The sequence below is a fragment of the Motacilla alba genome, chromosome 18, assembly GCF_015832195.1.
Source record: "Motacilla alba alba isolate MOTALB_02 chromosome 18, Motacilla_alba_V1.0_pri, whole genome shotgun sequence".
Classification (NCBI taxonomy): domain Eukaryota; kingdom Metazoa; phylum Chordata; class Aves; order Passeriformes; family Motacillidae; genus Motacilla; species Motacilla alba.
In genome coordinates, this window is record NC_052033.1 from 3,234 (window position 1) to 145,171 (window position 141,938).

The window sequence follows — 141,938 nt, forward strand, 5'->3', positions numbered from 1 at the left end:
GGAAATCCAGAAGGATGCTGGCTCCCAAGGCCCGTGGGCCTACCTGGAACTGAAAAAGGTTTCTGCCCCGGGAAACAAAATTAGCAAACCCACGTCCCAGGTCTCAGTTTGCAGAGCTCCATGGGCACTCTCAAAGCAGCCCGAGTTGGCACAGGTGGCAGCTTGTCCTGGGCGGCATCTTTAGATTTGTGGAAATCCAGACAGCAGCCTACACCTATGGAACATGGGCCTATCTGGTAGTGAAACAGGCTTTTGCCCCGGAAAACAAAACTCACCCCCCCACATTCCTGGTCTCAGATTGCAGAGCTCCATGGGCACTCTCAAAGCAGCCCGAGTTGGCACAGGTGGCAGCTTGTCCCTGGGCGGCATCTTGATATTCACGGAAATCCAGCAGGCTGCCTGCACTTAAGGACCAAGGGCCTACCTGGTACTGCAAATGCTTCTGCCTGGGGAAACAAAACTCAGCACCCCACATTCCTGGTCTCAGTTTGCAGAGCTCCATGGGCACTCTCAAAGCAGCCCGAGTTAGCACAGGTGGCAGCTTGTCCCTTGCGGGCACCTTGATATTCATGGAAATCCAGCAGGCAGGCGGCCCCGAAGGGGCGAGGGCCTACCTGGTACTGACAAAGGCTTCTGCCTGGGGAAAGAAAACCCATAACCCCACATTCCTGGTCTGTGTTTGCAGAGCTCCATGGGCACTCTCAAAGCAGCCCGAGTTGGCACAGGTGGCAGCTTGTCCCTGTGCGGCCTCTTGATATTCGTGGAAATCCAGCAGGCAGCCGGCCACAAATGGCCGAAGGCCTACCTGGTACTGCAAATGCTTCTGCCCACGGAGACAAAATCCACCAGCCCACGTTCCTGGTCTCAGTTAGCAGAGCTCCATGGGCACTCTCAAAGCAGCCCGAGTTGGCACAGGTGGCAGCTTGTCCCTGGGCGGAATCTTGTTATTCGGTGAAATGCAGCCAGCAGCCGGCCCCTTAGGGCCGAGGGCCTATCTGGTACAGACAAAGGCTTCTGCCTGGGAATACAAAACTCAGTACCACACATTCCTGCTCTCAGTTTGCAGAGCTCCATGGGCACTCTCAAAGCAGCCCCAGTTGGCTCAAGTGGGCCGCTTGTCCCTGGGCAGCATCTTGATATTCGTGGAAATCCAGCAGGCTGCCTGCCCTTAAGGACAGAGGGCCTACCTAGTACTGACAAAGGCTTCTGCCCAGGGAAACAAAACTCACCAGCCCACGTTCCTGGTCTCAGTTTGCAGAGCTCCATGGGCACTCTCAAAGCAGCGCGAGTTGGTACAGTTGGCATCTTGTCCCTACGCGGCATCTTGATATTCGTGGAAATCGAGCAAGCAGCAGGCTCCTTAGGGCCGAGGGCCTACCTGGTACTGACAAAGGCTTCTGCCCGGGGAAACAAAACACACCACCCCACGTTCCTGGTCTCAGTTTGCAGAGATCCATGGGCACTATCAAAGAAGCCCCATTTGGCTCAAATGGGCCGCTTGTCCCTGGGCAGCATCTTGATATTCGTGGAAATCCAGCCTGCAGATGGCCCCGAAGGGCCGAGGGCATACCTAGTTCTTACAAATGCTTCTGCCTGGGGAGAAAAAACCTACCACCCCACATCCCTGTTTACAGTTTTAGAGCTCCGTGGGCACTCTCAAAGCAGCCCGAGTTGGCACAGGTGGCAGCTTGTCCCTGGGCGGCATCTTGATATTCGTGGAAATCCTGCAGGTAGACCTTCCCTAAGAAACAAGGGCCCTACCTGGTACTGACAATAGCTTCTGCCAGGGAAAACAAAACTCAGCACCCCACGGTCCTGGTCTCAGTTTGCAGAGCTCTGTTGGCACTCTCAAAGCAGCCCGAGTCGGCACAGGTGGCAGCTTGTCCCTGGGCAGCATTTTGATATTCGTAGAAATAAAGCAGGCAGACGGCCACGAAGGGCCGAGGGCCTACCTGGTATTGACAAAGGCTTCTGCCCTGGAAAACAAGACTCAGCACCCCACGTTCCTGGTCTCAGTTTGCAGAGCTCCATGGGCACTTTCAAAGCAGCCGAGTTGGCACAAGTGGCAGCTTGTCCCTGGGCGGCATCATGATATTCGCGGAAATCCAGCAGCCAGCCGGCCCCAAATGGCCGAGGGCCTACATGGTACTTATAAAGGCTTCTGCCCCGGAAAACAAAACTCACCATGCCACGTTCCTGGTCTCAGTTTGCAGAGCTCCATGGGCACTCTCAAAGCAGCCCAAGTTGGCACACGTGGCAACTTGTCCCTGGGCGGCATCTTGATATTCGTGGAAATCCAGAAGGATGCTGGCTCCCAAGGCCCGTGGGCCTACCTGGAACTGAAAAAGGTTTCTGCCCCGGGAAACAGAATTAGCAAACCCACGTCCCAGGTCTCAGTTTGCAGAGCTCCATGGGCACTCTCAAAGCAGCCCGAGTTGGCACAGGTGGCAGCTTGTCCTGGGCGGCATCTTTAGATTTGTGGAAATCCAGACAGCAGCCTACACCTATGGAACATGGGCCTATCTGGTAGTGAAACAGGCTTTTGCCCCGGAAAACAAAACTCACCCCCCCACATTCCTGGTCTCAGATTGCAGAGCTCCATGGGCACTCTCAAAGCAGCCCGAGTTGGCACAGGTGGCAGCTTGTCCCTGGGCGGCATCTTGATATTCACGGAAATCCAGCAGGCTGCCTGCACTTAAGGACCAAGGGCCTACCTGGTACTGCAAATGCTTCTGCCTGGGGAAACAAAACTCAGCACCCCACATTCCTGGTCTCAGTTTGCAGAGCTCCATGGGCACTCTCAAAGAAGCCCGAGTTAGCACAGGTGGCAGCTTGTCCCTTGCGGGCACCTTGATATTCATGGAAATCCAGCAGGCAGGCGGCCCCAAAGGGCTGAGGGCCTACCTGGTACTGACAAAGGCTTCTTCCCGGGGAAAGAGAACTTACCAGCCCACGTTCCCGGTCTCAGTTTGCAGAGCTCCATAGGCACTCTCAAAGCAGCACGAGTTGGCACAGGTGAACACTTGCCCATTGGTGGCATCTTGATATTCGTGGAAATCCAGCCTGCAGACGGCCCCGAAGGGGCGAGGGCCTACCTGGTACTGACAAAGGCTTCTGCCTGGGGAAAGAAAACCCATAACCCCACATTCCTGGTCTGTGTTTGCAGAGCTCCATGGGCACTCTCAAAGCAGCCCGAGTTGGCACAGGTGGCAGCTTGTCCCTCGGCGGCCTCTTGATATTCGTGGAAATCCAGCAGGCAGCCGGCCACAAATGGCCGAAGGCCTACCTGGTACTGCAAATGCTTCTGCCCACGGAGACAAAATCCACCAGCCCACGTTCCTGGTCTCAGTTAGCAGAGCTCCATGGGCACTCTCAAAGCAGCCCGAGTTGGCACAGGTGGCAGCTTGTCCCTGGGCGGAATCTTGTTATTCGGTGAAATGCAGCCAGCAGCCGGCCCCTTAGGGCCGAAGGCCTATCTGGTACAGACAAAGGCTTCTGCCCGGGAATACAAAACTCAGTACCACACATTCCTGCTCTCAGTTTGCAGACCTCCATGGGCACTCTCAAAGCAGCCCCAGTTGGCTCAAGTGGGCCGCTTGTCCCTGGGCAGCATCTTGATATTCGTGGAAATCCAGCAGGCTGCCTGCCCTTAAGGACAGAGGGCCTACCAGCTACTGACAAAGGCTTCTGCCCAGGGAAACAAAACTCACCAGCCCACGTTCCTGGTCTCAGTTTGCAGAGCTCCATGGGCACTCTCAAAGCAGCGCGAGTTGGTACAGTTGGCATCTTGTCCCTGGGCGGCATCTTGATATTCGTGGAAATCGAGCAAGCAGCAGGCTCCTTAGGGCCGAGGGCCTACCTGGTACTGACAAAGGCTTCTGCCCGGGGAAACAAAACACACCACCCCACGTTCCTGGTCTCAGTTTGCAGAGTTCCATGGGCACTATCAAAGAAGCCCCATTTGGCTCAAATGGGCCGCTTGTCCCTGGGCAGCATCTTGATATTCGTGGAAATCCAGCCTGCAGATGGCCCCGAAGGGCCGAGGGCATACCTAGTTCTGACAAATGCTTCTGCCTGGGGAGACAAAACCTACCACCCCACATCCCTGTTTACAGTTTTAGAGCTCCGTGGGCACTCTCAAAGCAGCCCGAGTTGGCACAGGTGGCAGCTTGTCCCTGGGCGGCATCTTGATATTCGTGGAAATCCAGCAGGTAGACCTTCCCTAATGTTATGAATGAGTGTCAAAATTCATATTTATTACGGTAGAAGAATAGATTCTGAATAGTGTAGAGTAAAGTAGAAGGAGAGTTACGTTTAGACATGTTCTCAGCGAAATACACCAGAAAAATCAGTGCAGCAAAGCACCAACGCCTACCACACCAATAGACTCTATTTACATGTAAAAACCCAACAGAGACAGTCAGTTTCACAATTGCAGCCCCACAGGGAATGATGTCATCAGCAGCACACCTGAATCCCCTGACTAAAGGGGGAAACTCACTAGAATTTTAAAACAGTTCTGGGAAACTTCGGTTTGCAAAAGAGACTTCCAGTAAGAACTGAGTATCGGATGATAAGGATATCTCTCTCGGGATGTGATTATGTATTGTTAAGATTAATCCTGTCTAGCACAAGACCAAAAGTCGATGAATTATTCCCGAAGACATCGAGGACAGGACCACCTTCCATCAGATACCATTCTACTGGACCGGAGAAACATTGGAAACTTGTTTGGTTATGAAAAGGACAATGGACTTCCTAGCCCGCGGCAGAAAAAATGGGATAAAAAGACCTACATGGAGAAAGCTGGTGTGCTCGCCGCACTCTGGAGCTGCCAGTGCTTAAGAGTTGCTCAGGGCGTCACCCAGGGTCTATTTCCCGGGCTAGACCCTGTCCGATCCGTGGCTTACCGAAATTTTGTCAATTTGCGCAAAATAAATTTTGTACTTTGTTTTTATATCATAATTTGGCTCTGGCAAATTATTGATAAAATTCAATTGGCAATCGCACTCACAACAAAATGTTGACCGCCGCCGTGATCTAATACGGATCTTTGGAGACACCTTGTCCTAGCGGGGGGCGCCCCGCCAAGCCCGAGCGCTTGGCGGTCCTGCCGGCTCGAGGTAAATCCAAAAGACCAATTAGATCAAAACGAACACTGCAAAATTTAAGCCACGATTCAGGGATAGGACGGGCCCGTCACCAAGAGCTCTCAGTACTTTTGGAGAAGAGGATCTCCAAAGGAACCGCGGATAATTTTTTTTCACTCATAAAAATTCTACGTGCACGAAGAAATCCACGCGAGAAAAGGAATCGTAAGTATCGCATGGTTGAGTGGGGTGGTCGAGCGTGTGTGTGAGTGAGACGTGATCTAATCACGAAGCGAGAGCGGACCCTTAGCTTGCATTTCCCCTCTCCCGCGAGGGAAGGGGTCAGGCGACGGGGAAGCGAGTGATAAACACACACGTCAAATCTGGGACACACGGGCGGTTTCAGACGTCGATCACAGGAGGTTTTAGGAAAGCTAGCCCAAGAAGGGGGTATCAGGGGCGGACCCAGACCTCGGGAGGGGGGTACTTCACGGTAAAACCCCCCCAGAAAAAACCTGAGAGCATTAGCACTAGTGAGGAAAATCTTGCGGAACGATTCACCGTAAGACTAGTAACACTGGTGAAATAGGGAAATTACCATTTCCAAAGGCACAGGCGGAACGACCTAACAAATAACGTAAGTATGGGACAAAAGAAAAGCAAAGAGGCTAAGAAGACCCTGGGGGAGGGGGAGAAAAATCAACCAGAATTAAATATCCCCATTAACAGCCCTTTGGGGTGGATGCTGGAGAAGTGGGACGAGAACTATGACAGAAGGTGGAAATCTAAGAGGAAAATGATACACTATTGCATTAAGGTGTGGGGAGGGAAAGAAATAAAGAGAAATGTCATCTGGCCGGTATTTGGGACCTTTGAAAAAAGAGTGTGTCGGGCTCTGTGTGAGTATGTGCGTGATATAGGGGCCCCAAACTATGAGGAAGAGGAGTATGCTAGACTCTGGGTAAATGCTACGGTAGGATTATATCCTATCAAAATATGCAAAAAGAAAGAGGAGGATTGGGAACCACTTGAAAATCTCCCGCCTCCGTATCCTCCAGCTCAGGCATCAGCGCCGCCAGAGGAGCCACCACAGCAGGGGGCCGTCTCTGCTGGCAATTTACCAGCAGCCAAAAGAGAGGTAACAAACCTCCCCTCAGACGGTTCGGCACAAAGTAATTTGGAAGAAGCACAGGTGGCCCCTACTGGGGAAGCAGACTCACCACCAGCTAGCCGAACAAGAGGAAAAATAAAGAAATCAAAACCTGAGGAGGAGGGGGAAGAAAAGGAATTGCCTAAACTACTTCCACTACGAGAAGTTCCAACGGCCCCGGGTGTTCTGGGATACGTAAATGTTCCTATCAACACGGGGGATGTGAGAGCATTTAAAAAGGAAATAGGTAAACTCATGGATGATCCTTTGGGAGTAGCTGACAGATTGGATGAATTCCTGGGAAATAGCATATACACATATGATGATATACAGGCAATTCTAAGAACTTTGTTTAATGCGGAGGAACGAGATCTAATCAGGCAGGCAGCAATTAAAGACTGGGAGAGGAGAAACCCACAAGGGGGGAGGGGGGAGGAGAAGTGGCCGGACCAGCGACCTTCCTGGAGCGCCCAGACAGAGGAGGGGAGGGGCCGAATGATCGATCTAAGAAATCTTGTAATTCAAGGGGTGAGGGAGGCGGTCCCCAAAGGGCAGAATATTAGTAAAGTTTTGGCAGAATGCCAAAGGAAGGATGAAACTCCCTCCGATTGGTTAGACCGACTAAGAAAAGGTCTACAAATGTATTCGGGCACGGATCCGGATACCCCAGTTGGGATGGTTTTATTAAAAACACAATTTGTGGCAAAATCTTGGGAAGATATACGAAAGAAATTGGAAAAAATAGACAATTGGCAAGAAAAGCCTCTGCAGGACTTACTCCGAGAGGCACAGAAAGTATATATGAGAAGGGAGAACGAACAGCAAAAAGCCCAAGCCCAAATTCTAGTAGCTGCTGTTCGGGAGGCTCAAAAACCCTCTAAGGGGAACAAGGAGAGTAACCCGGCTTCTGGAGATACAAAGAAGCCAAATCCTACCCCTAGAGAAAAATCCGCCAGCCCGAGAGAACCTCCTGAGTGTTTTTACTGTCATCTGAAGGGACACATTCGACGGGATTGCAGAAAAAGGATAAGAAATGAGAAAATGTTTCAGGAGGATTAGGGATGTCAGGGGCTTTTCAGTTTGGGGTCAGTAACACCTAAAGAGCCCTTGATAAAACTTAGAGTGGGACCCCAAAGGCAAGAATTAACCTTTTTAATTGATACGGGAGCAGACCGGACAACAGTACGGCAGCTCCCACCGGGGTGCATTCCTAGTAGGGACTCTATGACTGTCATCGGAGCGAAAGGGGAACCTTTCAGTGTGTCTATAATTAAAAATGTAGAGGTGGAATCGGACACAAAATTCGGTGTAGGAGACATACTGTTAGTAAAAGAAGCGGAACAAAATTTGCTGGGGAGGGATTTTATGGTAAAATTAGGAATTAATTTAGTAGTACAGGATTCTCAAATAGTAGCTAGTATATATAAATTGACAGCCCGTGATGAAGAAGCTATAGACCCAAAGGTTTGGTACGACAAAGGGGAAGCAGGGAAACTAGATATGAAGCCCATTAACATTGCAATAGAACGACCTGAAGACCCCATAAGGGTCAAACAATACCCCATTCCCCTTGAAGGGAAACAAGGACTAAAGCCAGTCATAGATGATTTAATAGAGAAAGGGACATTAGAACCGTGTATGTCCCGACACAACACCCCTATATTAGCAATCCGAAAAGCAGATGGGAGTTACCGACTGGTTCAGGACTTACGAGCCGTGAACAGCCGAACTAAAAGCCTGTTTCCCACAGTACCTAATCCATATACTTTACTTAATAATATTTCCCCCAAAGATATCTGGTATAGTGTCATAGATCTAAAGGATGCTTTCTGGTCTTGTCCACTAGCTGAAGAAAGCCGCGATTACTTTGCGTTTCAATGGGAAGACCCTGTAACAAATAGGAGACAGCAGCTTAGGTGGACTCGATTGCCTCAGGGGTTTGTTGACTCGCCAAACTTGTTTGGTCAGGCTCTGGAGCAACTATTAACAGAATTTTCTCCTGCCGAAGGAACTAAATTGCTCCAATACGTGGATGATCTACTAATAGCGGGGGAAAAGGAAGAAACAGTAAGAGAATGCACTATATCCCTCCTAAATTTCCTTGGGGAAAAGGGATTAAAGGTTTCCAAATCTAAACTACAGTTCACAGAACCCGAAGTGAAATATCTGGGGCACTGGCTAACGGAAGGAAAAAAAAAGCTAGATGCAAATCGGGTTGCTGGAATAATTGCTTTACCTCCTCCAGTCACCAAAAAGGAGGTAAGGCAGATTCTGGGGCTTTTGGGATATTGCAGGCAATGGATTGAGGGGTACAGTGAGAAAGTAAAATTTTTATACGAAAAACTTACGGAGGACAGGATTACATGGACTTTAGAGGATGAGAGAAAATTCACGGTAATTAAAGACACCTTAATTTCAGCCCCTGTGTTAAGTCTGCCTGATGTAAAAAGACCTTTTCATCTATTTGTAAATGTTAATGAACACACTGCTCATGGAGTATTAACACAGGAATGGGCAGGAGACAGAAAACCAGTTGGGTACTTATCTAAGCTATTGGACCCTGTGAGCAGAGGCTGGCCTACTTGCTTACAAGCGATTGTGGCAGCAGCTTTGTTAGTGGAGGAGGCGAAAAAAGTAACCTTTGGAGCTCCACTGACAGTATTCACACCTCATAACGTCCGTAGCATTTTGCAGCAGACAGCAGACAAATGGTTGACTGACGCGAGACTTCTCAAATATGAAGCCATTTTAATACATTCACCAGACTTAGAGTTAAGAATCACCACAGCGGTTAATCCTGCTCAATTCTTATTTGGGGAGTCACCCGGGATTCTCACTCACGACTGTATAGAAGTAGTTGAAGTACAAACAAAAATTCGGCCTGACTTAGAACAAGAAGAACTAGAAGAAGGTGAGAAGTGGTTTGTTGATGGGTCAGCTAGGGTGATTGAGGGAAAGAAGAAATCAGGTTATGCCATAGTGAACAGTAAGAATGGAGATGTAATTGAGTCAGGACCTCTGAATGGAAGCTGGTCTGCCCAAGCCTGTGAATTGTATGCGGTTTTACAGGCTCTGAAAAGATTAAAAGGAAAAACAGGCACCATATACACAGACTCCAAGTATGCATTTGGAGTAGTACATACGTTTGGAAGAATTTGGGAGGAACGGGGACTTATTAGCACCCGAGGACGGGAACTGGTACATAGTGAGATTATCAGAGAAATCCTGGAGGCAGTAAGAGGTCCCACAGAAATAGCTATTGTCCACGTTAAGGGACATCAAAAGGGGGAACATTTTCACAGTAAGAGAAACAATCTAGCTGACCAAGAAGCAAAAAGGGCCGCACTACTAAGGATACAAGTACCTGCAACAGAGGGGGAGGGGGTACCTGACCCTGTCCCCCACCCTACTCCTGAAGAAACTGAGGAATATGTGAAAATGGGGGGGCGATTAGACAATGGCAAATGGAAGTTGCCCGATGGGAGAGAACTCCTCCCTAGAGAATATACAAGGCAGATCCTGAGGAGGTTACACCAACAAACGCATTGGGGGTCTTGGGCTCTCGCGGAACACTTCCTAAAATTTTACGGCTGCAAAGGGATATACGAGTTGGCAAAGCAGGAGACTCAGGGCTGCGTTACATGCCAGAAATTTAATAGAGCGGGGGGACGTCGACTAGCACGGGGAAGTCGACCGATTGCATACCGGCCTTTCGAAAGGATCCAAGTGGACTTCACCGAGCTTCCAAAGGTAGGAAGATACAAATATTTATTAGTAGTAGTCGATAAACTAACTCGTTGGGTAGAGGCATTTCCCAGTTCACGGGCGACAGCCCAAGTGGTTTCTAAAAACCTATTAGAAGAAATAATACCTCGATTTGGGATTATAAATTACATTGATTCGGATCAAGGAACACACTTTACTTCCAAAATTATAAAACAGCTTGCGGAGGCTCTAGGAATAAGATGGGAATACCATACACCGTGGCATCCCCAAAGCTCTGGGCAAGTAGAGAGAATGAACCAGACTCTAAAAACCCAATTGGCCAAATTAATGTTAGAAACAAAAATGTCATGGTTAAGATGCCTCCCGATAGCTCTATTAAATATTCGAACGAAACCACATTCTGAAACTGGGCTGTCTCCCTTCGAGCTAATGTATGGAATGCCTTATGAATGTGGGATACCGGTAGGGCATCCGCTAGTTGAAGATAGGCAGGTTCAGCCATACCTTATAGCCATAAGCAAAAACTTACTGGATTTAAGGAAACAAGGGATTATAACACAGAGTGCTCCATTAGGATTTGCAATTCATAAAATACAACCGGGAGATAAGGTCTTCGTGAAATCTTGGAGAGAGGCCACCCTCTCCCCTCACTGGGAAGGTCCATTTCTTGTCCTCCTAACAACAGATACTGCAGTGCGGACAGCGGAAAAGGGGTGGACACACGCTTCGCGAATAAAGAAAGCCGAGGCGGGAGAACAACACCCCGAGTGGAGAATCACCTCCTCCCCTGGGGACCTCAAACTTAAGCTACACCGAGCAAGTAAATGACCGACGGGGACAGAATCCGATGCGGAATCGCGGGATGTTCTTGTTATCCTTTTGTACATTTTAAGTGTGAATATTGTAATGAAATTTGGGTTACTCACTGCCTAAACGGGGACAGACCGAAGGGATTGTGTAGGAGGTGTCTTAGAACAGAGCAAAGATTAACTGGTTGCCTCCTGGCAGTCGCCACGTGGGCGGGGGTAATTGAATTGGATTCGCGAGAGTGGTATGATTGGTACATTAACGGGATAAGGGGAAAACTGAATTCGCCTGCTCAAATAACTGCCACAGAGTGTCGCCAAGGAATTAAAGTACCTTGTTGGTCAGTAATGATTAGGGAAAGAGATTGGGAGGCCTGCAAACGGAGATTTGAAGCTAGATATCGGCGAGGGGACCCGGGAGAATATACCTGCTGCCGAGAAGATGGTTTGCCACGCCGTTGGTGGCAACCCAACGGGCGATGGTCAAGGCAGAGGAATACGAATCCGGGTGGTCCTCCTCAGCCTAATCATAATCACCGAAGCGGCAGGAGGAATCGCAACAGGCCTCCCCAGTTCCCTAACGGAAGATCCTAAAGGCCAGACCGGTCTACGGAATGGTCAAATAAAACCAGACCAACTTTACCCTAAAAGCGGCACTCATGAGGAGCTGTATGAAAAACAATCAGAAAGTAAAACAGACCAGGTGACTAATCCAGCAAGGCAACCAGAGGATCTTAGCCATCACAGAAATAAGAGAGAAACAGAAATACTTTCTTTGCCTGTCTGCACAATGTGCAATCGAACAGTTTGGGTTGGGGATAAAAAGGAATCCGTTTTTGTGGCTTACCTACAAGTCAATCGCTTATGCTATGATAATGAGAGACTCAAAATGTGTATAATGGGAGACAAAACTTACTGGGTGGGACAAAACCTAAAGGATGAGAGTACAATTCCACATAATGAGCCAGTCATTTTAGACCTTTTAAGCGAAACTGATAACAGACGGTGTTTTCAATATGACAAAATGTTTTGTTTTTCAAGGAATAGAGAGGGGTTAGATCCAGAGGGCAAACTGAAACAAGTCACCTTAGAACGAAAGAAGCAGGAGGCTGAATTCAGGAGAAAAAGAATCAAACAAGAAAGGTTAAAAACTTTGAGTGAACAATACGATCAGCTGGAAAAGCAATATAATAACATGGGACTACCGGCTTCTAATAAAAATTTATTTATAGATCTCATGCAAGAAATCGCCACAGAACTGGGATTGACTAATTGCTGGATTTGCGGGGGACTGAAATCAGCTGAAACCTGGCCTTAGAAAGGGGAAAGTTTAATCCCAGAACAAATACTAAAATGGAAAATTGCCAGAGTCTCAAAAACAATCCAAAGACCCGAAGGGTGGGTGCTAGAACAAAGAGTCATTGGAACTCATTGTATTAGCCGAGACGGCCCGGAATACACCGAGGTTGTGGGGTACACCCCATGCGTCTCCACCCTGGCAACAAATTCAAAGGACAAAGTTACAATGTGGCAGCCAGAGCCACCAGCAGGGTATTGGAGTCAGATAAGGGGAAACAATTGTGATTGGAACGAACAGCTTGAACTATGTTGGAACAAAGGTTCTGGGATTAACCCTTACCAAGCGGTACCTGATCTAAAAGTGTATTGGGAGGACCCAGGGAATGCCAAAATGAGGTGGAAAGCCCCCGATGGGCTCTATTGGATATGTGGAAGGAAGGCATATAGTGAATTACATCCTCGATGGAAGGGGTCATGCACTCTGGGGATCATAAGGCCTGTTTTCTTTACCATACCACGCACGGAAAGCAGTTCTTTAGGAGTCCCACTGTTTGAGACCCTAAACAGAAACAAGCGGGACCTTAGAAACAAATTCCCTGAGATTGGGGGGAAACAAACTTGGGGTGGAGATGACTGGCCAGCCGAAAGAATAATTGAATACTACGGTCCAGCCACCTGGGCACAGGATGGCAGTTGGGGATACCGAACTCCCATATATTTACTAAACAGACTGATACGTCTCCAGGCCGTAGTAGAAATTGTATCCAATCACACGGCTGACGCATTAGCACTGCTTTCCAAACAACATACTCAGATGAGGGCTTTTGTTTATCAAAACAGGATTGCACTGGATTATCTGCTCGCAGAAGAAGGAGGGGTTTGTGGAAAATTTAATGAATCTGAGTGTTGCATTGAGATTGACGATTATGGGGAAACTATCCAAGGATTAGCCGCAGAAATTAAACGGGTAGCACATGTACCTGTACAAACTTGGAATTCAATTCTGCAATCGGGATGGTGGGACAACCTCTTCAATGGTGCGTGGTGGAAAAAACTGATTTTTTTCATCTTATGTTCCATCACAGGAATCCTGTTTCTACCCTGTTTAATTCCCTGTTTTATCAGGCTAATCCATTCAGTCGTACAAGGTATGCAACTCAGCACTATGCCCATAGATCCAGAGGCTGCAACAGGAAAACCCGGACAAATATCCAAAATTATGAGATTAGAGGAAGCAGAGGTAGACGATTTTGCTACCGAAGCTCTCACAAGGTTTGAGGAACAGACAAAGAATATTAGAGGTACCCTTCAGATTTACAAAGGGGTACCCTTTGAAGATTGGGAAATTAATTGATCTGTTACAGGATTTAACAGACTTTTTTGTTTATTTTTATTTTTTTTATTTTTTACCAATATAGATTGAGTAGGAAATAAAATTTAAGATATGAATTTTGAATAGCAACTTGAGAGGTGGGGGTATGTTATGAATGAGTGTCAAAATTCATATTTATTAGGGTAGAAGAATAGATTCAGAATAATATAGAGTAAAGTAGAAGGAGAGTTACGCTTAGACATGTTCTCAGAGAAATACACTAGAAAAGTCAGTGCAGCAAAGCACCAACGCCTACCACACCAATAGACTCTATTTACATGTAAAAACCCAACAGAGACAGTCAGTTTCACAATTGCAGCCCCACAGGGAATGATGTCATCAGCAGCACACCTGAATCCCCTGACTGAAGGGGGAAACTCACTACTTAGAATTTTAAAACAGTTCTGGGAAACTTCGGTTTGCAAAAGAGATTTCCAGTAAGAACTGAGTATCGGATGATAAGGATATCTCTCTCGGGATGTGATTGTGTACTGTTAAGATTAATCCTGTCTAGCACAATACCAAAAGTCGATGAACTATTCCCGAAGACATCGAGGACAGGACCACTTTCCATCAGATACCATTCTACTGGACCGGAGAAACCTTTGAAACTTGTTTGGTTATGAAAAGGACAATGGACTTCCTAGCCCGCGGCAAGAAAAATGGGATAAAAAGACCTACATGGAGAAAGCTGGTGTGCTCGCCGCACTCTGTAGCTGCCAGTGCTTAGAGTTGCTCAGGGCGTCACCCAGGGTCTATTCCCGGGCTAGACTCTGTCCGATCCGTGGCTTACCGAAATTTTGTCAATTTGCGCGAAATAAATTTTGTACTTTGTTTTTATATCACAATTTGGCTCTGGCAAATTATTGATAAAATTCAATTGGCAATCGCACTCACAACACAAAGTAAGTTGTACCATTAAGTTCTTTGTCTGCTGCCTGGGATGTGAGCTGTTGGCATCTTCCCATTGTCATAACCATGTAATGAGACTGATGCTGAAAAATAAAATAGCTCAAGGCACATTCCTAGCAGTCTGTCCTGTTCATGATTTGTACATAGCCCCCTAGCCGGCGATAGCTTGTTCTTCAATTTGTCTCTTCTGTGAATGCATTTCAGCAGAAGTAACATATTTTAACTTAGCATTCAGTTCGCCTAATTGCTCTGCCAAAGAAAGGCACACAGGCTCAGCATAGTCTTTCAGAGACACACAGAGGAGTGCAACCAGCCTGTCTCCCATGATAACAGACCCTGGAGAAATCCCCGCAAAAGCAACTCTAGCAGACTCCTCAGGGATAAACACATTCTCAAGCTGAATCCCATCTTTCTGCTGTTCTACATCAACTCCCATTTCTTGTTCTGTCTTCCATACTCTGACACTTAAGGGCAGTACAGGCATCAGTTTCAAAGTCCTATGATTTTTCCACAAAAACACACCATGAAGGACATAATTAAAATCTTGAAAATCCTTCTTCTTCAGCAAAACTTTAAACCAGCTTATCTTCCTTTACTAACCAATTCTCCATTATGTTCCCTAGTGGCTCACCCTTTATTACAGGTGTCAAAGTTCAGTCCAGACCTACAGCAGCTCCCCACCCTGTTTTACGTTTCACTGGAGCTCCCTGCTGTCCCCACTGGCTCACCTGCATTCCAGATGTCAAAATCAATCTCGTCTGGACTGGCAGCATCTCCCTGCTGCTCTCAAAAGCTACACTGGGGGCCCAATCTCCGGCTTCGCCTCACCCCACAGCCCCACAGCCCAACTGCCACAGCTCTCTCCACTGCTGGCAGCCCTTCTCGACTGCCCCCCATCACCTTGGTGGTCACCAATTGTTGTAGTTGAGATGGTCACAATACAAAGCAACACTCCATTTTCAGAAGGCTTCAAACCTGTTTTTATTTTAGCATGCATGCATGCTTTTTATACATTCTTACAAAGCTCATAAGTTTACACTTTACTCATTGGTCAGAAGTGACAAAAAGCATGCATGCATGCTTTTCATACATTCTTATGAAGCTTATAAGTTTACACTTTACTCATTGGTCAGAAGTGACAAAGTGCTTATTGGAATAGAGAGTTGCAGGTTTCTCTTATTTATCCTTCTCTCTTTCTTGGTTCCTATGTCAACAACCTTGGTAGGAAATTCTTTCAGGGGTAAACATGGATCCTCTTATCAAAGTTCTCTCTAGTTCAGAGGAGTCGCTGTAAAGCTTCTTCCACAGGAGACTCTCATCCTCCGCAGGGGGTTTGGTGGGGACACTGAAGGGACCAGCATGGGAGGGGCAGGGAGAGTCAGAGGAGGGGAGAGATTTGGAGCAGGGGTGAACATAGGGATATCCTAAAAAGCTCCTACAAATGGTCCCTTTGCCATCTCTGAACTGGCCTAACATCACTTGCAAAATGGCTTCAAAGTGCCCCAAATCTTGTCCGGAGGGGAGAGGGGCGGGGCAGGGAGGAGGCATCAGGACACACCTGTGTCCCAGCAAGTGCATGCCCAGTCAGGATGAGAAGTAGGGCTGGGGCTGTGGGAGGGTCCCCTCAAATTTCCCCCACCCAGATGGATGCCCAAAAACTAGGCAAGAAAACTCCATAGGGCCTATGGAGTACTCCATAGGGCCTGTAGAGCAGGTATTTGTTTATTTGATACTGGGAGTGAGGGGGATAGGTCCACCATGAACTCACTAGTCCATTCTTTGTACAGTACTAGCTTTTATACTTTTTAAACTTCATGTGTACATTATATGTTCCTAACCTTCATATTGCAACATATTTTCTGATCACATGTGCCCTTGTAGCACATAATGTGGTTTCTGCAGGAGGTGGTCATCAGCCTCTTGTTGATCGTTTTGGAGGAAGGCTCATAAGTCTTCCTTGGGCTTGAACTTTTCACCTCTGCTTCCTGTGCATGCTCTATAAGATTGCTGAAATAGCCAGTGGTTAACTTTCTGCAGTTAGCTTGTTCTGCTAAATTTGCTGATTTTAACAAGTGCTTCATTCACATACTGTTACCAAGTAACTGCTTCTTTCTGCATAGCTACACCTTTTTGAATAGCTCAAGCATTATCTTGTTGCCGAGGCATCAGCAGGCAGAACTCAATGTCCGACGCAGCGCAGCCTTGTGGAACTCAACAGACCATTGTGACATCATGAAATCTCATAGAACCAAGGCTCTACTTTGACCAAGTGGGGCCTCATGGGACACAGATGCCACTGGGACATTGCCAGTTCTAGTGGAATCCAGTGTCCTTCAGGACACAGCGCAGCCTCATGAAAACATGGGGACCATTGTGACGCAATGGAATCTCATGAAACCAAGAGTCAGTTCTGACAGAGAGGGTCCACAGGGAACACAAGGGCCACAGAAACATTGCCAGGCGTAGTAGAAACAGGCGCCATTGTGGCAGAGCAAGGCCTCATTGGACCCAGGAGAGCACTGTGTCACGATGGAATCTCATGGAACCAAGGGTCAATTGTGACACAGCAGGGTCTCATGGAAACCATATGCCATTGGGACATTGCCAAGGCTTCTGCAAGCAAGGTTCCACTATGACAAAGAAAGGCCTCATGGCACTCAGGAGACCATTGTGGGGCAATGGATTCTCAGGGAACCAAGGCCTCATTGTGACAAAGTGCAGCCTCATGGAAACCTGGTGTCACTGGGACATAGCCAGCCTTCAAGGAAGCAAGTGTCCATTGTGACACCGCACAGCCTCATGAATCACAGGAGAACACAGTGACTCCATGGAATCTTGGGGAACCAAGTGTCAATTGCAAACACAGTGGGGTTTCATGCAAGCCAGGAGACCATTGTGACACAGTAGAATCTCATGGGACTGTGGTAATCACATATTCTTTGAACAGAGAGAGACATAGTTCTCCCAGGATTTTCCTGGGAAGCTGTGAGAAGCTGTAAGAAAGCTCAGAGAAAGAATTAAAACAATTATTATCTCAATCTCTGCCCCTGGCAGGCAATCCCTGTTTGTCAAACATGTTTACAAGAAGGAGTTGTCCCTTCTTGACCAATAGGTAAGAGAAGATTCCTAAAGGCCAATCAGGTCTTTGGTCCACCATTGTTTCTATAAGAACTGTGGATTTCTAGTAATAAAGAGCCTTTTCATTCCTTCTGCTCATGGAGTTTCTGTATCAACTTTGTCTGTCCCAGATCCCCCTTGGGTGAGTATTGGTGACCCCTCTGGTGATATAGGACCAAGTCTCAATTGTTACAAAGAGGGGCTTCATGGAACCCAGAGACTATTGTAATACTGTGGAATCTCATGGAAGCAAATGTCCACTGTTTCATGTAGCAGCCTCATAGAATGCTGGAAACCATTGTGATGGAATGGAAAAATATGGAACAAAGGCTCCCTAGTAACACAGCAGGGCCTCATGGAATCCAAGAGACCATTCCTTCAGGTTTTGTGTACATATTTGCTGCTCAGTGATTGGGGAGAAGTTTCTTCCATCTCTTAAAGTCTTTATTTAATGCATCTCATACAGAATGAAGACAGGTGCTTGCAAAGTGTTTAGGACCTTAGAAAAAACTCAGCTAAAAGCAATTCTAAGCATTATTAGAGAGGCAGAGAGCAGGATATTTATTTCATTTAAAACAAAGAAATATATTTCTATAGGGCTCTTACTACATTTTTTCTACATGGCCCTTGTAAAATTTTAGACTATTTTATTGCATTTATTTTTCCCACAGGACTCTCCTCCCTGTTCCCAGATTGCAATTTCATCTGTACTTACAAAGAACTTACGAATTGTTGCTCAAGACTGAATTTTCTGCTACAAACTGAACATCTGTAAGATGAACATTTTTGCAGAAACTTGCCAGAGCTAACAGATTAGTACAAAATACCAATAGAGGTGTCGGTTCACACAGAATCAGTATTCTTCACAAATTCTCATCAGCAAAGTTACTTTTAAGTATCTGGGGAATAATAACAGATTGGTGAAGCAGTGGAATAACTTCAGTATCATCCAAGAACTGCAAATCAGTAGAGAAGAAAATAGCATGAGTGCATGCAAGAGCAGAACAAGGCACAGCCTTCAGAGAGACAAGCTAATCTAGTGGGGTTTTTTAAAAAAGTTACAAGAAGTCAAGAAAATACACTGAAATTCCCATTTCTGACTCATTTGGGGTAATTTATTTCACCCCTGAGATAAGCTTAGTATTGCTTACTATGTGATGTAATTAAATTACATCCTTGGCTTAACAAAGCCCTTCTGGAGCCTCACATTGAAGGGGCTGCAGGTACAGAAGATAGCAATCCAATAACACAGGAACATTTTAACTTTGTCTTGCTGAGCTCTGTCAGGACACTGACAGAAGTTACATACAGCCTTCACCTTACAACTATCAAGTGGACATTGCACCTGCAGTAAATACAAATGGCCACTGCATTTTACATTACAAAAGGACGAGTTTTAAATAAAACACTGGCTTCTTTTCAGATCACAGCCACCTGCACCTTTTTTTGTGCCTATCCTGAATTTTATGCAAACACTTTGAGGAATGTGAGCAGCACGGATTCAGCTTCACAACCTCCAAGATGAGAAGTGCAAAGCTGCAGCATTTTTTCAAAAGCTAGAAGAAAGTAAGAGACATAATCCACATCCTACAACAGTTTGGTTTATAGTCCTGAGTTTCAAATAGGTTTTCAAATCTCCAAGAACTTAGACTAACATTAAAGTTACCTATGTCTGTCTGGGAAGTTTAACTGTAAAATTTAAAACTTTTGATTGACCCCATTATAATATGTGCATTGCGGAATTCCTCAGTGTCTTTAGAGTAAGCCATTTGCTTTCAGGGCTGATGTCACACATCACTTAAACCAGGAATAAAAGTCACAAAAAAAGGCTTTTCCACTCAGCTGGAAACAGCATTCAGTCTTGGCTTTTTCTACAAGTGAAACGTACACACTTGAAGGATTCCAAATACAGCCTCTATTCTTTCCCACAATTATGCTTGAAGAATTCTGCATCCTCCTGTGGAGGATTTTGTGAACAGCTGGCTAGCTGAGAAAGGTCACGGCGGCATAATACCGTTGGTTAAACAAGAAGGAGATAAGCATGGGAACTAGCAATTAGTGTAAGACAGGGATGTTGTGCCCTTGGTACAATAGCAGGATAAGGAGGATGATGACCTTAGGTTAGAAATTTGAAGAAACACAGAAAAGCTGTAACAGTATAATCACAAGAATGCAAAAGTAGGTGTAGCTGGCTGATAAGCAACTAACCAATAATGAGCTCACTTTTTGCAATATGTATTAGTCTCATTAACACCAATATAAATATGTGTGGCTGTCAATAAAGTTTGGGATTTGCTGATCACTTATGTTAAGTGCCGCTTTTCTCCTGCTGGCTACAACATCCTCTCAGTAAATCTAACAAATTAGTGCCAAAAAAAAAAGAATCTAGAGGAGGACCAAAGGCCTTGTAATACTTTGAGAAGCATCCCTTGGCAAGAAACTAGCTCCTTTCCAAGGTGAGCCATGATTGTCACAGCCCTTAGATGGGTTCAGCACATCCACAGAGAGAACCTAAATTGCTGTCTGATCAGCGAGCAGTTGGAAAAATCATGTAGCAGTTGAAACAGTTCCACATGGAGGGGATTTACAGAACCATAACTTCCCAAGGAATTTTGAAAGCAGCAATCTTGCATATTGAATGAGATATGGGAGATAAAAAAAAAATAAAAATCAGACCTTCAAGAATTTGCTATGCCTGCACCACAACCACAGCTCCTAGACAGGTGCAGGGTCAAATGACAAATTCAAGACAGACAGTTGCAAACCCAATAATATTCTAACTACCCAGCATTACTTTACCATATATGTTGTAGTGTGCATTTATATTTTGGAATACTTTGTAATCGCATTGTTTTATATCCCCTTATTATTCCCAAATGGTTTACCCCAGATTGTACCCCTTCCCTTTACCTATGTAATCATTCTCTTTTGCTGAGGTCATCCCCAAATCCCCGCACTGGCTCCCTGTCAGTCACTCAAATATCCCATCCTCTGTATCCAGAACTTTTGGACAAAGTTGTCGAGTGATTAGTCTGAGGCCAGGAGTCAGCCCCCCAAGTACTATCCTATACGTTATCTCAAATGTCCATTCCCCATGGTCTCATGCCTGGAGGGACTTTATTGGTCAAGCAATATATATACCTTCTATTTCCTCCTATCCTTTAAAAGTGACCTCAGCATTCCTTTCGAGAACTCTGAGCTAGAGGGCCCCCCTGAGGTGAGGAACCCCCTCGGGGGCTCTAAATAAACCTTGGACTGGCCGCTGCTGAGGGTCAGCCTTTTATCCTCTACCATTGTCTCCCTGTGTCTCTTCTGCTGCAAAGGCAAATAGCCTAACAGCCATCAGTACCCTCGGGGCACGAGAGTGTCCCCCCACTGTCGGCCCGCTTCGGGGTTGCCCCCCCCCACTGTGTGCCGACTTGGGGCTGGCCGGGGAATTCCTGAGAGGCTCCCAGAGAGATGGAGAGGTATATAGACAGGGTTTTTGTTCTTGGAGGTTTCCTTTTCTAAGCACCAACCAGCCTAATTATCTTTAGCTTGTGTAATACATGACTTGGGATAATTCGTGCTTATGTGAAATATACGAGAAATATATGAGAAATTAGTTACGCTTGCAAGATGCTTGTAAGAAATATTCTTAAAGGTTTTAAACTCACACGCCAAAGCTAGAGAGACTGCCTCACAAAACTGCAAAACCACAGATGGCAGCAGAGAGGAATGCTGAATTAGCAAGCCAAAGGGTGTAGCTCCTACGGAAATGGGCTCGTTCTCGAGAGCAGTTCAGGAAACACTCAAGCAATGAATACTCGATAACTGTCTACAATCCAGATAGCCGAAGTCACAGGAACATGCATCCCAATGCTGAGTTCCCTAACTCAACATCAGAATTCATTGCTTCCCAGAAACGGCTTTGTCCAGCACAGGACGGAGAAAAAAACTGTATGAATATGTGAAGCAAAGAAAAGAACAGGAGGAATAAAGGGAAAAATAAGGGAGAGGGGGTGAAGGGGAGAGAGAGAGAGGAAGAGAGGAGCCCCAGAGTCAGAGATCAATCTTCATGGAAGTAATGATCAATGCTCATTTATTGCAAATCTGAGGGTACATTTATGTGGTAATGCAGGGTTCAGCGATGTGGGAATATATTTGATTGGTTACAAAGCAAAGAGCTAACATATCTCTGGTCATGTAGCATGTTGTGGATAAGATTGCCAATTTGATTTTATCAATAATTTGCCAGAGCCAAATTATGATATAAAAACAAAGTACAAAATTTATTTCGCGCAAATTGACAAAATTTCGGTAAGCCACGGATCGGACAGAGTCTAGCCCGGGAATAGACCCTGGGTGTCGCGCTGAACAGCTCCAAGCACTGGCAGCTTCGGAGTGTAGCAAGCACACCGAGCTTTCTCCATGTAGGTCTTTTTATCCCATTTTTCTTGCCGCGGGCTAGGAAGTCCATTGTCCTTTTCATAACCAAACAAGTTTCAAAGGTTTCTCCGGTCCAGTAGAATGGTATCTGATGGGAGGTGGTCTTGTCCTCGATGTCTTCGGGAATAATTCATCGACTTCTGGTCTTGTGCTAGACAGGATTAATCTTAACAATACACAGTCACATCCCGAGAGAGATATCCTTATCATCACTCTGAATTCCGATACTCAGTTCTTACTGGAAATCTCTTTTGCAAACCAAGAGGTTTCCCAGAACTGTTTTAAAATTCTAAGCAGTGTGTTCCCTCCCTTCAGTCGGGGGATCCAGGTGTGCTGCTGATGGCGTAATTCCCTGTGTGGCTGCAATCGTGAAACCAACTGTCCCTGTTGTGTTTTACATGTAAATAGAGTCTATTGGTATGGTATGTGTTGGTGTTTTGCTGCAGACTGACTTTTCTTGGGTATTTCCCTGAGAACATGTCCAGACGTTACTCTCCTTCTATCCCTTTTTACTTTAATATCTATCTACCTTATTTTATACTATTCTGAATCTATTCCTCTACTCTAATAAATATGAATTTTGACACTCATTCATAACATAGCATATCTTGACAAAAGTGTTAGTAGAACATCTTGCCCCATCTCTTCTTTTTACATCCCTAGAACATCCTGCTTCACATCCCTTTTTCTTGGGCACATCTTGGCAAGTGTCTTTATATTGTCTGTCCAAGGGCAGCACATCTCTGCTAGCACATCTCTGCTAGCAGGCACGCATGCAGGGTTGTGCAAGCAGGTCTCTCAGACCAGTGTCTGCTTAAAATGTTCTCTACAGAGGAATTCTGCCTCGGGCAAGAAAAACTGTATATAAGCTAACCCGACGAAATGGAATTCGTGAAGAGGGGAGATCCAATGTGATAGAGGTTGTATCAGAGTTCACCCAGCACCGAACCCAGGCTCAACGATGTCCCTTTTCATTGTGGCTATTGGAGACTGTATCTCGGTCACGAAATAAAATCTATTTTTATTAATTAATAATTTGGCTTTATAATTTATTACCTATAACACTTTTACCAAATCAGACAAGATCACAGCCTGAAAGGGAAAGGGTACCATGATAAATATTTCATGGGCTACATCAATACAATTTATTTTACCAAGGAAAATGGAAGGAGAGGAAAAGCAGAGAAATAATTCATTAAAAGAACTGGAGCTTAGCAGTGCTGGGGAACAAAAAGCCATGCAGGGTGAAAAAAAGCCATGGTAGGATCAAAAAGAATTAAACACAGAAATTTTAAATAGGTCAGAAGCTTAAGTACTTTTAACTCTTGGCAAACCGATAAACAGCTGACCTTTTCAGAGCAAGTGTACTTTACAGTAATTCACCTTTCCAAATAAGTATCTCCAGACACACAAGTAGTGGTTTCAGCTTCTTGTCTATCATCCAACTTTCACGACCTGCTAAGTACAGGAAAGTGTCATTGCTCAAAACCCACTACAGAATGCAACTGGTACCTTGAGGTTTCCTTTATTTCTCAGAGCAAGTCTTCCCTATTTTACATTTGATGGGGCAATAAACTGTGTCTTCCAGAATATAAATATGCAGCAGCAAGAATTAATTTATTTAGTACAAAGCTTAAACTTTCCTGCAGGGCAGTTACTCAGCAAAGCTTAAAATTTGCAACTTGCATCACACATCTTGCAAGAAATAAATGTTTACCCTTTTCTTTCTTTCTGCCACTATTTGAAGCCATTTCCAGTGATACAAGAGCTAATAGAACCTCGGTTTTATGACACCTTTTCCATTTACTCCCCTGCTCCATCCAATTTTGACCTCTTACAACCAGAGGTCAGCAAGATGAGCTGGAAAAAACAGCAGGAATTCCTTGTGTTCAGCTAAACTAAACAAGTCCAGGACCCAGTAATTCCCAAATTCTAACCCCAGACCTGTCAATGACTTGCTGTATGGCTTTGAATTGCTGAATTTGGGCATTTTGCTTTCAAATGGGTACATTGGAGAAGCGCATATGGTGCAAAAAGTAATCTAATGCTCAGTAGAGCATTAGATTAAACAGCATTAAAATCCTTCACAGCACCTTCGGTGAAATTTGGTAACAGGCAAAATGTACCTTTTTAAAAATCTTTCATTTGAAATTATTTAATAATTTTATGGATGAAGTCACACTACTTAAACTTTACTTAATGATAAAATACAGAGATGATAAGAAAAGAGAATTACTTGCTAACCACAACCAAACCCTCTCCCATCAGCAGAGCTGTCTCAGGACAAACTGGTCAGTATCATCCAACAGCAGAGTGTTCCATAAGTGATGCTGAGCTGCCCTCTAGTGAAGTCAGAAACCACTTCCAGCACCTGGATTTCTGAAATTCAGGTCTCAGTCCTGAAAGGGTTAAAAGCATTGTGTCTAGGCATACTTGGGCAAGAGTAAAATACATTTTAACCAATATAGAAGCTTGCAAAAATTAGCGACAAGAGATACAGGATGAAACTTGGTGAGAAGTAGGGAACAGAACTTGCAAAAATGAAGGACAGAGTTTGCTAGAACCAACAAGAAAATCCCTGAACCAGCTAATAGGAGATTGGTCATGCCTAGAGGAGAAAGGTGAAAAGGGCATGGGGATGAAGAGGTCCAGCCTGCATCAGGGGACCACTGAGGAAGACGCAGAGCCTTCCTCAGTGACCACCAGGGTGCACTGTGCCTGCACTTCATGTGCGCTAATGATAATAATGAGTTCTAAGAAATAGCTTGCATAACCACACCTTTTCTAAGGAAAACTATGAATATGCATAAAGTATGACCATATATTGAAACCTGCTATGTAACTGTGTGTGTGCTGTTAGGAGGAGATACCCCTGTGCACCCAGCACAATGAATAAAGAAACTACCTGCTTCTCAGACTTTGTCTGAGAAATGTCTCTTGGCCCAGTTTGAGGCGATTCAGTCCCAGACAGATTTCAGCCAGATTTGTTTATAACAGAAGAATCCTACAGCAAGCATCTTAATCACTGCATCTTAAAAGTGTGCTTGTGTTTTAATTTTACTCTTCCATTGTAGGGTCTTCAGTTTAGGTTAAGATTAAACACTGTACTCAATTTAACACCTCCAGAGCATACTCTGCTTTTTCCAAGACTTATGAATTCAAGTTCTCATCTTACAATGAATCACTGGCAAAAACACTTCAAAAACCTAATATGGGGTATTTTATTTTTCAAAATAGCATGACAAGAATTCACCAATAGGCCCTATAGTCAAAATCTTTTGACGTGGCTATACAATTAATTTTTCTCATGCCCAGAGTACAGTACATCCATCTTCTGGGATGCCACTTTCACTGAAGTCTTAATGACTTCAGTGCTGGTTACTGGAACACCTTGACTGGTGCTATTACCTCCCAAAAACTTCCATTGTGAGAAGAGGTCAGACATGAGACACAATTTATTCTTAAATCAGGGTTTTACTGTAGCAGGTCCCTAATCAACCTTTTTTTCATTAATTTAAGCAGAACAAGGTAGCCACCTCAGGAAGAGAGAAGTGTCACTGTCATATTTTCTGAAAAATCCCTTTCCCAGGATTTTTCTCCTGAGAAGCTGAGAAGCCTCAGAAAAGAAATGTCAACAATAATTATCTGCTGCTGTGAAATGTGGCAGGTGCATCTTTGATTGGTTCCATGTGAATTGTTTTTACTTAATGACCAATCCCAGTCCAGCTGTGTCAGACTCTGGTCACAGGTTTTTATTATGCATTCTTCTCTAGCCTACTGTCTCTATCCTTTCTCTATTTCTTTTAGTATATATTTTTAATACAATATAATACCATAAAATAACAAATCAGCCTTCTGAAACATGGAGTCAAATTCCTCATCTCTTCCCTTGTCCTGGGGACCTGCAAACACCACCACGGAGCAGGATTTGGCAGCAGATGAAGAAGTAGCGGCAGACCCTCTACCCCAGTCCCAGCTTGGGGATCCTGATGGTATTACAATTTCACCACTGATTTAAAAATCATGTGATACTCAGGATTCTTTGCTTTCACAGAAAGACAAGACTGGGGTTTTCCTTAAGAATTAAACCCATGTTAGATGCAGTTGTTTCTGTGACACAGGAGGCTGGAAAGCATAAACAGGGTGGGTTTTTTTTCACCTCTTGGTTTAGGGCACCTTGAAGCTAAAGCTGGGAAGTTGGGCTGAGCTGCAACACCAACATCAACAAGGTCCCAGGGGACTGGGCTTCTCCAGACAGCAAAATGCTTTTTCCAGCCCAGCCTCAAGTGAACCAGGCTGACGGAAAAGCTCCTGTTAAATGCATGGAGCAGAGGTCAGTTTGCACAAAATTTCTATTTCAGCACTGGAATATTTCACGTAATTATAATAATTAAGACACTCAAGCACTTCTGGAAGACACAAGCTTGAGTGCCAAGCAATAAAATCTCACTTGTGAGCTTAAATGAAGTATTGGAATAAGTTGAAACAAGTTGCCTGGAAACTTACTAGGTACATTTATTTAGAACAAACAAATTTGAAAATACATATATTCTATTAGTATTTTGTAGCTTCCATATAAAATAAAAAAATAATAACTGAAAAAAACCTTTGATTTTGTCAGCATCGTTTTATCTTGAAGGTTACAAAACCTGGGGAAAGACCAGGAGAGATAATTTCGTTAGTATTTTCCAAACACTGAGCCATCACAAAATTCTATGCAAGCTTAATATGCAGCAGTCAGAGCTGCTTCCAGTCTAAACAAGTTCAGCCTCCCCTCATTAACACAGTTTTTGTCAATCTAGTGTATTTTTGTCAAGGCTACAAGATTTCCCAGTTTCCCAAGAAGACATTCAAGTGCACAATAAAATCGTATCTGCACACAAACTATACTTCAAACTTCAGTAATTCCTGTAGTGGGAATTTGAAATGATGCAGACTGCTGTGGGCTAACAATACTCCAGAACAGAATCAAACCAAGTCCCTGCCAGCCTGCAGCTGTTTATCAACATTGCTGAGTTTGACTTAAATATAATCAGCTCAGTCCAGCTGACAGCGATTTTTAGTTGAACTATCAAGTTGCTGCGTTATCAGAAAAGCTGAGAGTGACAAGGCCAGTCCTACTCCAGCCCATTGAGTGTCCCAGGCAGGACAGATCACACAGGGCTAAGAAATTCTTCCTGCCATCTATAAAGAAGTGGAGGCAGCAAAATGAAAATTTTGAGGCTCCTCAAGCCAACACTTTAAACAGTTCTAGTGCTGTTTTCACCTCAGTTACTGGTTCATTTTCTCCTGTATCTTCTTTCAGAAAAATGAATAATGTTTCAGCCTAAAGAAAAAAAAATTGAGAGATTTAAAACTTCTCAGTAATCTGTTGAGGGGACAACACAAAGAAACTATAGCTCTTCAGCAGTGTCACTGAGTATCCTCAGCTAATCTGAAACATAGATATAGTAACAGATAGCAATCATCCACCTGCTAGAATAACTTAAGTGCCATTATAATATGCAGTTCAATTTCAAATAGAGGACAAATCAGAAGATTTATTCATATTTAGGAATATTTTTATAAATTTTCCCTGTCTTGATGAATCATTAAAATCTCAACTTAATTTTAAGCAGTTTTTCAAGCACCATGAAGTTGTGAGTTGCAAAAAACAAAAAAAAAAATTCCTGCTTAAAGTTAGCCCTGCTCCTCACCCCTGACCACACCAGCAAGGGAGCAAAATCAGTAAGTATGGAAATAGGGTATATTGCATAATCAGACATAGAACATGGGTTGTTCTCCAGCAGGGAAAGCCAACTCCACACTCCAGCAATTCATCAGGTGTAATTCAGATCAGGAATCACTTTATCACTTACAGTCATCTGCCCCATCTTACAGAACATAAACATATTATCTGGGATTAATGGACCTAACTTAATACCTACCTAAATAACAAAGCTTTGCCTTTGTTATTTGCTACAGAGAAATATCCACTTCTAGGAGAGAAGTCCATAGATTGAGTAAGATAAATCTGTTTTTTTCTGAAGACTGGGAAGTTTGAGAATACAGTATATGAAGGAAGGTGCACCTATTGAGAAATAGGTCAGAATTTAAAGTTGGGAAAAAAAACCCACAAAAAATAAAATTAAACTACAAATCTATAATTGAAGCCTAGTGTTAAATTCAAATGTTCAGTTATATTCCTACCCTATATGACTCTACATATAGAAGTCTATTGGAGAAAATGAGCAGGGAACACATCATGGAACCAATTATTGCAATTCTCAGGCCCACAAATCCTCAGATTAATTCAACAGTTCCACTTTGGCCAGAATTCTGATAAGGCTGGCAGAAAAAGAAACCTCCATAGTAAGATGGTTACAGTTACCAGCTGCTGAAAACTCACAATTGTTGCTGAGCTATATTTACAGCACTGAAATTGAATCACAGACTGATGAGGTTAGAAGGGACCTTAGAGTTTTCATCCAGTTCCAACACACTGCTGTGGGCTGGGACACCTTCCACTAGACCACGTTGCTCCAAGCCCTGTCCAACCTGGCCTCAAAAACTTCCAGGCATTTTAGAGGGCATTTTAAAAATGTAAAAAGGTAAACTAAACTACAAAAGATTATTTTCAGAACAACTTTACTAACGAAAATAAAATTATACTCTTGTAAATGCAGTGTGTCTTGGCCATGTCCTGATGTAGTTGGTCCAGCACCTTTTGCAGTATTTTATCTGCTTCGTATCAGTTTTATTATGTCACCCACCAGCAGTATTTTGAGCAAGATATAAAAGAAATATTGCAATAAAGAAGCTGAACATACCAATTTGACAGCCTCATCAGTGTCACGGGAAGCCACTGCCAAAATCTCTGTGGTGGGATTAAAGGTCACACAGGTGGCAGAAGTAACAAGGTTCATTATGGCCTTAACTGGCTTAGGACGGTTTTCTTTGAGGCAGGCATCAGTAGTGTATAAATTTACAACTCCAGAAGATGAACTAAAGAACAAAATGAACAAAGATTATACTGAAAAGTAACATTCCAGTATATACTGTCTTCTTATCTATAGCCACTACTCACCTGAAAAGGTAATTTCTAATTATTTACTGGAGTCTGCAATAATATTTTGTTTGGAGCTTGATTTTCCTTTGGAGTTTATAACAGTATCTAGTGGAGGAGTTCAGGTTTTTGCTGGATTAGATTTTCTTTTTTCTTACATAATAAGAGACTCAACTGTGGAGAGCCTTGATGAGTCCATCTCTTACCAGGATGAATTCAAAGCAAGGAGAGCTTAGTATAAAAAAATTCTGAAAGAACTTCAAGTTTGGGGTTTTTTTTGGGGGGGCGGAGAAGTTGGTGGTTTTTTTGTTGTTCTTGTTTTGTTTTTTTTTTTTTTTTAATAACTGTAGCATAAGCTCCCTTTAAAATCCTCTTCTACAGTGAGCTAGGAAAACATATATTGTACTCCTCTATTTATTTGCTATTCTCATTTAAAAGAATCCATACACTAGCTGAAACTGCATCTCAGTAAATTTGGAGAAACAGTTTCAGCTTGTGGCTTTGAGCTGAAGCCCCTTTTGAAAGGCTAACATACTGTCTTGCAGAAGCCAAATTTAGAGTACAGGGAAGAGAACTAGAAAAGGGAGAAGACCCTGAATCAACATTGCTGTTACAGAATTTGTGATTTTAGTCAGTGTGATTTCAAAATTAACTGCTGAACCCATACATGGCAATAGTAATACCAGTATTACTACTATTGTTTCAGGTGTACTACGGTATTTTATATTTACAAAGAGAAAAGTAATTATTACCATAAAATAGGGAATATTAATCTATTCATGCCTACTCTTCACTTATTAGAACCAAACTATGTGCCTACACTCTCACCAGCCACCCATAGGTCCACTGAAGAACTTCAAAATGATAGCAGAAGAAGCTGTCAAAGTTCAGTCACTTACCCACATGCCACATACTGGTTATTTTTTGAAACAGCAATGCACTTTCCTTCCAAAGAACCTTCATCTTCAAATTTGTGTAGACTCTTTCTGCTTCTCACATCCCAAATGAAAACTTCGCCTTCCTCTGGTCGCAGAATGAAAGACATTAGAGAAAACACACATACACATCACTTTGTTAGTCCATTTTGCTAAAAACAAAATTAATTAGACGACAACTAGAAGCTCATTTACAACTATCAAATATAGGCTATTTAAAAAAAACCCAACAAGTAAAGGCATACTAAAATAGTTAATTCCATTCTTTAATGGTTGATCACTTGGTTGTATTTTTAGGAGAGATACTAGCATAAATTTTTTAAACTATTTTTCTAAAACTATAAGTGACTTCTAAGAACTCATGCAATTTAAATGGAATTATTATTAGAGCTGCTGCAATACTCACTTGAATAGCTGTATATTTTACTGCTGTCTGGGGTGAAAGCAGAGGCTGTGCACCTTCCATTCACCTTCATAGTACTGATCAGTTCTTTTGTCTGCAGGATGAAGAACAATGCTGACAGAGATTCTACCAAAAATCTACAGAAAAGTTGTTTCCTGTCCCACAAAAATCTTAAGTTATCTACCCCAACATTCAGAGAACAGCACCAACATTGTCAGTGCCTGCAGAACAGAGCACAAGTTCCTGAGTCTAACTGCAGCTGGATCAACAAACACTTGTTTGCTCCCTCACTGAAGGGCCCGAGTTATACAAAACTGAACTTTCTCCGTTAAAAGTATTTCTCCCTGTGAAAGTTTAAAACAAATCCACCTGTCATCATAAGGCATTTTAAAATTCAGCTGAAAGATTGCTCTATGCATTATGAAGCAGTGTTTGGTATGATTAATGAACAGAGTACAGCTGCAGGCACTAGAATGACTCCCAAAAAAGCAATCCTATATTTCTTCCACCCCCAGGTGCCTGTTCCCATGCTGTTTCCATTCCTCTTGCCAGCACAGTATCGTGCAAGCAGCTGAAATACAGCAATGACACATGACTTCTTTAAGTTGAAAACCCCATGGAATTGCTCTGAGCTCCACCAGCCCCATGGAGCTGGGGAATGAAGTCTCAGAGTGTCCAAAATAATTCCCTAAAGCTGCAGTGGGTTGATTCCACAGCACATTTTTGAGGGCTGTCACAGTATGTGTCATACCTTGGCTTCAGCTGAAAGTTAGATTGCCTTGCAGATGAGATAAAAGCAGATTCAAAAGGGAAAAGGCACCAAGGAAGCAAAGCTAGACCATGAAGAGAAAGTACCTTCATGGACAGCAAGTGAAGGTAACCTGAAGTTCCAATTAGCAGCATAAATGATCCATCTGGAGAGAGTTCGAAGTTTCTGAGGAATTTTTCCTCCACACCTTTAAAAAGAGATTTGAAACTTGAAATTGGTGCAATTTATTCTCTGGCCTCAATATTTAGAGGTAGGATGAATATGACTAAAACCTGACTCCGGCTCTCCATTTCTGCAATATGCTGTCACAGAGAAGCTGAATTCATCCTTGCTCATGTGTGAAAATTAATATGCCAAACAATTAACACTAAAGGTACTTTATTTTCTTGAAGACAAGTTAAAAATACAACCTCCAACAACCCACTGCACTTTGTTTTAAAGGAAATTCATGTGCCATCGCTATCTGGGACAGCTTCAACTGTGCCCAGAGACTCAGAGCTGGAAAACATACCTCGTACTTTTGGGATAGGGGTAATACTCCCAGCCATCATGTCATACACAAAGAACATGCTGTGGTGAGTACCAGTGGCTATAACTTGTTCTCCATCCACACTGAAATGAGCCTTATAAATTGGAAAACTCTCTAAATAGATGCTCTGTATTTTTGGGTTCCTTATACCATCCACCTTCAAAAAAGAAAGTAACAAACCAGGCTGTCATATTGAGTAATATATCAAATACTTTTACAGAGAAAAATCATACCAAGTTTTCAGCAGAGACTTAAGTAGTAAGAGGTACACCACTGTGAAGCCTTAAATTCTTCCTCTCTCTACAAATGATCTGGTTTTTAGTTCCTCATCTCATGTAATAGGCACTCCCTGCCTTTCTGATAGACCTCACACCTCTTGCCCTTCCTCATCTTGCCTGTGCTTTGTTCAAATAATCACTTCTACTGTGCTTTTTCTAAATGGAAACATCTGCTTTGATTTGGGTTGTCCTGCAGCTCTGTGAAAGTACCACATTCCACTTGTCTGACCATTACAGTGACACTAGGCCATGCTAAGAATTCCTAAATAAAATTAGGATCTTTCATTTTCAGATGAGCCCAGCAGTGTCTCAGGATGAACACCTTCTTCCTGCAGCATAGCCCCTCCATTCCCAACAGGGCTTCACAGCAATTTTGTAATCTCAAAGCAAAGTGGGCTGCTCCCCCCATTACAGGCTCTCCAAACAACTTAGGAACAAAGAATCTCCTTAGTACTTGTCACTTCAAACCAAACATTTTCAAACACAACTCTTCAAACACAACAAAAAAAACTCTGAGACACAGAGTTTGCCAGTACTCTGCATGTGCTTGGTATGAAGTCACAGGTGGAAATTCCTTCCAAGATGCCTTTAACTAAGGAATTTCTGTTGTAACCACAAACGTTGCATAACCACTGACTGTGTGCAGAGAAGAGAGAAAACAAAGTCTACCATTCCAGGCTATTTCATGTACACTCAAAAAAAAGGTTCTATGTTAGTGACCATCAGCAGAGTACAAACTGAAGTTCTTCACCTGGAAGAGGGACACAGAGCGATCATGCCCAGCTGTCATCACCACTTGAGCTGAAGGATGAAACTGCACTGTCACCAGTTTTCCGTTGGCAAAACGTTCCTGGTTTGCAGGAAGGCAGGTCCTCATCTACAACAGAGATCAGACAGTTAAAAAAAAAACCCAACAATCATTTATGTGGAATGAAAAGCCATTTACTCTTTATGCTACAAGACCTCAAGCCTATGATGAAGTTCTGGGCAGCGTGACGTGAGCAGAGCACACACAGCCTGTTCAGGGAGCTGCTCCAGTATAAACACAGGCTGAATTCACCAGCCTTTCTATCTGCATTAAAACTGAGTGTAAAACCAGCTGCATTCTGACTCATCTGAGATAGCTGTAGGAGACTGTGTGAGAAACACTCATTTAAGGCTGTCTTCTTAAAGATCATTTCAGTCACTTCAAAGTTGTGGGAGAATTCCATCCTCCCTCTGCAGAAATTAGAATCCTACTACAAGATGCTATCTAGAGTGCAGAAAATTCTTATGTCAAACAATACACCTCAGTTTATTGTTTCATGCTTTCATGTGAACTGTTCAATTTGCTTATCCTCTAAAGCTTCTAGTTGCAGAAACAAATACAGAATCACTAATTTTACACATAACAAGAGTCAAAGTGTGCATGGAAGTCCAACTGAAGTGGAAAGATAAGGTTTGTCTTTACCTTCAAAATCCCTCTTGGCAGAGACTCTGAGCTCGTTATGAAATTGCCAGTGCTGCGTAGCAGATCATCATCTTCATCACTGTCACCTCATTAAACCAAAGCATGTGGAATCAGCTAATTGCACAAGTACCCACAGCAAAATCAACACATTCCTCACGGAAATGAATTAAATTAAAGCACAGTGAAGGAACAAAGCTGACATAGCCAGCATATTATCATATTACTGAAACTAAGAAGACGTCAAAACTAATTATCTTCTAGCAAGCTGAATAGGGAATAACAGAAACACTTAACAGAACAGCACTGGGCATATTTACTATCACTCAAAGTCCTTCTGGATTTCTTCCTCTTTTCTAGATCAGCCCAGGCAGGAACTCCTCCCATGGCTTGCTGAAACCTTATGAAAAAGAGGAAAAGAAAAAAAACCATAACTTTTGTGAAAAAGTAATTTCCTTCTATGAGTTAAGTACTTAGAAGAAGCACAGTCAGAATTACTGTGCAGGATTACTTGTACTTAGAACAGAATGCAAGCTTTTTAATTAAAAAAAATTAAGATTTCACTGTTTCTTGTATAATTCCCTAAAAGACAAATTAGTTTGGGCACTTTGATACAAGTAATAAACAAGTTAGTCCAGACAATGCTAATGCACATTTTATTTACTATTCTTAGTATCATTTGTTATTTTAAAACAGTGCAAATACTGCAGGAAGCCCTAACTTTAAAGAGAACATATGAGAATAGTGGATACAGAGCAAAGTGACTTTGAACGTCACAGAAATATATTTTAGCTTACAAAACTGTTGGCTTGGAAGGGAGATAATCCAGTCCAACTCCCTGCTACAGCAGGTGACATGCAAACATGTCCAGGTGTATTTGGAATGTCTCCAGAGGGAGACTCCACAGCCTCCCTGGGCAGCTGTTCCAGTGCTCTGTTAACCTCCATGGAAAGAAATTCTTCTTCATGTTGAGATGGAACTTTTTGTGTTTTACTTTAGGGTCACGGTGCCTTGTCCTGTTCTAGGTGCCACTGAAACGAGTCTAGCAACATCGTCCTGGCACCCACTTTGAAAAGCAACGATCACAAGATCAATACAGTCAGCCACAAAAAGATCAATATAGTCAGCCACAAAAACATTAGTGAAACTCACTGTTCCTCAAGTCTTTTCTTTAGTTTTTTCTTAGTAAGCGTTGTCTCGGCACCACTTTTCATTAAATCTTTCCTGTACTTATGGGTCATATCAACACTAGAGGGTAAAAACAAACAGAACACAGACATCATTCAAACCAGGGCCACTTACAAGCACTCTCAAGTGTGATACATAATTCCCATCACCTAACCTGAACTTACTTTTCCTCAGCTTCATCATCCTCATCTATCCAGGCCGGATTTTTGAGCAGTAAGTCAAGTTTCGCTTCATTTTCCACCCCCGCATTGCTGGACTCTTCCTGGAGGCCTTTCCCTTCTGCAGCAGTAACCTGAAAACAACCAAACGGACCGTGTGACCGGGGACACGGCTGGGAGCCCGGGGAGCGAGAGGGCGGGGCTGCCACTGGCGGGTCAGGCTTGGATGTGCCGTACCCGTCGAGGGCCGGCCAGGCGCCGCAGCAGCTCGTCCTCCTCCCCATTGAGGCTGTCGCCGAATACCAGCTCCTCCAGCTCCCGCTCGGCGCCCGACATGCAGCTCAGCGCCTTCAGGTGGCGGGCGCGTCGCGCTGCCTCGGCAGCCGCCGCCTGATTCGCCACTGCCAGGAGCCGCCTCGCCGTCCGCTTGGGTTTTGTCATTTTACCCGCTTTGGTCACTTTAGACACTTTCTCCGTCGCCTTCATTCTGGGTGCTTTCCCCGCTTTTGCCGCTCCCCGCTCCCGCCCCGCGACTGCCGCCAGACCACGCATCGCGCAACAGACCCGGAACCGGAACACGTGTACCCGGTCACGTGCCCCCCGTTTGGCCCCCGCCGCCGCCCGCGATAGGCTTATGACACCGCCCCACCCCCGCCCCACGTGATTAAGCCCTCGCCCCCGGCGGCGACCCGTGATCACGTGACTCCTCTCTTCGCCTCCCTTTGCCCCTAGCTCTCCGCCCATCCCGAGTTCCACGTGACGCGGCCCAGCTGGGCCGCTCCATTGCGAGACAGCGGGGGGGGGGATCCCCGACCCGAGAGGCAACACTCGTCCCTCACCGGCCGCTCATCGGCCCTTCACCAGGACATTCCCTGCGCATCTCCACTCGCTGGCGGGCACGGCTGCTCTTACGCCCCGCGGTCTCTGCCTTGGCGCGGAGTGCCCACCCCCGGTAACAAATGATTTCGCCCGGAGGGGGGGGGGGGGGCGTGCGGCAGTGGGGCCGCTCCGCGCAGCCCGATCCCGGCGGGGGCGTGTCCGCGCCTGCGCAGCCGTGCGGTCGTGTTGTTGATGTCCCGGCGGCTGCAGTCGGTCTTGGTCGGTTCCCGGCTCTCGGAGCGGCTGAACTGCCTGGCCCATCCCCGCCCCGCCGGGCCCGGCCCCGACCGCGGGCACCTGCAGCGCCCGAGTCTTTGGGGCGAGCGCGCAGAGGCAGCAGGCGGCTCCTGCCCATGAGGGCCTGATGGAAAACACAAAGGAGCTGGTGAGTACCGGAGCCCGCGGGTGGTGCGACCGCCTCAGCCCCGCGGAAGCCCCAGCCCCTGGTGGGGGAGCGGGGCGGGCTGAGCCGGGGACGGGAGCTGAGCGATTCCCAGTGCCCGTGCGGGCGGGGGCGGCCTCGCAGTGTGTGGGAGAAAGTCGGGGACACCCCCGGCTGTTGCGGGGGCGGCCCCGCGGGGTGCGGGGGGTTGTGCCTGCATAGGGCGGGGGCTCCAGTGGCCGGGCCGGAGCTGCTGCTCGAGGAGGGGGGGTCTGGCCAGGGCATGCGGGGGTGGCATGGCTGTACTCCTTTGTTGAGGCCCGGCTGTGCGGGGTCGAGTTTTGTCCTTCGCCCCTCTTTTCTCTTGTCTCGGATAAAAGTTTCAGCTTTTCGCGGGTGCGCTTGGATCCCCTTCTCCCCCTGTTCCGCTGTAGTGCCAGGTTTCAGCAACTTCCTCCTGTAGTTCAGCCTTTAAAGTTCAGTTTTCCAGCGTGGTCATGTTAAGTGCTGGAGAGTTTTCTGTATCATCAGTGCTTCAAAACTTTCCCCCCTCTCCGTGCAATTTTTATGACTTCTGATGTTGTGACTTTGTCCTTTTTCTGATTAGTAGTTAACTCATGAAACCAGTTTCACTTTCAGGTTGTTGCTGGAAATGTTTGAAAGTGTAGCAATTTCTGCCCGGCGTGGCTATGAAAATTACAGGTCCTACTACAAAGCATATGCTGATAATGGTAAAAGATTCTGTGTGTGAAAAAGCAATTTATTTTAAAATGTGGCTGGCAACTGTCACGATTTTTCAAATCTAAGCCTAGTCAAAAACTGAAAGCTGCAGGGCAATTTCTTGTATTTTAAATTAAAATTATTTTGAAGGTTTGAGGACCTAGATTTACCTATTTATTGTATTCAACAGTTTGGTTTTGACTAAAAAGGAATGGACTAAGGCTATGAGTCTAATCTGGAGCCTTCAATGAGAACTAAAATAATATATTCCCTTAAGAAGGCAATAAAACTTGTCAGGTTAATTGTCTTTGCTCATTTCATTGGCCTAGGGAACGTTTTTAGGAAGTGGATAATGAAGGCTGTAGGAAACTATGCAGCGGGATCTTGTTTCCCAGGAACAGTTTAGGTGTTGTTCTTGAGAAAATGTGGGTTTGTGCACATGCAGAAAAATTGCAAACTGGAAGTAAGAATTCTCTTCATTGTTCCCTAAAGAGCAAGGTGTCCCTGGCAGCAGTGGTAACATGCAGAGAAATTCCCTCTCATTGGCTTTCATTTCTATTACCTTCTAAAATTTGATTTAATTTTGCAAGGCTTTTCATATCTTCTGCAAACCACTACTGCATTCCTTCATTTCTCAGGTAAGTTGGTACACTCTGGGGATGTGGGATCCTTTGCTGAACCTGGCTCTGAGCATGTGGAATGAATTTAGGTGTTGAAGACTTTGGGTTTGGGTTGGTGGTGGTTTTGGGGTTCTTTATATTTAAATGTGTTATTTTATTTGGGGTTTTGTTTGTTTGTTAATTTCAATGGTGACACAGTGTTTAAAGTGAAATATTTGCCTCTTCCTTTGCCTTACTCCTGTAAGGACCTTATAGAAATGTAATAGAGTTTGTAACAGATTTTTAGTTTTATCAAAACTCAGATATTTCACAGATTAATCATCATACCTCCCTCCAAAATTTCCTGCTAATGTGATATATTTTTTTATGAAAGAGTCTCCCCTCTTGTGTGAAACCCCCTGGGGAAGAGGCTATGGACAAAACCATTGGCAAACAGCAGAAACTGACTTCAGACAAAATGCTGTCATACATAGCAAATGAAGAGACAGGAAAAAACATTTCTGTAATTTTCCAGCAGAGATTTTACTTATAATAAGAGTGGAAGGCACATTTCCAGATAGAGGTGAGTTGCTTATATAAAAAAAAGTAAGTTTGGTTGGTTCTGATTTCCAAGAATCCCAAGATGTTTAGTTTTGGGGGTCTTTGTTTGTTTGTTTTTAATGAAAGCTGAAAGTGTGTTTTCTTTAAATTGGTATCATGTTTGAATTTTCTTTTTTGGTCATGTTCTGAGGCACAATTAGGCTTCAGTTCCACAGGGACAAGCTACTATTCTACTGTAAATTATTTTGGCCAACTTGCATTCAAAAGAGTTGTAATAAATTAGTTCTATTGTAGTGTTTCCTTGACATCCAGAGCTGAAGCTAAGTTTGTAGCATAAAGCGTCAATGAACTATTGAAAACAAAACCTGTGCATCAAGTTTAATTTTAACTTGGAAATACCTTGGATCCATCCAGGATATGTGATTAAAGTAAATCTGTCTTATGACAGACCCTTGGCTTGAAGGTTATGGTGACCTCATTGTTGACCTTGGCCTCAGATCCCATCTGTCCATAGTTCTGTCCTGTTTGGGCGGGTTGGAGGTGAATATAGGAAGTGATGCCTCTGTTCAAGTGCTGGTGTACCTTTGCTGAGCTACAGCTCTTGTACTCCAAGCTCCAAATTGCTTCCATTCTGAGTTCAAGATCCAGACTGAATTCAAAAGTAACAACAACCATTTAGAGTGGTTTGAAACCTTTCTGTGTCTGTTTTGGATCTTCCTCTTGTGGTCAGCAGCACTTACCTGGGGGTAATAATTTTGGTTACATAATAATGGAGTGTTTTTCTTGCAAGTTCTTACCTTCAAAACTCTTTTGCATAAATTTTGCCAATGCTTGAGCATAGTCTTCATCAAGACACTAAAGCCATTTCCTAAGTAAGTGTTTGATGTCTAAATAACATGAAATGATATCTGGTTTTGCCATGGATTGCTCACCCTTTGTGCCCACTTTTTTGTGTTGTAAGAGTAGTTACTAAACTCAGAGAATGTATGCTATAATGTGTTGATCAAATTCAATGTGTGTGTATTTATATGTATATAAAAATGTATGTTTAGAGTGAGAAACTGGTTATTTTCTTATTTGTTTAGAGTTGCCTTCCTGCTCTCAGGAAAACCAGTTTCCGTAACTGTGTTCTTTTTCATACCATTTGCCTTATGTAATGCTTAATTAAGAGTATTTCTTAAAAATGCTCTGTTGTCAAGTATTCACTGGGAGGAGGGGAAGAACAGGAAAATGGGAAGTTGGGCAGGAAAAGAAAGCAGTTCTTAAGAGTTCCTTTCTCCACCCATCCCTTCAATAAAGAAAAGTATGCAAGAAACCCCCTGAGCAAATAGTACAGGGTGATTTGCTTGTGCTGCTCATGATACATTTCACAGTGCTCTGACTAAAAACCTCTGCTGAGGAACTAGTAATCTTATTAGGAAAATAAACCTTAGCCAGAATGCCTGGAAGTTTGTCTTGTTCTTTTGTTTGTGCATTGCTTCTGCTTAATGTACAGATAGACTCTATTAGCGGAGTAGTTACTCAAGCTGCTGCTCTTTTGGCATTAACCAGCTGCAAGGTTCTGTTTAATAGCAAGCCAGGCTCCTGCTCCAAGCAGTTTTTCTGGATAGACAGGAGGCTGGTCCCTGTTTTGTTAGAAGTTGAATACAGTTCAGGTTGTGTTTTGAGGAAAAGACAATCTCCTCAGCATGATTTTTAGTGCTAAGTCCAACTTTGAAGAGTAGGAAGCTGGTTTTATGTTGATTTAAGGGTTGGATTTTTGTTTGTTTTTGTGGGTTTTTTTTGCACACCTCTTTTTGAATCCTAGGACCTGCAGCTGCTGTGGGGAGATGCTGCTTCAGACACAAAAGGTGTTGCTGTTGTCTGTGAAGCCTAAAAGGACTTGTCAAGATTTGCTTGTCCTTCACATGCCTAGAAATGACTTCCAACATTGCTTGCTCTGTTACCTCATCAGGGATGAGATGAGGCTCTTTGATCTGTCATTTCCTGGGCTTTCCTTTTGCCTTTTTTGAAGATAGGAGGGATAACTACAAAGGGAGAGAGAATGTGTGCATAAGGTAGATGGTTCCAATTTCCTGGTATCTCTGATGAAGCTTGCCATAGTGTATTAGAGGCCACCAGCACTTCAGGAACTGTTGATGAGGTGGTTGAGAGCTTCTGGAAAAAGACTGAGGCCCTAGAAAATCAGAAAGGGGGAAATTTTGTACTTAATTTTCCAAAAAAAAAAAAAACAAGGGTGGAACCAATTAGCAAGGACTCAGCAGAAATTGCAAACTGCTGCTGTACTAAAGCTGCTGCTTTATCTTAGTTATAAATCTGTTTGAGGTATACGTTGTCCTTTTTGTAAGGATGTGTCTTTGACCTTTGAATTCAAGCAGTGCTCCTACTTTTTTCACTTCCAGATGATAGAGCTCCTTTTCTTCATATGAATTCTGCAGGAAGGGTTATCAAAACTTCCTCATGTTCACTTTGTTCCTACAAATGCTGTGTTTCAACATGGGTTAAAAAGAACCTCCATGGTGTTTATTATCAAAAGAGAAGTGTTTTGATCTGCTCTAACAAAATTCCAGCCATAGGTATTTGTATATCCTCTTCCTTAACTTCCACCTACTTTTGTGTATGAAGTATTTTGTTGTTTTTTTTCCCTGCAAACTCTGCCTTTTTGAAATCTCACAAAACATTTTGAGTAGTTTCCCCAATTGCAATTCAGGTAATAACTACAAATTAACATTAAGAATGTCCTGCATAAATTATCTGGCAAAAGCTGGGATACAAATGTTTTTTAAAAACTACAGTATTACTTTAAAATGATAAGCAAATCTGGCTGATCTTAATTGCAGATTTGATATTCAATATTTTGGAATTGGAGCAGTTTGGCTGAATATTTAGTAAATGGAAAGGTGATACATGGGGTTTGTTTTGACAGTGTAGTTAAACTGAAAAACTTGATGACTGCTACTTTTGAAGTTGTATAAAACTGGAGAATTATTTTTCCTAATTGAGCGCCCAACTTTCCATTTACAAAGAGAAGCTGTTTTCCTTCCCATCTGTGGATATTTTGGCAAAGAGAGCTTAGTGGTAATATTGTGGTTCTAAATGGAAGTGATGCAAAAGAACAACAAAAAGAGCACTGTTGTGGTAGTCACCTTGCCCTGTGCTTCGGCTTCTGGTCCTTCACCTTGCCCCCAGCTTCCCAGTTCTTCTTCCACCTTCCCTGGTAGTGGGAGCAGAGCTGGCGTGGGGAATTGGGAATAGGCTGCACTTCAATTACTTCTGACCGGCATCAGCATTTCAGACCACTGAGCAAAGTTACCTATAGGTCCAGGGTTCTCCAGTCTGGAGTAGGAAGGGAATATCCTAAGACAGGCTTATACTGCAGCCTCCATAAGAGGGCTGAAGCCATAGAATCACACTTTGGTATGGGATGAGGTCCTAATCTCTTAGTGAAATCAAACCAGCTGTCTTAAAGAGGATAAGGGCATGAAGAGGGAGAGCCTTCCCTGGGCTTTGAAACACCACAAGTATCTGTCCATAAAACCTAAGCATCATAGTGCTCTGGTAGTACTGTTGAGAATGGTTCATATGGAATCACAGTTTATATCTTAGCAGAGACTGTGGTCAAAAGAACTTAAATACTGTGAGATGTTAAAGGGTTCCTGAAATCTTCAGGAAGATGACTAGTTTTCATCATCTGCTCTGAAATTTCCTGGCAGTGTTGGCAGGACACTGTATCCATGGCAACGTTGTGCTCATCTTCTGCCTTAAGCTGCGCACATGTGCACATACAAACAAGTCACTGTCATGCATGTTGGTGGCATATGGGACAGGTGACACTGCTGCCAGCATGGGTCGGGGCTGGGCTTTGTCTGCCATGGCTCAGTGTTTCCTCTAACAATTCCGTGGGCTGGTTTCAGCCTTCCTTGAGGAAGTTGTCAGGTTATGCCCTATCCTAAATTTGATTTGACTTAATACAATTCTTTTTTTTTCCTGGGGTGTATATTCATAATTAATATTACACTGAATTGGTTGTTTTGTTTCAGAAGTGTTTAAAGTGTTTGCCTTATTGCGTAACCTTTTGTGCTTACTGGGATTTTGGAAAATATTTTTTTTTAATAATTGCATGCTAGGATTAGGTCAGTGTGGAAATCAGTTTTTGCTTGTGCCTATTAGGAAATTCTTCCATAATAGGATTTATTTAGATTGCAAAGTAGAATATATGATAATAAAGGCATAGCATGGCAGAAAAAGGAATGAATGAGATCTAACAATAAAGATGTTCAGGCATACCCTCTAGGAAAGGGATTTGAGGAATTGTGACGAAATCTTGAAGTTATGAATCCAAATGCAATTTAAGAAGGAAAAGCCCAATCACATTACTTTTCTCTCTATACTGACTTTTAAATAAAATTAGCTCTTGGAAAAGGAAGCTGAGCCAAAGGCTTTTTTAATTTTTCATATTTTCTTATCTGTACTTCACTCCCCTAACTTGCGTTTTTATTGTAGAATTTCTTATTTTGGTCTTTATTTGTTATTTCCTCTCAAACTTAGTAGATACTAAGATTATGGAAATAATATGAAACATAAAATGTTTTTTTAGCTTGAGGGGGGCAGCTCACATAGGAGTAGCCTTGTTTCAATGGAGCTGTGTAAGATATTAATTAAGTGAAAATTGTCACTGTATCAAAATACATGTGGTGGATGTGCCTCAGAAAAAGTATATCAGTTAATGTTTTGCTTCTTTACTGTCTTTGCTGGAAATTGCTTAATTGTCATGCCTTCTACAAAATTGCATGGTTTTATCCTACTTCAGATTTTTTGATTATAGAAAAAATATTATGTAACAAGTTTTTTGTATATGACAGTGGCAAATTAGTCACCTTTCTCTCTTTCAGCATTTGTACAGACCCTATTGCCATAGTAACTGAGCTCTTCATAATGGTTAATGTATTAATCCTCTGAACAGTCCTGTGAGCTGGAGAGGTGTTCCTGCTTCACACAGGAGTCACAGACTCATAGGGGAGCTGAGTGATTTATGGATAACCCCACAAGCCAATAAGAGTAGAGAGCCTCTCATTCCTTTTGCTGTGGTATAAGGACCTTCCTGATTGAACTGTCTTTTCTCTGCCCAGCTTTCTCAAATGAATGAGTTTTAGTGGAATTGGCTGCAGCCATCTGGAATGTGCTCATTTGCATAGAAGATCAGTGTGGCTGTCAGTGTTCAGCTCATCAGACTTAATGAACTCCAAAGATACCAAGGAAATTAAATGTATGGATGGCTTCTGTGTATTCTCAGTGGAGCATGAGATAGATTTTTTTTCTTTCTGTATATCACAACACCAAAAATTGGCCAGTTTTGATTATACCAATGCTCACGTAATTGGCAATACATGGCTCATGTCTGTGCTGATACAGCAGTGCCTTAGACCTGTGAAACTTTTTAGGCTTGACTTTGAAATCTTTGCATTCAGAACATTCTGGTATTCCTTGGTTTCTTTGTTGTTTGGTTATTTTTAATTTTTAGACAGAACATAGTTCACAAGTGGAAAGGAAACGCCGAGACTCGTTCGGGATGTTTGACGGTTATGATAGTTGTAGTGAGGACACCAGCAGCAGCTCCAGTTCCGATGAAAGTGAGGAGGAGGTTGCTCCTTTGCCATCCAGTCTCCCAATTATCAAGAACAATGGGCAAGTTTATACTTATCCTGATGGCAAATCTGGCATGGGTAAGTATGTGCTGTCTGAATCCAAGGAGTTGGATGTTAATGGATTTTAGCGTGTGCTGGGTTGTGACGGTCCCATCCCAAATGTTGATCCCAACTGAAAAGGTATAAGCAGCTAGAGAGTTGGGGTTGGTTGGTTTTGATTAGGGGAATTGTTTGGGTTCTGCTAAACTGAAATAAGGGGAGGGGTTTGAATCCTGCTGACAGGAAAGGAGTAGTATGGGAACATCTGCCCTCCTGTCAAATGTGTTGTGTTTGCACGTGCATGTATGTGTTCTCATGTGCATTGGTTTTATTCTTGGAGCTTTAAGGACAATGTCAGTGTGTTCTATCTAGCTAGGGCATACCTTTTCCCTGTCCTTTGTTACATGTACAGTATGTTTAAATACAGTATGTTTAAAAACTTCATTACTGCTACTGTATAAAACCTGTTAGTGTATACCTGCTCACTCCTCTCACTAGCTGTGAGCTGGAAGATACTAGGAAAATAAATTGAAAGGGAAGATTTCTTTTGTTACCAGGGAAAAATATTTTATGTGAAATCCTAGTGATTAGTGTAGAGCTCTCTCTCGGCATAATTTGGGTGTTGTCTCACTGGCCTTAGTTGGTCTCTGAGTCTTACTCATCATGGAATACACTGTAGGTGATGCTGTCCGTCTCTGGGCACAATTCAAGCCCAAAAAAATCACTGGTGGGCTGGGGTAATTGGGATATACTAATTTATGAATCAAACAGTAAATCTGGTTTTATTTCAGGTTGGAAGTATTCTATGTTTAGAGGAAACCAAGATTGGCAAGCCCAGATTCAAAGCAGATGTTTCCTTGAGAACAGTGAAAAACCAAAAATCGGCTTGAACTGATTTAGCTGGGTCATTCACTTGCACCGGAGATTAAATTAATAGGGAGCAGAAAAAGGCACTGTTTCACCAGTGAACTTGAGGTTCTTGCTGTTTCACTGATATTAATAGTGGTGTTTTAAATTTTTTTTCCTGTGCAATTTTCTTTGGGGTAAAGCCCTCAGAAACTGTTTGATGGTACCACCTCCAGGACCTTCATTCTGTCCTCTGCATTCTGAATTTTTTTTGCAATTTTAACTGCACTCTTAATATTTTGAGGTTGTTTTTCTTTCTTCTGATTAGCTACGTGTGAGATGTGTGGGATGGTTGGTGTCCGGGATGCTTTTTACTCTAAAACCAAGCGCTTCTGCAGTGTGTCGTGCTCCAGAAGCTATTCCTCCAACTCCAAGAAGGCCAGCATTCTGGCCAGGCTTCAGGTAGCGGTACAGACACCATTTTCTTTACATCCTTTCTGTCGTCTGTGGTGGTGAAATAGGGTATTGTACAGATGGCTGCATCTTTTAAAATCAGTTTCTTGGGTTTGAGGGTTTTCTTTGTAGAGTTGCAAAATAGGTATATGTCCGTTGACTTGAAATATTAATCAAGTAATCATCCAGGCATGTTAGTAGTATTCAAGAAAAGATAGAAAAATGTCAAGAAATATCATTATACCCTGTCTCAAATTCATTACAACAAGTGCCAAGAAAATCGCATTGCTATAAGTTAGATTAAAAGTTCTTCCTTTTGACCTGCTTTTAAGAGATATCTTTTTTTCAGGTAAACAACAGTGAATCAATCTATAGTGCTGTTCAAGTTGGGATAGTAGTACAAAAGTCATCTTTTGGACACTCCTTACTACTGGTTTTTAATTTATTTTTTTTTATAATACATGTGTGATAGTCAGTCTCTGTGTACTTCTGATTTTAGTTTAAATCTGTCAAAGATAGCTGCAGACCTGTGGAAATTTCTTGATGAGAGTTTGGAAAGATGTTACTTACTTGGCTTGTGGGGTTTTTTTTAGGGTAAACCTCCAACAAAGAAGGCTAAAGTTCTACAAAAACAGCCCTTAGTGGCTAAATTAGCAGCATATGCCCAGTACCAAGCGACTTTACAAAACCAGGCAAAGACAAAAGCAGGTAACAGCATATAAACAGAGCTGAAACAAAAACACTGAAAGATTTATGCCTCATGAGTAGCTTCCTAACTGAAATAACTTTCCCTTAGCAGCTGTCCCTGTGGAAGGTTTCAGCTGGGGTCACTACATCAATAGTAATAGCTTTACAGCAGCTCCTGTTACCTGCTTTAAACACGTGAGTATTTCTCAGTTTGTGCTTTCCTTCTCTGTGTGTGTAGAAGTGAGTCTGTGGAAGTTCTTGAATTTGTTCTTTCAAAACATTAATATCCAAATGTTTTTCATGATGTGAGTATTACTACTTTTTAGATAATTGATCTGTCCTTTAAAATCATTCTGAACACCATCAGTTACTTTCATCATAGTTACACTCTTATAAACAAACAGGAAGGCTCTTACATACTTGAGAATTTTTTCTTATGTTCAAGTCACAAAATCATCCCATGTACTGCAGAGTAATGAACCAGACAAGTCAAGCTGTACTGAAAACAGTTACAAAAGGCTTTTTAGATTAAGTCAGGCTTGTTCCATTGTGTTGGACTGATCTTTTTATTACATATTTAGATTTGGGGTTTTCTTTATTTATTTTTAGTCAGATTCTCCAGGTCAGTCATGCTGCCAGGTAGTCTAGTATGGGGGAAAATTAAGGCTGTTTAGAAATCAGAAATTTAAAAAGTTGGTTTTCTTTGGTTTAGAGTTTTAAAAGTTTCAGACAAAAAGACATTCTTTAATGACTGAGGAAATTAGGGGTTGGGGAAAATATTCGGCACCATCTGTCTTTAATGTGCTTATAAAATTCCAGACATGAGATGTTAGACTGACAATTAAAATATTGTCAGTACTTTGTCTCTTAAGTAAAAGCTTTGACAAAAGGTGTTTTCTCAGGATATTTTTTAATTTGAGAAGTTGACGTGTACTGTATTACAAAATTTTTGTCTTGCTCTAAATTATGTGCTGAAAGTTGTAATCAAAGCAAACATTTTTCTTCATGGAAGTTGTCCATGAGAGAGAAGAGAAATATTTTCTCTTCAGCGCAGGAATTCCTGCTGAGCCCTCTCAGATCATAAACCAGTGGGAGTTGAGGGCTCCTGGCAGTTGGCAGTCTGTGAATAGTACCCTTTATGCTCAGAGGCCTCAGCTACTGCCCAGAACAGAGCCTTGTGCTAGGAGAACTTGGAGAATTTGTATCAAATTCCGCATGCTCGAGTCAGCATGTTTGCACTTTGCTTTCATAGCCATGTACATGTAATAAGTGATTTCATAGTACATATCAAAAAGTATAGTTTGATAACATGGACTGTGCTATTGGATCTACGAATGTCTCGGGGTGTGTGGCATCCTGTATTAGAGACAGCTACAGTCATCAGATCACTTGTAAATTATACTCCAACATTACATTTAATTAAAAGTAGTTGTATCTCCCTTTCTCACTGCTTCATTCATTCAGCTGCACAGTGCCCCAATAATGTGAACCAAGACCACACTCATGGTCACATTGTACCTCGAAAATTTTCACAAGATAATGGCAACAGTGCTACCAAGTAGCCTGAAAGTTGTTTCTTTTCTGTCCTTATTTTCCTTTTTCATACAAGTAAAATGCAAATCCTCCTGTTTTCTTTGGAGATTTCTACTTCTTTGGTGGATATGAGTTAGTGTTATAAGGGTATGATTTGCATTTAACTTTACCGTAATTATTTCTTTGAAAAATACATTATTTAGACCAGTCAGAATCTGAAAAACACATCAGTGTTCTTTTGTTAGATCCTTCTCTTTGTCCCACTCTCCATTGATAATTAAACAGTATTATTTTTTGACCTTCTGGAAAGATAATTGCTGTTTTCTGAATACTATATTGCTTTGATTTGTAAAAGTTTGTATTAGTTGATATTTGTTTACCATCCCTATTATGGATTTCATACACCTGTATGTGTGTGATCGAATATATAAAGCTTATTCTGTTCAAGATCGAAGTTTTGAGTTGACAGTAAAATCATGACATATCTACCCTTAAATTCAATATTCAGTAAAATATATTGAATTTACTGCTTATACTGGATATATCTGTATGGCTATTTGATAGGGAACATTAGGATTAATATTAAAGAAAATTTAGAGGAATTATGAGATGTGAGATTTGGCTTTTTTTTATAACCTGGCATACTTCAGTATCTCAGGTCTGATGTAGATTTCACACATCAGTTTTTCTGGTTTTGGTTTTTTCTTGGGAAGTTACTTCTTCAATTAAAAACAGCTGCATTTTAGAATGAAAGTATCTAAATCTTTGGAAGTTCTTTCTCTATATGATAAGAATTAATTTCAAAGTATTTTGATGTGCTTTTTGTGCTTCCATGTTACATTTATTCCAGATTTGAGTGTTGAGCGACACTAATAAAATTCAGTAGCAATAGAGTGGCCATCTCCATGACTTCAGCATTCAGTAAACTGAAGGAGGGAACTGCTTTGGTTTATGTCCTACAGGAAGCCCATGACAATGCCAGAATTCCCATTTGTGCACCTTGCAGCCTTTTTTTTTTAAATTTTGTCAAATTGCATTAATCAGGCACACAGCAGTAGCTGCTGCAAGGAGAAAAAAACATTAAATTAAGTATAATATTGAGTTACAGTTTAGTCACATACAGTGAGCTCATTGCTGACCTGCGTTCCACTTTTTATCCTCTAAACACTTTTTACTCTTTTCTATAGTTGCTTTTATTAGTTCACACCATTGCTACAACTGAAAGCAAATTACAGTGATATGAGTTATTTTTTGGTACTACTTATGGGACAATTTTATGCACAATTAAGAGCAATTATTTCTTTTCACTCTGTTGCTAATGAGAGGCACATTTCCTGAAGTTCTTTGTTCCACCTGAATTTTATTCTGAGCTGAAATATTTTCATTCTCTTGATTTCATCTGTTTTTAAACTATATCCAGTGATTTAAGGGAGCATTTCCAGGATGCTACACTGTGTGGCAGTGTTCTGCTTTGAAGGTTTTTGTTAAACCCTTTTGCATTTTTTCTCATCTGGCATTACCTGTTGTTGGGGCACTGCTCACACATGAAGTTTCAGCATTCCATACAATTCAGGAATTGAATCACCATGGTACTGATGGAATCGGTAGCATCACCATCAGGATTTGCCATTAAAATCCTGATTAAATTTAAAGTCTGCAATCATGGCAGTGTTGATGCCACCCAAAACCTCTAGAAGCCACTTATTTAAGCCATGTGAGCTCTTTATTCAGGTGCGTATGTGGAATACTTGGCCTTTAGGTGCTCCTGTCAAACAGGCCCTTCCTGACTGCACCTTACCTTGCAGAGAAGGCCCTTGGTGCTCACAGATAGACCCCTCCCAGGTCATGTCCCGGAGCAGGAAGCCAGGAACCAGATCTTCCTTGTTTGGGAGTGATGTGATGTGGATGTCTTCGTCATGAGTCTGAAAGGTAAATTTGTTCTTACCTGTAAATGATGGTTCTGCTAGTTCACACTATGCCAATCCAGACTGCAGTCACCTTTCAGTCAGCAGATAAGTAAGACTTAACACTTCTCTAGTGCATTTTGAGTTTTTAAAAGCACTTTTCAAACATTGATTGTTTAATCAGATGAGACAGAGGACAGATGAAGGAAGATGGCTGTCACAGCCCTGGTTTATCCAGGTCTTCCTGCTTCAAGAATATCTCTAATGAGTGAAGGAGACTAAGATAGTGCAGTGCAGCAGGTGTGCTGTAAACCATCCCTCAGGACAGTATAATTGTCTGACATTTTAGCAGTGATGCTGCACAGGATGGCTTCCTTGTTAAAAGGGTGAGCCATATGGATTGGTGTAGGAGAACTAGCAGAACCAATGTTTTCACAGACAAGGACAAATTTAACTTTCTGCTATTTCCGTCTATACCAATCCACGCCCTGGAAATGAAGTTTCCATTTTAAGTTGATGTCAGGAGAAGTGTTTTTATATACTATTCTCTCTGAATCAACTGAATAGATGAGCAGGCAATAAAATTTACTTCAGTTCAGTGCAGCTGGATTATGAAATTAGTCAGCACTGTTATTTTGGATTGTTAGGCCTCGTCTGTATCTATATGGGCAACAAGATTTGCTAAAATATGCAGTTTGAAAAGTTTATTTCCCCGATTCAATTCAAAAACCTACACATGTCAATTTAGAGAGGTAGTGATCACAGGATAGGACTTAAGTTGTGTCTGCATATTTTGTGTGTGAAAATAAGCTATCATCTTCTCAGATGGATTTTTCCTTGGCTGCCAGTTGGCAGAAGAGAGCTCTGTGGTCTAGACTGGTGTAGATGGGACATAGCAGAACATGAAAAGATCAGGCTTCAAGAATAGAAACTGGCATACTTACATTTCCTTTAAGAGTTGAAACTAGTTTTAAGTTTTGTATAACCTCAAATACTTCAACTAGTGAAGGGTTTCCTTTTTTTAAGATAAATTCAGCTTCTAGTGCTACTAATGGCAATTGCTGATTGCCAGCAAAATTCCATTATTGTCATTTTCAGTTATTCAGGATTAATCCGGATTTCTTCACTTGTAGCTTCTGTGCAGTTGGAGGCTATTCCCACTGCTATTCCCACTATTCAGTTCTCTGGGTTTGCAAAGAGCTTTGTAAATGAGACGCAGTGCAGAGCCAGAGGATCCCTCTTTCAGTTGTCCCAGTGATAGCTGGGTAATCTCTGAACTGATAAGAATTTATCTTTCTCAGAATTGATGTGTTATTATAAAACACCCAAAATATGAATATCTTTTTCCTGGGTAGTCTCGAGTTTAATGCAGACTGAGAAATTTTCTGGCTTGTTACTAATATAACTTCAGTTGAATTACTGTTAAGAACTTAGGTTCTTCAGCACTGTGCATTTCTGGTATCTACAATACCATATTTGACTAACATTTCATTGTGCTCTGTTCAACAAAATGTTCTTCTGGAGTTAGCAAACTAAATGTAATTCTGTCACCAGCTTCTACAAACCCTTACAAGTTCATCAGGTGGATATTCCTTCTTGTTCCTAACATATTCCTCACATGGGACAGTGTGAGGGATCTTGCTGTGCCTTTCCTTCTGATGTTCATTTAAAAAGTGCCACTTAGAGCCTTCTGTTCTTTTTGTCTGCTCCATGGAGTGATCACTTGCAGGTGATGTGAAAGCCTGTTCCTCTGAGAGGATGTGAACCAGTGGGTGATAAATCCTACCATAATAAATCATCAGAATAGAATAAAGAAGTATTTTTTAGGCATTCTTCCAGCAGCATGCCTCACTTGCAGACTTTAAAAGTTTTGATGTCTGTGCTACAGGTATCGTGAGTTTCTTGCAAGTAGAATTGGATAGCGATTTCCACCATTCTTACTAACATCAGTAGTTTCTTCCTAATTGAAACATCATAGAATAAAACTGACCTTTGGGAATGTACAGTTTGTGCTTAAATGCTATTTAAACTTGGAATACTATAGGTTTTTTCAGTAAATACGCAGGAATAATTGGATACAATTACACATAGTTGTCAAATCAAAACAAAAGTAGGTTCTCATAGAAACAGTGGTTTCTAACCGTATGTTGGTTATATGTATGTTCAACGTTTTGTCTTTTTAAGTTGCTTGTAGAACACTGAGATAACAAAAAATTAATATTTTCACATGGTGAGCTGATGACTTTTTAACCACAACCTTGACAGGCACCCATGGGGTCTTGCTGGGGTGATATTGCAGAAGGAGTGCGAGTGGAGGTTCCAAACACTGACTGCAGCCTACCTACCAAAGTCTTCTGGATAGCTGGAATTGTAAAATTAGCAGGTAAATGTGTTTTAGTTGAAATTTAAATAATCAAAAGGACTGTGTGAAGAGATCAAGTACTTTAGTCAGTGATCACCTGGTGAGAGTAATGCTGACACTGGTCAGGTTGGCAGACCTGTGTCTGTCGGTTATACTTTGTAGTGCTGTCACTGTTTTACACTGGCTGCTGTGATGCTTGAGAATGTCTGTCCTTGGTTTGATTTTTTTTTTTAATATTGCCTCAGAGTGCAGTAAGAGTAGTCCAGAGCAGAAAGGAGATGTGGTATAAGAGCTGTCAAGAAGCCTCATTATACGAATCACTTTTCTTGGTAAAAAGTTAGAAATTTGAGGTTACAGTTCCAAGATATGAAAAAGCAGATACTGTGCGTAATTAATTTTGTCCTCTTTTGTGCAACTTCTAAAGGTTTATAGTTCAAGCATTTTAATCTTATTTAAATTGGCTTACATGATAATACATGCACATTTATCAAAGTAATCAATTTTGTGCATTAATAGCATCCAGAAATGTGCCAAAAAAACCCCCAACTTGCTATTAAAAATACATTTAAGAAACCAATATAATGTGCATGATGGTCAAGAAATATTCGTACATATTTTATAATCCTGTTTCATTCTTGTATTTTTTTAAAAATGCTTTCTTTCAGGATACAATGCTCTGCTGAGATATGAAGGATTTGAAAATGATTCAAGTCTTGACTTCTGGTGCAACATTTGTGGGTCTGACATCCACCCAGTTGGTTGGTGTGCAACCAGTGGGAAGCCCTTAGTTCCTCCTCGAAGTATGTAAATAGTAGTCTTACTGACTGATTTCAAAGTCTCTTTATTAAACTAAATTTGCTCGTGATCCAGATAGCAAAATATTCTTTTACCATAATGACTTTTTCAACAGTTATGAATTAATAATTTTAACTTTTGACTGATGCTGTGTTTCTTGGAGTAGCCCATCTGATGTGACTCAAAGCTTTTAAGATTGGATTGGCAGCAGTTTGCTAATCAGTTATGGGAATGTGCACTGATTTTATTTATACTTTGTTATTAAGTTGTTTATCCTGGCCTATAAACTTCATCTTAGGTAGCATTCATTCTCTAAAGAGGCTTTTTGTCATTATTGTCATCTAGGCCTTTTAATAGCCATCTGGGATTTCTTCTTTCCAGAAGAAAGAAGAACCTTAATATTATTCCAGACTTTAATATTATCTCTAACGGGCACAATTAAAAATCAGTGGCTTATTTCTTCCCTTTCATTTGCAACAGCCATCCAACACAAATACACGAACTGGAAAGCTTTTCTAGTGAAACGACTTACTGGTGCCAAAACACTTCCTCCTGACTTTTCTCAGAAGGTAAGGCTGGTACAGTATCAGTGATGTTCTGTAAAGAAAACTGCAGCACAGTGTGAAGAACTGAAATATTTTACAGTGGCACATTAGCTCCTCTTGCAGTGAAAGAGGTACAGTAGTTTCTTCCCTTAGATACAGTGTTCCTTGGAATCCCTTCTCCAGTTATGTCCACACTAATCAGTATGTATTTGGTAAACTTTGCTCTAGAAAGAATAGCTGTCTGTAAAAACTAGTTGGTCTATTTTAATTTTAAAATACCCCATTTAAAAATCCACACAAAACCTAGAAGTGCTCATGAGTTACCCTGTGATATTTAAGGAAGATGAAAACTGATTTTTCTAATTCAGGAATTATTTGTTTTGTACACTATTTCAAGAAACTGAACAGAGTATATTAATATAGCATGGATGTAGAACAAATGACGATCATACTTTTAAATCTTAGTATTTTTTTCCTGCTCTGGACTAGATTTCTTTCTGTCTTAGTCATGTCTTCAGGTGTGGCAGCTGCAGTATAGTGTGCTGGAAGTTTACATGCCAGTATTGTGAGATGATGGTGTATATAGTTCTTAGTAGAAATATGAGACTTAATTTGTTGTTTTACACTGCATGTAATGTTTTAAAACCAACCAAACTGCAGTTGTTAATTTTTATTTTAAAATCAGTTTAGTTGGAAGCCAAATTAAATTGGCAAGATCTCAGTCCTTTGGAGAGGAGGTAATGAAAATGGCAAGTGACAGATGCTGATTTTTAAATACAGTCTGTTTTTACAGAGCAGATTAACATCTGTTTCCTTTCTTTTGTGTATTTTGAAGAAATACTTTTGTAAATTGCCAGCTTTAATTATGTTGGAGGTTTGTTTTCCATGCCTTAAAATGAAGCATTTTAATCCTGTTTTTAAAATGCTGTATTTTGAGTGGTTGACCAAGCAAGAACAAAAAATCTTGAGGTTTTTCTTGTTAAAGTTGTTTCTCAAGGTAACTTCATCTATTGTTAACAACTGAACAAACTTTCCTTATGTCAATTGAAAATTCCTTGAAGTTATATGAGAATTGTATCTCATCTTAAGGGATGACCTTGAAAGAATTTAGGCATTGTAGGATCTGTTCTTAGTTTTCTGAAATATTTTGTTACAATGAAATAGAAGACAAATTATTTGTCATTTCTCCAGGTTGATTAACAAGTACTTCAATTAAATGACAAGTGCATCAATAATGTGCTTTAAAAGATATGAAATGGAAAACCAGAGGATATTCTAACAGAATGTATGTTTTGTGCTGTTTCAAGGTGTCTGAAAGTATGCAGTACCCATTCAAAACTTCCATGAGGGTAGAAGTAGTGGACAAGACGCACCTCTGCCGGACAAGGGTGGCAGTGGTGGATAGTGTTGTTGGGGGCCGCCTGAGGTTGGTGTATGAAGAGAGTGAGGACAAAACAGATGACTTCTGGTGCCATATGTACAGCCCACTCATTCATCATATTGGCTGGTCTCGAAGTATAGGACACAGGTTCAAAAGATCTGGTACGTTTGGTTTGGGTTAGAGGTGTTTTGTAGGCAGTGTTGGCTGGGAGGAATCTGGCTTTAGCAGTTCTGTTGCTTTATACAATTAAACTACCTTGAATAATGGTACTTGAGAATCTTACGTAATGTGGCCCAGGGGTTTTACCAATTTTACGATACTTAGGAATTTCAGTTAAAATTATAATTAACATATTATACTGCAGTGGAAAAGCCAGAATAACCTTTAGGTTGATTTGTAGTGTTTAGAAGATTCAATGATAAACAGAGGCCAGCAAACTGTAGGTAGAAAAAACTTTAACTGCACAATTCAAGCATGGTAAACTTCACTTTTCATGCTGATACCTGGAATTACAGCCCTACTCCACAAACTCCTAGTTTCTTCACATCTAACTCCTCCTTTCTACAATGCAACATGGACACGTATCCTAGTAGAAACAGAATCTCTATTTACTGGCAAGTTTCAAGACTGTCTAATATTTTATATTGCAGTATTTACATGATTTAGAGGCCATTAGGGAATGGGCTGGGCAACTGAAGTGACAATGTGATAGAAGGGACACAGTTAAGGCCTTTGCTACCTAAAATACAAAAGCAATTGTAATTTCAAATAGTTAAGGCTTCTAAACAAACAAAAAGTCTGGGTTTTTTATTATTTCTCTGTTCCTTTGAGGTGGTATCCCTTTTTAGAGACAGAATTTCTGTAAAGCATTCCACAAGGCTTCCCTTAAGGGAAAGACCTTCAGTTTTCCTAATGCTTCAACTTTCTCTGAAATAATTTATAAACAGATAGATATAGAGACACATATACATATATATGTATTTAAAGCGATTATATGTAATTATATAAAATATATATATAAATGTAATTTTCTGTCATAGCATAGTGCAAAGTACTTTAATCCTGCCAATTTTTTGCAAAAGCTTCTATGTAATACTTTCATCAATTTTGTGACATAATCAATTTGTCTTGTAAATACTGGATATTGGGTTTTTTCTGTAAATTATGTTTGTTTTATAGAGGCAGCTCAGGTTGAAGTCAGCAAAGAAAATGGGTGGATGGATTATGTCCTCCTGATTTTTGTGGTAGTGTTACTAATGAACTGTGGGCCTCCCAACACCAGTGATTGTGTGGTATTGGTTAACATATTCTGAAAAATATACTGTGTGCTCTGTGAACAAAACTTCTGAACAATATTATAGTATTATTATTATTCCTTGTAGATATTACAAAGAAGCAGGATGGACATTTTGATGCACCCCCACATTTATTTATGAAGGTGAGTTGAGTAGCTAGAACACTCGTTGCAGGGTTCATTGAGGACCTTCAGTTCCTGTTGCGTGTAAACTAGACCTGAAACTCTATTTACATCCTGGCCCCCCTATTTACGTCTAATCTGACCTCCTTGGTATAAGCACAGGTGTTAGAACAGATATTTCAATCTGTTGCTTTGGCAGTGTGGGGGTATGTTTTGTTCCAGGCTCATTAAATTTTTTGTTTCTGCTGCTCTTCTGTGATTCTTTAGGTAAAAGAGGTTGATGCAGCTGGAGAGTGGTTTAAAGAAGGAATGAAATTGGAAGCTATAGACCCCCTAAACCTTTCAGCAATATGTGTGGCAACTATCAGAAAGGTAAGAAAGCAAATATGTATTTTGGGGAGGCAAAGAGGAATCCTTTTCCCCTAACCTTTATTCAGGCTTGAAACGAGAAGCTCAAAACCAAAATTAGGAGACTTCATTTGCACAGTGAATGGGGTATGTCTGTCGATTGTTTATATACAACTGCTATGAAAATGTGCTCATGTAAATTTGACTTTAAGCTCTGGAAATTCAGCCTTACCCTTAATTAGAATGTATTTGTGAGAGGAATTTGCAGGAAAATATTCTGCTAGTTATACCAGTTTTGCAGCTGTTCAAAACCAAACCTCATTTTGCTGACTTGCAGAAGTCTGTGAAGATATTTTAAGGCTGTCCTTCTTTCTTAGTTTGATTGAAAGGGAGCCAATCCATGTGAAATCTGCTTTAAAAAAGAAAATATAAAAAGCAGCTTAGCTGAATTGTTTAACCTTTCCGGTGAAGAGAATTGCTATGATTTTGAGTAATGGTGTACTGAATATCCTTGCAAGCTGCAGAACAGACTGAGTTATAAAGCTTTAGAAGTAGAGCTGTTGTTCACAAGAAAAATAAACTAGAGATCAAAAAAAGGAAATGTTCATCTCATAACTTTGCGGTTATCAAAGGTACCTATAACAGTTGTATTCACAGTCGTAGAGACAGAAACAATTTGGAGGGTTTTTGTTATAATTGAATGTCCTTCTAAGTGTGCTTCCATTATAATTGAATTGCTTTCACTCTTGAAACATGGCATGCTTTCTTTCTCGCTTTCTCACCCAGCTGAAGGTATTTAATGTGAAATTTTGTTTCTCTTTACCAAGGTGTTAGCAGATGGCTATCTTATGATTGGGATTGATGGCTCAGAAGCAGCAGATGGGTCTGATTGGTTTTGTTACCATGCCACTTCCCCTTCTATTTTCCCTGTTGGTTTCTGTGAAATTAACATGATTGAACTAACTCCACCCAGAGGTACAGGTAGCATTCTGACACCTTTTATTGTTAATACTGCTCAGTGATACTATATGTGCCATATGCTTTGTTTCTTAACTCAGCCTACAAAATTCAGGTCACTTCTTAGGACTTTCTCAAGTCTGAAATAAATACAACAGCTTTACTTTCAAGTAATCTAAACCAGAGGTCACCAACTTTTCATTTAGAAAAAGTTAGATTGATTATTGGCTGAAATAATTTGCATTTGCTGTCAGAAATTGAGGATTCCACTAAGTCAATGGAAAGTGTGGGAGTCACTAAAAGGTCTCTTCAGAAAGTGTCATTGGTTGGGAGGTCCTGCCCACCAAAACAATTAATGAACATTGTAAAGAATTTCAGGCTGATGCACAACTACACCAGTCAAGTTTTAGAAGCATATACACAAACTTGAGCTTCAGGACTGTACACTAAATAAACCCCTCTGTGAGGAAAAGCTGTCTGTCCACAAGCACATGTGCCTGCAGAAGACTTTGCCTCCCTTTTCCCATTTTTTGCCTTGGTCTGGCACATTTTAAGAGGATCATAGCTGTATAATGGCTGACAGGTGACAATGATTTTCTATGGCTTTTCCCCCCCATTCTCATTCTTGCAGACTTCTACTTGTATTTAATGAATTATTTTTCTAGGTAATAACTACAGTGTAATGCAACATGAAGGAAGTAATTTCATACCATTTTTGTTGTGGTACAGTGACAACTCTGTCACCCTAGAGTGTGTGGAAAGTGCAGTTATACAGATTTAGTTTTATTTTTCATTCAGCTCATTTAGTGAATTTATTGCCTAGAAATTCATGGGCACCAGCATCCCTCAGAAATCTGAGGTGCAGAGACTCTTGCAATAGAAGTTTTTATGAGAGAGAATGCTTGTATATCAGTACATATCAATCAATTTAGAAATACATATATGAAACTGATGAGACAGAATAGGAGGAAAACTTACCTTTTGGTTTCACTCTTGAAACACTACTTTCAGAATGTGGTTTTTGTTGTTAGCACATTTATGATACTTATAGCGTTTCTTGTATCATGGCAACCTAATTCTTTACCTCCATGTACATTTTCCCTTTTATTGCAGTTTTTCCTAAGTCCTGTGTAATCAGCGAGAGGTGATTATAAATCACACGTGCAATAATCTAGAAGTCATTTGGAAGAGGAGTTACTAGCAGTAAAATACAGAGCATAATGCGCATTAACAATTTTAATAGGACCAAAGTGATCAAAGCTCCTTAGCTCCAATGAGGAGGATACTTTGCTTTCCAAATTATGGGCTGGAAAATGGACAGCTACTTAATTCTGCCTGGTCTGACAAGGCCCATGTGCACACTTCTTGTGTGTGATGAACTTGAGTACAAATATATTAGTGTAGCAAAGGAATGTTACATTGAGAAGAAACACATTAATATGCAAAACTGATAGAGTATTGCCATTATTAGTTAACTCTCCAGCTGCATCTATTAATGGATAGATTCCATAGCCATTGTGAGCACTCTTATTCAAGTTGCATTTCGTATTGTGGATAACTTCAGTTGCTGTGAAGTCATTGGACTTTGCAAAGCTTTTTCCTCCCAAACTTCTTCATCCCATGCTGACATCAGTAGAAGATGCAGATGCTTAGGCATTTTGAGGGATGGGATTGAATTTTGGGCTGTGGGTACTGAGTGGCAGCCCTCTACCCCCACAGAGGTGAGATGCAGACCTCTCCTGTAGCTCCCACACCATGCCCACTGCAGGATGTCCATCACTGCACACTGGTGCAGAGAAATTCTCCAGGCTATTGTTGCTCCAGCTAGAATTAGAGAATTATTAGTTTAAGCAGTTGTTAAAATTGCTCAGAGGAAAAGATATTCCTGTGTTTTATGCATATTCAGTTGCAGCTACATATCTTTTTGAGAGATTATTTTCTTCCCTTTATAATAGGTTTAAAAAATCCTTGAATTTTCTGTATTACATATTACTGTTCTTTTTACCCTTATTAAACTTTTAAAATATCCATGTTTATTCTTACCATTCTGTTCCTGGCAATTCAATAGTGGAGTTATTTCCCAAAGGGAAGAAACTGGATGTTCTCAGTTCTTTGTTCTGTTCTGGGTCATTTGTGTAGGGCATTTGTTGAGATAAGAATCTGCATGGACAAAAAACTTCCAGTTTAAGTGATTAATCTTAACTTAAATGATATCTTTTATGTTACCCAGTTCTTCTTGTTAGTTCCAAATGGGCAATGTCTAGGTGTCTTTTTGTCCCTTAGATCAAAGCTCAGAGAGTGGAAGATTCTGCTACTGATGTTTGACTTTTGTTGTTTTTTTAGCTGTAACACACTCCCAATGTGCTATTTTTGCTGTTGTTCTAACACGTGAAGTTTGCAGTTGATGTTTGAAAATGTTGTTTAAAATTCACAGGTTATGCAAAACTCCCTTTTAAATGGTTTGACTACCTCAGGGAAACTGACTCAATAGCTGCACCAGTAAAGCTCTTCAATAAGGTAATGAAATTATATGTGTTTGTACTGGAATTAGTATTTTCTTTACATTTTTGCATAGTGCATGGGATGGACCCATTTGTTAAATACAGTTTTGAAAAGCTCAAACTTTTAGAGACAAGAACCATCTGAGTAAACAAAGGTTGGTATCTCTGAAATGTTAAACACATGCAGAGGTACAGGAAGCTTTATTAATGATACTTGGTTTTTTTCTGTATTAAGTGGATTGAAATCCCTGTTTCAGCACTGTGCTTAAAGTATCTTGATGAACATGTCTGTTTAATGATGTTTGCTTTCTTTGCTTCCCCAGGAAGTTCCAAACCATGGGTTTCATGTTGGCATGAAACTGGAGGCTGTAGATCTGATGGAGCCTCGCCTGGTGTGTGTGGCCACAGTGACACGCATCATTCACCGGCTTCTGAGGATACACTTCGATGGGTGGGAAGATGAATATGATCAGTGGGTGGATTGTGAGTCCCCAGATCTGTATCCTGTGGGATGGTGTCAGCTCACTGGATACCAGCTCCAGCCTCCAGCACCACAGTGTGAGTCCTGCTTTGTCAATAATGAAAATTAATTTAGTGGGGGCTCATTTACTAACCTTTTCCAGTTAGGTCCCCAGGCATAACAAAAATAGAAAAAACTCTTGCTAATGCCTAGAAGCTCTAATTGAGAGTTCTAATCTTTCCCACTTTGATTTCTAAAGTACTTCTTAGTGTTTTTTACTATTTTTCAATGCCAGAAGATGCTGATTGGATGCCAGGAAAAAGCATCTAGTCTGTTCTGGAGGAGCTCGCTGAGAATTTATATTGCTTTAAGACTGCCACTGTATCTGTTTCACCTCTTGAATTTAGTGGAACTCAGCCTGTGCAGAAGCTGTATGTAATTTATTATATCACAACTTGTCCTGTCAGATTAAGTGATAATAACTGATGAAATGCATTTCAAAAACTGTTTTTTAATAAGAGAGTAATGGGTGAGTTCTTGTTAAGTAGTTTAATGTAAATTGATTTTCCACAGTAAGTTTGTCTTTGTTCAGTCACTAAGGAAAAATTCTGTAACTGTAGCAGCTTTGACACATTCTAAAGTGTGGGGTTTTTTTTTGTTAATTAACATAAATTTTGAATTCTTCATTCTTGCAGCATCAAGAGAGAGCCAGTCAAGTTCATCCAAACAGAAGAAAAAAGCTAAATCACAACAGTACAAAGGACATAAGAAAAGTGGGTGACAGAAGTGTTTGCACTTTACCTGATGTTTTAAAGTTTGTGGTCTCTACCTAAGTCCCTGTTCTATTTGAAAATGTTTGTGTCTAAACAGGTGTTATGCTTAAAGGTGCAGTATGCCACAAAAAGAGTTTTTTCATTGAGAATAACCATTTTTTATGGTTATTCTTGTGATTCCATTTTTTATGGTTATAACTTGTGATAGGGTAGATGTAATAATAATCTATTAATTGTAGATGGACAATGATTAAAATGTTTTTGTGTTCTGACATAATTTCAGTTAAATAATATATTGGCTGTGTAGTATATTGGTAGTTGTACTGCCTGGTACAAAATACTCAGGTATCAACACACTTTTCCCTCTGCTCTCTGTAACACAGGTGAAGGAATAAGAGCCAAGTCACTGGGATCAGAATAAATGAGGTGTAGAAAATTTAAGTTATCATCCAGCTGGCTTCTCTTTGAAACAAAAAAGCTACTTATTTGCCACATTTTTTGGTTTAGGTATCTATGTAAGTTAAGCTTTTGTATTATTACTTTCAGAAACAAACGGCATTGCTGTATGTGGCTGTTCTTGTCACAGTAAAACACATTAATGACATTTTAAAGAATCTGCAGTGTTCAGGTACTTCCCACAGTAATTGGTTCCCTTGGAATCAAGTTGTCAAAATATAAAATTAGTTGTTTAATTTATAATAACTTGTTTAATTTAGTCCTGTTTCCAGAGTGTTTTGTTGTTGTATCGAACTAATGTGAGGAATTAAAGTCTTGTCTTCCTGGTAAGTTTGTGAATGGATCTATTAAGGCCTATTGGAACTTTTTTCCCCAGTCATTGAGAATACAATCTATGCTGTGTTGATCTTTGGGGATGAAAATAAGTTGGCTGGTGAGTACCACAGATAAAACAGGTGTCTCGGAAGTTCGTAGAATTTCCTTCTAAGTGCCTCAAACATTGCACTGGTTTTCCTTTTTGATGTTGGAGGAAATAAACAGTAAAATTCAGATCCTTTTCAGAAATTTGCAGCACTATTTTTAAAATAGAATTCAGGGACTGGAAAACTTTTGATTTGAGAATATCCAGGGAAAGCTGTGAGTGCTGTTGCTTTAAGCTAGGGAAATATGGCATAGGCTCTATGGTTAATTACCTTTGTGTAAGACCTGGTTTTGGATAATTCTGCACTGTCGGAGCAAATTTTGTTTAAGCAAGCTGTTCTAGACCATCATACTTCTTACCTTAATCCCTTTCCTAATACCTCTGCTACCTGTCTTACAGTAGGTGTGACTCAAACCTGGAAAATTAATTTATCTTATTTAGTGCCATAGGAAGCTTTAGTCTAGCTTTAGAATATTTAGTCTAGGGAAGTTTGTTCTTCACTTCTCACTAACCTAAGGTAAATGTTGCATGTGGAAGCAAAGAAAACCTCTGATTGTGTTCTGGACTGTTTGCTCAATACTAAGAAATCCTCTTAATCACCAGAAGATGAGAGAACGACATCATGAACAGTTAGAGCCAGCTGCCTCCTATATGGGTTTTTTTCTAAGTAGGTTATGGCAACGGAAGTGCTGAGTCAGGGCAAATAACACTAAAAATGTCTTTTGAAACTTTCTTGTTCAACACTTGTAAATAAAATAGAAAGTTATTTTGTAAAGGATTTCAGTCACAAAACCATATAATGCAGCCATGATGTTTTTATGGTATCATGCAAAGTCACCACAGATGATTAACAAAAAACTCTGTGTCTTAAATTAGGTTAGTTTTAGCAGGGCAGGGTTATTTCCACACATTTTTCTCATGTGCTCACAACACAGCCCAGGATATCATGGATGTCATTGAGTCATTTTGCTGTGTATAATGAGGCAGATTTCTGCTGCAGTGTCCCCTCCTTCCTGGGGGCACTGGGAGTGCACATGTTCACTGGGATGCAGGACTGATTGCATCATAAACACTTTGGGAATGCTTTTGGGGATACTTGAGAATCTCCCCCCAATTCCCTTTTTGATAGTATTTGTTTCAGTGAGTATGGTTTTGTGCTGGGTGCCTGGTGCTCAGAAGGCTGTGCAGGTGACTTCTTGAAAGGTAACATGCCAGCATGCTGGGACAATTAATTAATAATGAAGGGTGCAATATTTGCTGGTATTGTCTGCTTCCTCTTGGGTGTGTATATCAAAATAAGGTTCCTGAAATGATAATCTGACCTCTATGTTTTCAAGGTTGGGATTCTATAGACACCATTCTGCCTCATTAATCTCTCTATAAGGCTATCCTGAAGTTGTCTTATAAGAAGAATATTTAAGCAGGGTGGCATCTTTAGAATATGCATAATCAGTTACCTTTTCAGGGCTGGGCTTTTGTTTGTCTGTCTGACAGTGCTGACAGGACTGAAGCATCAGCAGCCACAGTTTTGATGTAGCTGAAAGCATTGATTTGTGTTGCAGATCTTGTACCCTCAATAACACAGAGAACATGCCTTGACCACAGATTGGGAGCATGTTAAGAATGGGAGCATGTTAGTGATAAAGGAGAAACATGGTAATTTGTAAGGGAAATATTTTAATAATACTTTTTCATGAATGCAGTGTTTCGAGGGCATTTTAGAAGTTTTTGCTACACACTAAAATAGTTATTTGTGTTTATGGGAAAATGGGAAATACCATTCCAAGGGAATTCAGAGCATGTATTTTTAGAGGTGATGAACTTTTTCTGGAGAGTATTATTTCCCCAGAAGCATCCTTCTGTCTCTTAGGCACACCCACTGAAACAACTGCAGCCTGAAACTGAGCCAAGATATCTTGGGTGTCCAGGCAGAGGAATGTGTGTGACTGTGCAGTGTAGCTGCAGCAGAAGTAATTCACAGCATTTGTATTTCATTGATACAGCATGAATTAAGTGGGTCATGGTATTAAGCAATGCCTTGAAGTCCTACCCATAGCCTGTAGAATTCAGGGACTACAATGTGGCTGTTGAGAACAATATTCCCAGTAATAACTAAATGGTGCCATTGTACAGGCCCTGCTTTTTGAGAATGGGTGAATATCAATCAGAGCCATTTCTGAGTGAACAGTCAGAGTTGCCTGATGCAGTTTAACTTGAGCATTTATTTTAGTTTGACTTGATGTTTAGAGAGGAAGATACCTGTTGGAAAGAAACACATCAGTTTGTCCAGCCCACCCATGGCAGGCGAGGTGTGGGGATGACGAGTTGGTTCCTCCTCCATACCGAGCCCTTCCAGCACAGGTAGCCCCTGAGGCCTTCCAGCCTCCCAGGAGTAGCCAGGAGTTCAATCCCAGCCTTCAAACATGTAACTGATCACAGCAGTGTTTCACTGCAGAGTGGGAAGCTATGGTCCAGGGTGTCATGTGCTGACTCATCCAATCTTTCCTTTTTTCCTTTTTCTTTTCCTTTGAATTTTAGTTGGTTTTATTTTTTCTGCTAGAGAGCTTTTCATTCTGGCTGATGCACCACATCACTGAATTAATCATAGCAGAGGGTTGCAGCTAGTTTAGAATTTCAGAGGAAGAAGGTTGTGGTGTGGGTTACTGAGAATCCCGGAGGGGCTCTGCAGATTGTTAAGATACAAAAAATGCACCCTGTAAAACTGAATGGTAATGTGGATCTGGGAATATTGGATGTAGATAGGTCATTATTGTGTATTATCCTTTGCAGAGAAAATAACTATATGCGGTAAATAAAGATTTTTGTCTTTGTATCAGAAAAAGGCAGTTATCTCGGAAAGTATCTTTGGAATATGTTATTTGAAATTTTATGGATTACTAAGAAGCAGTGTAATTGTGCATCTATATGAGTGAGCAGAGATAAATTCTTAAAAATTAATTGGTAATATTGAAGTCGATTGGTAATATTGAAGTCGATTAAAATTTTGAACTCCTTTAAGTATAGTTTACATACAAGTTCACTTCAAGGATCTGGTAGTTTTTCTCTTCCCTTTTCCTGATATCTCTGACAACATAATGCAGCACAATATTGCTAACAAATATATTGTAGCAATAGGAGCTGTCAGACAGACTGGGTGATGATTTCCCTGCAGGACAGTTGCCAGGTTGATAGATTTAGCTTCAGATTTGCTTGATTACTCCCTTAAGCTTGTCTTAGTCTGCACAGGCTGCCCTATCAGCACTCTCTACTGACTCTGGAATACATCCAGAACAGTTTCTCTTGTCCATGTGTTATCCATTAACAGACTGGGAAAAAAAGGAACCCAAATGCCACCTTTAGACCCTGAGAAAAACCTTTACTCTCTTCTGCATACCTCTCAACACTTCTGAAGGAAGCCTTTAGTTTCACTTCATGTTCCTACTGGTGTGTACATGCCATGTTTAACAGAGCCTTTGATGCCAAAGAGAAGCCTTGCTTACGGGAGTGTGTTCTGGAGCATCTATTTCTGCCCAATTGCTCTTTTGTGCCAAATCTACATCTGCATTGCATTTCTATAGTGCAAAGACAAACACAGTCTGAATTTCTGTATCATTAGATCTCACAGTTCCTATGAAACACCTGTGTTCCTTGGTTTCTGGTACTCGGTGATCAATTGATGGGATGACTATGATTATTTGAGGGGAACTTTTCAACACTGAGTTTTGGTAATTTCTGGACAAAATTAATTTTCTTTGTGGTGTGGTTAGCCTTGTCATTGTCCAAAGATATAGATAGATAGATAGATAGATAATAGATATATAGAGAGAGATATATATTGAAACCAGCAAGACCATACCTTTTCAGTCTCTTGGAAGGAGGCGTCACCTTGATACCATTTAATCAATTTAGAGCACGTTTGAGATTGGCCAGGACTCATTAATTTTATGTGCATATTCTTTGCGTGATATTGCAGTAGCTGTAGGACATATGCAGGCCCAGTGTAGGGGATGTTTGCATGGCTTTGAATGGAGTCAGTGGAAGATTAGTAACAAAACAGCATCTGTTCTGAAACTTCTTGTCCATGGAAGATCTCAATAAGGGTTCAAACCCAATTCTTTCCCCTCTTGTATCATCATGATCACCGGAGAAAGGTTCAGCTCTTCACCTTGGTTTGTATGAAGTGATTTTGCTCTCTAACAAATTCCTGGTGCTGCTTTAGGGTGCATGAGTACTTTGCATCTTTTAGTCATCTGAAATGATCTCTTGAGCGCTGAAATTCACCTGTTGGACTGCTTCATTTTTAAAAAGTACAGCCAGTCTTGCAGAAGAAGAGACTGTTCCCAGAGATTCACCCAGCTGTAGAGCATATTACTCTATTTGTATTGGTTTTGGGAGGTTTGAATGTCATGGCATCAGACAGTGTGTCTCTGTGTCCTGGCTGAGGACACAGAGATACACTACCACTGAGACAATGAAAAAAAGGAAGTACCTTGCCCAATCTGCATTCCTTTTCCATCAGCTGGATGACTTCAATTAGTTTTCCTTTTTCTTTCAAGCAATTTGGAGTGTAGCTGTAACTAAGCTTTTCTAATGGAAGATTGTAGTTAAAAGCTGTATAATAGGAACAAATGAAGTAAGATATCATTAGCTATCTAAATGTTAGAACTTTGGTTCAAATGAGCCAGAGGCAATACAAATCATGGCAACTGCTGTTACTCCTGTACCTGCAGGAGCTTTCTGCTCAGGGGAGAGAAGGGAAACAACATGAATGGTGGGTTGGTTTGTATCCCTGACCTCTGTGTAGCCTTTGCTTAAGGCATTGCAGCATAGCCAAGTAGCCAGTTGTATGTCTCATCATTTAGACAGCACTTTGTTGCCCCCCAGAGATCAGGAATCTTGGTCAGAGTTGGGCATGATGCAGGGAAAAGTATTTGGGAGAAAAAAAGTAAGGAAGGAATTGTGGGTTCTGTAGGTGGGAGGAGGAATCTATTAAAAAAAGGAGAGCTTGCATTATGCTGCAGCAACTTTTGACATCTTCTACTATCTTAATTTTCAAATTTAATTTTTATTTAGCTCAAGAGCTTGTTTCAACATAGAATATTTTTAAAAGAATAATAAAACAGCTTATAAATTACTGTGGGGCTATCAGTAGCAGCAGGTTCTGTGTTGGGGTGTTTTCGTTTCACTGCATATTTCTGCATTTCAAGACACATTGACAAGGTATATAAACTATATATTGAATAATTACGAACTTTGATACTTTTCTCATTCATTTGGTCATAGAGAATAATTTATTTTTGTATAATCAACCCTTTAATGTGGCTACTGCACCTTTAATGAATGTTTACCTGTTTTGTTTTCAGTGTTCTTTTCATTGTGCTCGTATTTTGATAATCACCTCTGTGTTAGTGAAACCGGAAAAGTAATTGTGACATTGCTATTCATAACCTCTTTTTCTTAATCTCATTTCTATTTAATTTTGACAAAAGAAGGGAAGATTAAAAGTACAAAAAAAGTTTTGCTTTAATGAAACTTACCTTCTGGGATCTTAGATTTCTCAATCAATGAAATTTTTTGTTAATATGTTTTGTTGTCTCACATAGACTGTTTGCAATAACTGGGCTAAGTAATTTGAATTGTAGGTTAACTGTTGGCCATTTCCAATCTCATTTTCGCTTGCATAACAACTAAATAGGAAGCAAAGTGGTTTAAAAAACACAGTTCTTGAGAAAATCTGGTAGAGAATATATTATTGTAAGTAATTTGAAATCTGTTAATATTAGAGCAAAACTTAACAGTTCCATCTGCTCTCACAAAGTGTCTGTTCTCTGTGGGATCCTGAGCATTAAAGCATCGCTAAAATGCAACATATGAGAAAATGGGGAATCTGGGATGCTCCCAATATCAATAATATTAAGTAAATTTAAGTTACATAGATGTTTAATGTGAATTTTTGATTTGTAGTGACTTCGTTACAGCTGAAGGAGGAATTGCTGGATGGAGAGGAGTACAGCTTCCTGCAGGGAACGTCTGACCAGGAAAGCAATGGCTCTGCCAGCTACTACATCAAACAGGAACCCTGAGGCAGCTCCCAGGAGTGAGGGGCACAGCACTGGTGATAGGAAAAGAACCTTTCACCAAGACTGACTGATTCTGTTCCCACTTGCATGGTGCAGTTCAGGTGACTGTGCCTGGGGTGCTTTGCTAAACGTAGATGAATTAAACTCAGTTCAGAATTTTTTGGAAGGGCGGGGAAACTATTTTAGTGAAAAAGATTTTTCAATTTATTAAAAACAAAAAGGACACTTTTGTGTTGTATTTGAAGCTTTTGAAAGAATTTTGTAATATTTTCAAGTTCAGATTTATTGTGCATTGTTAACAAGAACTGAAATTCTAATTTTTTGGTAAGATTAAAGTTTATTTAGCATGATTGTGGGAAGCAGTTGGAGGAAGATATAGTTGCAAATACAAATGAACTGTCATAACAAATGAACCTTTTTGGTACAGGTTGGGAGACTGTTAGACTCTTGTGAACTGCACTGGTCACGCCTCTGTTTTTTTAATTGTGAAAATAAGGCTTTAAAGCCCTGATTTAAAGGCATAAATTATGTACGGAAGACAGTCCTGTAAAGCTCTACTCAGTGAGTAGCCCCAAGTGCAACGGAGCCATCACCTGAGGAAGATTTTACCTTTTCAAGGTGTTTTTATTTAGTTTAAAATACCCTTTTTATATAAGGTTTTTTGTTTTTTCAGCATTCTTTAGGGTCTGATTCAGTGCCCATTAATATCAGTAGACCTGTCTCTGCCGACCGCAGTGGGCGTTGGATTGGATCTATAAAGCTCATGTCTGTATATGAGTGTCTGTAGTCTTGGAATGCTTCAGCAAATGTTTACAGAGCCCTATGCCAAACTGGAACTTCAGAAAATTCTGTCATTCGAAGATTAGTTGTAGCTGTGAGTTTTGACTGAAGAAGCAGCTTAGATGGACAGTCACTAAGGATTCCCTTGGTAGTGGGAAAGAACTTGTGAGTATTCTTGTGGGGTTTTTTTTCCTATTCAGAAAGCCCTAAATGTTTCTTTACTATCTTAAATATTTATCTGTGATCATTCAGATGATGTGCCACATGGTTTCAGGTGACCTGAAAGAAGCCCTACATTGTGGATTAAAAATTCGTTCAGTCCTGCATAGCCTGCAATATTAATGTCTTGCTGCAATAGCATAACACAGGAGTTGAGAACAGTATCAAATTCACATGGTTTTAGCCTATAATTTGTAAACTGGATTTGCCTATTGCCTGGAATTCTTGTCTCATGTCAAGCATCCCATTGGCCCCAACTGGTCAACTTCCAGATTTTTACAAGGCAAAAGTCACATAAAAGGGTGAAAATGGTGACCATTTAAACACTAAAGTATTTTTGCAGGAGCTCTTAATAATTTGGATTTTATCTTTCCATATTTTTAACTTTTGTACATTTTTGTAAATGGAGTTGATGAGTGAGGTGCTTGATCTGCCCTGCAGAGCTGTGACTGGAAGAATGTGCATCAAGAGCTTTAGCTTTTACCAGTAAGGTTCATTAACTAAACTCTCAGGAATTTTAAGTTCTGTAAGTGCTTCTGGGTCTTCACAGGTCCCCTTCAGAGCAGTACAATGATCATCTGACTCTTGACCAGAAATTGAGGCTTAAAAAAAATTTGTCAAAAATTATTAACATCTGTATCCTACAGCCTAAGAAATGTTTTAAGGATATCAACCCACAGAGCCCCGGGAGACCATTTTTTGTATATTGTTTTTTGAGCTTAAAAAAAAAAAGTGCATAGAAAGTTGAAAACCAGCAATTTGATTATTTTCTAACATATTGCTCCAACTTTGGGTACATAGTATTGGTGATATACACAGGTTTACCTCATTCTATGCAAGAGGGGTTAATTATGTAAAGTTTTGTATTTACTGCAGGAAGTAAAACATGTGCTGTATAGTGTAGGAATGTCTGGAATTCTTTCTTCCCTTACTGCTAAGATTTCTTAAATTACAACCTGTTATTAACAACAGCTTCTTCTATTGACAGAATCTGTTATTCTGATTACAAGAATCTATAACTTCAGGTGGTAAAGACATTTTAGCTCCCTAAAATAGCCATAAAAAGGACTTTGTTGGACTTGGTAGTCTTCAAATAGCTTATCTCAGATTCTGACCCACCCATGATGTTTATTTTGAACATCAAAATAAACAACAGCCTACATTGGAGAACTAGGATTAGAGACCATTGTAGTGACAGTTTGAGCCTTGCTTGTTTTCCTGTGTTCTCAGTTTAATCTGCTGTAAAATCCTGCTCTGCAAGCATTGTTTTCAGTTGGTAAGTATAGTACTATTGATTTTTTTTTTTTTTAATGCAACAACTTGCAGGTTGTCCCATCAGCTGGAACAAGGTTCTCAGTCTTGCTTTCTTCTCTCATCAACAGCTTCTGACTTCAGTAGAAAAAACTGTTGCATTAATTAGTGTGTCATAATGTAGAGGGTTGGGCTAGTTTATGAGTGAGGTGCATTGCCCTCAGTCACTAAACTGAGTATTGCCCTGGCTCATCCCTGATTTCAGAGTCGGTCTTCAAATGTCAAGAGGGAAAATTAGTCCTTAACACACTTGCTGTGTGGGAGAAATACAAGAATCTGTTCTAAAGTCTGTCCATCTTTATAGTATTCTGTTATTCATCAAACACTAAAGTCTGTGAGGTATGTTCTCAGGTACCTGTGTGACTTCAGCAGTTGGTGAAATGCCTTTTGTGTCTCTGGGTTCATAATATGCCTCAGTTTTGTAATTGTGAAGTACAGTGACGTCTGTGCTAAGCAAACCATGGAAGGAGCTGCTGGAAGTCGCTTGCTGAGGAGCAGCTCAGGGAAAACCTGAGCAAGGCGCTACCAGGGATGTGATCCCCAGAGAATGTGAGGGGTGTCCCTGTAGCAGCTCCCTGGCTTTGCCAAGCATTTCTCTGGGATGTTTCTCATGGCTTTCAAGCTGTGGTACCGGCCTGAGGGAGCAGCAAATGTTGGACACCCAAAACCTTCAATAGGATTGGACTAATTCTGGCAGTTGGCACAGCAGGTTTTTCTGACCATGAGGCAGCCCAAGCCCTGTCCCTGACTTGGCTGCTGTCCTTCTTGTTCCATATCTCTCTGCTGATCTTTGATTATTACATAATTTTCAGTAGAACTCTCTAACCTGTTCCTTGCTGCATCTGAGGAAAGCTACAGCAGTTACTGATTCCTTGTTTCTATGGATACTAACACGGGTTTCAGTGTTTGTTTTGGGTTTTTTATTGTTGTTTTCTGTGATGTGAATACCCTCCCTTGATCTTTGTACGATGGTGCTAATACATTTGGTAACAATCCTTTATTGGGAAGGGATTTTAAAATACTGTGATTTCAGCTGAATTTTTCTTCCTTTTGATTTTTTTTTTCATATTTAAAATGAAAAGCCACAGCCATTTATATAAAAAAGGCATCAGCTTTGGCCCCTGGGAAAATGTTGGGGCAGGAATCAAGAATAAACAAATGGGTTTTTACATAATTTCTGTATGTATTTGATATATAGATCAATATCTGTACAAATTTAATCTTTTATTTTCTTGGTAATTTGTGTGGTCAGTGAGGGAGTATTTAAAGCTTTCTCATGCAATGTACATAACTCAGTGAAAAAATGCTTTTGGAAAAATTAATGTTACTTTCATTTTTACAAGACTGCAGATTTTCAGCATGAATGTGAAAAGCATTAAAATCATAACTTTGTGTACAAGATGAAAATAATTCACTAAATTTGCCTTTTTTACACAAAATAAAAATGATTAAAAATCTTTTTTTGAATAGTGATTGTTTTGCTTAAAGCACTCCTAACCTCATTAAAAATACCCACAATCTGTAATAACATGAGTATTTTAAGTATGTTGGTGTGATGACAAATCGTGTGGGGCCCTGAGCACAAGGTAAGGGGTTTGATAAGAGAAGGTGAATTCAATAAGCATTTCAGAGAGCAAGCTTTGCACTCGGTCTCATTTCATTTAGTATTAATATTTGTGTAAGGAGGAAAATTTTGTGCTATCCCTTTTCTCCTCTAGCTGTGTTGGAAGTAGTTCCAGCCTCCCTTTCAGCTCTCCCACTGCAAATTTGCTGCTGCTTGAGTCCAACAGCTGTGCCAGGGTCACACGTCAGTGGCTCCTGAATGATTAAAATTACTTTTACGAGTATTTGAACAGGGGTCTGTTGTAAGTGAATGCACCACAAGGAATTAGTTCACACCCATTTATTTGACAGTCACTTTCAGCACTAACTGTGGTTGCTCCCAGGGCAGCAGCTGGAATGAGATGAGGTGTTGGAAGGCACAAATCACTGTGGGAACCCATCACTCATAGATCCAGTCGTGTGCACAGGGCTTGAAGTTGATGAGCTCTGTGGGTTTGAACCACAGGTTGATCTCCTTCTGTGCACTCTCCACAGAGTCACTGCCATGAATGATGTTCCTGTGGAAGGAGACAAACATTGGTCCCTATAAAAATACACCTCCAGCAGCCTTGTTCTCAAAAGGCTAAAGTTCTCAGTTTGCAAAATCATGGATGAAGCATCTAGAGGGGGAAGACTATTGCTGTTATTTCACGCAGTGTTCTAACACCATCCCCCCCCCATCCTCCAAGAGCTAATTATGCCTATCAGGGTCACTCTAGAGCTACTGTTCTGCAACAGCCCCTGCTTAAGCTTACATGCTGCTTTGGGGAGGAGCTGGACTGCAAACAAAAGTCAGCTTTGTACCACTTTCCTAAGTAGCAGGTGCGCATTGTGATCTGCAAATGAAATACCATCAGACTAAGGTCTCTACCACCAATTTTGGGTTTCCAGAATAAAAGACTGCCAACAGTTTTTGTGTTGGCAGGTAAACAGCAAGTAGGAGTTGAGTTTTTAGTATCAATTAACAGACTGAGTACAAACCTTCCCACTTGAATGCAGAAATCACCACGGATGGTGCCAGGCTTGGAGTCTGCAGGGTTGGTTTCCCCCAGCATTACTCTCCCGGTTTTAACCACGTTGAGTCCTTCCCATACCTTAAGATAAAAACCACAAAAATTCTGTTAAGCCATGCTTATGCAAAATACTGACGATTCAGCTTTGCTCTACCATACTTTGCAAAGAAACAAAGGCTCTACCATTGAAGATATTAACCTTGCCTAGATTATGTCTTGGGCTTGTAAAGGTGACAAGGGAAAAAAACATATGAACTGGAAGTAATTGTAAAAAGGGCTATCTACATTGTTACTGCAGTGAAGGAGATACTTCACCAAGCCTCAGCGTTAATGTACAATGCCAACTCCCAACCCTTTGTGTTGTGGTGGAACAGGGACACCATGCTGAGTGTTCTCTCCTAGTTCATTATCACACCAGGAGATGCTACTACACCAAGTACCTTGTTTTGGGGAGAATGTAAAAATGAATGACACAGAAGTTGGGTTTTTGTGTCAGAGAGCCTGACCATTTTTTGCCCAAAACAGATTTTTTGGTACAGAAGATCTGCTTTCTACATTTATATATTAGGCATTTTAATATCCATTTTATATGTGTACTTTTCTTATTATATAGTAATTTCACTGTCTTAATTCAAAGTTTTTCTTTTGCCACTATCAGAAGAAGGGAGTTTGAAAAAATGTTTCTGCAGCACTATCTCTAAATATTCTTAATAATTTATAGAGCAAGAAAAATATATCCAAGAAAGTAATCTTAAACTAAAATGAAGTCACTTACCATGGCCACAACAGGTCCAGAGCTCATGTATTTAACCAAACCAGGGAAGAAGGGGCGGTCTTTCAGGTCAATGTAATGCTGTTTGAGAAGGTCTTCAGAGGCCTTTAAAAGGACAGATGTAACTTTAAATATCATTTTCTGAATGTCATTGAACAAAAGGTGTTACAGTTGTAAGACTGTCACTATAGGACACGAACTGACGACATGGACACTGTTGCTCTTAAGGTGAATAAAAAAAGATGAAAGTTTATTTTCTGACTCCAACATTTATAGTTGTCCAAAAGTGACAGTGGATTGGAGGGTGACAGTGACACCTCTCCAATGATACTGGACAGACTAACAGTTCATCAGTTCTTTTCTCCTCTATGAAAGAATACAAAACAAAAATTATTTACAGAATTGTGTGTGAGAAAGTTACAAGAATGCAAACATCGGAAGGCTTAGCTAAGTCTTAAAAAATCAGGGTGACATAAGACTATGGCATTAGTGATTAGATTCACAATTAATGTTACCAACAATGCTGCAGTGCTATTGTGTGTATCAGTGGAAGCTCCTGCTGTAATATTAAAGGAGTTCTTTCTTTGTGGCTGTGCTGGGAATTGTCAATATGATTTTGCACGGCAGTGAGCCTCTGCAATAAGCAGAGTACGGAATCCCAGGGTGATGTTACCCAACACAACCTATCAGCCAAGGCCATTCCAGCTCTCAATCGGGCTGCATTAAACCTCTGAACAAAATTCGCTGGTTTTGGGAAGGGTAGAAGCCGTGCGCCGGGCAGGAAGAAGGGCCTGACGCGCGCTCCAGCACATCCGCCATGTGATCCCAGTTCTGCCGCAGGAGAAGCGGCAAGGAGAGATTCTCGGTGTGGGTGCGGTGAGCCCTTCTTGGGCAGGGCAGGGACGGGGTTGGGGGGCAAGGCGCAGGCACTCACGTGTACGAACTTCATGGCCACGAGCCGGAACCCTTTCTGCTCGAACCGCTTGATAATCTCGCCGACCAGCCCGCGCTGGACGCCGTCGGGCTTGATGGCGATGAAGGTGCGCTCGCCGTTCCCCGCCATGGCACTGCGGGCGGAAGCGCGGCGTGAGGGGACGCGCGGCCTCAAGGTCGGCGACGGCCATGGCGATACCGCCCTGCCACGCGGCACCGCCACGGAATGTCCCCCCGGCCCCACCGAGTCCGGCCCGGCCCCGCCGAACCCCGCCGGACCCTTCCGCCTGTACCCCCCATGCCCCTGGAGCGCGGGGCCCGACCCGGCCCGGCCTCACCTATCCGGAGCTGCCGCCGCCGCCACCCTCCGCACCGCTGCCGCTAGAGGAAGAGGCTCAGGAGGAGGCGTGCACGCCGCGGATCCCCCGCCCCGCGCAAAGGAGGAGCCGCCGGGCCGGCGGCGCTTCGGGGGCGGGATCGCCAGCACCAAGCGGAACGGGGCCGGGCCGGGATGACGTGAACTAGACAAGAGAGCGGCCGTTTCCGGGCCTAGGGGCCCAGGGGTGGCTCTGGGCCAGGCCTGGCCGCACCTGTCGCCTCCGCTGCCTCGAGGGTTATTTATAGACGCAGCAACTGTGGCTTAAGCCTTTAAGGCACTGAAGCGACGGTGGATGTTTAACACAACTAAATAATTTTTTACTAATGTTTTGCTGGGTTGGCTGCTTTCAGGTATCCCCGCGGCCTGAGGGTTGGTCCTGCCAATCAGGCTGCACTGCACAGCAGGGCTACAGCTTTTCGAAAGCATATTTATCACAGAAAAGTGATGTGGAACCTGTAACACAGGAACATTATTGATAATTTTATTGGGAAGAATGAAGCCGCCAAGTGTCAAAACCTCACAGTCCTTGAACCCGTGTCGCAACATGAAGCAGGAAGTGTGTTGTTATTTTTTATGATGTTTACTACTTGGCCCTTTCCTAGTCAATAGAGCACCTTTGCCTGAGCAAGTTATAATCACGCACCATCACTGCAGCTGGGATATCAATGAAATAACCTCTGTAGTCCTTGCACTGTCTCTTATTGAGGGGTCAGTTAGTGGTTTTACACTGGACCTGCTCAGACACCTCAACCATGCAGGATTGCTGGCCTCCACCTCTTCCCAGTCACATCACATTAGAAACACAGCAGCTTCCTGACAACCCAAACACCTCCAGACAAACCACATTTCTCTATTTTGTAGAATTGAGAGGTCTCAAGTAACCTTTCAAGCAAAGATTAAACTGGAGACCACTCATTTCAGGCTTAGGTTTGTCACATATTCCCTTTCCTCCAACTTCTTTTAACCTAATGATTTATCTTCTATAACACTGAATATTTTCAGAAGAGAGGCTCTCAGCCTCACCTACAGCTTCATAGTTAGAGAATTTGTTCCACCTCCTTATACTCATTAATTAAATATAAGACAAAATATTTAAAATTTCATTTTATTTCACTTGGAAACAGCAAATATTGTTTTATTTTGTGCCATCTCTTTTTAGGAGCTCAGTATCATCGTAAGGTATCATAACCCTTCAATTCAACATTCACTGCATAGTTCAGTATTCAGATACAAGAACTCACTGTGGGGGAAAAAATCGTGGAGCTTGAGCAAGTGATTCCATGAAACTCTTGCTCTTAGTGAATAAAATGTTGCAGGGAAATAAATACATAATATCAATCCCAACTTCCTCATCCAGTACAACTTTTGCTGTTGAAACTGAAACACCTTCTGCATTATTATGACTCTACTTCTTTACATCATTAAATAAATACAAAATGATAGTGATAAAGTCACGTCTAAAACAACTTATCCAAGGACCATTTGCTTTGTAGTTCCAGCTTCTGGAAACTACAGTAATGGGAACAGAGGACTACAGAGTTACAGAGGAAACTACACTAATGAGAACACAGCTAAATTACCAGCTGTTCAACTGGCAAAGCAAACACCATTTATTGCTCTGTGGTAGGTCAGAGAGCTGCTGCACTGAAGTGGCTAAAGGCAGAATCTCCCTCATCCATCCTCACATTAATCTTCTTTTCACATAAAAGGACATTTCATCAAGCCTGTCTGGTTAATCGGTCCTTAAAATACTACATAAATCCCATGTGGAAGGAAAAAGAAGTGAGTTGAAACAGTGTCAGTGTGGAGGCCAGTTGTCATTTTAGCCAGAGTTGAGCTCTTTATGGGCACAGCATGTTCTGGGGAGAGAAATGGGCTTTTTTTCTGTGGCCATTTTAGGAATGGGGACACACTTAATATTAAGTAAATCCTCAACATTTGGGCATACCGTCAATGCATTTACACACAATCAGTTGTCCTCTAATGTTTTAGCAAAGTTAACGTCTGACTCTGAGCCATTTGCATATTTATTTACCAAATAAATTTTACCTATTTTTTTAATGTTTACCAAAATACTCTCTATGACTCTAAAATGCTTCAGAAAAAATATATGTTATCTATTTTGTGTTTTCATCTCATATCTCTCAATCCCAGAAGCAGCTTTTAACATGTGCAATTCCATCTATAACTTGACAACTTTTAAATCAAAGGAGCAGCAAGCACCAACTCTAACATCCACAAAAGAGCAATTTCACTGTTTTCTGAGGTTTCTACCAGGGAATTCCTTGGAATAGCTAGAGACTGGCAGCTGTTCATGGACATGGGAATATCAGAAGATCCAGGCTAGGTGTTAATCATAGATCCACTCATGAGCACAGCTTCTGTAAACAACAAGTTCTTCAGGAGTGAACCATAAATTGATCTCTGTGTCAGCACTTTCCACAGAATCACTGCCATGAATGATGTTCCTAGGAAAAGAAAAGGTGAATAAAAGAGAAAATGAATTCTTAAAGTAAAGTAAGCTTCTTGTTTGAGTCCCACTATGGACAGAAGCTTTAAGTAACAGTAAAGTAGGAAAAGACACAGCATAGGCAGTGCCAGCTTTGCTCCTCATTTTTGTCAATGGGGACAACCATGACTTGATCCCTATCCTTAGATACTAATATGTCATGGGCAGAGGAAATGGCAGCTCCATGTGTAAAACAGAGAAGGATGGAGCACAGTTCCTGCAGATATCATGACATAACACTTGGCATTTAGTGCTTTTGGATGATACTAAATGTTTTAAAATTTACTTTCCAACTTGGACACAGAAGTCCCCACGAATAGTGCCAGGCTTGGAATCGAACGGATTGGTTTCCCCCAGCATCATTCTTCCAGTCTTAATCACATTAAGACCTTCCCACACCTTAAAGAAAAAAAAATTCCATTCAGATTATTAAATTTTAGCAGCAGTTAAATTATACCATCCACGAAAACACAGGGCTGTCCAACATGGCACAAATCAGCATCTGAATATTTGTCACAGTGAGACAAATTTATCTCCAATTCTTCTGTCAGATTCTTGAAGCATCTGTTCACATGGTCCCCTTCTGTACAATCCCTCTCCTCACCCAGGGTGGGGAGAGAACAATTTCCCATCTCAGTATGTCAGTCTCACAGAGCTGTTTGCTCATGGGAGAGCTAGACCTCAACTATTTTACAAATACATTATCAAGGAGAAAAAGAGAACTAAAGTTAAAATGTTCCACCATCCTTTTTCAGCTTGCTTACTACATGGCATTTCAGAATGGGGCTTTAGTGCAGGCTTACTGTTTCTCAAGGTCCTAGTTGTGATTCCTGTTTGCCCCTGCCCTCTTCCTCAAAAAAACTGACTCAAAGGAGAGAAAGATTATGATAAAAGATTAAAGAAAAATAGTTAACAGCACATCTTCCTAATCACAGTATATGAATCCAGATTTTAAAATCCTTTTAAAAATAAACTGCTATTCAACAGGTGACACAATCTCATTGCAGGGAAGACAATCAAGCAGTGTGGTTTTCCTTGCCAGGAACTCACCATGGCTACAATAGGTCCTGAGTGCATGTACTGCACCAGGCCATCGTAGAATGGCCGGTCCTTGAGGTCGATGTAGTGTTCCCTCAGAAGGTCCTCAGAGGCCTGGATTAAAAACCAGACAGACAGAGAAAAAAGCTTACAGTAAGAGCTTAAGACCATAGTCAAATCACAGAGATAAACCACAGAGCATTGGTAATCCTGAAACTAGCATGCACTTTAAAATACAGTATTTCTAGCACCTTCCTAGGAGTACTTTTGGTCGATATGAATTTGAACTGTTTGCTTTAACCACAACTAAACTTAGAAAAGTTTTTGTTGCCAATACAGGCAGTTTATGTGACCTGGGATTTGTAAAAGATACTCAAAGATATTTATTTGGCATAGGAGGCACCTGAAAGAATATTCTCTTCAGACTAAGGGCATCAGGTTACTAAAATTAGTGTGCTTAGTACGTCTAAAGCATTTAGCCAGAGCTGGGAACTGGAACTTTTCCAAAATCATCCCAAGTAGAATTTCTCAAAATTTCAGTTTTAAATGTTACAGAGGCCACATTTGTTGTTAGAGCATGCTGCTGTACTTGAAGGCTACAACTGATATAAAAAAGTAGACACAACAATTGAGGAGAGCTTACATGTATTAATTTCATGGCTACCAGTTTGAATCCTTTCTTCTCAAAGCGTTTTATGACCTCCCCCACCAGCCCCCTCTGGACCCCATCAGGCTTGATGGCAATGAAGGTGCGTTCCTCGATGGCAGCCATGATCCTGAGGAGGGTGGGAATAAAATTTGTTATTCCAGGACTGTGCGATCCCAGCCCATCCCAACCCCGTCTCCTATAAATGTAATTAGATTTGCTGCATGTGAGGGTCAGTAATCCATGGTCTGCCATGTTTGGACAAACCAGTGCCAGCACACAGATTTTCCCAAGTGCTGCAGGAGTGAGTTTGAAGCAGTGGAAGGGTGCCAAGTGTAGGAACAATCAGCGAATACTGAAATCAGAAAAACTCTGAATGGAAAGGAAGGTAATGATCATCACAGATCCATCTTTCAGTGCCGTGCAATAAAATCATAAATTAGATCACACACAGAGTTTTCACCTGGAAACCAGCAGGACCAGAGGGGCTCTGAGCCTCGCGGTGGAGCACACCTGAGTGGGCAGGTGAGGGATGCAGGGGTTGCGGGGAGGCTCCGCGGGAGGGTGCGGTGACACTGCCCGGGGACAGGAGAACCCTTCCCGCTGCCCCGCAACCCGGCTTACCCGCTGGCGGCCCAGTGGCTCTGGCAAACCTTGAAGCCTTGTCCCCCGCTTGTGGCCCGGTGGCTGTGGCAAACGGTGTCCCCCGCAGGTGTCCTTGGTGAGTGTCGGAGCCCGAATACTCCGTCGTTCCCCGGATGTCTCTCACAGCCCGTGTCCCCCGCTGTTTCCTCAGTGGCTCTGGCAGCCCGTGTCCCGCGCCGGTGGCTCTGTGAAGACCTGTCACCGCGGGTTCCCGCCCTGTTTAGCCGTGCCCCACCCCCCCGCCCTCCACAGCGGTTGCCGTGGCGACAGCGCTGCCTCCCGCCCGTACAGAGCGCAGTTACCGCCTCCAGCCCCATTCCCACTCGGGGAATTCGGGATCGATCCCTGCCCCCGATCCCCCACCCGGGTAACACCCGCACCCATCCAATGCCTCTTCCCTTACAGCGGGAGTGCCAGGCTCAGCCCTTCCAGCATTTCAGTCTTGCCTGCTGGATACCGGTTTTTATTTAACAAAAGGCATAAAACGTTATTTTAATAAAAATCTCGTTATCGTACTGTTCTGCTTGTATTTCCTCTTTAAAGAAGATAATTAATTTTGTTTGGTTTTTTTTTCTGGTTATACTATATTAGCTCTTTGAGTCAAATGACCCTTCAACAATTTACCACTGAGCTGCTTTGCCTTGAGCATTTTATTGCCTTTAAGAGAATTGAAGATAAAGCATCTGGATGGAAATCCACACTTGTCCTGTTTTTGCTTCCAAACTGAGATGAACTTCCTGGGCCCCACTTCTTGGCTGTTCTTGAAAGTAAAACAATGAAGATTTTGCTTCCTTCTGAGAAGGACTTCACTGCTTGACAGGGAAAAGTTCAGCTTTTTGATAACATGGATTTCCTTACTTGGGATCCCTTCTCTGCACTAGAGTCCATCACACATCCATGTGGTACTTTTAGTTCTGGTGGGAGGCTCCAGATCTGACCTAAGCATCTATTCAACCAACCTGCTTTCTTGTATTCAGAGTCTTTTTCCATCACACTTTCCAAGAACTCTGATTTATCAGATGTCATACATTCTGCATACATAAAAAATACAGTGTCATACATTCTAGCAAGTCCTCCTTGAGGTTATTTTGAAATTAGAGTTTCTGAGTAGTCTCCTGACAATGCCAATCCAATTTATTCTCTTGCTTTGATACTTTTATTTAAGATGTTTCATACTACTTAAACAAACTCTAATGCTGTAATCTTCACTATGGCAAAATAATACATAAAAATAGAAGAAAGGTCTCTAGAAACAGGATGTTTATAAAAATATCAAGTTTAAAGCAGCAATAGGACATCTATTTACAGTCTTGTTAAATCTACGTCATTTAATGATTAAAGCTTAAGACTTGCCCTAACGTGGGCAAGCACGACTTCCAGTTTTACCATAGGTCTGTTCTGTGATCTGTGCCAAGTCTTTTAACCTCATTAAATAAGGGTCAACTCTGCCACTTTTGAGATTAATCCATGATTAGCACAGCAAGTTGTTACTGTATAAATGAGCTTTTGCTGGTTGCAAATTTTACCAAGATCACCTAATTACATTGGAAATTACATGTTTATCTAAAATGTGAAGAAGTAGAGATTCTAGAAAAATAATTTCCAAAAAATGGACTGATCATGGGAGAGAAGTAAACACCTTCAAAGTTCTCAGTGAGTGAACTAAGTGTAACTGTTGAGCTCAAACCATTTCCATATTACTTAAAACCAGTAGAGATTTTTAAAACAGGCCTGAGACAAAGGACTGACTGTGAATGTCTCCAAACTTCAGGAGAATCTAACACAGCTTCAGCTTTGCTGGTTTGGTCCCAGCTTTACACTGGTCTCAGCTCACAGCCTCTGTCTGTACCACCCAAAATATTTGGGGTTCTCATAAAAACATAATTTGTGCTATGTCCCTCTTGCTCCTTATAACCAGAGTCCTGACTCTGACATGCTTTGTTGCTCCAGGATATCCTACTCTTCATTTAGCTGAGTGGTCTTTATCTTGATTTCTGTTGTGCTTTAAGGTATAAATCAAAATAGAATTAAGTTTTTACATAAAATTTCTTCCTCTAGGTAAAGTGCCACTTAAACTTTTCTAAACCTAGAGCGATCCGAGGGCTGATTTTCTTCCCTGGTAAATTGTAAATCAATTTACTTGGGGGAGGGGGGGGGGGCTGCCTCTAGCCAGAGGTAGAGGCATGGGAGAATCGTGTCTTTTGGCCTGTGGGGATCCAATGGCCCGGCACATCAGAACCTCAGAAATATGAAGCTTTGGTTGATACTGGTGCACAGTGCACATTAATCCCATTGGGACATGTCAGGGCAGAAGCTGTTTATAGTGCTGGGGTGACAGGGGGATTGCAGCAGTTGACCCTGTTGGAAGTTGAAGTGAGCTTGACTGGGAAGTAGTGGCAGAAACATCCTATTGTGACTGGTCCAGAGGTCCTTTGTATTCTGGGCATAGATTTCCTCTGGAGTGGCTATTACAAAGACCCAAAGGATTCAGGCGGGCTTTTGGAATAGCTGCTGTGGAGGCAGAGGACATTAAGCAATTGAACACCTTGCCTGGACTGTGAGAGAGTCCTTCTGCACTTGGACTCCTCAAGGTGGAGGAACAATGTGTCCCAGTTGCAACCTCAACAGTGCACCGCTGGCAGTTTTGGGTGAATTGAGATGCCATCACACAAGATGATCCGTGAGCTGGAGAGCCAAGGGATGGTCAGTAAGGCCTACTCACCCTTCAGCAGTCCCACTTGACCTGTGCACAAGTCTAACAGAGAATGGAGATTGACTATGGACTATCGTGCCATGAATGAAGTTACTCTACTGCTGAGCACTGCTGTGCCAGACATGCTGGAACTCCAGTATGAGCTGGAGTCCCAGGCAGCAAAGTGGTAGGCCACAATCAATATTGCCAATGCATTTTTTTCTCCATTTCTCTGGCAGCAGAATGCAGGCCTCAGCTTGCTTTCACCTGGAGGGGCTTGCAGTACACCTGGAACCGACTGCCCCAGGGGTGGAAACACAGCCCCACCATCTGCCATGGTCATAAGCCCTGATCCAGGCTGCACTGGAAAAGGCTGAGGCTCCAGAACATCTGAAGTATATCGATGACATCATTGTGTGGTGAAACACAGCAGCAGAAGTATTTGTGAAAGGAGAGAAAATAACTCACATTCTCCTGGAAGCCAGCTTTGCCATCAAAAAGAGTAAAGTCAAGGGACCTGCCCAAGAGACCCAGTTCCTGGAAATGAAGTGGCAAGATGGATGGCATCAGATACCCACTGAGGTCATCAATAAGATCACAGTGATGTCTCTCCACCAACCAGCGAGAAGGAAATGAAAGCTTTCCTAGGTGCCATAGGCTTTTGGAGAATGCACATCCCTGAGTACAGCCAGATGGTGAGCCCTCTCTACCTGGGCACCCACAAGAACAGCACTTTCCAGTGGGGCCCTGAACAGCAACAAGCTTTTGCCCAGATCAAGCAGGAAATCGTTCATGCGGCAGCCCTTGGCCCAGTCAGGATGGAACTAGAGGTAAAGAATGTGCTCTACTCTGCAGCCGGGAACCATGGCTTGTCCTGGAGCCTTTGGCAGAAGGTGCCTGGAGAGACTTGAATCTGACCACTGGGATTCTGGAGCTGAAGTTACAGAGGGTGCGATGCCAACTACACCCAAACAGAGAAGAAAATCCTGGCAACCTATGAAGGAGTCCAAGCTGCCTCAGAAGTCATCAGCACAGAAGCACAACTCCTCCTGGCACCCCAACTACCAATACTAGGATGGATGTTTAAAGGAAAGGTTCCCTCTACCCACCACACCACTGACGCCACATGGAGCAAATGGTTTGCCCTCATCACACAGTGTGTATTAGAAACTTGAATTGCCCTGGGATCTTGGAAATAATTACAAATTGGCCCATAGGGGAAAATTTTGGTCTGACTGACAAAGATGAGCAGGAACAGGTGACCCATGCTGAGGAAGCTCCACTGTACAACCAACTGCCACCAGAAGAAACATGCTATGCTCTTTTCACTGACAGTTCCCTTGTCACAGGGACAAATCAAAAATGGAAAGCAGCTGTATGGAGCCCCACACAACAGGTTGCAGAAACTATTGAAGGAGAAAGGTTGAACTCAGTACTTGCTGAACTCAAAGCCGTCCAGCTGGCCCTGGACAGTGTTGAAAGAGAGAAGTGGCCAAAGCTATACTTTTCCATGGATTTATGGATGGCAGCCAATGCTCTGTGGGGTTGGCTGGAAAGGTAGAAAAAGGCCAACTGGTAGTATAGAGGAAGACTTATCTGGGCTGCTGATGAATGGCCAGACATTGCCACTCCGGTAGAGAAGCTGCCTGGGAAAGTCTGCTATGTGGATGCCCTTGTTGCCAAGAGTTGGGCTAACAAGGAGAAGCAAAACAACTTCTTAGCAAAACAGGTAGATCAGGCTGCAAAAATAGAAGCGTTTTAGATAAATTTGGACCGGCAACATAAGGGGGAGGAAAATCAATCTCTCTCAGCAAGTGCAAGATGCCTTCTAAGCTGTATTATTGTTAAGGAAACAGGATTTCTGATATTATCTGGAAACCTTATTAGAAAGGAAAGGCCTTTTTGCTGCCAGACACCAGCAAACCTGCAGAGTCCCAAAATCCAGGAGCTAAGATTCTAACTCCTTCAGTCATCCCTCAGTGAATCACTGCGTCTATTTGTGCCTCCATTGGTGTGATAAACAAATACCCTGGGAGCTGTCAGACTGCATTGCCTCACATCTGCCATTCACAGAGGGAGCTGCCCACGGGACATCCCAACCCCACAATCCAACCGGAGCTCCCCACCCCGATCCCACAGTAAGGGACTAAAGGGACCAAACCTTCTGCTGTCAGGGGCCCCCAGAGCCACCACCAATGGCACCAGGGCTTTGATATTCACTCTCGTGACCTGGGGTATCTTGGCCTGTATCAGGAATAGCGTGGCCAGCAGCACCAGGGAAGTGATTGTCCCTCTGACCTTGGCACTGCTGTGTTCAGTTTTGGGCCACTCATTTTAAAAAAGATATTGAGGGGCTGGAGTGTGTCCAGAGAAGAGGAACAAGGCTTGTGAAGGGGCTAGAAAACATGTCTTATGAGGCTGGGTTTGGTCTCGAGAAGAGGAGGCTCAAGGGTGACCTCACAGCTCTCTAGAACTACTGACAGGAGCATGTAGTGAGGTGGGGATGGGGCTCTTCTGCTGTGCCTTCAGAGAGAAGACCAAAGAAAACAGCCTTAAGCTGAGATAGGGGAGATCCAGATTAAATATTTGAATTTTTTTTTTTACTGTTTGTGTGGTCAGAGGTTGAAAGGGGTTGCCCAGTGGGTGGTGGAATTACCACACTGGAGCTGTTTAAGAGGCATCAGTACCCAGCACTGCATAATGTGGTTTACTGGTTTAGGAGTTACAGTGGCAGTGCCAGGTGGATGGGTCAGACTGGGTGACAGAACCACAGAATCAACTAGGTTGGAGAAGACCTTTGAGATCATCCAGTCCAACCTGACCCGACATCACCTTGTCAACCAGACTATGGCACTGCATACCACATCTAGTCTTTTCTTCAACACCTCCAGGGACCGTGACACCTCCCCGATTAGCCCATTCCAATGCCCAATCACTCACTCTGTGAACAATTTCTTCCTAATGTCCAACCTGAACCTCCCCTGGCACAACTTAGGGCTGTGTCCTTCTATCCTGTTCCTTGTTCCCTGTGTTATAAACGTAATTGCCAATTAAGCCAGATCAATAATTTGCGAGAGTCAAATCCTTATAACAAAGTATAAAGTTTATTTCGTGTTCGAATTCACAATTTAAGCCAGCCACGAAGTGAAATGGACAGAGTCAAGCTCAGGACACTGGCTCTGGGTGACACATGTACGCAGCTCTGAGCCCCTGTCGCTACAGAGAGGTAGTGGCACACCATGGCCATGTCCGAGTCCAGTTTTTATACTCTTTCTCGCCGGAGGCAAGGATGTCCTGTGGAGGATTTTGTGAACAGCTGGCTAGCTGAGAAAGGTCATGGCGGCATAATACCATTGGTTAAACAAGAAGGAGATAAGCATGGGAACTAGCAATTAGTGTAAGACAGGGATGTTGTGCCCTTGGTACAATAGCAGGATAAGGAGGATGATGACCTTAGGTTAGAAATTTGAAGAAACACAGAAAAGCTGTAACAGTATACCCACAAGAATGTAAAAATAGGTGCAGCTGGCTGATAAGCAACTAACCAATAATGAGCTCACTTTTTGCAATATGTATTAGTCTGATTAACACCAATATAAATATGTGTGGCTATCAATAAAGTTTGGGATTTGCTGATCACTTATGTTAAGTGCCGCTTTTCTCCCACCAACTCCAACAATGTCCTTTGTCCTTTTCATAATCAAGTGAGTTTCCAAAGCTTCTCTGGTCCAGGGATAATACTATCAGATGGAAGACGGTCAAGTTCTCGACATCTTGGGAATAATTCATAGGTTTCTTGTCTTCTGCTAGACGAGTCCTTAAGGATCACATTTATAATACACAAAGCCGCGTCCGGGAAGATATACATCCAGGAAGATATACAAGTTAAACAGTCTTTTACCAGTAGTCCTTTACATGTTAGCGGATTTCCCAAAAACAGACTATAGACTAAGTGAATTATCATAAAATATGCTATCTCTCTAGCTATCTGTGGCCAGGTGTGCCACTGATAGCTTACTCCTGAGTTAGTTAAGAGTTCCCAGTTCCTGTGTTGCATTCCTCTTCTTCACAGGTAAATCTAGCAGAACTACGTGTGGTATGTGTAAGACAACTAGTTTCCCAACCCCTGAGAGCTACTATGTAAACTCCATATTTTTTTTTAGCTTTGGTAACTAGCCTGGACATGTTTCCTTCAGTAATTTTTTCATATATAGTTGTAAACCCTTAATATTCTTATAACAGATTCATAACAGAACTATATTTTAGTACATTTATAATTACTAGACTTATAATGACATTACATTCAGTACATTAATTGCATAATACTATTTTATTCACCTATGAATTTTGACATATCTATAACACCTGGGACAGCATAGCAGAGCCCGATCCTCACCTGGCTGCACCCTCCTGACAGGAAGAGTTGTAGAGAGGAATAAGAGCTCCCCACAGCTCCCTCAGCCGCTCCTCACAAGAAGTGTGCTCCCTTCCCCAGCCTTGTTGCCCTTTTAAAGGCCTCTTCCGATCTTGACAATTCGGTGATCCCTGACGTGCCTCCGACAGCCCAGCCCTTCCTGCTGCCACCCCACTCCTGCCGAACGCATTTTCCCGAAACGCAACACCAGCTCCGCGATCAACCACGGCCATAACCTCACACGGGCCCTGCCTCTCGATGACATCACCAGCAGACCACACCCTCCGCACTGACTTCTAGTCCGTAGCTCCGCCCCCACGCTGCTGTCCCGGCAGACCCCACCCGGCGCGGCGGGTGAGGTCACAGACGTGCGCCGCTCCCTGCCCGGCCCTGACGAGGCTTTGCTGCTGCCGCAGAGAGCCGCTCCGAGCAGGACCTGCCGGGCCCCGCCAGGCCCCGCACAACCCCCCCGCCGCCATGGAGCTGGCGGACGGCGTGGTGTACCAGGAGGATCCCGGCGGGCCCGGCCCCGCCATGATGTCGGAGCGGGTGTCGGGGCTGGCGGGCTCCATTTACCGCGAGTTCGAGCGGCTCATCGGGCGCTACGACGAGGAGGTGGTGGCCGAGCTGATGCCGCTGGTAGTGGCCGTGTTGGAGAACCTGGACTCGGTGTGTGCTCACAGCCAGGAGACCAGCGTGGAGCTAGAGCTGCTGCGGGACGATAACGAGCAGCTGCTCACGCAGTACGAGCGGGAGAAGGCGCTGCGCAAACAGGCCGAGGAGGTGAGCGCGACGCTGGGCCGGGACGGCTCCGTGGGGGCGGCCGCACCTCCCGCGCTGGGCCTGCCCGGGGCAGAGCGGGCGGCGCCAAGAGCGTGTACAGGGGCTGCCCCGTCCGGGCGCGGGGCCGGAGTGGGGATCGCGACGCGGCTCGGCAGAAGGATTAGGAGGGCGCGGAGTACTTCCCGGTCCGTGCAGCTAAGCCGCAGCGGGACCCGTCCGTGCGGGTCCGTGTGCCTGCGGTCCCCTGAGCCGCTCGTCCCGGAGGCATCCCCGGTAACCCCTGCGGAGCGCTGCGCTGCCGGTGGGGCCGCGGGAGGGGAGCGGCGCAAACATGGAACTGTGCGCTGGTTGTGCTGTCACGGCCACGCGGGATGCTCCCCGCGGAGGGAGGCGGGTTGTCCATTTTTGCAAAAATAATGACAACGCATTGTGAAAACCATGGAAATATACAGTGTGTAGGCTGAAGCCCTTCGGAGTTGGGCTGTATAAAGCTGCAGGTAGCAACAGGTGGTGTGGACTCTCCAGTGACGTTGACTCTGATTTGGGATGTTAGATGTTTTTATTTTAGTGTTTGTACCAAGAATCACTTCAGCATAAACAAGCTTGTGAGGCATTATATAATGTGATGTTATAAAGCAATACAATAGGAAGTAGCTGTGCGGGATAACCTCCTCCAGCTCATTGTCTTGCCAAATTCCTGAAGGAAATTGGATTGGCAGCATTATCTGTAATGGAGCAAGCCATCTTACAAGTGTATTTCCAGACTACCTGTCCTCTGCTAATCTCTCTGGTTGTGCTTGCCTTCTAAATTTTCTAAAAATCAGAGCAACTGTACTGAGAGTAAACACAATATTAACAGTAAAAGCTTAATTTTAAAAAAAACATTAGCCCTGTACAAATACTTGTTGGTTTCTGTTATAAGTGAGTGCAAAATGTTGTCTGCAGATTATTCCAGGACTCAGTTTGTTATGAAGGATTGTGGTATGAATGGTGTCACCCCAGATCTTGGACTGATGGATCATTCATCCTCCTTGTCAAACACATGGTGGTTTTATGATGCCTTATGGACTCCAGTCAGGGGACTGGAGTTGCCACACTATTTCTGACACAAGCTGATGTAAAAACATCTTTTAGAAAATATGTTTATATTGAGAATTATAGGAAGGGATTGATAAATATTTTCTGAACTAATCCATGAGAAAATCCATCAGGCTTGAAGCACAGGCAGCATTTGCCAGATCAAAAAACAGGCCTTGGGCAGCAGGACAGAAACCGTACCAATGTGATGAAACAAAACATGGGGTTAGTTAATTTTGTTGTAGCTTTTCAGGAACTGTATGTGCCTGTATTGGTAGTGTGCTTCACTGCCATCTCCATTTCTCTGTGTCATGATAAATTAACTTGAGAGGACAGGCTTTATGCAGTTGAAGAACCAATGCTCATGCTGCAAGATACCTGGCTGATGCTTTCCCAAAGTGCAGTTAGACCAAAGACTGTATTTTCATGGTAATCACAAAGGTCATTTTTGTGATGTGCTGAGGTCATTGCGCTGTACAGGTGTGAAAGTGTTAGGTACAGCCTGGTGTATTCAGGAGAGACACATGTGTTAGGCATGTTTGTTGAATTATTTTTTCGATGCTAAGATAACCTGATAGGTGCAATATGGTTGAAATAAAAGGAGGGAATAGAAATTTAACACTATTTTACTTGGACAAAAAGTTGCTGGCTTAGCACATTTCTTTTGTTTGGAGTTTGCCTGTGTCATGTGGTGGCAAAATGGAGAATTTTGAGCTGCTGAGTTCCATATTTATTGTCATCTGATCATAGATTCACACAATGGTTTGGGTTGGAAGGGACTTTAAAGTTCATGTCACTCCAACCCCTCCCACAGGCAGAGACAGCGTTGCAACACCAGGTTGCTCCAAGCCCTGTCCAGCCTACCCTTGAGCACATCCAGGGATGAGGCAGCCACAGCTTCTCTGGGCAATTAACACACCTTCTTTTACTATCTGCTTCTTGTTGTAGAAAATTTATTTGCAGCAGTATCTTTATGAACATTAAATAATTTACTATTTGGTTAGGGATCTCCTTATCCCATTTTAGTAATTTGCCTTCTTTATTTCCTGTGCTTAAAAAGTGTTACTAAGGAAATATCTTAAAAGTTGTTGCCTGTGGATTTCTGGAATAATTTTTTTTAAAGTCACCCTGACAGAAGTTCTGGGCCTACTTCTTCACCCTCTGGGTACAGTTTTGATCTTTGCAGTTGCTGTGAAATCACTTGTCTGACTTTTAACATAGTAGGTTTTTTTGATATTGCTGAAGGAATGGAGGAACCAGCTGCTCTGCTGTTCTGCTTCCAGTTCTTACCTTTCCACTTGGTGACTGTCAGGTAGCAATTCCTGCCCCAAAGAAGTGGGCGAGGAACCAGCATTTTTGCTTTTGCTATTTTATACCCTGATAAGAGTTACTTCTGCAGCAATGTGCTGTTTCAGACCTGCACTTGTAGCTGGCATGTGATTTGTGTGCACTTGGAAAGAGGATAAAATCTACTCCATTTAGCTATGCCAAATTAGGATATCTTTTAGATTTTTTGCTGTTGGTGGGATTCAGCTGTTTTTGAAATTTTGGCAACTGTGAAAAAGGATTTACCACTACTAAAAACGGTTTAAGTCATGGCATGAACTTGATGTCTGCTTTTTCTTACTGTTCCCAGAGGTAACTTTCTTCATTAGGATTATATGTTGAGTAAACACTGTGCAGTAAGAGTTTAGGTACTTTTAATTTGAGGGAACAAGACCAAGATGCATTTTATAGAAAACTTTCACTCTATTTTACGGCCATCAGATTGTTTTCATTTTCACATGTTTTCCTATCCCCCAAGTCCATCTGAACTGGCTTTTTAGGTGATTTTTTTTCTCCCTGCTCTAAGAACTTGCCATTGACTGAGAATCTGTCATTGTTGCAATACACATTGTTGAAGGGGGTGTCATAGAGTAATAAAGATTGCCAAGTGGGTGGGACCATGACATCAGATATGCTCAGCATTACATCTGGGTCCAGTGACAGGAAAACCAGTCAAGATGTAAAGAGACAGAAGATGACATAAATATAGGAGGAGATACTTCATTTGGCTAATAATGTGTTACTGAGTGCTTCAGTGGTTGTGTGTAGGAGAGAGGGTTCCAAATGTGCTGGGCTGTTGTGTAGTCTTGAGTTCTTACTTACTCCAAAGACCTCTGCAAGCTTTCAAGTAGGTTTAATATTGATTACATAAATATTTTTGAGTTTAGTTGTGTGGGACTTTCTACACTTTTTATGTGAGGTCTGTAAGAACATGTTGGACAAAGGTCTGAAATGATGCATGTGATCCTGCCTGGAGAAAATGGGATGGATTAAATGGGAGTTGCCAAACATGGCTGATGAAGGTCTCACAGGTTGGGTTTCAGTAGCAGGCACATGCAGGAGGAGCTCTGCGTTGCATCCTGTGTTACACCTCATCATGGCCTAATCAAAATTAGGATCCAGACGTCCAATGCTGAGCATCAGAACCTGGAAACAAGATGACCTTTTAAGGATCATTCTAGCTGTATTTTCTGTAATCTCATATAATCTGGTCTGATTGTTTTAAAGACAGGTTGGTGTCCTTCAGCTTGCTCTTAAAAAAAAAGTGCCAAAAATCTCACTTCTCACACTTCTCATTAGAGTTGTAAGATTACATATATGTGGCCTGAACAGGACATCACTTAAAATGGAGAAAACTAGATTTTTGTCTGCCTCAGTGTTTTGAATAAAGCAGTAGCTGGGGTTGAAATGAGAGGATGACTATTGAGAGCCTAATGTATGTATGCTGCTGGATTTACATTAAACAGTGCAGGAGGTAAGTAGTATTTGAGTGTATTGTCGATGTAAATTTAAAAAAGTATTTTAATATGGGTGGGGTGCTCAGCCTGTCCTTGGCTGTTGTGGTGGTTTATCTCACTAGTTTTTCTGTCATACTTGTGCAGGCTTAGTCAGGGTGTCATGATTAATCTGCTGGGGCTGTGTCTGTGATTATACTATCACCCGAAGGAGAAATGAAACCAAATAAAAGTATTCAAAGTCCAAAGTTCTCAATGCCGAGATCTGATCAGGTATAATTTACAGCAGGGGAGGGAAAAATACTCAGCTGTAATTACAGAAATGCTTTAAAGTATAGTAATGGAGATTTGAACTTCAACAAGATGAAGGTAAACTAGTGGAAGGTAACAAAACCGTTCTAGGAAACTGTTTTACCACTTGCAGTTGAAGAACTTGAGAGGAAATACAAAATTATATCTATCTGTAGTTTCATGAGTAACAATGATATTAATGGCTCTGAATGGCTCTTTGTTATTCATGAGTATAATTATCCCTGGCCTTTAGCAAGCTATGACATATTTTTGGGAAATCATCAGAGAAACAACTAAACAAAGATGTTACAGTTTTATAATTCTTATTTCATGTTTTCCCAGGTTTAGTGTAACAAACTTCCCGTGTTTAGTGTAACTTCAGCCCCAGTGCCAAATTTGTGTCAAACTTTGAAGCCCTTTTTGAAAAGGGAGTCTGCCAAGAATAGGCACCAGACACGTCTTGAATATTAAAGGGGCAAAAGTCTTGGATCAGTTACTACAAAGAAGAAATGAAACAAACTTAAACATTGAGGTTTTCAAATTACATTGACTAATTAATATTCCCAAACTTCATGTGGAGGGGGTGGTATGATTCTTGCACATCTGTGTTTGAAGAGGGATTTTTCAATGGCAGCATCCAAAGTGGAGCTACCTGGGCTATGTCAGCTGTTCCTCAATTGTTGTGGATTAGTTTCAAGCACAGTCATATGAACACCATGCCCAGTCCTGTGACAGCTGTGTAGAGCTTGTCTGAAAGGAACTCTTGTTTCACTTCATAGGTTTTGATGCATTTCTACATCTGAAGTACTTTTTAGTCAGAACTTCTTCTGATGATCCTGTTCAACTGAGGTCCTTTTCATAAGGTTATGAATTTCTGCTTTTGTAAAAAATGTGTGTATGATGGCTGCAATGTAGTAATAGTTCATTAACAGTTGATGTATGACCATTAGAAATATTTTTCCCACTAAATTTTCCAAACAAGACATAGGTAAAAATATTCAAATCAGATTAGTTTTTTCAAGTTGCTGCCTTCACTGTCTCAGCTTCCTTTGCCCCTTTAACTGTTGTGGATGTTTAGGATTTTTTCCTGCAGAGGTTTCTGGTGTGCTTCTCCTCCCTGTTCTGTGAGCCTTCTGCATAACTTGTGTTGGTGGCCTTGTCTTCTCCTTGCAATGCAGAGCATAGAGTACTGCATGACCTAAAACATCCTTGGCTTTTAGAAGTATTCTTTGTGTCAGCAATACACACTGAATTTTTTGACTTTTTGCATAGGATAAATAGCCAAAAAAGTGCCTTCAAAGCTGCTATAATGGTGTGTTGGTAATTTTTATGTTACGGAATGTAAACACATGCATTCATAAGTGAATTCCAGAATATGGGGAGTCACAAGTGTGGTAAACCAAGGAAACAGAAGGTGATGGTGATCAGCACAGTTTTCTGTGCAGTCGACAGATTGTAGATGGTTATTAAGGATTTGATGAAGACTCTGAGAATTTATAGCAGAATTGAGTGGGAATGGAAAAGATATCAAGTCATTTTGGTTGGCACTACTGCTAGTGTGTCCCTGTTGCAATGTCTGTACCTTTGTGGCTTATGGGTGAAAATAACATCACTGATGATCAGTCAGACTAAGGATACACAGACTCCCTGTGTTCACATGCACTGTTGGCAGTTGTTGTACATCAAGTTAGACAATAATGAAATAATTATTATTTATGTTAATCCCAAGCAGGTTCTCTGGAGTAGCTGGCACTTAGTTGCAAGTTATTACACAGTGTAACCTAGACTGAGTGCTTGACTGATGGACCTGGACTGAAATAGTTCTTTGTGTTTAAATGTGGCCTGTGGATCTATTCAGTTGTTTTGGAAACCACCGTGCACCTTCCTGGCTGTGAAGGGCTGCTGTGTTTCTTCCTACCTGCTGCAAAACCTGTAATTAATTTTTGGTCTAACTTAACTATTTTGTCATTGTTTAGAAATTCATTGAGTTTGAAGATTCTCAAGAACAAGAGAAAAAGGACTTACAGACCAGAGTGGAAGCATTAGAGTCACAAACTCGACAACTTGAACTAAAAGCAAAAAACTATGCTGATCAAAGTAAGTAAAACATGGTGCTTTCCTTTTAAATGGTATAAGTGCATTTTAATTTTTGTTCTGTGAAGTAATAATACATATACTAAGTATCTGTGCCCTCTGATTCCTGTACTTAGACAGATAACTGGATTTAACTCTTGTGCAAGTCTGTTTTCTTTAGAATTAAGGCAAACGAGTCAGATACGAGCTTGTGACTTGTAATTGATTCTTCTGGTATCCTGCTTGTATTGCTTACCTTTAAAACAGTGCTTTCTTCACATTTAGCAACTTTTTCAGGAGATGCTTTGATTACTTCCTTGGTAGTGATAACAAAATAAGATATTTTCTTCTTATAAACAGTTGTCTGTGGTAAAATAAAGGTAATCTTCAGGTTTAGAAGCACAGCTGGGAGGAGAAGAGCATTGATGGTGATTCTCATTAACTTTTATATAATTTTTTGCTAAATTATTTATTTATAGGAAACTAAATTTAGTTTTTATAGAAAAAAAAAGTTTAGGGAGAACACTTCCCTTTTTAGAGATGTTCTGTGTAATTGAAAAAAAACTTCTGGAAACTTTGGAAAAAGATGATAGTGATCAGTTGTCTTGAAACGCTTGAAGTTACATATATTGTAGTTTAGACATTCTGCTGGGCTGCTTCTTATCCAGCCACACAGTCACTGAATGAAACTTCCTCATCAGTTTTTCTACTTTTATACTTCAAGCTTCTAAGCCATCTTCTGTTGATGTGAGACTGGTGTGTTCATCAGTTATATATAGCTTTTATTTCTGGACCCTGCAGGAATCTAAAGTGAGACTGTGACAAGGCTTAGGGACGACCATTTTCTAAAAGCAGTGTCAGTCATCAAAATAGCCCCTTTTCATTACTCTTTCTTCCTTTATTTCTGCTCAGCTACATTTCCTGCCCCTAACACAGTACATTCTAGCTCTTTTCCAGCTGAAGCTCTGAAACTTTTCCTGTAAAGTTTAATTTTCAGTGGCATGATTGAGTCTATAGCCAGGCAGGAGTATTAGTCTGAGAGTGTTAAGATTAATGTAGGTGGCAGCTAGGGCAGAATTTTACTGAAATTTGGACAGTTCACAACGTTATTGGCAAATCTTAGAGGCATCACCTGCTTCATTATCCACTGTTCAAATATTCCCAGATTCTGTACAGGCAGGGATGAAGGAGCACTTCAAGCAATCTTTTCTAGTAAAGACCAGGGTGATTGTTTCCTAGGATTGTCTCTTTCTAGATGAAGTCAGGCTAAAATGGATAATTTTAGAGACTTGTACCAGAAACCCTGCGGTTCTTGTGGAACAGTGTTTGTGTGTGTTTAAGAGCCTCACAAGAGGGGAAAAGAAAACATTGTAGCAGGAGTTAGGTGGTCTGTTTTGGTGACTAGGACACTGTTTCTAGAAGTCCTGTGCTCTAAACACAGCCCAAACAGCTTGTTCTTGGGAGACCCCACTCTCTGACAACAAGATTGTGCATCAAGATTGCATTCTGTCCTGTAGGCCATGGCTTTATTCTGTTAATACGATCCAAAGGACAAAGTGGTTGCATGAAAAAGAAAAATCAGTTGGATATGTGGCAGCATACTTGCAGTTTCTTAACAGAAATTACATTTACCATGTATTGATAACAACATTTTATGTTGCTCTGTGAATCTGTTGGTGTGAAATTCTCTTTTTGCTTTGAAGCCTTCAAGTATAGGTATGATTTTAAAGTTTTATTTATATATTGCATGTATATGTGTGTGTATATCTATAATAATAATGGAAGTATTTGCCCAAGAAACTCTGTTGTTCCAGTAGAAGCACTGAGGGTTGCTAGAACTACTTTTTTTGTAAGAAGTAATGTTACTAAAACCAGCTACCATAACTACGTAAAGCTCTAGTGATAAAACAATGATTTCAGACAGTTCCAAAATCTATTTATTGGAGAGAAAAAAAAACTTTGTATTGGAGAAAAACCTTCTGTGATGGCAAAACTGTATATTTGGAGAAACAATAGGGCTGGGTTAAGAGTTTGCTTATGCTTGGCCTTGATAAGCTGTCTGGGACAGCATGAAAGGCTGCTGGAAAGATTTGACATGCTGCTGATGCAGAGCAAGATCAAAGGGGACATAAGCACATTTGTTGAACACCTAATGAATATTATGCAAGTTAACTGGTTTTTTTAGTGATCTAAATTTCTAAGGTATGAAAACCATACGGGTACATATTCGTGAAGCAGCTTAACCTTACTGCATTACCTTGTTTTGTTTTATAGACCAGGCAACTGGCATGCTGTACAATCCCAATCACCAATGTGTCACTTTAATTCAGCTCCAAGTCTTTTAGCTAAATTTATTTTTCTCTTCTACTTCCTATAGTACTGCCCGTGCATCTAAGTTAGGCTTTGGTATTGCTAACTGTGTTACCACGTCAACATTCAAAATAGTGGCAGTGTTATCACTGGTAATGGGAGCTGCAAATGTCTGGCACAGAGCAAGTAACCAAATAAAACCTGGGTCTGGAGTGCAGAGTGAGATCACATCATCAGTTGTTGATATGAGTAATAGATTAGAATGGAAAACAGGTAATACATGGTTCTTTGTCATACTTTACCTACAAGACTTTTTGCTTCTTGTAGGCTGCCTGTACACTGTGTGTTTTTCTTCAAATAAGCAAAGCCTGTGAGAACAAGTTTTGTCCATTAAAAAGTTTTGACTCCTTCTTTTTAACACTGGCAGTGCTGAGCATTTAGTGAAAACTTGTCAGCTGGGGCAGCTCTTAAGTTACATGGTTGAGTTCTGCTTGATTGTATGTGCTTAAATCTGTGTGCCAGTCAAGAAGTTATGGTTGTTATGTCCTGAAGTTTAAGTACTTGTTTGTGCAGTCTAAGTGATTGTCATACTAAATCAAAAGAAAAAAAAAAGAAGTATTTCTTTGCACTTAAAATTTACCTTGTGGGATTGCATCCTTAGCTGTGTGTTCAGTCAGGTTGGAATAAAGCTGCCTTTTGAAATTCCTGAAGTGAAAACAGGAGGTTATTTTGTGTCAACCAGTTGCTCCCTTCTTGTTGTTCACGGACTTCTTTTCTCCTCATCAGAAATTGAAACAGTTGCTGTCACATCAGTGGACTACCTTGAAGTGCTCTGTTCTTTTTTAGGAGGAGGTGGAAAGAGGGGGAGATGACAGCAACATGCTGCTGGGAGGAACCTAGCAGATGATGAAACCCGAACAGTGCGAGCAGATGCACTGGAGTTACCACTCCTTCATGATGGGTGGCACTCAGTCCTGGTACTTGATGAGCTGTAGTGGGTTGACTAAGTCAAGTTTGCAAAAAAAATGCTGCAATATGTGGCACTCTGGGATAAATTCATTAAACTTTAGAACTGCTTAAACGAGAGCAGAGGCGTAAGAATTTGCAGCTTCTATTTGAGCACAGGAATGAGCTCAAATCAAGAGCACTGATGAAGCTCCTTGGCTTGTGATCCAGCTTTTCATCTCATTTTGCACTGCTGCTCTTGGCTATAACTTTCCTGGGTTGATCCTGTCCCTTGTGTGGCCTGGCTCTCAGCAGTACCTGGACAGAGAGGGGGGAAAGGCAGTGCCTGTGCTCTTGGAGTCTGTGCCATGTGGAAGCTCAAGCAAGTTAAATAGCACAAATTTCCTGGGGATTTGTTTAGGAATGATGTTGGTACAGGCGGAGATTTTAGAAGTTCTTGCTGTGGGTCTACAGAAAACTTTTACTGAGTGTTGGCAAATGTCTATTTCTAAGTTTGACTTACCTAGAATTCATGTAATTTTTTTCCTTCTCAGCAGCAGAGAGCACCTGTGAAACATGATAATGCCACGTGTTTAGTAAATAACATTCTTCTGTTTTGCAGTGGTGTATCTGAGGCCAATGCCAGTCTTTGATTTAATTTTAAGTATTTCTTACAAGAATTTGAAAATACCTGACTTCCACATTACTTCAAGTCTTTGCTGTTGTGAGACCCCCTTGTTCTACTTGTAATTTGTTTGCAGCATTAAAATATTTGAAATGTCAACCCTGGACCTGGAAAACAGAGGGTTGTTAAAAACTTGTAATAGCAATGCACCACTCATTTGTCCAGCAGTGCTCTGTGAAGGCACATGATACTGCTGGGATAGTGCTCAGTCTCCAGTTACAGGAAGGGATAAGGTCTTCTCAGAGCTCATGGGATATTCCACTGAGTTCTGGTGGGGGGGGGGGGGGGGGTGGGCAACAGACGTTTATTTTAGTTTCCTTCCTTGCCTCTTTCTGGGAATGTCAGTTTTCTTTATATATTACAGGCTATAAATTAATTAAATTTTTGGGAGTAAAAAATTACTAGTGCATTTTGACTTACTACAGGAATGGAACAGCTTTGGCATAAGCTTTCTGGAGAAATCATTCTTGGAGTAACTTATTTATTAGAGAATCTGAAAAACACAATGTCTGCATGACTGAAGTGCTTTCTAATGGAGGTGGTAGGCTGTGGGAGTTGAAAGATTTGGCTCCTTTTCTGGATCTGCGTAGTGCTGAAGTACAGCCAAGATAACAAACTGCATTTAACAAGAAAACAGATATATCTACATACATGACTTTATCAAACCTGAGCTTTGTGTGCAAGATAGATTACATTTGGGGAAAACTGCATTTGTGAAAGAAACCTAATGAAACAAACAAACAAACCCCAAATAAGTATAATCCCAAAAAACAGCTCTTGAGTTTTGGAGCTGTAAATGTTGTGACACAACTCTTGGGATGATGGTATTTTCCATGTCAGGTGTTACTGTGCAGATACTGCTTGCTGAAGGTTTTATTTGGGATATGAAACAAATGCTTTGGAAGCTGACCTAAAAACATTTGTTTTTCTCAGAAGCTAAACAGAGCTATTGCTTTCATTGGCTTCAAGTGAAAGAGATGCAAGACCAGGTTTTGTTGTGAATGTTCTGCAGATGTCATTTGATATCTGATTTTCCTCTGAGCTCTCAGGACACCAGCATTGCTGTAATGTACACTCAGGCAGACAGCCACTCTTGGATCATCTGAAGGTATCCAATATCTGAGATATCTCTGCACATGGGATATCATGCCGCTCATGTGGCTCTGTAGTTAACAGGGAGACCTCTGATGTGAACTTTCAGCTGTGAAGTTTAAAGAAACAGGAACTTTCCAGAATGTTGTTTTGAGATTTGATTTGCATGTCTGCACAGATGGTGATGTGAATAACTAAACTGGTGTGAAACAGCTCTGTCAGTAAATGCTGCTTCTAGGGATGGCTCAACTGGTGTTTATCTCAAGGAATACAAGAAAGCTTTTCAATAGGTCCTGGAAAGAAGTTGATAAGTTCAGGTTTGTTCACTGGGGGTCTGGATTGTTCCTGCTTCATTTTCACACGCTGACAACAGTAGAACTAATCTGATTTCCAGCAAAGGAGGAACAGAATGGCTTTTGTTCTTGTATTTCTTGATTAGCAGATGTGGAACCGAACTCTTTGCTAGTGTGTTCTCAGTGTGGATGTTCATCTCTGATGATGTCAATCATTATCTCAGGTTTGTTTACCAGGCAGATTCCCCCTGCCCTTTGCTACACTGTGCCTCAGGTATCAGTCACTACACCTGAAAAATCCTCTGTAAGAAGTGTGAGTACCAGGTTGTGCTGTAAGGGGAGGCTTTCCTCCTGACTGTGCATTTCACAGTGCCTTTCCTGGCTTCCCAATTCTGTTCCCAAAGACCTCCTGTCTGTGTGGTTTTGGGAGCCAGCAGCCCACTAGATGGAGCAGGGGGTACAGCTGGCTCCAGAGCCAGGGACCCAGCCAAGCTACAGGACTCAAGGCTAAAATAAAATGGAGTAGGAAATTAGAACAGTGATCGGCCTGCTTTAAGCTTAGCTGTTAATATACCTGAGCAAAAGTGGTGAGAAGAGCTTGAAATCCACTGCTGTATAATTACCTGCTCATGTGCGTTTTTAAGTTAAGGTGGTATTGTAGTTTATGTGCTGGAGTTTGGTTGTTACAGTGTTTCTGTTGCTCAAAATACTGCAGTAACTTAAGAAAACTACTTTAAATGTCTTTTAGAATCTTACATTCCTGACTTTTCACTGGCTTTTAAAACAAATCCAGTCTGCTAAAGCTTCTGTGTCCACACTGACTTGATGTGGATTTTATCAGACAGGGAGTTGCTTCAATAGCCAAGTGTATAAATGGAGCATCCCACTGTTTGCAAAGCAGTCAATCAAAAGTTTTTTTTCAGTAAAACACATCTTTTGCAGTGACTGGGCAAGAAGTTGGATTTTGGGCTTGATTTTGTGTAGAAGTTTCTGGTATATATTCTTGATTGTTTGAGTTTCAGCCTATGTGAGGAATGTCCTGGCATGTGGCTGTCTTTGTATTAAATGTTGTAGCAGAATGTTTAAAGAGTTTTGGGTTTTTTTTGTTGTTGTGTGTTTGGGTTTGGTTTTGATTTTTGTTTCTTTTTTGTTTTTGTTTTGGGTTTTTGGTTACAAATTGCAGGGATTTTATGTGCCTGAGACATAGTGCAAACTTGAACAGTCCAGAAGTGTCAGGACATGTGTTGATACTTGCTATCAACAGAGCATTCTTGACAGCTAAATTATCTTTATAATTTCAAGTGCCCTACTTGTTAAACTGAGAGCTAGAACTGTAGTTCACAGTGTAAGAGCTACTTGAACACGTTGGTCTTGTCAAAGGGTTGAATTTTTCACTTGTTTTACAAATTAGTTTTCTGTGCTGGTTTGATTTGCAGGCCTTACCGCTTCCAGTTAAACAGTTGTTTGATTGCATAGTCCCCTTTTCAGTCCATGAGTGATGTGTGTGCTCTTTAGCAACTACTTAGGAGGTCATAAGGTCTTTCTGGATCTATGTCTTAATTTTGGTGTGGGACCTGCATTGAAGAATAGAGCCAGATGAAAACTGTCCAAGGAGAGTCTTCAGACAATCCTGGTGCCAGGAAAGGCTTGTTAATGAGCTGGATCTGTGTCCTGGCTTGTGTAGGAAGAACTTGTAATTCCTCTTGAAGGCATCACACTGGTTGGATTTGCCATTCTAGCAGGTCTGTTTCTCTTTCTCCCCCTCAGGCTTATCAGGAGTTTGAGGCAGAGGACAACATACAGATGAAGGGTGTTCCAAACTTGGTAAAAGCCATCAGACTTGGGAGGTAAGCTCTGACTTTTGAACAGGCAGAGTGGGCAGCTTGGCTGCCTAGATCCTCATAATGCTGTCAGGAGACAGAAACTCCAGTTTCTCTAGTTTACTATTACATTTAATATCCCATTTTTAGGCCTAGTTGGTTTTCTGTGAGAGAACTTTGATCAAGATTGGTATCTCAGTTCATTAAAGGTGTTAGAACATTGGCAGTCCTGGAGAAGTTTGCACTAAGCCTTGGGTTTGAGTTTGTGGAGACGTTCCTGGGGCATACCTTCTCATCAGCCTAAAAGCACTAGAATATTTGCATTTTATGCTCATACTTGTGATGCTTGGAAACCTTTGTATTTTTTCCACATAAGCTTCTAAGAGTAAGTAGTTCGACTTTTTTGTTGCATGTTATATTTTACATGTGTATTATCTTAAACAATGTAATCTTGCAATGTAAGATCTTCCTTGATGTGACAAGGCTTTGTAAAGACACATTGCAACAGACACAATGGATACTTTTGCTTTTAGAATATATATAACCAAACTAATTTTATCATCCACCCATAAGAATTTGACATCTTCATGGAAAAAATCTGAGACTGAAATATCAGAGGAACTTCTCGTATTGTTACTTAAGTCTGATAGGAATTATGTCTGGTTGGCACTTGGCAGGCTGAGCATGTGGCAGGCAGTGCCAGCACACTACTCCATTCTTCTTGGGGTGTTATCAGGGCCAGACTTCCACTCGTTTGTATGTTGGTGTATTAAAATGGAACTGGCAACAATTCAGTTTAAAATGTGTTTCTGGATGCCAGTGAAAGGCATTTTGCCCTCCTATTTAGTTTCCTGTTAGTGCTGATGGGAATGTTCCTTTAATAGTGTCTTAAGTTTCTCAAAGTTTTTGGGGTGAGAATCTGGTGGTCTTCCTCAAAATTCTTCTGACTCTGTGATCAAGTTGGTGGTGATCTCTGATCCTTGGGGAATATCTGATCTCTGGCACAGTGTTTAATTGGAAAAATAAAGCGTATTCAATTGGGTTTTTTTTGGCAAGATCTTATCTTGATGGGAGGCATATTTTGGGTAGAATAGATTTCTGGTGCTATATCTCATCCTGCTGGTATTGGAAAAAACAGTTCTGAGGACTGTTGATGTGGTGTCTGTTGAGGGTATGTAACTTAGTGTACATCGTCTTCTGGCTGAAACTTCTACCTCCAGCAGTGTAATATATTGCACAGCTGGAAATGACTTCCAGAAGAAAGTGCTTAAAGTCAGTTATATAATCTTCTGGGCCCTTAATAGTTTTAACGTTTGTACTTAATGAAAACTGTGGTCAGATCTCATGGAGATATCCCCCTTGACTGTGCAGCATCACTAGCCATGTAAATTTGTCTTCAATGACTTGATTCAAGGAACTATTTATTATAACTGGGCCATTAAAGTTTAAAAACATTTTAAAGCTTTTCTTTCTTCACAGATGGAAAAAGTGGTGTGCTTCTTTATGGAACCTCAACCCCTGTGCAAGAGTGTGTTGTATCCGTAACAGTGGGAAATGCTTTTCTGGATTTCCTGAAGGCTGGCTTTGGGCAGCTGTAAAGAAGGGTGTTGGTAACACCTGATGTAGTTAATCTTCATTAAATGTACTGTTGAATACTTTCCCAGAATTCACTTGCAGAATTCATCCCTGGAGTTGGCTACACTGTCTAGACATGAACTCACTGAACAATGTTGGGTGCATCACCCTGGTTTGTGTGGGAGTTCTGGGCGAGGCTGGATGTGACTTTACTGAAGGATCCATGGGTTTTGGGCTGTAAATCCCCCCGGCTAGTTTGGGGTTTAAGCCAGCACGGATCCTACATGGACAAAGCAAAGGACGAGAAGCGCTCTTTCTCCATGTGGTTCTGATGTCCTGTTTTATTGGCTGGAAGGGGACATCTGCATTGTAGACCATCCAGGTGAAAAAAGAGACTGAATTCCGCACCCAAGGGACATTTATACCTGCGGAATGGGAGGCGGGGACGGAGGGCCACAGCCAATGGGATATCGGTGAGGAGGGGCGAAGGGAGGGGCTACAAGGGACAGATCACCTTACCAAGGGAAAAAACCACCTGAGGGAAAGGGGAACCATTCATGCAACACAACACCCAGTGCAGCATCCAAATAACTATCTAGTGCATCACAACACTTTACCACTCAGTGTGAAGCAGCGGGGGAGGCTCCTTGGACACTCTTGGTTGGAGAGGGAGCTGGTTTCAGCAAATACAAGGTCCAGCAGTCATACAGTTTGCGCTTGCTGGTCTGCTGTCGAAGGTTTAGCGCAGTGGAAAGGTTATGAGGGAGATCCTCTGGGATCTGTGGTACACAGCCTGGGCACAGTGTGCTCACGTGAGAGCTGCTGTGTATTTCTGATGGGCAGCTCTTTAACATCTCATAACTCATGACTAGGATGTTAATCAGGCAGAGATAGTGGATAAAATATGGTCTGTCACATCATAGCTTTGTTAATTATAAGTTCTGACTGTTCCTTCTGTAATGTCTTACCAAAGGCTTCCATAAAACTGCGCTTCAAATGTACAAGGAGACTTAAAACACCTTGTGCCTCAAAACAATAAATATAATTCTTCTGTTCAGTAGTGTTCTGCATTACATAAATATGTATTTTTTGATGCATGCATTGTGCTGTAAAATACATTTTCCTCTATGTTGTGTTATAGATACTTGTGCCTCCTCTGCTGCTATTTGATCCAAAGAGCTTTTGTTCCATTCAATAACAGGGCAGAAATGGAAGCATTAGATCTGGCAATGATATAAATAATATTTGGTGTAATATTTTGGCCAGAGATTTATAGGTGGACTGCAAAAGGTTGTGTCAAGTAGCGTAATGTTCTTATAAGAGCAAGATTAGATCAGTAGTGCAGAATGTTTATACAGATTTGAGTGAGTAGACAGTTATGTATTTTGGTTCCAGCATTTGACTTGGACAAAGAGTTTTTTTCATTAAAACATACTTATGATAGAATACTGTGCCAAAATACAGATATATAGATCAAAAAGAAATGATGTATGGAGAATTAGTTTTCAGGAGAACCAGCTGGCAACACGAAAATATGCAAAGAGCAGAGAAGGTCTTGGTATTTGTCTTCAGATAATGTGTGTCTGGCAACGACTCTCTGGAAACATGGAACTATAAATTTGAACTTTCCCAGGGGTATTTAAACATAGCAAGTAGAATAAGCTCAGTTACACAATTTGATAATGTGCTTATGTCACGTGAATATTGTGTTCAAAAATACCTGAATAAAAAGATAGAATTCACATTTAAGCAGCAAAAATGTTTTGTGTTTGAATGACACAATAAGTTGTGTGTAGAAGGTTCTGGATTCTGTTACTTTTTCTGCAAATTAATTGCATTGGGATATCACAGTTTGTTTCCGCTCAGTTTCATCTGAGCTGAAACAGCACAGATGAATTGAGCTGCTCAGTTGGTTTCATCTCCCTCTAATAAGAACTTACTGTTTAAAGTTGTCCCAAATCTGCTAGGTGTATTTTTAATTTCTTGGAATACCTACAGAAGTATTCAAATGTTTTCTCTCTTTAAATCTATTGCCTTAATGCTCAGTGAAGTGTGAGTGAATGCCAGCAGAAACCTCAATTTCTGTACCACATAGGGCTTGAACCTGTTTTAACAGATACCTTGCCTATGTTTGTCCTGGTTAAACACCTCTGGAAATTGTGTGGATGTGTTTTAGGGAACTGATGTAGGACCTTAGCTGGAGCATATGGCTTCATCTGGGATTGAGTGACATGGCCTCTGCCTCTTCCCGCAGTTTCCATGTGAAACAATCTGGATTGGGGTGAGCAGTAAGCTGGCCTTGAACAGAAAAATCCCTTCTCACTGGCCTAGCAATCAGCAGGGGAAAATAGGACTTGGGCTCTTTAGGAGAATGCAAATTGCAATATTGTGCTGCTGTTGGTGTACTTAGAAAGCTCAGTGATAAGAGCTTAAAAACATAAACACTGACATACTTATTATCCTGCTTTGTGCTATTCACTTCTAGGAATACTCTGATCTGTTTGCTTAGTCCCAGGCAAGTCAGTCTCACTTACTAGAAGTCTGAATTTAGTTTTAATTCTTTTATTTTTATTTTTTCTTCCAGTTAGCAGACTTGAGGAGCGGGAGGCAGAACTCAAGAAGGAATACAATGCGCTTCATTCAAGACATACAGAGGTAGGTTGTTACATCAAGATGATTTTGGGGTATCTGTAAAAATGTATGTCTGTGGAAAACCTTGTGTTGTGAGCAGTTGGGGAAATTATTGAATATTTTGGTTTGTACGCCGAGTTGTAACCAGGCTTCATTTGGTGATGTAGTTTTTCTCATTCACATCTGAGTGACTATTTCTCAATGTTTGATTACACTTCTGTCATTTTTATAGCTTTGTCAGATGTGGAGAAGTTTTAAAAATGAATTTTTTCTTTCATATTTCAGAGGCAATTTTTCAGAACACACTAATAGGCTTTAAAGAAATAGAAATGAAGTTAGTTTTTTGTACTCTTTCTGTCAAATTTCTGTGTTGGTTTTATTTGTACCATTGAAGGAAAAAATCCTTTCAAAACCTGGCCTGCAGGGATTTGTGATTAAAAGAATTCCCTGCCATACTTTATTGATGGCTATTGAAAATGGGATTTGCTGATGAAGGTGGAAAATGTTTGGATTTGTTAATTTAAATAAATAAGAGCCACACTGTTTAAGTTGGGTGCAAAGCACAAAACCAGGACTTGCAGTGCTTCAGTTTTCATTAGCAGGTTGATTTTTCCCATGCAGGGATGTTTTACTGCCTAAGTTATACTTATATTTTAGTGAGGAAGTCACTAGGTCCTTTGAATTATTCAGATTAACCTAGAGTCCCACTTGAGCATAGTTCTCCTTACTTTCCTTGCTTTGCCTTTGGAAGGTCAGAGAGCTGGTTTTAGATCCTTGCTACCAAAAAGATCAGTGCCATGCTGACTGCTCCCAGCCCAAAAAACCCATGTGGGGAAAGCGGAAGCAGATACAGATGTCAGATTTGGTTATCTTGAATGCTTTCAGCAACCTTAAATGTTTTATACTGACAGCAGCTGAAAAGTGACTTGGAACCATGACTAGTTTGTAGTGCTTGTGTGATGAGACTTCTGAAGCTCTTAAAAATAATCATATGTTTACTGAAATTATAGCATTTTTAAAATCACATTTGTTACTAGGTAGCTCTTTAGAATGGCACATCTATTGAAAAGTAGAAATCTAAAGAAAATGAGAAGTGACAAATCTGCTCCTGAGGTTTGGCCTCCTTTTGATCTGGAAGTACTTCAGAGTATTGGGTGCTTGCAGAGTTCCAGTTATTGTAATTCAAACCTGTAGGTTCTTTCACAATAGAACTGGCAGGTTTTTATTGAATCCTGTTTCACAGAATTCAAGATTAAATGTATTGGGCACCATTAATTCAATGAAACGCTAATGTCATGTTCTGAATATCATGTCATGATATGTGTGAATGTCATGTTCATGCCAGAATGCATGTTCTGAAGTTTTGTTCCAAAATGGGCAACAGCCTCTGCTGGTTTGATTCCAATTTAATAAGTGCTTTTACATCTTAAATTCACTTTCTTTGGTGTAGGGAGAGATGTTTCCTTGGGCTTTACTATTACTGGGGTGACTATCCTTTCTTCATAAAGAAATAATTTGTAGTGCACCATGGTGTATCAATACTTCTGTTCTCCTAAAATCAGATCTCCTGTTTTCTGTACTCCTCACTTTCAGTATAATTGCTTCCTTGATTCTTTGTTTTCCAGACCAGAGTGAATCTTGCAAAGATGCACCTCTTTAAAGGATGGAGCATGTCAATATTTTAATTTTGTATCCTGGTGCATGTCTGAGACTCAGGGACAGAAGTCCCTGGGAACTGGAAAGGACTGGCTGATAATAATGCCCAACTCCCCTCTCCCTTTGTGATTTCCTGCTTCCCTTTCTCCTAACAAATTCTAAAACTTTAAATCTGTGTAGTAACTTTCTTCTTTTAAAGCAAGGTATTTTGCCAGATATCCAACCTCCTTTCAGCATTACGTTTATCAGTTTTATTGGATCAAATATTTCTATCAAATACGTGGTTCTTAAACTTTTTTCTTTCATCTTTTACTAGGAAGGGGTACTTCTTTCCGAGTCCACTGTTTTCTTTATAAGTGATCTAGCTTTGGTACTTACTGAAATGGCAATTGTTTTACTTTCAGTTGACTAAATAATGGACAGAGCATTTAGAAAGATTTTTTTTATTTAGCTCTAAGATGCTTATTTGACAGATGTCATGTTAAAGATGCAGTGTAACTGCATTTTGTGCAATCCTAATTTCTAGCAATTTTTCTCTCTTCTGTTTTCATTATTTGTTTTCTTCCACCTCCCACCCCTCCTTATTCTTTACTTCACTGATGAATATTTCAAAGTTGGATGTCTTTCTCTTCCAACTACTGACCTGAGGTTCTGTATGCATGTCCTTCACAATATCCACCTTTCAGCCTGTCATCCACCTTTCACCTCCCTGTCTGTGGCTGCCTTTGCTGGAGTTCACTGCCCAGCAAAGGTGGTGGCTCAGCACCCTAGGGAATGTCACCCATTTTCAATCCTAATGGACCAAGACCTACTGAAGCTGAGTCACCTTGGCGAGTTCTACCAGGGATGTGAAGCAGAGAGCTGAATCAATTCCTCTCCACAGTGTGTGTGTTGTAGCGAGAGCTGGGAGTTCTCCTTGGAGCTCAACCTGCCAGAGACAGGGTTTGCATTGCAGTTTCAGCACCAGCCTGCCCAGCAATGAAGTGTCTGCAGCTCCAGAGATAGTGGGTCTGCCCTGGATGGGGAGAGCTCTGGGCACAGGCTTTACCTTCCATCACCCTTCTGTTAAATCAGTGTCTGTCTTGCTGCTCTCTGGAGAGGGCAGTGGGTTGGCTGGTGTGAGTGCAGGATATCCCATTAAGCCTCTCCATTAAGACTGTACTTTGGCTAACTGTCTTGATGTTAAATGGATTAGGGTGTAAGAACCTGAGCAGTTGAGATGGCAGATTGGAAGGTGGGGTGTAGCGGATAATAAAGAGGATAAAATGTTTGGTTAGAACAGAATGGATGGAACAGCCTTAACACGTTCTGACTTCTGTCCTCTGGTTCCTTGTCTTTACTGTGCTTGCAGTGGGTTTTGGTCTTGTGCTGATCATACTCTGCTCTAACACTCAGATGAGATGAGTGACAAAACAGTGTACTGGAGTTCCTGAGGTGGAACTTCTGGAACCTAACTATGCAAAATCTTGTTTCCATCTTTCTCTGACTGCAATGGACTAGATGAAGGAAGCAATTATGCAGCCAAGGGCAGTGTGCTGGAAAGCAGACTGGTTTACAGTGGTCTAACACTAAAGTCTTCAAGTCTTTGTTCTTTGAATTAGAAAGGAATTCCGTCAGTTGCCTCTTGTATCTGTTCTGTTTAACAGAATCTGGCTTGTTTTTGTTCCTGGATAAAAGCAGGCCTGTCTGCTCTTTGTAGCTGTGAGGGCTTTTTTGCCTTTGCTACTGAGATGATGTGCTGGTGCTGCCTCTTTCAGAGCAAACCATTCAGGGTGGTTTTGCCGGTGAGTAGGAGGTAAAGGATCTTACTTTCTTCTTTCTGCAGAGCTAAAGGACATAACTTCGTAACTATGGCACTGGCTTTTTAAAGGTTTGGCTAAGGCTTTTGTGTTTATTACTCATTTGGGAAACTGAGACAAAGCAATACTTGAGATCTCCTGGAGAATTGACTAATACCTGTGGCCTCTCTCTGCACAGGTTTCCAAAATAAACCTCTTTTTTTCTCTATTTCAGGAAGTTATTCTTTTTCTCCTTTGGGAGACACTAGGCTGAGGTGGTTCGATATCTTTCACTGACACACAGAATATGGGCTTAGTTTAATGAAGCATAATTGGGCCATGGAAGTTTCTCAGTGTTCTGCACTGATACAATGTGACAGAACAGTGAGCCTGGCTCACTGTCCATTGGGAATGGACTTCATCAGGTTCATTAGGATAAACATATCCCCAGCAAGTCCCTGGGCAGGGGACAGGAAGAGAAGGCTAGTGGAGTTGTCTATTTACAATTATAGCTAAGCATGGGCAGTTGTCACATTGTCTGTGAGATTAGACTTTGGATATCAATTCAAGCAAATAGTTTTTCTAAAGCCTTATGCTGAGCATTAACAGCTTGATCTATAAAACCTGGATGTAACATCTTTATTTACTAATGTATCTGCCAGTGACACCATCTTGTGCATGGAAAAGATGCATCAAGCTCTCCAATGGGAATGGTGCTTTTACTTAGGTGAGAAACTCGCCACAAACCCTGAAAGGAAAAATAGGTACTTATGTGGAAGTATGTTTAGGACTTTGATACTGAATCAAGGAGATTCTATAAATATCTGTTACCTCAATAAATCTAGATTATTTGGTACAGAGAATGATCTATGTGCACATTCCCAAAGGGAGGAGCTGCTTGTGCCCAGCTTGATTGGATCTGCAGGATGAGCAGTGGGGTCTATAGCACTGAGACTGGTCTGACAGCCAAAGAATTACTAAAACCTGTCTGGGGGAGCTAAAGCAGTGACACAAAAAGCAAGGAGGAGTGAAAGAGCAGTGAGGGTATAAAGGAGATGCTCTTAACCTGGTTAAGGCAAAGGTGCAGGTAACAACTTCCCCAACATGGCATATCCACATTTGTTTGTGACAAGTGCCAGGCTTGTATACACTGGGAATGGTTGTATTTGTAATGGTAGAAATTGAAATGAGTTCCAGGATGTTAATTGGCTTTTACTGAGTGCTGAAGTTTAAGATGTAGAAAAACCTTGTAGCACTTCTGCAGTTGTAAAACTTGTCACATGCCCTATGAGGAAACCAATCTGAGTGTTTTTATGAGGTGGAAAGACATTTTTGCATTCAAAGGGAATTGATTTCATATTCACTCTGTAATGTGTTCAAAAGCATGCTGTAGTTGGTTTGGACATGTGCCTTAAAATCATTAACACCTGAACTGTGAAATGCTGTTAACTAAGGTAATTCTTCCAAGTTCTGAGTTTATCTTTAATCCCCTGAGCTAATCATAATTGACCAATGTGTTGAATTACAACAGTGCTGAAGTGCTCTGTGTTTGTGATGTGTATTCCTAGGAACAACTGGTTGTACTCAAAATACTTGTGAACTTCATGGGCAGCAGAGTGAATTGTCCGTAGTGAAAGGTTATGGATGACTTAATATTTACTGCAGCTTGTATTGAAGATCTATAGACATAGTCAATTATTTATCATCTGTCCTCCAGCATAACTTCAGTCAAAATTGTGCTGAGTGGAGAGCAATTCAATCTATTTGAGTCTATTTTAAAATTGTCAGTAATATTAAAACCTTTTTTATTTCAACAGTTGAATAATCTCAAAACAGCAGAACTTCTAATCAGATTTTGAGCCCTCAAAAGAATTCTAGTGCATTAATTCATTACAGGTTTTTTGATCAGAATGGCACTTCATGGATATGCCAAGGCTTGAGGGTCATTTAGATTGAAAAGATTTTTGAATGTCATCTGGTTCAAATCCCAGTGGATTGGAATGAGTCTTCAAAGTTTTATTGCAGATGAGCAGTTAGAGTGGGCTTACTTCTCAAGAAGCTGCAGTATTTATTACTTTAACCTTCAAATTAAGTTTGTGGAAGTTGGGAATTCACACACCATTTCTTGTGACTCCACAGCACCAGCTGTGGAGCTCCCCATCCCATGGGAAGGGAGGGTGAGGAACTCTTTTCCTTGTGGACACTATTCCAGTATTGTGAACTTTTATCCTTGGGACCCAGAGTTGAGGCAGAGAGTGGGCTTTACATGGTGATACCACTGTTCTGATTTTTTTGGACACCACAGGCACATATAGCCTGGATCTGTGGAGAAATTGCTGTGTAGAATATGCACATAGAACCTTATGATTCTGTGAATCTTCAGTTGCCATGCAGCGTTGCACATTCTGGTTTTAATTTTATTTTTTGGTTCCTGTAGCTTATATGCATTGTGCTGAAGTATGTGATCTACAGATTTGCATATTTTATTATCAGCTTAATTTTCAGCTGCAGAACAATAGAAACTGAACAATCCTTTAAATTGACTTGCCCTCCAGCCTCTGTGGGTAATAAATGTAATGAGACATTTCAGTAAACAAAATAACAGACTGAGAGGAGGGAAGAGAGTAGGTTAAAACCATGTCCTTTGCAAAACATGAAAGTTGTGGGGGTTTTACTGACCCTATTATTTTTTCCTATGTGTTAGCAGTTTCCTGGAGAGGTACTAGACACTCATCTTCTGTTCACTGGCTGAAAACACAGCAGTTGTTCTATTTAAAATTTAACTTTGAGAAGCCAGTTGGTGTGCTGAAAATGGGAGTTTTTATAGGCAGGTCAGTAACATCTTCCTCCCGTGATGAGGGAATACATGAACAGGGTATGGAATGGTCTAATGTGCATTTCAAAGTTATACATTCTTGGGGGTCCCCTCCCCTCCCCCCTGGAATTCCTAAACTATCTGCATTATAATAAATTTGTGTAAAACTATGCAAAGGAACGAGCGGAACACCTAGTTCTGGCTGCTTGGTTGAAATGGAAAAAAACAAATGTGAATGGTTGGAGGTGGAGCTTTCTGTCCTTTTGTGCCTTTTGTTTGTCTGTGTGTGAGCAGGCATTAAAAACCAGAAAACAAATGGGATGGTCTGGTGAAAAACTGCGTTTTGTTGGAGGATAAATGTTGTAAGCTTTTGACAGCAGTCCAAGTATATTATATAATGTTTCTCTGAAAATAGCATGATATTTTGTTCTGGTCTGAATTATATTTATTAGTTCAGGTGAATGCTGGGAAAACCAACATCTGTATGTAACCAGCACTTAAAATAAGTTACTGATTTGTAGAATATCCATCAGTCAGGATGTCTTAAGCCAGTTTGTTTGATCATAAAAATCTGAAACTAAGAGTATTTATTCCTATGTAGCTAATGCTGGCCAACAGCATTTGAGAAGAAGCTGGAACTAGCGGAGGTTGGTGGCATCTGAAGGTCAAACTTGGATACATCAAACCTGTCTTGAAAGTAACTCAAAAATGTAGGTTTCCAGGTCCTGCTGAGTTCCATACTCATGTGTGCAGCTGCCCCCAAAAGGAAAGATTATATAAACTGGTTGTACAAATACCTGAAATGTCACGGTTCTGAAGTGTTTGTATACCCTTTGTAGAATAGCAGAAGAAATTACAGTTTTAAAGAATAGTTTGTTTGTTTGTTTTTTTCTAAAGGAAGCTGTTAAGATGTGACCTGAATGTCTCAGGAAAGAAAAAGTACATTAAATTCCTCTGCAGTACACCTGTGATTTTTCTTCCTTTATTGTTCTTAGAGCTCTAATCATCTGTGAACGTGAATGTTGGAAGTGCTAAAAATACCAAATTGTACATAGGCTTCTCAGGCTTTCCCAGTTTTATGTTCAGAGATGTGTGTCCAAATGAAGCCCTTGGAATGATGCAGTGATACCTCGTCCTTCTCCCCATGCGTGTCCTGGATCAGTTACATGCTGAGAGCAGCATCCTTTGGCCATGGGAGTTGGGGCTCATTAAACAAGTCATGACTGTAGGAATACCATGTTGGCCTGTGCTTGTCTCTTGTGAGAAAGAAAGAGCAAGCAGAACTTGTCTTGAATGCTGAAAATCCACAGCCACTTCACTCTGTCTTTTTAATGAGATGTTAGCCTAGATAATTTAAAACCAAACTTCCCTTGTAGAAAATACAGAAAGCTTAAGTTTATTTGTGTTTCAGAAGAAAAAAGAAGTGGGAACTTCATATTTCTGCCTACAGAAATAATCTGAATTTTAGCCTGTGGATTCAGAGTCTTTAACATTTGAGGAGCATATTGTCTGACCTTCACAGTAATTTGCAATTAGGCCCATAGTGCCTATTATGTATCATGTAGAAAATGCTAATATCTGCTGGACATAGAGGTCTCAGACTCCAAAATGGATTTAAACATGGTAATTATTTTCCAAACTCATGTTTGAAATATTGCATGCACTTTCTTTACCCTTAGGATGTTTCCTGTGCATGAATGTACATGGAAGTTCTCCAATATTTTAAATTTATTATGGACTTCTCATCTGGTTTGTGGTTTTACACTCTGTATAATTTTTCTTCTTTCTTTATTTCTTTAATATTTCTAAATGCTTTACTATTTAGGATTACAGGGGGAGAATGTATTGGTCAAAAACTATGCAGTTGTAGTACAAGTAAATGTTACTAAATATTTCTTACTGTTTCTGTCCTTTTAAACAGATGATACACAATTATATGGAGCACTTGGAAAGAACCAAACTTCATCAGCTAACAGGGGGTGATCAGCTAGAATCCACAACACACAGTAGAATTAGGTAAGCTATTTATTGCTCTCACGCTGAAATGAGAAAAAAAATCAGTTCATTTGTGTTTGCAAGACTTTGTTCTTTAATCCTACAACAACAGTTTGTCTGAATCAGAAAGATTTGTTGTATGATTGGAATGCAGTAGGAGAACAGCATAGAAATCTGTAGAAAGCGGCTTTTGCTGTTGTGCGGCTAAGCGTTGAGATATACTTCTTAGATTAATTAGCCTTAAACAATTTAAGCTTTTTGGAGTGTTTGTGTTGGGGCAGGCAGGGAAAATGTCCGTGACTGTCCCAGCATGGCCGCGGTCTAGCTGTGTCTTTGTGTGTGTGTATGGTACCTGCTTGTCCTCAGGGCTTGTTGGGAATAGATTATGCAGATTTGGGAGCTTTGGAATCTATGAACCCTTCGTGGAAGGAGGGAGAAGCACTCTTGGGCTGGATGTGCTTCTGCGCTACTGCATTGATGCTGCGAGGAGCAGCGAGGGGGAGGAGGGTGGTGATGTCATTGCTTTGGAGCTGCTGCAGAAGAGTGGAATGCTGCTGCTGCTGATGGCATTGTTTTTGTGGTGGCGGCCGAATGACAGACTTTGCCTACAAAGATCCCCCCTTGGCCCCTGCGTAGCCTTCTTGGAGCCGGCATTCCACCATGCCAGCACAGCGCCATGAATCCGGGCTGCATGCTGCTGTTTGTGTTTGGCTTCGTTGGCGGGGCGGTGGTCATTAACTCAGCCATCCTGGTGTCGCTCTCTGTTCTGCTGCTCGTGCACTTTTCCATTTCCACTGGGGTGCCAGCTCTGACGCAGAACCTCCCAAGGATCCTCAGGTACTCCTACCCACTGAACCCTGTCTTTGTGTGCTCTCGCTGCTCCCCTGCTTTCTGTTCTCCTGCTTTTTCAAACAGGGACAAATTAGAGAAGTAAATTATGTATAAATGTCAGGTTTTGTTGTAAATGTGTCCATGTATGGAGATACAATATTTTTTATCACTGCCTTTTATTTCAGGTCAGTTTATATGTCTCTTTTCTGTGCAAAGCTTTAGCATCAGTTTATTGTAACCTGCTGCAAAAGCTGCAGTGTTAATGTCAGGGATAAAGCTCACATTCAGTGTATTGTCAGGTTCTTGGCTGATCTTGTTTAGCATAAATGTATGCAGTCTGAGGCTTTGTACTATTAAACTGCACCTGTTTTAATGAAAAGTCTTATGTAAGATTAGTTAATTGATGTTAAAATCACAGTAATTAATTGATCATGTCATTTTCAAGAAATCTGGTTATTGGTTGGTGGGGGGAAAAAATCTTTCATTATTTAAGCATTAGAGCTCTTAAAGTGTATTCATTACTGTTCAGCCAAATGTTGCCCTCTCCTCTGTTTCACTACTTGTATGGCAAATTGCCAGCTGTCTGTCGAACCTCCCCCCCGCCGCAGGTTATGTCCTGTTTGTCCTATGTGCCTGGAGCAGTAGCAGACAGAAATGCTTTGGAATATTGTGGCCAAAAGTAGTCTTGCATCTTTTAATACTGTAATTACAGATGGAACAGTTTTAAAATGCAGCTTTCTGACCTGAAAAATTGACATGTTTTACCTGTGGTTTTAAATTTAATGGTAAATTTTATTTTAAATGTGAAAAAGCTGGAAATTAGTGTTCTCTAAACACAAATGTTGTGAAGTCACTATTGTGACTTTTTCCTCCTTAATACTTGGTGCATGTAGATTTTGTATGGTAGTATGCTTTTAACTTGGGTCTGTGAGCACAGACGTGTTGTTCCAAAGATTAAAAGTAATCAATAGATTGAAAAAAATACCAGTTTATATCAGTAGCCAATAAAAAACTTGAATGAATATTTAAATATGAAGAAATAAAAGAAATTTCAAGTGAAACTCTATAGATTGACCTAGTTAGTAAGGCTGTGTTTGTTTGAAAGGGGGTGAAAACCCAAACCCAGAACAAATATTTCCCAACTCTAAAACTAAACAAAACTAAAACAGAACTTCATATTCAGTAACTTATGAGTTACTTTTAAGTTTTAAACAAGTCAGATGGTTTGAGAAATAGATTTTTTTTTCCTTAATGTGCTTTTGCTCCCCTGAAGTATTTAATGGATTTGAGGGGTTTGGGGAAGCTATGTTTTTTCTTGCCCTTCTAATTTGCTTTAGGAATTACATGAATTAAAATTCACTTCCTTAGTCTTTATTATTTAAAAAAAGAGATAAAAATACAGGATGAAGGAATGTAATTGTAGAAGGATTTTTTCAGTTTTTAAACACTAGTCAGATTTTAGAACTGAGCATCTAAAAGTTCCTAAAGGCTCCTGCAAATGCTTCAGTGCATCACTTATTAGTTGAGGCTTTTACAATATGTGTTTCCATTCTGCTCACTGTGGCATTTTCAGATATTTTTTTGGGCACTGGGGAGGCAGAAGAGGTTCTTTGCTTTCTGTTCCAGAAGCAGTGAAATGAATTGAAATTACTTCTGTCTAATTGGATAATTTCTTTTAGTGCAGACACTCACATAATAAGCTTCATTTCCAAAATAGCCTCTTTTGCAAACTTCATTTACTGTACAGCCTTGCAATGCACCTGACCTCTGTTCTAACACATCAAAATATGTTTATTATAAAGTTTTTTTCAAACTAATCTGGAAAAAAAAAAAGTGATGCCAGGTGTGAACTGTTTAAACTGTACCCATTTAATATTCTTTCTTTTGAGGATTGCAAAGCAGATCAGCTTTGTGGCATGTCCTGCAATGTGGAAATGTGCTGGACCCTCTGCCTAAGGCCAGGCCATTCTCAATGCAGCTCTATCAACCACTGAAGGGCAGCTTTTCTTCCTTCTTTTTGTTCCTGCACTTCTTATCCACTGAAATGGTCTCAGCCCCTCTTTTGACATAATCTCCGCTTCTGTGGCCTGTCTTTTGTTCCCCACATGCCTGAGACTTGTGGGAAATCAAAAGCAAAGCAGGGCCTGTTACAATAGTGGGTAATCTTGGAATCCACTGTCGGATTTCTCATTCCAGCAGTTGCAGATGCTGGAACATAATCTGATGTTTTGAATTTTGTAATCCAGACTGATTTTTCTTTACTTAGTTTGTTGCCTGCTAAACTACTTCACAATTAATGACTTAATTTGGAATACTATTTCTGAAAGACCAAGATAGCTCCAATGTGAGAATTAGGTGCAAAGGTTTTTGTGACAAGGAGCATCTTTGTACACCTGGACTGGAAAGGTTCATGCCAATTCAAATTGTTTTTTTGTTTGAACATTGTGATTTTGAAAATGTAAAATTTACCAAAGGTAGTTTACTGATTAATTGGTAAATAAAATTCCTTCTTCACTAACTTTTCTTCAAAGTAAATAAACAAAACCAAAAATATGTCCAAAAATGCTTAGCTTTTGCTTTTCAGCACACCTTGCCATACATTTGCATGTATTTTGTATGCAGATACTAATTCTGCCTGGGCTATGTTAAATCTGTGAAGGGCCTTGTGAAAGAAAGCACATGTGGTTGTGTTTTGGCTTTTTATAATGCTAAAATGTGAAAACGATGCCATCACTTGTGCATGCTTTTATCTTATTTGTCTACTATACTTAAAGCTGTGCTAGTTGATTATAGTAATTTCTTTCTGCATTACATTGTTCTGCCTGAACAAACACTTTGCTTATCTCAGTTCTAGGCCTGGCTGATAATTTTTCTTTTTCAGGGCTGGCCACAGTATCCTATGAATGGCATTGCACACAATGGTTTTGTCTCTTGCTAGCAGGAAGAATGAATCCTTTTGTTCACTGAACACACTACTGACTGGGGATTTTTTGTTTCTTTTGAGGGTTACTACGTAAACCTTTGGAATTTCCAAATGCTGTTTGCCATAGGGAAGTAGAAAGAGTGAAGAAGTGAAAATTTGGGATGAAATAATTTGCTTTGCTGGCACAAGCTTTTGTGTAGCTTTAGGGTGAAGTAGAGTGTTGGAACTGATCTTGGGTAAAACTACACAATTTTTAGCTGAGCCGGTTGTAACATTGGTAATTCCCTGACCCAGTTCTTTTCTCTTACACAAATCCATTTCTGTGATCTTCAGGAATAAAATACCCAATGATTTGAGAAGAGTTGCTTGAGGCTTACTGTTTACAATTTTGCAGATGTTTCAGTTGATGATTTAGCTGTTTACTGTTGTATAAATTATGTGGTTATATGGTTATATCTTGGAGAAAAAGGTGCAAAATGGTATTTTTAATAGTGGCTGCTGAAAACTATTTTCAATCTGAAGTAAGGAAACACTTTTGTCTTATACTTCTATTGAACAGGTGTTTCATTTCCGTAAAACTTTAGCTGTAGTGTAAATCAATAACTACTATTTAAAACCATGAAATTGACTTAGCAATTGTGAAATGAGGAATTATTGGGTGCTGTGACACAGTCTGGGTGTGCTGCACTGTGCATATAATGGAGCAGTGTCTGGATGTTTGAACCTGGAATTTTACCACTTCCCTGCTGATTTCAGAGGCCACAGGAAAATAAACTGTGGGACATCTGAGATGGCTGATGAACCCTGCATATCTTTCCAACAGGAAGGAGCGTCCAATATCCCTGGGTATCTTCCCATTACCTGCAGGAGATGCTCTCCTCACGCCCGAGGCTCAGAGGGAGGTGGCAGAAACACCTGCAGCAGAGCACTGGAAATTCCACGAGCTGAGCCAGCCACGGTCCCACACCAGCCTCAAGGTGAGTGCAGCCTGGCTGCATTGTGTGGCAGGAAAAACTCCCATAACAGATGTTAGATCTTTGGGAGGATGGAAAAAACCAAAAAGCCACCAAATTGAAAGAGGGGAAGTAGACCCCTAAAACGTCTCTGTATAAGCCAAATGCGTTGCTTACTGCAGTGAACTTTGAGGGAGCTTTTCTTAGTACAAGAAACAAAGTGTTGGGGGCATTTTCCAAATGAGTGATAATACAGATTAGTTCTCCTCTTATTCTCAGTAGTGGGATTTTTCTTTCTGACTAAGGACCCTTTCCAAAGGTTCCAACTTCTTTTTCTACACTAAATATGTTACAAGGTAGTGGGAACAGTCTAATTAGCTTTATTAATGCTGCTTTAGAAGGAAAGCTTTGGTTACTACATGGGCAGTGCTCTTCATGCAGCCTCTGCCTACTACTAGCTGTATGGTGCAGGTAGACCACAGAGCTGAGAATGACCTAACTTTCCTAAATTAGTCTGTGAGCATGATTTCCCTTACTTGTAGCCTGGCTATAATTCCTGCAATTGTTCTATGTTCCAACTGTGAGAGGGTGGAATAAAACGATCTGCAGGAGTGGAGGAATGGGGGAGTGGTGTTGGAGTGTGATGAGTCTGGGAGTCTAGGGTGCACTCACAGCACAGCAGGAGGATCTGCAGGGTGAAAACTCCAGAGTGTTTAAATTCTCCCAGTATATATTTCCTCATGAAGTTTTTTGGAATGTACTGTTATTTTTGGAAAGGCATGTAGCTGAGAGGAGTTTCCTCTCAAGTGAACCTAATACCTGCCTAGAACAGGAATATCAACTGATGATAACTACAAAAACTATTTGGAGGTAATAGGAATCTATTTATTTATCATGTAGGTCATAAGGAGATAATAGGAAGAGTAAGTAGTGGTTAAGTATAGGGATATCAAAGAGACAGTGTGAGTTTGCTTCTAAAAATTTTTCACTTAAAAAGAATGCTAGTCAGGAGGTTGGATCTTGAATATGTCCAATTCCCTTTGTCCTATGCTGTTAACATTAGTGAATTGGCAGATTTTAGGAAAGCTGACTGAAATATAACTTATGTAGAATAAATGCAAGTTATGACTAAGAGTGGATGGAGATGAGGTAGAAAGGGAAGCTTCTGATTCCGTCTTTCCCCTCAGAAAATTGGCTAGTCCATATTGTCAAAATAGGCTTCTTTGTATAATTCTTATAAAATTAATGCACTGCTAAAATGAGAATTCACAAAATAGCACAAACTGTAGTTGTTCAAATGTATTTATTCAGAATAAGTTCCTTGAGTCCAAAGCAACATCTTTTCTTTGTAGCTATGAATGTAAAGTACTTCTGAATTGAACCTATTGAATAACCTGATATATTGAAGTCAAAACCAGCATTTGAAACTTTTTTCTCTAATACTTTTCTTCTGAATATTTTTAGCATCCAGTACAAGGCACAAACAAGGTTCTCCTGCTTTCTAGCATCTATTTTCCATTCATGCCTGAACATTTTCTTAATAGTCCTTTCCTCCAAAACTATCACAAATAGGGAGCAGATAGGCAGAGATTAAAAAAATCTGTTATTCAGTAGCTTGTGCAATAGTGAGATTGCTGGATATCATTGTAAGATGACACACAGTTATGTACCATTCATTCTTTTCTACTCATTCCTGCACAGCATTGCAGATGAGTTACTCCTTCAGATATAATTATTGAATTTTTAACCTTTTTTTTTTCCAGGAGGTCTTTTGGCAACATGATGAAAAAAGTCAGTTTTGCTAAGTCAGCACAGCACTGAATTTCAAATGTTTAGTCTTTGAGATATTCCGATTAATTCAGTGTCATTTATTTAAATTACTTTTGCTTTTTTTAGTTCTAGAACAAACATTTGTAATAGTTTAATCTGTGTGGTTTCCAAGAGTAAGCTAAAAAATACCATAGATAATAAATTCAGAAATATAAAATATGTGAGGTGATTTGAAATTCCCTTAGGGGAAGGACCATTCTATTCCCTGTTTTTTCTTGTGCTGCCAAGCTATTTTCCTTGAGCTTTGTATGTGAAAGTCAGTGATCGGTTTGTGCTGCATCAGTTAGTGGATGCTCTTGGAATACAAAGATGTAGAAATGTTTAAACAGAGCCAGCAACTCTGCTGAGGTTTTATTTCGCGTTTGTGTGAGCTCTGGTTGCCCTTGGTAAGGGGCACCACTTCCTCCTTTCTGTATCCGCTCACTCAAGTATGAACCAATTATTAGCCAATGCCTCAACTTCACCCGTTCAGAAGGCAATTGGGTAAATTGCAGAGTGTTTTTTTTCTTTTTTTTCATTCCTTTAGAGGTGTCTGTATTTCTGAATACTTTTGACATAAAACCAAATATTAATAATTAATTATTCTGCAATTTACTATAAAACAATGAGAACTGTCAGTAATTGATAGGCAATGAGTGCTGTATTTTTGTTTCTAGGGCTTGCAATTTCAATGTGGAGATGTTACTATAGGATGCAAGCTTTACATTTATGCTGATATACGTAAATGTGTGCTTTCCTCCCCCCGCCCCAAATAAAAATTTTGCCTTAGTCAGTTCCAAAAGGAGAAATCTGTAAGTTACAATTCATAGTAATCTTATGCTAAGTACAAGTGAGACAGTGTACATCTACTGCAGACAGATGTACATGTACATGTAGACATGAAGGTCTCTTCTGTGTATTTTTTAAATAACCTTAAAATTCAGTTTTATTTCTTCCTCAAGAAGGCATGCAGTGAATTTGTGCTTTGCAAAATCTAAACTTGTTTTGTTCTTGACAAGTTCAGTCAGATTCTCTTTAAAAAAACGTCACAGACTTGTCCAGGCGCCCTGCTTTCACCTGTGATTCCCAAACAAACTTTACAAGAACTTTATCAAAGTGTTACTATCCTGCCTTCATTTTGCACACAGCATTCTCAAGTTTTGTCTTTATTTTCCCCAACAAGATTCCTCTAATGGTGTGTGCTAGAAACTATTGGCCTAAACAGGCAGACTTGTTTTCCTCTCTGCAGTGGGCTGTTGTTCACTGTCATGTGCTGCTTAAGTCACAGATCAGACATCTGATGTGGGTCTGGGCATGAATGGGCAGTAAAAGGTGAATGAAGGAGATGAGAGAAGAGCTGAAAAAGGGTTGTTGGTATATTCAGGTAGTGGCCTTTGGTTGTGTCACACACAATCCACTCTGCCCTCCCACACAGTGCTTGACACAGTTCTGCCTGAGTGATGGTCCTAGTCTGGAGTCCAGCAGCTGGATTAAGTCCGAAATTAATGTCATACATATGGGTCTTGACACTGTGTCATTGTGAATTGTTGCCAGGAATCAGTTTCTGAGGAGGAACTGTTTACTGATGTTCCTTGGTTGATCTGAAATCTAACTGGACAAGTAGTTACTGCAGTTCCATGTCCCGCTCACAGTTCAGACTGGAAAGTGCATAAAACTTGAGTGAAGTGCTTGCAAATATGAAAATGTTCCAAGCCAGGTTGGAGAGGGCTGGGAGCAACCTGGTCTAGTGGAAAGTGTCCCTGCCCACAGCAAGGTGTTGGAACAAAATTATCTTTTAGGTCCCTCCCAACCCAAACCATTCTGTGATTATGCTTCTGTGAATTACTACAGTTTTATATTAGTTAAATCCATATTTGCATCAGTTCTTCAGTGACTGCTTTTTAAGGTACCGTGTATATTCAGAACCATTAATTTTATAACAGCTTAGGGAAGATTAGGCAGTTCATTGTTCTGCTAGAAGGACTCTAAGAATGAGAATGCTGCTTGTTTTCTGGAAGCCTTCACAGAGAAGTAGTGACTAAAATTATCAGCTGAGATGAAACATTGCTATTAAAAATAAAGGCACTTTTATGTATCTATAATTACCTTAACAAACGTGAAACAGTCAAAGGCTAAAGATGACTGTACTGGCTTAAAAAACGATTTTTATTCATTTGTCTTTGCATTTGCTTTATTTTCATATGTAAATACAATGATTTTTCATATGTAAAATACAGTGATTTTGTTGTCTGTTCCTTAGTTTATATGCCAAACTCTTCTAATAACACTTTGTGTTCATTTTTTACTGGTAATGGTGCAATTCTAGGATGAGCTCTCTGATGTTAGCCAAGCAGGCTCCAAATGTACTACACCAGCATCCACAGCTGCTTCAGATGTTCCTGTGCTGCCTGCTGAAACTCCTCAAAAGGAAAATGTTGAAGGGCTTGCGAAGGACTCAGAGATGTCAAATGAGAAGCTGGATGTAAGCAAGAATATTGAAGTACAGGTAGCTCAAGAGACAAGAAATGTGTGCACTGGTGAGCTGCTTTAACTTCTTAAAGTAGAGTTACTATGGACCTCATATTTGATCACTTAATTAATTATCTTTTGTTGTTGCACAAATGAGAATGGGGTTTTTACTCAATATTTTATGGAGTACAGAATATTGGTCAGAGAGAAGTTTGTTGTTTATTGGTGACTTTAGTCCTTTTTGCTTCAGAATCAGAATTAAAGACATTTCTTTGGCAGTAGAAAAGGCACAAAGAGTTGTGAAGTGTTGGACATCTTGGTTTCAATTACAGAAGTATTAGGAATTAAGTGATTTGGATGACTTGTGTTAAATTTGAGAGAGACCTAGAAATTCCAGTGTCTGCACTAGAGTATCAAAATCTGTGGGTCTTTTCATTTAATTATTTTGATAAGTCTTTGTACAGAAGTGTCCTAAGTTGGTGATTGATTAAGAACTACTAGATGTAGTTAATATGTCATGATGATTTTGTTTATGGGCATGTACTACTTGCTTTGCCCCAGGGGGAAATGAAAACGAAGAAAAATCTGAAGTTCAGGCAATTATTGAGTCAACTCCAGAGTTGGATATGGATAAAGATCTCAGTGGATATAAGGGTTCTAGGTAAGTTGTGTGTTGTGATTTGAGGAAGAAGATGAATTTAAGAAGGTTATTTAAAGATGCTGTGTATGGGAATTTTCCTTTTCTTGTCTTTGTTTAATTCTTGTTTAATTCTTTATCCTTTATGAGAAGGATAAAATTATCCTGTATGGTGAATCTTAAGGATGTAAGAAGAGTTTTGTGTGAAAGGAGCCCCTTCTCTGACCGGAGGAATATTTTGACCTCCTGCTATTCAGTTCTCTTGCATTCTTGTTATATTAAATGTCTTCCAGTTCAGCTGAGCTGTCTGTTCTTCAGGCATTAGGGCTAAGTCCTGACACAATGAATGAATTTCTATAGCCCAAAACTTGATATGCTTTAATTTATTACAATCCTGTCTAACTCAGTATCAGCAACTGCTTTAAGTTTGAGATCTTGATGGCAGAGCAGTATTTGAAAATAGAATCTAGAACTTGTAAGCCAACTGAAAGCTTGTGGGATTTGTTTGAGGGAACAAATGAGCTACTGGTAAAAAATACAGAGAAAGCTTTTCTTCATTGTGGGAGTGTTATCTCCCTGCTTTTTCATGTCTTGTTTAATTCTCTGCCCAGCACTCCCACCAAAGGCATCAAGAACAAAGCATTTGACCGTAACACAGAGTCACTCTTTGAAGAGCTGTCATCTGCTGGTTCTGGCCTAATTGGAGATGTGGATGAAGGTGCAGATTTACTGGGTAAGAAAGATGCTGTATACACAAATTTTCCTTTTTAGGAAGTGCTTAATTAGTCTTGCGGGATTTGTTGTTATGCTTCATGTGCATTAAAATTGTTTGAGTAGAATCCTAAGGTAATCATTGGAATGCACAACCAGAAGCAAATGTTTCTTCTTCTCTCTGTATAATGATCTTAATCTTTTGGGGCACTTCCTACTATATTCTCCATTTCTCCCTTTATGTTCTCTTACCTAAGGATTTTTTTCTCAAGTAAGGATTTTTGTCTTGAACTAGTTTTAGGTAGTTTTATTCAGGTCGTGCCTGATCTGTAGTGGCCTGGCTTTATCACCTCCTTAGAGATTTTAACTTGAAAGAGAATTGCAGCAAATTAAATGGTGGTAATTTAAGAATCAAACTGTTAATTGATAGGGGAGGGAAAACCCGCATTTCTCCTTCCCCTAAGCATCTTGCTGTTACTTGTATGCTGACTGAAATAAATTTGAGTTTTGAGTTGACCAAGATCAAAAAGGTCTTTAGAAGAATAATCTTTCTATAAACAATATAGCAAGATATTTTTACTATGTAATTGTTCAGGCCTCATTTTGAAATAATGAAAGCTGGTACTATGGAATGTATAAAATGAAGATACTACTCTCAGGTGCTTTCGAAATGAGTTGTGTGCAGAAAATCAGCAGCTTGTTTTGTCCTCTGACCCTGCAAAAATACAGATTGTTAGGACTGTTATCTCCTGTGTGCAATCTGTATTTCTGGTTGTTCAGTGTTCCTCCAGAAACTTATTTTATATCAAACAGGTGACATTTCTGTAGGTATTACTTACTAGGAGTAATGAGCCTATCTCCAGTCTGAGATGGTTTTTCTTTGTTGTCACTCTGAGCAGTGAGGCTCTCCACATCCTTACTGCAACATATTCTATCTAAAACTCTTGGATGTCATTCCATTCTCACAGGGACAACTAATCACACATTTTGCATGCAAAAATACAGATACTGGAGAAGTATTAACATGGAGTAACATCCATCCCTTAGCTGTGATAAATTGATTAAAGAAATCAAACTGTTGTCAGGATGTCCTGATCCTAATGCTTTGTTTTTCATGGACAAAAAATAATATACTTTTTTAGTATAACTTATTTAAGGTTTGTCAGTGAGTTTATTACCATTTTCTGTAAATCTGTTGCTGGAAGTGTCAGTGTGTGCACACTAAGCCTAGGTTTATACCTGCATTTGTTATGCAGAATGTGTTGGTCTGAAAATTTTATTTTAGAATCGTAATTTCACTTTGAGAACAACCGTAGTTCAAAATCTGAAAAGCCACACCTGCATCCAGGATAGTCTGTATGTTTGAAGCATTTGGACCTTTTCTAAGTGAGCATTAAACTTTTGTATAGAGCTGTTTAAAAATAGTTAATTGGGATTGTCTAATCTGTTTTCTCTTGGGCTGCATACCCAGGGGAATATTCTGGTGTGTATGCTTCTTTTTTCAAAAAACCTTTGAAATCTGTTGCTTCTCCAGTTAGGCATTCTTGGCTGCTGCTCTCATACAATAGGTTCTCTGCATTTTTTCCCTGCTTGGTAACTTTTTTTTCTGTTGCACTCTGGCTTTCTAGTTTTTGTTCTTGCATTATAAAAGATCCTGAAACCTGTTGGATGTGATCCTACATACTTTTATCTGTGAATATTGAAAGTGTTTAAAAAGCAATAGCAACTTGAATAAAATCTCTTGATGGCTGTAGTATAAGCGATTTCTCCAGATATTGATAAATTACCCATGGTTGATCTAAGTTACTTCAGTAAATATAATTTACATTTAATCCAAAACCCAGAGAGGGAAAGGTCAAAAGAGGGAACTTTGACTTGCATGTGTATTTATAGATACCTTTTCTTCTTTATCCAAATATCTTTAAAGTCTTCTGCTGCCAAAGTTGCTTAGAAGATTGTGTTCCTAAAGTATTTTAAAAAGCCTCCACCATTAAGATACCTTTTTCATTCATTATGTTAATCTTGAATTAACATAATTTCTGCAATTATCTGTGTCATAATTATTTTGCTGTGCAAGATGCTAAATAATTATTCTCTTCTGAAATTACCTTTTTTAAAATTCTGAAAATTATATTAGGTATGCAAAAAATAGGGTCAGAAATTAATTTCCAGAAATTTAAGTAACACTGAAGTAGTTACTTGAAAAGTTATGTTCACTTTTCTCCATAAGAGCATAGTAATTGGAAACTTCTGAATGGCTTAGAATTTCTTCCAAGGACTGTGCTTCTAAATTATTTTACAGAAAATGAGAGACTTTTATTAAGTTACTGATTCTTATAAGAGGTTTAACCAATGGAAATGGTTGTTACAAACTTAAATTCTTCCACATCAGTCTTCTGTATAAATCCTGCTTCAAATCACATCATATCCCACTTCAGATTTTTGGTGATGGCTTTGTTTTAATTCGCTCTTACTTCCTAAGTCTTAATCTTTTATTTCTCCTTGATCATACTACACCTCACATGAAATGTTTCTTGTTCTTGTTTTTGCTATACATGGAATGCATGGGCTTTAAAGACCATAATTTCTTTGGTAAGGTATCATTTGCTCTGGGGAAATCTGCAGCGCTTTCACAATCTGAACTTTATCCAGCATGTCTTGTGTCTATAACTGATACACTTTGGTATATAACAATCTATTTATAAAAGATCAAAAAGCAATAATGATAATGGTGTAAAAGACAGTTGAGCATTTTAAACTGAACATTTTGTGGTCTAATACTTCTGCAACATATGCTGTGTTTGGTTTTTGACTTAGTACTGTAACATCATCTAAATATACAGTGTAGCAACACTGGCCTGTCCTTAGGTAGGGATGTCTTTGGGCTTTTTTAATTGAAGTCAGGCTGGGAGAATGTGGGAGGGAAGGCTAATTGTAGAAGGTAGATTGGACCTGAAACTTCAGATAGCTCACAATTCTTCTGACATGTTTGTCATGCGTAAAATTCATTTGACTTTAGACAATGGCAAAACATAACTTTTGTAAAAACATCCATTTCATTTGCTAATTTAATGTGTTTGTTTCCTTTGGAAAGGAATGGGGCGTGAGGTTGAAAACCTTATTTTGGAAAACACTCAGCTGCTGGAGACAAAGTAAGTGAGAATGTCTATGTAAAAAATACTGACATTTTGTTATTTCATTAGATCTTCAATATCCTGATACAGAATTGAAACTATACAAATGTGCTCTCAGTTCTCAGAGTAATGGGGGTGTGAGTATTGTGAATTTGTAGGTGTATTTGTCTGAGTTGGTCTTCTTCTAGAAATTAAGGACCTAATAAGAAAAATCTGCTTTTATCCTTGTAAGACTCCAAGAAATGCACTGCTGGTCCTGATGAGATCAGCTCCCTGTCAGAAACACAGCTTTAAGTGCAGAGGCAAATCCACTGGAACACTGTTGAGGGATAATCAGCAAACTATTTATCAGTACTTTTTTCTAATAGAGAGAATCTGCATATGTTTGAATGTTGGAGATTTGGGGGGATATGATTTGACCTCTAAGAAAGCTGTCCTTATAACCATATGTTTTCAATGTTTGTGTAGAAATGCGCTGAATGTAGTGAAGAATGATTTAATAGCAAAGGTGGATGAATTGACCTGTGAAAAGGATGTACTACAAGGTGAATTAGAGGCTATAAAACAAGCAAAACAAAAGCTTGAAGAGAAGAATAAAGAACTGGAAGAAGAGCTGAGAAAGTAAGTTTAATTCTATGATTGTAAAAAAAGGAAAAGAAGAAAAACCCTACTATGGTATTTATTGCAGCTGGTTTTTATTTTCTATTTAGAGCTCGTGCAGAAGCAGAAGAAGCAAGACAGAAGGCTAAAGAGGATGATGATGTAGGTGTTTATGTGTGGTTTTTTGTGTGTAATTCAATGGGACATTAGAAGTCTGTGTGTTTAGTGAGTGCTACTAAATCTTACTGCTTAATAAGTAGTGGTAAAGTTCCTCCCTGTATAGAAATGACAGAAGATCTAAAGAGCACAAGTAAACTTAAATTGATAGTAATTAGTTTGCTTGCTTTCCTCTCTGCCCACTGTTATCACACTCTTTTTTTGAAAAGCTGTTTTCATTCACATTATATTGCATACAAAGGATGGGAGGAGAGGAAGGTAAAACCCAGATTTCCAAAGCCCCGAACTATTTGAAATCTGGAATTGTGCCCTAGCCTGGCTGTTATCAGGAGGCAGAGGGTGGCTCTGCAGGGCCCTGTGGTGCACCTTTGTCCCTGCCACGTTTGTTAACTTGTGTGCCCAGAGCGATGTCCCCACGGCACAGCGGAAACGCTTCACACGTGTGGAAATGGCCCGAGTGCTGATGGAGAGGAACCAGTACAAGGAGAGGCTGATGGAGCTGCAGGAGGCTGTCCGATGGACTGAGATGATAAGGTGAAAAGGCTTTTATAGAATCTTTGACCGAGCTCCTTGTGATTTTTAGATGCTGGGTGGTCTGGTCAGCAGGTTCATTGCCTTCTGCTTGTTTTCCTCATGACCATGAGGATCGTTGTTTTTAAGTTAAGGGCATATAATTTGTCAGAATGGTTCTTGGTGAGACCTCAGTGAAGATGTGTTACTTCATATGATGTGAAATACACCCATTTTTTCAAGAGGTGCTTATTCTGGAACAGTTACAGAAGTTAGTAATTGTAAATCACATTAATCTGGTGGGCGTTAAAAATTACTCTGTGTGTACACATGCCTTGTGCTGTCAAAAGAGGGATAATGTCGTCTTCAGACTGAACATAATTCCTTTGGAAAGACTTGGGTTGTTCAGGATAAATCAGTTTAAAGATGTCCAAGGCGTGTTAAACATAAGCAATAAAGATGGTGATTTGGTCTCATTTGCATCTTGAATATTCAGTTGTTTGGAAGGTATGGTTTGAAAACGTAAGTTTTCTGCCTCAGACCAACTCATCCTGTCCCTGACCACAGGTACTAGAGGCTGTGGTGCTACCTACTGGCCATGGACAGCAGTGACATGTAATTGTTCCCATTGTCCTCATGCCTGTGACCCTTTAGGAGGAAAAATGTACATTCCCAACAGCCATGGCTTGTTCTTCTGTAGCTGTTATCTGCTATAGAAATCCTCTCCTATCTCTAATCTATGGCTGTGGGAACACTTTATCAATTATTTACTGATGTATTGAAGATTAATAGACTTTAAAACAAAAAAAAAAAGTTAAAATATTCAGTAGGGGGCAGAATAATTTAAAATGGTTTGCTGCTTTCTTCAAGCTTTTTTTCATTACAAAGTGTTATGCAGACTTGTCTCTTCTGTCAGAAAAGTTGCCAGTTTGTTTGGGATGCAAAGAAATGTGGATGAAGTTTATTATGTAACTTCATTTCCTGTAGTAGGAATTTCAGTATTGTGCTCTGATCAGTAAAGAAATAGTAGTGTGAAAAAACAGGCTTTGTTATTTTCAAGATGTTATCCTTTTTTAAAAATAAGAGTTACACACTGTTCAATTCCTTTTCCTTTTTTTGTTGTTGTTTACTCAGTAAACTTGGAATTAATTTCTTGTAGAGCATCCAGAGAAAATCCTGCCATGCAAGAGAAGAAAAGATCAAGCATTTGGCAATTGTAAGTATAGAAACACAACTTACTGGCAGAAATAAATAAAGACCCTAACCAATTAGCTAGCACATTTGTGTATGTTAGCTAATTATTTTTTGGCAAATGAAGATATCTTAACAATTCTCCTTTTGTTGCGCAGCATGCCAACTCGGTAAGCTTGCTGTGGAAGACAAAATGTATTGTAAGCTGCAGCATGCAGTGAGTGGCTGTGCACTTTGTGAAGTTAAATGCCAAAGTGGTGGAATTTTTTTCCTAGCTGAATGTACACCAGGATTCTTGTTCTGAACATTTTTTCCAGACTCATTTTTATGGTGAAAAGTAGAAACCTGAATAGCATGTGTGGGTTGCATTTATTTCAGCTTCTTTGCTTTCTGGTGAAGTACAGCTCACCCATTGTTACATTCTCCTTTCTGACTTCAAGCTCTTTAAATCTAAACCAGTATTTTTCTCAACAAGATGTTTGTCAAATAATCCTTTTGATGTTGTGATTTGCTGATAACTGTTTTATCTTGTTGCATAGAAAATAGTGGGGTTTTTTAAAGTTCTCTGCATGAACTAATGACTTTCATAGAACTATCTTCCAAGTGTGATGTTCACATCCTAATTTTGTTGGTTCCCTGTAGATGTTAATTCAAGATGAAGTTCCCATTGAATTTGATAAATAGGATAATAATCCTTTAAGAATTTTTCTTATGGATATGAGTTTTGTGCTTTGAGAGTGTTGCTGAGTGTGTTGGGCTCCAGTTTCTTACCTTAACTGCCTTGAACAGGCTGGCATATGCTGTGTTTTGCCTGCATAGTCAAATTTGGATGTATCTGACAAATCTTGACTCTTGTCTTTTTCTCTTCTTTTAGTTTTAGCAGGCTCTTCAGTTCATCCAGCAATACAGCAAAGAAACCAGAACCTCCTGTCAATGTTAAATATAATGCTCCAACCTCGCACATTACTCCATCAGTCAAGAAAAGAAGCAGCACCTTATCTCAATTACCCAGTGACAAATCGAAAGCCTTTGAATTCCTCAGTGAAGAGTAAGACATTTTGGGTTTATAGTAGATATGCTCTATCAAGTGTTTACTCTTTTAGTCCTCTGAGATTACTAGCATGCTGCTAAGTGAAGTATAATCTCCTGAAGAGAGTGTTGATTCATAAGGCATCAAGATAGTGCAGAGTGAAATGTGCAGCAGGGTGAATACTTTGAGCACCTGGCTGAAATATTCTACTTGGTAAATACCACTGTCTTTCAAGAAAGTGCATTTAGGCACAGGAGGCAACACTTGGTATGCTTTTATATGAAAATGTTGTAGCTGGGCAATAACTCTACAGGTACTTAAGGTTCATTTAAGAGTCAAGCTAACAAGAATCTGTAATTTTTTTTTCTCCTGTGTTTTGTTTTGGCAGTGCATCCTTGTGAGTTACAACTTTTAAAGCTCCTAGCAGAGCTACACAACACAAGTTAATTTATTTTAAGGATGCTGGCAATAGATTTTCTGGTTTTACCGGTTTTTTCCCCAATCCCTTAAAAATAGCCCACAGGAAACGTGGTGTTTTGATAGGTGAAAAAAACCTAGGGATATCCTTGGTAACCCAGTGCTTCCACAGTGATCTTGATTATTGAGTTTAACAGCAATTCCCTTTACACAAGAGATTCTAAAGAGCATATGTAAGAAGTTCCTCAATCGTATTCTTGCCCAGAACTGAAGCCAGTTTAGCCTCACGCCGGGAGCAGAAGAGGGAGCAGTACCGCCAGGTGAAAGCTCATGTCCAGAAGGAGGATGGCAGAGTGCAGGCTTTTGGCTGGAGTCTACCTCAGAAGTACAAACAGGTATGGTGTTTACAAGTGTAATGGTAACAGCTTCATGTTTTGTTGCATTTGAAGAGAGTGATTTCACAGCTTGTGTTTGATTCCAGCTTTTTTTTTTTTGGTTGAACTTAGCAGTAAAGAATCTTTCTAAAGGAGACAACAATGCAAAACTCTTAATTGTGTTTAATAAATTCTGAGCACCTCATTCCAAAGATTGTAAATCTCTTTTAAAGGTAAATTTTTTTCTGTTTTTTTTTTTTTTTTTTTACCTAGGGGGCAAATGGTGGACAGGGTGAAAATAAGATGAAGAACTTGCCTGTACCTGTTTACCTGAGACCTTTGGATGAGAAGGATACCTCTATGAAGGTAGGATGTTTCCAGTGATAAGAGACTTGGGCAAACTATAGCTTGAATATTTTTGTTTTGGACTCAATTACATTCTTTTTCAAATAAGTTGTTTTTTTAAAAAAACATACTGAAGAAGAATTTATGTCTCAGGAAAATGTATATGACTTGAATTGTAATTAATACCTTAAAATGGACTCCGGATATGTAATAATGTTGATATCACTTAGTATATTTAACAACACATGTCTGTCTCTTTTTTTTTTTTTTTGGGATATCACATTAAGTTTGAGATTAAAGTGAAACATTTCTTTTTCTCCCAAGCTGTGGTGTGCTGTAGGGGTGAACCTGTCAGGAGGGAAGACACGAGATGGAGGATCTGTGGTTGGTGCCAGTGTGTTCTACAATGATGTGACTGGTGTGGATGCAGATGGCAACAAGCAGCTAACAGGATCCCAGAGTAGCTTAGATAAGCTAGATCAAGAGCTCAAGGTAAGTCCACTGCAAGGCACATTTAATAAATTATATAGTTATACACCTTTACTGTGTAACTGTAGAGTACTAAAGTATTTTCTAATCAGGTTCATTGGTAACAAATAGAGTTTTCTTGGTTAGTCATTAGCCCAGGATGTTTGGGTTATTGAATCCAACTATTGAATACTTTTGAATCTTCCCTTGCTGGCAAATCTCAGGAGCAAATAAATTTTACATCAAAATGATGTACTGCTTATACCAGTGCTGCCTCCTTTAAAAACCATTCGTGACAGACCTGTTTACATTCTAACTGCCATGAATGGAATTCATATTAAGGGCATAAAAACAGTCTAAATTTTCAAGTGCTTTGGGATATCACATTAACCTGTGGTGATACTGAGTATGGCAGTTGGCATGTCAATAATGTTTTCATTTTATACTGGTCTAACTGTATAATTATGCAGTGTAATAATATTTTATGTATTTTTAATAGATTTCTGAAATATGAGGGAGCTTTATACTTCAGATACATAAAGAACAAGTAACTACGTGTAGTTTTACAATGGCATTGAAGATACTTCCTACATATTTATGTATATTTCTGTAGGTGAAAATGTAAGACCATAAAAGATCAAATGTAGTAATTCTATTCTTATTCCCCTTTCTGTTGTTCATTTCTACCTTTGTTCTCCTTCAGGATCAGCAGAAGGAACTGAAACACCAGGAAGAATTATCCAGTCTAGTTTGGATCTGTACTAGCACACATTCTGCTACAAAAGTTATCATTATTGACGCAAACCAACCAGGGAATATTCTGGACAGTTTCATTGTTTGCAATTCTCACGTGCTTTGTATTGCCAGTGTGCCAGGTAAACGCTTGGGCTGGTTCAGCTTCTGCTTTTTTTAGCTGATTCTTATTCAGTTTTTCATATGCAATGAAAACCCACAGATTTGTTACTTAGTAGGATGAAAAGCTACTGTAACAGAGCAATAAGAAAGTGGTAAGTTGTACATTAAACTATTGCATTTCTACCCTACTCTTTCACTCTTTAGTTGTCTGTTGACTTACATGAACTGAGAATCAGAGAGATATCAACAGCCAAGGGGAACTGTTTGTTTGATGTACTGTAAACTCTGCAACAGTGTCGATATTTCATGGAATTGTGAAAATCACCAAAAGAATAATATGTTTATTCCTTTTTTGACTTCTTCAACCTCTTGAAGATAAGCAAGCTCCCTGCAGAGGGAATCCTTTTTGCATTTGAGTGTATTTTAAGTCTTGAAAGTATAAGAGGATTGGACATGAGAAAAACAGTTCTTCTTCCAGAACCAAGGATCTATTGCACCTAAATTCTTCATAAAGATATAGATAGGTGCCCTTGTATACCTGCACTGTTATGAAATCTGATTTTAGAGGAAGATATAGTTTATTTCAATTTTAATTATTTGGAAAGCTGCAGATTGACATAGATTGAATGACATTGTAGTGCAACATATGTCAATCTTGCTTTTTTTTTTGTGAGCTTTGTGACAGCATCTTCCACATTTGCTGATTATGTGAAACTAACTTTGCAAATGGGGCTGTCTGCATGTTTAATCTCTGGAGAGCTCATTGAGTTTGAAGGTTAGTTATTAGATAGAGAAGTGATTCAGCTTTATCCCTATGAAAAACATCCAGTGACAGGGTCTAAGAGAATGGCCTGAAGTTGTGTCAGGGGAGGTTTAGGCTGGATATCAGGAAAAGATCCAGTGCCCCACCACCCCCTGGGGAAGAAAGGGCTCCCCAGGGCAGTGGTCATGGCACTAAGGCTGCCAGAGCTCCAGGAGCATTTGGATAATGCTCTGAGACAAAGGGTGGGATTGCTGGGTGTTTGTGTAGGGCCAGGAGTTGGACTGGATCTTTGTGGGTCTCTTCCAGCTCAGGATATTATGTTATTCTGAGTTTAATCTCTTTCAGGGGCAAGAGAAACAGACTACCCTGCAGGAGAAGAAGGGTCCCAGGAAGCAGATTCTAGCCAAGTGGACAAATCCTCCCTGTGTGGCAGTATGACCAGCAACAGCTCTACTGAGACTGACAGCCTGCTGGGGGGAATCACTGTGGTGGGCTGTACTGCTGAGGGTCTCACGGGGGCTGCTGGTGCCCATGACACCAATGGGGCCTCACCTGTGGCAGAGAAACAGTCAGGTATGTGATAAACACTACAGATGTGTCAGGGCTGGCCAAACACCTCGAGATGCAGCTGGAAATGAGTAGTGCAACTACTGAGGTTAACAGTGTATAACCTGTGATAACATAAACTCTCTGTAAATCTGTAAATTGTAGCTGAGAAAGTGGTGGAGTTGACATGGAATGGGAATTGGCAGCTGCTTCTTATAGGTGCTTTTGAGAGAATTCTTGTGCCTGCTCTAGAGACAGATTTTAATGTAGTATTTGAAATGGAGATCTTGCCATAGAGTGACTAAAATAAACGCCTTGGATTTTGTCAAGTCGTAATAGAGATTTAAGTGAAACTGATTATTTCATAGACATTCATACTTTTTTTTTTTGTCATATGGCCTGCAGAGCTGTATGGTGATATGATTGTCAATGGATATGTGGTGGTTGGCCTTATTTACTGCTGTCCTAGTTAATAATTTAATGGCCCGTCTGAGCCATCAGGTGGATACTTGAAAGTGCATTTGACATTTGTTTATACAGCGCCACCTGCTAAAATTTGGGCATTTCTGTTGTGAAGTTTTTTGAATCTGATGTGGAAATTGTAACTGTCTGGCTATAACAGCTATTCACTTCAGTTTTGATTATCAAGTTCTGGCTGTTTTAAACAATAGCAAATTTTATCGCAGTTGTTAAAAAGTTTTTCAAATTTGTTTGTTTCATAGATATTGCAGCTGAAAATAATTCAGTAGATGAGAACATTCCAACGGCAGAGGAGGCAACAGAAGCAACAGAAGTCAATGCAGGGACAGGAGAAGACACAGCTGATATTGCACAAACTGGAGTCTACACAGAGCATGTCTTTACAGATCCCTTGGGAGTGCAGAATACAACAGAGGCATCTCCAGTGTATCAGCCTAAGTACCTAGTCTCAGGCCTCATACCTCTTAAAATGTATTTTTAAAAAGTATAATGTTTGTAGCACATAGCATGGAGACAAAATAACTACTTTTTTTCCTTTTTAAGTGTGTTGAAGTTCATATAAGTAGTCTTGGTGCAAGACTGTGCTTTATGACTCTCTTCTGCCATTCCCCAGAGGTAATAATATGGACAGGTTTGAATGGAACTTGCTTTTCCCTGTAAAAGTAAATGCCCACTTGAAGAAATTCATGGTTATTGAGGTTTTTATCTGTATTGTACTTTGATGTGTGGTTACTGTGTTCTTAAACATCTCATGTACTTCAAAAGCCAGTGTAGGAGCTCTCAATTGTGAAGTAAACACCTGGCTTATAGCCTGAGTAATCTGTGCACTTCATTAAATGTATTTTAACTGGTGTTTTTTTCTAGTACTGAGTCAGAGTTATATAAGGATGTTGCAGTTCTGCCAAGCGAGCAAGATCTAGTGAGAGAAGAAGCACAGAAAATGAGTAGCCTTTTACCGACCATGTGGCTTGGAGCACAGAATGGATGGTAAGGAAGTGCTAATCTTGTTACATTTATTTGTAATCATTACTTTAAACTTGCTCTTGTGCCTAGAGGCCTGATAACCGTCTCAAGTCAAGATTAAGCACAGGATGATCTCAGGAGAGCCAAAACCTTGAATGCTTTGCTGCAGTTTTTAGGCTTTACAGAATTCGAAGGAAGTATTGTACATGATTAGCAAGTCCTTTTTTGTTAGATAATGCTTCATCTGCAGAGAAGTTCTGGGGTTTTTTTTGTATTCAAAGAAATTGTTATGGTCTGTTAATTACATAACTTTCAATATTTTAGTATGCTAGAAAAATGTATTGTAATTTTTACTGCAGGTGGATCTGCAAGGGAGTTTGTAATGCTTTAGCCCTCTGAAAAAGCCATTCTGCTGTTCATGTAGTTCTTCCTTTCAGTGAACACATAATTTCCAGTAGAATATGAAAACTTGTTTTCCCTTTGATTGTGGATTTCAGTTTAAAAGGGTTTTGCTTGTGGTTGTTTTTTGTCTGGTAGTGCTTTTAATCCCTGCTGATTTGTCTTTGCAGCCTGTATGTTCATTCGTCAGTGGCCCAGTGGAGGAAATGTGTTCATGCCATTAAACTTAAAGATTCTATTCTCAGTATTGTGTAAGTGCTGAAAGAATGTCATGTAAATCATAATGAATTTCTGTTAAAATACTTTCCAAAGTAGTTTTATATTTCCTCCTCAGATATTGGGAATGTCAGTTGCCATAACTGCCTGCATGCTCTTTGAGGGACAGTGGAAAACTTCTAGGGAGGAAGGAAAATAAAAGGAATCTTGTACCTGTTGGAAATACATAGCCCAAAGGATGAGCTGTAGCTATGCAAAACAGTTATAGGTTGCTATTTTTACTGTTTTCCTCAGGCATTGTAACCAGATATATTTCAATCTCTCTAAACTGGATTTTGATCCCTTGTTACATTTCTTCTCTTGAGCTATATTGTAGAAATCAAAACTAATAAAAAATGACTGTAAAAAATATGCTGAAATATGAAATGTTTATACCTAGTTTTAAACCTGCTTTCTGAGCAGAGCAATCTAACAGAGTGTGTTGTTGTGCCTCCTTTTTCTTCAGACATGTCAAAGGAATAGTCTTGGTTGCACTGGCAGATGGGACACTTGCGATCTTTCACCGGGGAGTTGGTAAGGATTCTGTTGCATCTGGAAACCAGGGAATTTTCAACAGTAGTTAGGAAAGTAATGTGCCATTTACAAGTAATGTTTTGATAATGTATTCCCCATTGACCTTTTTCTGGGTTGTCATGAGAAATATTTCTTGCTATGTCAGTTGCCGATTCAAGTTCTGGTTTTGCACTGTTGTGGTGCATTCGTGGAGTATTTTCTTACTCTGAAATGAGAAATGCGATAGATCTGCTAAATAGGGAAAAGCCATCTGAAAGTCTGCTTTATCGTCTCTCTTGCATTTTTATTATGCTCAATAGTCATGTCTTCTGTTTTATTAGTAATAAAAATTGTCTCTAGGCAAGTCCTTCAATGAGAATTTTGTAAGCATCCCTTCAGAATTTCTGCCCAAACTGCTCCTGAACCAGCTCCATTCTTCAGCCTCCAGAAACAGGACCTGGAGGTTTTACTATGAGCAACTGAAACTTACCTATTAGTTTTTCCTCCCTATTCATTTCATCTTTCCCTTGTGATGCTTAAATCCTTGTGCTCAGCATTTAAAAGAATTTAAAAGGTTGCACAAAACTAAGGCAAATACTGGAAAAAATGCAGCTGGGATGAAGTTGCTTTTAGTGGTTTTGTTTTCTTTCTTTTTTTAAAACTCACTGCAGTGGTTTACAATACCTAAGCCTCTCTAGTGAATGTCATTGATGATCTGTGGCCTTAGTTCAGTCTACAGAAGAATTTTAATTGGTGTTGAATGACAAAATTTAGTATGTTTTTAGTAGATTTCAGGTGCCTTTTTTAAAGATCTTGCAGTGTATTTTAAAAAAATCAGCACTGCCAACACTTCTATGTTCAGCTAAGCAGCAGGTGCCTGGTGCTCTGTGGGAAGCTGTTTGCTTTCACAGGTACTGGTCCTAGTCAAGCAGAGCCTGTAGCACAGGGTAACCTGCTGATTTAAAAATGTTTTGCTAGATTTTTAACCGGAATCATTGTACAACTTTGTTTTTTAAAAAAGGTAACATTTGGGATGTTAGTTGCTGTTATTTTAATGAGGAGCCTAGCCATAAACTTGTACAGATTTACCCAGATTATTACAATGCTTTTAGGATAGTTGCTTGTACTTCTAAATTTTCCTTAAACTAAACACAGGTTCCTGTGAGTTTTACTTTTTTTCTTCCTGTTTTTGCAGATGGTCAGTGGGATTTATCAAACTATCACCTCTTGGACCTGGGGCGGCCGCACCACTCTATCCGGTGCATGACAGTGGTACATGACAAGGTCTGGTGTGGCTACAGGAACAAAATCTATGTTGTTCAACCAAAGGCCATGAAAATAGAGGTAAGTTCCAATGGTGATTAAAATAATTAAATGTTGTGTTTTAATGCTGCAGCTCAAACTTCAGAGTAACTCCAGAAACATCTGTTTTCATCAGTACGGAAACAGGCTACCTAGCAAATTTGTTTTACAAAATAGTTGTTTTGGAAGACTTAAAGCTATGATGAGACAGTTCTCACTTATTGAAACCGGTTTTTGGGAGATTTAGTTCTCCACTTCTGGCTGGCCAGAAACTGGAAAGTGTGCTTGTGCAGAGCTTGTAAGACCAGCTCCCAGCTTATTCTGTGTGTCTCATTTTGTTGTCCACCCATGTGCAGAGGTTGGTAAGTGTTAATTTGGAATGTACTCTCCTTCCAGTTAGAGAATAGTTTATGCAAGGTGTGTGAGCTGGTGTTTTATCTGCAGTGTTTAGTCTGTCATCTCAAGAGCAGAAAGTGGCTGAGGTTTCTGCAAGCCTTGAACAATATAAGTGCTTCAGCTCCTTCTAATTGTCCTGAGACATGGGCCAGGCCTTTGAGGGTGACTGCTCAGCTCTTCTGAAAATATCAATCACTCACTAATAACCTGGTTTTGTGAAGAAGAATATAAATATGTATGGGAAAACTGAAATGAAGTTCATATAAAAGTGAAATTTATTGTTTTGCTGGTGGATAGTGTGTATTTTGCACAAGGTGGAGTTGTTTATGAGTCAGTCATGATGGAACAAGGAAGAAAGACCTTTTTTGGGCACATGTACCTTGTGCTGTGGCAGCAGGATCTCAGACCAAAAAGGTCCAGGTTCAAAGGAGACAGAAGCTGGAGCAGGCTGGGATGAAATGTGTAAATGAAGACCGAGTAGCAAATTACAGCTTTGCCTTCCCTGGGTGTGATCTCAATCAGCAATTTTAGAGCATCACATGCTATTTGTAACTGAGCTAAACACTGTCTGTGGTCTTGCAAATCAGAGGGTTGTGCTTGATTGAAAATTGCCAGTTCAGATTGTATGAGAGTAACTGAGAAACCTTTCTTACTCTTCCCTTTGTTTACCTTCTGATTTGAACCCCAATGTTTCATAGAAGTCCTTTGATGCCCACCCAAGGAGGGAGAGCCAAGTGAGGCAGCTGGCATGGGTTGGGGATGGGGTATGGGTGTCCATCCGCCTGGACTCCACCCTGCGCCTCTACCATGCCCACACCTACCAGCACCTGCAGGATGTGGACATTGAGCCCTATGTAAGCAAAATGCTCGGTAAGTTCCCAGGAAAAACTGGTGTGTTCCTGCTATCTGCAGCTTCCTTTTCCTGCTAGAGATCAGGCAGTTCTTACTGCAGATTTGGGGTAAAGGTGGGTGGAAAGGCCAGTTAAAATCAGTTTGTGTAAACTTGAATCTGGAAGTAGAAGCCTAATTCAGTCTGTGAAGCAGGATGGGGGTGATGAGTCATCTGTTACAATCTGTTGACCTTACCTGGTATGTAAAGTGTCCTTAAAAACTCATAACTAATGAGTAAAGTGGTGGTTGAGTTGGGCAGGCACCAATAGAGACACTACAATCTTTCTCTTTTTCTATACTGATACAAATTTTATTGCTAAAAATGGGAAGAATCCATTACCTGCCTGCAAAAATTGCCTAATTAAAAAAAACACCAAAAAAAAATACCCCTCAAGATAGGAAATTTTTATTGCTGTTGAACCTAGTAAGCTTTCTGATTATTTTCATTAATATCTGTATAAGAGCAGTTTGACCACGTACATTACGCAACAAATACAGGTAATTAGACTCTGGGAAATCCTTCACAAGTCACTGCTGTGCATTGTGCATTGCACATGGCTGGTATCAGCCTTCTGCTCCCCTCATCTTGCTAACAAATGAGAAATTAATTTTAATGAATTACAAACCACTATCTTCTATCTGTAAACTCACTTTTTTGTTTGTTTTAAAAGCTGGTAAGCCCCAAAAGATTTTACTGTGCAGCATTAAGGGCCTTTTTTGCTTTCTCGTAGCTAAGATTAGACTCGTGAAACATAGGTTCTCAATTTAATTACAGTGTTGTAGCTTTCTAGGTTATCTTTACAACTTAAATGTGCTCCTCTACTTTGTTTCTGTCAAAAGTGGGAGGGAATTACTTGTCTGTGTGATTTGGGAGTTGGATTTTAGTTTCTCTGTTGTAGAACTAAAATTATTCTTGCTCATAATTTTTGATGAAAAGCGTCTTTTGTTTTTAGGTACTGGTAAACTGGGATTCTCTTTTGTGAGAATCACAGCACTTATGGTGTCTTGTAATCGTTTATGGGTAGGAACAGGAAATGGTGTCATCATCTCCATTCCATTAACAGAAAGTAAGTAAAATATCAATGAATAGCACTGTGCAATATGCTGTAGGCATAAAAAAAAAGTATTAAACACCATTCAGATGCTTGCTAATGGATAGAAAGCTTCGCTGCCAGGTCTGACTCTTTCAGGTTTGTAACAGATCAGGCCTGTGTGATGTTTAGCACCTATATCTGTGTAGTGGTTACAATTACCCTGAGAAAATAACACATATCCAGAATCTCCTGTACTGCCATTTGAGCAGAGTTGGCTTGAATCAAAGGGACACTTTGAAGCCTTAGAGGTGTTCTGAGTATTAAGAGCATTGGTAGACGTTTATTGCTCATACAAGATGTCATTAGCTTTCTTATTAATGTTATTTTTGATTGCCATCACAAAATACATTTTTCTTTGATTTCAGCATGTTGTTGTTGTTGCTAATACAATTTGATTGGCTTTAATTTTTGAGAATTTATCACAAAGTGGGTATAAAGGACTGGAACAGAAGTAGCACAGACTGCTTTAAAGGAGACGTTCAGAATTATAGGAGCTGTAAATACATTCAAACGGAGCACCAACATCCAGGTCAAATTCCAATCATGTAAATCCTGGTTTTTGCTTCATAACAGACCCCAGACTCTTGTCATAGGCTGAAACTAATTGAGGGCAGTTGAATCTCAGGAGAGAAGACAGGTCAAGGGCAAACCAAGTCTTAAATAGGTAAAGCTTGGGAAGAATCTCTGTGTAAATTGATTGCATTTAAACAACAACCAAAAAAAAAAAGCCCCAACGCTTGTGCCTGAGACTAATATTATAACAGGTGGACAGAAGTTTCAGAAAATAAAATGCAGACCTATGATAGTCCTAATTGTTAATTAGAAAATAGTGCATTCTGACAGGTGGAGTTTTAGGGTGATTTAATAGTGAAAACTCTTCATGTTGTATCTGCTTTGTTGAACAGCAAACACATGCATTGTTTCTCATGTTATTCCATTGCATTGTCCATCCATTCAGTAACTGTCTTTTTTTTTGCATGAATGTACTAAGGAAGGACAGACTTCCCGTCATGGATTTTGAGACACACTAAATCATGCTTTCAAAAGAGTTTGTTTTTAAACCAGGAATGAATGTGAAGAAATCCCTGTTAAAACTGTTCAGTTCCATTTCATTTCTGTTGGTTGGTTGTGGGTCAGAACAGCCTTTTGGGGGTAGCCTGATAGTGGGGCTGAGAATTTTGGTGAGAAATAGTAATGAAGCAGTCACATCCTTGCATAAGCTGTGGCATCTCTCAATCCCCTGGGTCTTAGTAGTAGGGCAGCAGATGATGTTCCAAAAGGGTACTTGAAAACATGAGTCATTCTGTATTATTCTGGATTTTCCTACCAAGGAAGGAGAGAAAGGGGAAACGTTGCTAATCAATCATAAACCTACAAATATGTGACCGTGCTTTTTGTGGTCAATTTTGTGCTGAAACTTCTATAGTAAGATGCTGTTCTTTGTGACTTTTGATCGAATCCTCGAATTAAATATCTACTGGGTTTTTTTAGGAGCTAAAATTTTAAGCTTTACCTTATCAAAAACCAAAATATGAGCGGTGGGTTCTCATTAATCCTTCTCCTCTACTGTCATACCTATCCATTTCCCCTTTCCTCCTTTCTCACTAGCTGTAATCCTCCACCAGGGACGTTTACTGGGGCTGCGGGGTAAGTGCAGATCCTGAACCAAAACCTACTTTCAGGCTTATAATAGCCACTTTGAGGCTGTTTCCCACTCCTTATAGATTTACCCTTTGTATGTTCCTAAATGTTTTTCCACTTGCAGTTACTGCATTGCAGCAGTTTTATGTTTGCTAAATGGCCACCAATCTGCTCAGCAGTTTAGCATATCATCCTGTGTTGCAGCTGAACTCTCATATAGACTTTCTCTTCCAGCCAATGTGGTATCACATCTTATAACTTTGTCATTAATCCACATCATTTGCTGTCTTGTTACAAATCACTGTTTCTTTCA

General features: G+C 40.8%; 5 protein-coding genes across 29 annotated transcripts in view; 2 read left to right on the plus strand and 3 right to left on the minus strand.

Moving 5' to 3' along the window:
• Positions 1 to 21,552: 21,552 nt before the first annotated feature.
• UTP18 (UTP18 small subunit processome component) lies at positions 21,553 to 35,235 on the minus strand. Of its 2 annotated transcripts, XR_005259373.1 has the most exons (16): positions 34,890 to 35,235; positions 34,659 to 34,786; positions 34,459 to 34,554; positions 33,627 to 33,706; positions 33,310 to 33,395; positions 32,611 to 32,736; positions 31,564 to 31,738; positions 31,139 to 31,239; positions 30,287 to 30,377; positions 29,845 to 29,968; positions 28,710 to 28,884; positions 27,828 to 27,970; positions 27,167 to 27,226; positions 26,507 to 26,549; positions 26,060 to 26,211; positions 21,553 to 24,299 (listed from the first exon to the last, which is right to left on the minus strand). XR_005259373.1 is itself a non-coding variant. In XM_038157401.1 (13 exons), exons 1-13 carry the CDS (start codon positions 35,202 to 35,204, stop codon positions 27,202 to 27,204), a joined length of 1,665 nt encoding a protein of 554 aa, XP_038013329.1. In that variant the 5' UTR covers positions 35,205 to 35,235; the 3' UTR covers positions 26,235 to 27,201. The 2 variants fall into 2 exon arrangements, 1 of the variants encoding a protein (XP_038013329.1); XM_038157401.1 differs by lacking the exons at positions 21,553 to 24,299; positions 26,060 to 26,211 and having other exon boundaries at positions 26,235 to 27,226.
• Positions 35,236 to 35,375: 140 nt separating this feature from the next.
• Positions 35,376 to 71,163, plus strand: MBTD1 (mbt domain containing 1). Of its 12 annotated transcripts, XM_038157031.1 has the most exons (17): positions 35,377 to 35,916; positions 37,627 to 37,815; positions 43,315 to 43,516; positions 44,652 to 44,791; positions 45,370 to 45,484; positions 45,573 to 45,658; positions 51,166 to 51,283; positions 51,928 to 52,062; positions 52,538 to 52,626; positions 53,910 to 54,144; positions 55,366 to 55,421; positions 55,668 to 55,772; positions 56,576 to 56,729; positions 59,140 to 59,222; positions 59,530 to 59,764; positions 60,362 to 60,439; positions 67,281 to 71,163. In XM_038157031.1, the coding sequence occupies exons 3-17, from the start codon at positions 43,363 to 43,365 to the stop codon at positions 67,397 to 67,399; spliced, it is 1,902 nt and encodes a 633-aa protein (XP_038012959.1). In that variant the 5' UTR covers positions 35,377 to 35,916; positions 37,627 to 37,815; positions 43,315 to 43,362; the 3' UTR covers positions 67,400 to 71,163. The 12 variants fall into 12 exon arrangements, with proteins under 12 accessions (XP_038012949.1, XP_038012951.1, XP_038012955.1 ...); XM_038157021.1 differs by lacking the exon at positions 37,627 to 37,815 and having other exon boundaries at positions 35,376 to 35,916; XM_038157023.1 differs by lacking the exon at positions 37,627 to 37,815 and having other exon boundaries at positions 35,376 to 35,916; positions 44,652 to 44,788.
• Positions 71,164 to 71,594: 431 nt separating this feature from the next.
• On the minus strand, positions 71,595 to 74,524 carry LOC119709351 (nucleoside diphosphate kinase). Its single transcript, XM_038157037.1, has 5 exons — positions 74,365 to 74,524; positions 74,028 to 74,160; positions 73,097 to 73,198; positions 72,290 to 72,402; positions 71,595 to 71,826 (listed from the first exon to the last, which is right to left on the minus strand). Exons 2-5 carry the CDS (start codon positions 74,154 to 74,156, stop codon positions 71,709 to 71,711), a joined length of 462 nt encoding a protein of 153 aa, XP_038012965.1. The 5' UTR covers positions 74,157 to 74,160; positions 74,365 to 74,524; the 3' UTR covers positions 71,595 to 71,708.
• A 350-nt stretch (positions 74,525 to 74,874) lies between these two features.
• On the minus strand, positions 74,875 to 79,463 carry LOC119709350 (nucleoside diphosphate kinase-like). Its single transcript, XM_038157034.1, has 5 exons — positions 79,223 to 79,463; positions 78,596 to 78,728; positions 77,965 to 78,066; positions 77,201 to 77,313; positions 74,875 to 76,873 (listed from the first exon to the last, which is right to left on the minus strand). Exons 2-5 carry the CDS (start codon positions 78,722 to 78,724, stop codon positions 76,756 to 76,758), a joined length of 462 nt encoding a protein of 153 aa, XP_038012962.1. The 5' UTR covers positions 78,725 to 78,728; positions 79,223 to 79,463; the 3' UTR covers positions 74,875 to 76,755.
• Positions 79,464 to 86,689: 7,226 nt separating this feature from the next.
• Positions 86,690 to 141,938, plus strand: part of SPAG9 (sperm associated antigen 9) — a 62,389-nt gene continuing 7,140 nt past the window's right edge. The window contains exons 1-28 of one of the 13 annotated variants that reach the window (XM_038156858.1): positions 86,690 to 87,132; positions 93,257 to 93,377; positions 104,658 to 104,728; positions 112,875 to 112,969; positions 117,526 to 117,679; positions 121,791 to 122,001; positions 122,495 to 122,594; positions 123,182 to 123,303; positions 125,859 to 125,873; positions 126,376 to 126,433; positions 126,884 to 127,036; positions 127,126 to 127,177; positions 127,596 to 127,726; positions 128,862 to 128,918; positions 129,768 to 129,941; positions 130,606 to 130,735; positions 130,988 to 131,080; positions 131,384 to 131,551; positions 132,231 to 132,402; positions 133,491 to 133,718; positions 134,414 to 134,642; positions 135,036 to 135,158; positions 135,704 to 135,784; positions 136,255 to 136,322; positions 137,497 to 137,645; positions 138,698 to 138,869; positions 139,844 to 139,957; positions 141,593 to 141,631. In XM_038156858.1, the coding sequence (XP_038012786.1) occupies positions 86,827 to 87,132; positions 93,257 to 93,377; positions 104,658 to 104,728; positions 112,875 to 112,969; positions 117,526 to 117,679; positions 121,791 to 122,001; positions 122,495 to 122,594; positions 123,182 to 123,303; positions 125,859 to 125,873; positions 126,376 to 126,433; positions 126,884 to 127,036; positions 127,126 to 127,177; positions 127,596 to 127,726; positions 128,862 to 128,918; positions 129,768 to 129,941; positions 130,606 to 130,735; positions 130,988 to 131,080; positions 131,384 to 131,551; positions 132,231 to 132,402; positions 133,491 to 133,718; positions 134,414 to 134,642; positions 135,036 to 135,158; positions 135,704 to 135,784; positions 136,255 to 136,322; positions 137,497 to 137,645; positions 138,698 to 138,869; positions 139,844 to 139,957; positions 141,593 to 141,631 (3,586 nt within the window). In that variant the 5' untranslated portion in view covers positions 86,690 to 86,826. Of the gene's footprint in view, positions 87,133 to 93,256; positions 93,378 to 100,470; positions 100,526 to 104,657; positions 104,729 to 112,874; positions 112,970 to 113,050; positions 113,786 to 117,525; positions 117,680 to 121,790; positions 122,002 to 122,494; positions 122,595 to 123,181; positions 123,304 to 125,858; positions 125,874 to 126,375; positions 126,434 to 126,883; positions 127,037 to 127,125; positions 127,178 to 127,595; positions 127,727 to 128,861; positions 128,919 to 129,767; positions 129,942 to 130,605; positions 130,736 to 130,987; positions 131,081 to 131,383; positions 131,552 to 132,230; positions 132,403 to 133,490; positions 133,719 to 134,413; positions 134,643 to 135,035; positions 135,159 to 135,703; positions 135,785 to 136,254; positions 136,323 to 137,496; positions 137,646 to 138,697; positions 138,870 to 139,843; positions 139,958 to 141,592; positions 141,632 to 141,938 lie in introns of those variants that run through there. The other 12 variants (XM_038156860.1, XM_038156861.1, XM_038156863.1 and 9 more) reach the window with 12 other exon arrangements.

Excerpts from the sequence above, each read along its gene's own strand:
- UTP18 (XM_038157401.1), bottom strand. The coding sequence starts at position 35,204 with ATGCGTGGTCTGGCGGCAGTCGCGGGGCGGGAGCGGGGAGCGGCAAAA. Across the intron at positions 32,737-33,309 it reads TGCCAAGAGGGATTTTGAAG|ATGAGGACCTGCCTTCCTGC; the intron begins GTAAAGACAAAC and ends TCTCTGTTGTAG. Across the intron at positions 31,240-31,563 it reads CCCTATCCCAAAAGTACGAG|GTGTGGAGGAAAAATTCCTC; the intron begins GTATGTTTTCCA and ends CTCTTTTTAAAG.
- MBTD1 (XM_038157021.1), top strand. The coding sequence starts at position 35,896 with ATGGAAAACACAAAGGAGCTG. Across the intron at positions 35,917-43,314 it reads TGGAAAACACAAAGGAGCTG|ACAGAACATAGTTCACAAGT; the intron begins GTGAGTACCGGA and ends TTTAATTTTTAG. Across the intron at positions 44,792-45,369 it reads TGGCCAGGCTTCAGGTAGCG|GGTAAACCTCCAACAAAGAA; the intron begins GTACAGACACCA and ends GGTTTTTTTTAG.
- LOC119709351 (XM_038157037.1), bottom strand. The coding sequence starts at position 74,156 with ATGGCGGGGAACGGCGAGCGCACCTTCATCGCCATCAAGCCCGACGGC. Across the intron at positions 73,199-74,027 it reads TGGCCATGAAGTTCGTACAC|GCCTCTGAAGACCTTCTCAA; the intron begins GTGAGTGCCTGC and ends GTCCTTTTAAAG. Across the intron at positions 72,403-73,096 it reads CTGGACCTGTTGTGGCCATG|GTATGGGAAGGACTCAACGT; the intron begins GTAAGTGACTTC and ends TTTTATCTTAAG.
- LOC119709350 (XM_038157034.1), bottom strand. The coding sequence starts at position 78,724 with ATGGCTGCCATCGAGGAACGCACCTTCATTGCCATCAAGCCTGATGGG. Across the intron at positions 78,067-78,595 it reads TAGCCATGAAATTAATACAT|GCCTCTGAGGACCTTCTGAG; the intron begins GTAAGCTCTCCT and ends TTTTTAATCCAG. Across the intron at positions 76,874-77,200 it reads TTCTGTGTCCAAGTTGGAAA|GAACATCATTCATGGCAGTG; the intron begins GTAAATTTTAAA and ends TTCTTTTCCTAG.